Below are 142,216 nucleotides of genomic sequence, written 5' to 3' on the forward strand. Positions count from 1 at the left end.
CTGAACCTTGATGAGGACAGCAGCCCAGCCAATGCTCTGCAGCCTACGAGAGACCCCAAAGCAAAGGGCTCAGCTAAGCCACATCTCAAGTCCTGACCTACAGAAAACTGTGAGATAAGAAATGTTGGGTTAAGCCACTAAATTTAGGATAATTTGCTACATTGTGATAGGAACCTAACACAGGATGGGTATCTTTGATAAGGGATGCCTGCACAAGATTCTAGTTTCAAAATTTCTTGTCCTTAAGCATGACCTTGGAGTCTGTCAAAATACAGGTTCTGGGCACCAGACCCAAAGATTTTTATTTTGGCACTGGGGATGCAGCACTAACTGGACAGCACCCATTGGAAAAGGACCCAAGAAATCGCATTTGTGAAATAACTGAGATGATGGTCATGCAGGTGGGGAGGAAGGGCTGCATCCAGTGAAACAAACACCATGCAATTCAGAGATGTGGGTCTCGATGTCCTAGAACAGGCAGTGCAGGAATCCGGCAACCCTGGGGAAGCTGGCCTTCAAGTCTTGACTTCTTGCTCCGAAATAGCAAGAAAGAAAAACACCATAGGAAAAGACACGTAGACATTTTGAGAGACGAAGGAGGAAAAGCTTCAGTCAACTCCAAAGGGAAGATGTGGAGCCGTGTACAAAGCCTGAGGAAGTGGAACAATCATTCAGGGTTTAAAGGGAGAAGAAAGAATTTGGAAGAAATAGACTCCTTAAGGAAGCTTTGGTAAGTCCGTAAGAATGTTTTCAACACTAGCAAAAGGATGGTGAGGGCCAGAGGATGACTAAGGAGCATAATTTGGAGGAAAAGGCGAGAGCACACTCTCCTCCCTCTGTGAGCCACTGCAAGTGGGAGAAGGAAGGTCTATGTTGGAGAAAGTCGCCAGAATAGTATCGGGGGGAAAAGCCAGCTTCTGCTCTTATAAGCAGAAAGAGGGCTTTAAGGAAAGGTGAGGGAGGAGTTGTCTTCAACAGGACAAGGGTTCTCCTGAGCTCAGTGGAAGAGTCCCAGAGCAGGGAAGCAAAGGTATCCTGGGTGGGAGTGGGGCTAAACTGGATAGAAAGAGAGGAGGGCAGGAGACATGCCTGAGGAGGTGAAGGCTGAAGGTGGGCTAGAGATTCCCAGTCATAACAGAAAGAGCAGATACCAGCTAAGTTCATTGAATTAACTTGTCCCCCAAATCTAAGTTAAGTATTAATCCATCATCAACATGTATGGCTCCCCAAGAGCAGGTCCAGGATGAGGGCTGACAGTGCCAGGTTCTTGCACGGAGGCCTGCCTCTGAGATCTGGCCTAGAGCAAGGTTCAGGTCTCAGGAGATCAATGTGATATGTCCATACTCAAAATGTTTAAAGTCCTACATCTATTTTTTACAACATCCCCATGCATCTCACAGAGGAACTTGCCTGTAGTTAAGTTGGTATGGAGGAAAGATCTCTAGGCTAAGGGCTTAGAGACTTGATCCTTGTCCCAGCTCCACCCCAACAAGCTATGTGACCTTAAAAAGCCATTCACCTCCCTGATGCCATTTGTACAGTGAGGGGGCCGAACCAGATGTTCCCTCAAAGTCCCTTCCAGCTCCAACATTCTGAGAGCCTGAAAACATGCAAACCTAAACCAGGTCTAGGAATCATGTGGTTTCATTTTTGGAAATTTAGCTTCAAAAAAAGAAGGAAAGAATTTCTGCCCTTATCTGTCACCTTCTGGAGACTTTCTATCCATTGGTAGGATTCCCTGTGGGAAAAGTTTTGAAATATTGGGCATTCACAAAATGAAATTCTGGGGATTAATCTGCAATAAGGGCTGAAAATTTTCTGAGTGATTTTTTCCCAAATGTATGAGAAATCTTTATCCAATTGGATGTGGGGCAGATTCTCTTCTGAAGCATCCTGTTTGCATTCTCAGTGCAGGGTTTGGTAGGAAAAAAGCACTTGGGCCCAGATATCTTGCCACTTACTCATAAAGCTGTTGGGGAAGATGCACTGACAATGAGTGGTGAATCACGTCTGGGTCATTTCATGTCTAAGGTTTTAAACTATCTCCAAGTATTGCCACACACACATCTACATACACCTCACCACCAGAACCATGAGGCAGATTGCGAAAGAACTTCCGTCACATGGATGAAGCGAAAGTGGGACTTTCTCCTGACCTCCAGCATCCCTGAGGAATGCTCTCTCTCACCACCACTCACTTCTCTGATGGAAACCCTGAGGTCATTTAATCCCATCTTACATCTTGGAAACTCGGGATAACCCAATAGATGTCCCAACTCACATCCCCAAACTTTACATGAAAGAGAGAAGATGAAAAACAGACATGGAAACTTCTTTTGATTTCCAAATGCAGGAATTTTGATTACCCTGGCCAGGCACTTGGGGACTTTGCTTACTTTTTCACAATATATTGCCAGTAAAAAAAAAAAAAAAAAAAAATACCCTTTACAATGGTACACTGTATATTTTAAATATTTTATCCTTTTTTTCAATCATTCAACAAATACATATTTAGCACTGTGCTAGGTGCTAGGAGGGAACGCTTTATCTAAGTTATGAATTAATTACAATGCAATGAAATAAATTCTATAATAGTGGCATGTGAAAAGGTATTCATAATTAATTCTGCCTCCGGGTAGGGAAGTTGAGGAAGGTGAGTCTTAAACAGTGAGTAAGAGTTTGAAGATGAGTCAGAGCTAGGCAGGTGATGAATGGGATTTGAAGGGCATTCAAGGCAAGAGAAATGGGGAGAAGGGGAAGACACAAAAATGTGAGACTACCTGAACAGTATTTGGAGATGCACTAGTAGTCTACGATGGCTACAGCATGGGGTTCAAGCTAGAAAACAAAGGAATAGAGAGGAAGATAAGCAGGTTTAGGCCAGCCTGTGAAGAAACAATAGACTAAGGACTATGGGTCTTCATTTTTTAGACAACAAAGAGACAAAGATAATAATGATCAAGATCAAATTGTTACATTAGGAAGGTCATTCTGATAGCACTGAAGAAAATGAACACAAAGGGTCAGGAGGGGAAGAAAGATAGAGAAAGGTCAAGATCTATTGTGAGACCTAGGATATATGTAGAAAAGATATATGTAGAATATATCACATTTTACTGTCATTCTTTCTTTTTGTCTCCTCCAGTTCCCACATACAGATAACCTCCAGTTCCCCATTGTATCCCAGCTGAGAACACAATGCCTGGCATTGTGTAGGCATGCAATAAATGCCATCCACAGGTGAGTGAATGAATCGGGACTTAAAGTAGGGTAACAGTGGGGATGTAAAGAAAAGGGCATATTTAAGCAATATTTTCTGTTTTCCAGGGTAGCTGCACTACCTTGCATTCCCACCAACAGTTTAAGAGGGTTCCCCTTTCTCCGCACCCTCACCAACATTTGTTGGTTTCCTGTCTTGTTAATTTTTGCCATTCTAACTGGTGTATTGTGGTATCTCACTGGTTTTGATTTCTATTTCCCCCATGGCTAGTGATGTTGAACAACACTGAATTCATTGAACACTGAGTTCATTGGCTGACTGCTGTTCAAGAACATGAAGAGCTCTATTATTTGCTTTTTTTTTAAGTGTCCATGATATGGTTAAGGGCAGAAATATATGGTATTATACGATACCACTTGCAGAAATATATGGTATTATACGGTACTACTTGCAGAAATATATGGTATTATACGATACCACCTCTTGGAAATAAAATACACACAGAATAAAAAAAAAAAAAAAGAAAGAAAGAAGTATCTTCTGGGGAAGATTCTAAATAATTTTGTCTGAAGAAAATGGAAAAATCCGAAGTTTCCATGTTGTGTGACTAGTAAGGTTCTTAAGGTTTTGTTGTTGTTGTTGTTGTTGTTGTTGTTTTGTTTTGTTTTTTGTTTTTTGTTTTTTTAATATTGGAGGCTAAGCAAGTTGAGAGAAAAAGGCAATGACTTAAGAACACATTGAGATGGAGGCATCTGTGAATCAGGGTCCTGAACTCCAGTAGACAGTTGGAAATATGCATCAGGACCTCAGAAGAGTTCATTGGCTGACTTTCACTTATCACTACTCATAGAAGCAGGTGTACTAAATTATTAAAAATCTAGGTTTTTTTTAACATGTGCTGAAAACTTTGTTGCCAAAGAAAAAAGTAACTAAGTAAATGAAAACTGTATTCAAAGATCCCCACTTCATTACTCATGAAATAAAGGCAAAGATGAGAGAAGGAGCCAGAGATAATCGTCCACTCCTTGATCTTTGAATCTGTCACAATGAAGTCCTCATATCTTCAGAATCCCAAGGAAAAGGTACCCACGGGTAGCAGTAGTTCTCCAACTACTAATGAGTTAGCAGGACTACTGCAGAGCATAAAAAAACAATGAATTTTCCAACAGAAAATCCTAAGATTCTTCCCTGTGTTTCCTTCTCACAGACTGCTTCTAAGAATTCTCAGGTAGCAGATGCTTTCTTGTAGCCATGGAATAATGGAAATCTAAGGCCATCTGGTACCTGGAATGTATACTGCATAAAGAGTTAGAAGAACTGGATTTAGTTTCTTCTCCACCTAATTGGCCATGTGACCTTAGGCAATTCTCTTTACCCTTCTTAATCTTGGCTTTCTCACCTGTAAAATGAGACCAGTCTTGATTTTTTTCATGTGTGTGTTTATTTTCTTAAACGTTTACCACTCATCTAGATCCTTCCATACGTGTTCATTGTTAACTCATTCTTAGGTCTCTAGACTTTTGCAGGCCCAACTCCAGCTAATCAGGGACTCAAGATGAAGCTAGACGACCATTCCACTGAAAGAAACAGTACATGCCAAGGCACTTCTTTATTACTATCCTTTGGTGTATTAGACTGCCCCCGAGAAGACCTAAAAATATACACCTTCTAGTGTTTTAACTGGTGCAAATTTTGGTACCTGGAAATGAAGAGCTACCATAATAAAAACATAAAGTGTAAGGGTTGTGTGGGTCAGTCAATGGACAGAGCTGGAATGGTTGTAAGAACTTTAAGAAGAGCACTAATGAAAGCCTGAATTATCTTGAATAGACTATCAAAATAGACTTTAAGGAGGTAGTTGGTGGGGTCTTAAAGGAAAATGAGGAAAATCTTGTTGGAAACCTGAAAAGGGGGGATCTTTGTTATACCTGGCAGAAAGTGCAGCAGCACTCTCTCCTGCAATAATATGAAAGGTAAAAAAAAAAAAAGGTACCTCGTATACTAGTTTATTTAGCTAAGTTTTCCAGTCCTAGTGCTGAAGATGCCACCAGCTTCTTGTGACTGCTTATATTAAAATGTAAGAGGAGACAGATAAGCTAAAAGGACTATTAAACCAAAAGAAGATGGGATGTGCTAATTCTGAAGATTCTGAGGCTTCCCAAAAGGCAAACAATACTAAACTTAGGAAACTGCTCCCACGCAAAGATCAAATCCAAGACATTCTCAGGAAACAGTGTTCTAGAGGTAAAGCCAAGAGTATATCTGTAAAATCCTTTGTTAAGACCTCTGTTAAAAGATGGGTCTTCAGGGTACTTTCAAGCAGACAAAAGGCCCTCTAAAGAGTTTGAACATTTGCCTCACGGCACCTATAAATCAAATAATATGGGTCCTAAGAAGCTTAAGGGCTTTGTCCTTCATCCATCTTAGCAGAAGCCCAAAGTAGAGAGGATTTACCTCAAAGAGATTTGTAGGTATGAGTTTGTGAAATGGAGCAAACCTCAGTGAGATTCACAGGAGGACTACAAAGTTTGAGAGAATTTTATGGCCAGAAATACTGCCAGCTTGAACTGAAAGTGACAGAAACAGTATTAAATAAAGAGGCTTCTGAACCTCCAAACTCCTACAAGCAAGAAACAGGCTGAGAAAACCACTCGGCTGCAAATGCATGATAACTTTCATGATAAGAGAAGGATGATTCCAAAGGAGGACTAAGAGCCCAGAGAATCGAATCAAGAACTATGGAAATTCATTTCCAAGCAGGAGTAGTGCCGAGGCCTAGTCAAGGAATTTACAACATTTGTCTGGCTGGATTTCAGAATCGCTATGAACCAGTGAGTCCTTTGTGCCTCGGTTTCCCCCTTTTCAAACAAGAGTGTCTATATTGACTGTCCTCTGCTGTGCCAACATGGTATGTTGTATGTGTAGATTATTTATTTCCTTTGTTCATCAGTCTACAAATTGAGAGGAATTAATAGCCATGAAGCTGTACTTAAGGGGACAACCCCTGAGAACTTGGATCTGCTTTAGAAGATGAGGTCCTGAACTTGGGGCTGATGCTATAATGGGATGAAACTTTGGTGGGCCTTGGGAGGAGGTGAGTATATTCTGCATGGGTAGGGCAGATGAATTATCAGGACCAAAGAGCAGGCTCTAGTGGCCAGATCCCAAGATGGCCATGTATGATTTTACACTTCCTGGTACTCTGATCCCATGTAGTCCCCTTGCACATTGCACAAAGTTTTGTCTGTATGACCAATAGCATATGGCAGAAGTGATAGAATATCACTTCTGAGGTGAGGTTATACAGCAATTTCTGTCCTGGGCACTCCCTCTTACTCTTTCAGATCATTCAGGGGAAATCCAGCTGCCATGTCATACACAATTTTATAGAGAGGCCTATGTGGTAAGAAACTGAAGCTTCCAGCCAATGGCCACATGAGTGACCTTGGGAAATCATCTGGCCCCAGTAGAACCTTTGGATGACTGCAGCCTTGGCCAAGAGCTGACTACAACTCATGATGGACCCCGAGCCATAATTACTCAACTAAGTTATTCCTGGATTTCTGACCCTCAGAAAGAGTGCTTGTTTATTTTTTTTAATATGCTAAGTTTGGGGACAGTTGTTCTGGACAATTGATAATTAAGAAGGTCAAGACAGATTTTTTTTTTTCTTCTCTTATTTTTGAATTCTCAGGCAGGAGATGCTTTCTTGAAGCCATAGAACATAATGGAAACCTGGGCAGCTGTCCTAACTTGGACTTGAATAAAACTCTCTTCTTCCTTTTTTTTTCTTTTTAAAGAAATTCTAAAAGGTTTGTTTTAAATTTAAAGGCTTTTTTTTTTTTTTTTTGGATGGGACTTAATGAGCTAATTCTAAAGTATGTATGGTAACTCAAAGGCCAAGGAGAGTCAAGACACTCTTGACAAAGAAGGAAGAAACTTATTCTAAACTTTTCACACTTATTCTAAAACCACAAAAATCAAGAGAGTGCAGGCCTTAGTGCAGGAATAAACAAACAGACCAATGGAATAAAATAGTTACTTCAGAAATTTGCACATATAAAAACACTTGATTTGTGATAAAGGCGATACTGCAGATAATTGGGAAAAGTATGATTTTTTCATAAATGGCACTGAACTAATTGGATATCCATATGGAAAAAATACACTAAACTCACCTTGCATCCTATACAAAAATCAATTCTAAGAAGAATATAGTTTTAAATGTGAAAGACAAAAATTCTAGACATTAATATGCAGAATATTTTAATGACTGTGAGGAAAGATAGATTTCTAAAGCAGAAGTTTAAAAATGCACCAGTCATAAAGAAAATGATTGATAAAAATAGGAGCTAAAATTAAGAACATCTGCTCACCAAAAGACACAGTTAAGAGCTACAAAGGCAAGTCACAAAATAAAACAAGGTATCAGCAATTTATGTAATTGACAAAGGGTTTGCATTCAGAAAAAAATATATATATTAAGAATTCCTATGTGTTAAAAAAAAAAAAAAAAAAGGTATACAGCCTAATAGAAAAATGGGGAAGAGATCTGAACAGGCACTCTACAAAGGATAATACCCAAATGGCCAGTAAATAGGAAAAGTTGTTCAGCTTTATCAGTCATCCAGAAAACACAAAATAAAACCACAATGAGATTGCTAGCTTTGTATTTCCACCAGCATGGCTAATATTTGAGTAAGTAAAAATAATTAGTGTTGGTAAGAATTTGGAGCAACATAATTTCTCACTGCTGGTGGTTGCATAAATTGGTATAACCACTCTGGAAAATCATTTGACATTACGTAGTAAGATAAAGACACTAATAACCCTATAACCTATACATATACCCAAGAGTCACAATCAAGAATGTTCATAGTAACATTACTTTCTTTGTAATAGCCCAAACTAAAAGTTAACATAAATGTCTATCAACAATAAATATGTATAAGTAAATTATGGTGTATGTGTACACTGTAACATTATACAGCAATGAAACTTACTAACCCAAGGTTAACATTTAACAACATGAATGAGAACAGAAACCAGGCACAAAAGAAAAATTAGGACACAGTTCTACTAGATAACTTTCAAAACAGGCAAAACTAAACTTACAGCCTTAGAAGTCAGTTGTTAACTTTGAGGAAATTTCTAGTGTGCAGACAGATGAGTGGGCACAAAAGACGTGCTAACAGTGTTCTTTTTCTTACCTGGTGGGAGTTACACAGGTATTTGTTTTCTTATAATTTCCGGAGTACATTTGTTTTTTTATTAAAATGTATATATAGTATCTATATTGTGTATATGTACATATATTTCTGTATGTGTTACAGCTCTTAATAAAAAAGTTAAAATTAATTAAGTGCCTATTATGTAGCAAGGACTCAGAAAATAGTTTCTACTATTCTCTCAGCACTCCCCACCCCTGAGCATATACATAGACTTTCTTCTCCCAAAGAACCCTGCAAGGAAAATTATCAGCTGTCACAGGCAAATATTGACCTTCCTCTCCCTCCCTATTTGCGACCAGGTTCCAGATGATGGGAGGGACCCAGAAGCAGATTCCTTCATCGTTTCACCAGGCTCAGACTAAGTGAGGACCCACAGGCATCCGCATACACCACTGCTGTCTGTCCCACAACTTTGTAAACGGATGCAACCAGTCTGGAGGGTAACTTAGCACCGCTAGTGAAGTCGAAGATGCACATTTCCAGTGACCCACCAATTCTACTTCTAAATACACATCTCAGAGATGTTTTTGCACAGTACACGGGTACAAAGGTATTTAACATAGCATGTGTGTAGCGGAAAAGAAGAGAAGAAAAAAACCTGGAAGAATCTCAATATCCATCCGTGTAGGCCCAGGTAAATAAATAACAGAGTAGTTATGCAATGAGCAGTTGTTACAATGAATGAACTAGATCTAATTTATTAACATTTTTGAGATAAATCTCAAAAATAAATAGTGGAGGAAAAAGACAAGTTGTAGTAGGATGCCCTTTATATACATTGAAGCATTCAAGACAATGCATGTGGCTTGTGAGGGTGTAACAAAATTACAGAGAGAGGACAAGAAAGTGGTTATTTGTGAGATGGGAAGGTACTGGGATTTGGGGAAGCAGGCTATAGCTGAATTTCTAATACTTTGTTTCCGTAACTAAGTATCTTAAACAAATATGGGAAAATAGTAATGATTGCTTAAATCTGGTGGTGGATATATTGGGTATCTATTGCATTATTGTGTGGTTTTATGTTTGAAATATTGTCTAACTTTGAAAAAAATAATGGATATAAATCACCACTCTGAAAACATTCTTCAGGCTTCTTCCTCTTTGACAAAGGATCAGTTGTCTGATTCTGCCAGACTTTCCTTCTTCTTCAAGAAGCAAATGGAAATTTGATGGAGAACAAAAGTTGGCAGCAGGGTCATCAACTCTCCTCCAGGCTGTTCCTGACACAGAAGCATCTCTGACCTTGGCAGACCCCCCCTTCACCATGGAAAGCTGATCTGTAAAGACAACATCCTCCTTGCCTTCTGGCTTCAGATGATGTTTGGTAAATGGGAGGCAGAAGCAGAGATGGTTACAAGGAAAGAATAAAAAAGACCAGGTATTTATTCCCTGGCTTCCTCCTGTAGTCCTACATGTTGGAAGTGGCTGTCTGTCTCTACTGAAGGCCATATCTCCCAAATGTGGGCCTCTCCTGAGTTCTGCTGTGGTTCTCACTAGGTTAGAGAATCCCCCGGCCTCCTCTTTCTTCTTCAGGCCTGGGAGGGCACAAGTGCTCCTCTTTGTCACTAGCCCCCCTGGCTTTACCATCACTCCTGGTTTCCCTTCATTCTGACCTCATCTTAAAAATAGTCCCCTCCTTAAGCTCTCTTTAGTTTCCCCACTTGAATGTGCCTTCTCTTTCCTACTTGGCACCCTGACCTCATGGAGCAGTGGGACCTTCACTACACACATGGAGGACTGGGAGAATCCAAGTCCTCAGGCTAAGTGCACAGATAAGGCTCAAACCTGAGCAAAGGCTTGAATGAGGAGCAGAAATTTGTCAGTTGATCAGAGAATTATGATGGGGGTGGGGGAGGATGACAAGAGTTTCAACACTGAGGGAACAACTTCTGGAAAGTCTTTTGTATGAGGGTGACCACACAAAATTGCCAATATTGGACTATTTTTTGACATATTAAAAACAGTCAACTTCATATGATTCTATCTAATAATAGGATTCAAGTTTTGATGATGTTAATGATGGTCAGTCTATGATGACTACGATGACCCCTTGGGAGGGAGCCTACAGGAGCAAGAAGAATCAAAAATGACCTTGTCCCCAGAATAGTAAATGGCAAGGAAGGATGGGAATAACATTAATCTGAAGAGGATGAAAATCATCTTTGCAAAGAGGGATAAAATGTTCTATGTATTATTTCTATTCAAACAGAACCTCATGTCTCCTTCTGGTTCTTTTTATATCTGCATTTGCAGTCAAGTTCTTACAAAAAAAGTTAAATGCATACAGGTTTCCATATCTTGAGCCATAGCCTTGAGGGTAGACATGTCTTTAATATTCTACCCTCTCCTCTCAAGGATTAAAAACATAACGAGGCATAGGAGTTAAGAGTCTTGCTCAGGATTACACAACCGTGTGATCCTCCAATTGGATGTCTTGATAATGGAAAACTTTTAGAAGGAATGAGTTTGGGATGATTCCAATGACACAATTCTATGGAGAGAGGGTGAAGGTCATTACAGAGTAGAGTCAAGCCCTGATAGAGACGAAGGAATACAAAGTTGCCTGGGGAGAGAGGCTGCTGAGAGCCAATTAGTTTGGCTGGAAGAGCAAAGAATGAACATGGCGGACTATTTCCTTTTATTAATCTTATCCTTGGACCCAAATTAATTTTTTTTAGACTTGTCAGGCTGACCAAATTTATTATAAACCTTCCCAGCTTTGGGAAGAATTAAAAGATGGATGATGTATTTTTCCTGAGCTCATTCCCAGGCCCATAGTGATGCTTTTCAGAACTAATATTTTGACATTTAGTAAGCCAGGAAAATTAGGCCATAGGCCCTGTAGTTGACATTAGACAATTAAAAAAAAATAAATGCTGGTAATATTCAAAGTTGGAGCTGTTTTCATCTCATAAGTTCTCCCCTGACATTTGAGTTAATATATATTCTGGAGCCAGATTTTCAGAAGCCTGTGTCGAGGGTGAGAACAGCCTCTTTGGATTGTGCACAGGTTGGAGAACTTAACTATCCACAAAGCCCCAGGCTTTATGTGAGGGTCCCGCTTGGTGTAGTGTCTGGGCCTTTCGAAGCACTACTCAGACCATTATAAGCAAGGACTGCGGTGGAACTTTGTGCTTTGAGAATAAAGAGTAAAGTGAACTCTTACAGTAGTGGGGAGTGGGGGAGGGGAGGGCTTGGTGGCTAAGCCTGACACCAGGTTGAGGAACTTCCAGACACACCTGTCTTGGTAGACAGTTATGAACAACAGGAGTATTCCCAGCCAGGAAGAACGGTAATATAGATTAAAGTCCTCCATGAGGATGTCACTCCTGAGACGACTGTCTGTTGGCTCAACATAAATTGGCAGACCAGTTGTGGTCTCTAGGAGTTCTATTTACAAATACAGTACTGAATTACTTACTTCAGAACTAAATCACCAATCGTGACCCCATTCCTAAGCTTTTGGGCAGAACTGGAAAATGACCACAAGTCAACAAAATAATCAAGGAATTGGCCCCTGGAGGGGACCTTGGCTGATGATCTGGTTTTTAATTATCACGCTGAAAATGAGAAAGCACGAGCCCAGAGATAGCTAATGACTTTCTCAAGGTCCTAAAACTAGGAGGTACAGTTTTGCACTCAGTTGCAAGTCTCTCAACGACTAGGAGCAACTCCTGGGTCTTCCTTCAGTATATAGTCTGCCAACTCGGTGCCCAGAGACTTTTTCATCCTCTTTTCTTATGCAAATATGTTCCTCTTCTTTGTTCAATTATTTCTGTCCTATGACTTTTTTCTTTTGTTCTTGAAAGAGATTGCATGCATCTTAAAATTAGTACTGGTGTGATTCAGGTCACATTTATTCAGGGTCTCTAAGTGCCAGGCCTTGTGCACATATTAAGCTCTCAGTCAATATTTATTAAACCAGACTGTATATGGGAAGCCATTCTAGCATCAGCACATGGAAGAAGAGAAAATGTGGAGGACAGGGATGGGACATATAACCATGCTACTACACCGGTCATGACATAATTCGGTCCTAAAAGATGTGGTGGTCATGATAGGAATAAAAATCAAAGGAAAAAATGTGGCATTCATTTCAGAGTAAAATTGGATTCAGGAGAGAAGAAAAAGAGAGGAATGATAAATCATATTTTACACATTTCAAATGTAAGGTACCACCTGAGCATGCATTTGGAGAAGTCCCACAAACAGGGTGAAATGCACAAGTGGGACTCAGGCAGGAGTCAAGACCAGAGTCTAGAGAGAAGATGGTTTAAACAGTGGAGCTTGCCTTTCTAGAAGTTAGCCCAACTCTCTGCTAACAATCTCCAACTGCTTTGAAATATTTGAACTAGATCAAGGACTGACAAAGATAGCAAAAATAGACAAAGTGAATAGGACAAGACCACTAACCATGCAGTCTACCCCAGAAGCAAGGCCAACCCTCGCCCGTTAGCCCAGCCAGTGTTCTTTCTACCCAGCTTTCCAAATGACCTGTCTCCTTCAGGAAGGCCTCCTGGTTTTAATGAGATCCACTAGCTTACCTGTCTCTTTTCCTAGATTTGGGCATGTCCGTCATCCCAATGGTTCTATCAGTGGTCTACATGGGTACTTCATGGTAAGTATTTTCTGATGATGCTGACGGTTGCCACACCACCTATGTACCCATCTCTCCTCCTTTAGTTGCCCATCCTTCCACTGTTGTGCCCTTTCTCAGCCCCTGCTCCCAACACCCTTTCCCTCCAGGCTCCCTGAAGCTCTCATATCTACCTGTATCCCTGATAAGGTCCAGCAAAGAATGAGTTTTATAAAACAAAATTTTAAAAATGGATTTATGTCACAAAGGAGAAACCTGATTAAAATAGATTTTGGCTTTGTAAATACTCTGCATATGTTAAAGCTACTCCCTAAATGTGGCAAAGAACTCTGTTTGATAAACCTCTAACTCAATCTCATTTTAAATATTTGTAAAATTTCCTCTAGAACATGCAACCATGGCTGGTGGCACTGATGATCAAAATAGAAGCAAGGAAATTGGATGAAAACAGCAGACCACTAAGGCCACCCAAGTGGGGAAGCCAAACCACAGAGGAGCAGGAAGCTTCAGGGACACAGCCCTCTGGGAAAACCTTCAGCTTCCTCTTTTCCAGAACACAAATGTAGACATAGCATGGTTTATCTTATCATAGAAGGGGTTCCTGGCTCAAATACTGGAAAGTCAGGGGCTTTGTACACTGAACCCCAACAGCACCACAGTTTACTACCAACAACCATCAGTATGTTGGAACTCAATGTCTCCTCGATTACCCAAACCTGCAAAACCTTCCCCAAAACGTCACATTACTGGGTCTTATGAGGAAGTACTTGAAATCTGAAATTCTCAAAGAATACGACTTAAGGAGTCATTCTTCTGTGTGCTTAGCAATTTCCGGTCGATCCATCACACGTGCTGAGTACCAGCGTGAAATGAGCAATTGAAGCCATCTCAACCATTCCTTGGCTTGGCGCTTATGTGAAGATAAGGAGGTTTCCCCACAGAACATTTCCCACCACAGCAGCTAACAATAGCGTCTTGTCTCCTAAAGCAGCCCCTCCAGTAAGAGCCCAGGCCAGACCCCACCACACCCAGTAATGGGAACTCTGCTGACAAATGCTTCTCATCTGAACCCAATCAGTTTATAGGGCATTATACAGAACTACGAATGCATTCCATATGGGCTCCATCTTTGAAATTCTGAAGCCTCAGCCCCAAGCCAAAATCATATTACTACCATTGTTGTTGTTGTTCAACATTTGTTCTTTTTACAAGCGCAAAGTGCAGCCCAATCATTTCATTAAGGTCTTATCATCTGGAGCCCAGTCCCTGTGCAGAGACTGACAACAGAGGTGAGCTGGAGAAGTGCATTGGCCTTGGTGCAGCCCTGGTATTCTTTCCTCACCCAACCCACTCGCGCCCCCATCCCATACCTTCCAAAGGAAGGGCTTGGCCTGAGGTCCATGTGAAGTTTGGTTCACAGAGCTGCCCTCGTGCATAAATAATAGTGCATGCAGCAAAAGCAGAGACAGCTCTGATCCCTCTGAATGCTGTGGGGACTGGTGGTACTCACAACCTTCAGGTTACAGCAAGGAATGAGGACAGAAAGATGAACTGGAGTGCTCCTCTTCTCTCTTGGGGAGGATGTCTGCCAGCTGGGGAAGATGATGGTCTGTGCATCTTTGCCTGTTGGAGAACCTTCCAAGAAGAGGATAATCAGCTAGGTGATTTCTGGAGGGCAGTGGCCCAATTCCAGCATTATCCCCAACTGTTTCTAAAATTCCAGGCAAATAGTACCTTCCCCACCTCTGTACCTACTCTAGTGCACTCAGGCCAAGTTCACGGGTGCATCAGTGCACTTGAGCATTTCAAATCATTTTGATAGTAACCTAAACAAAAGGGACCTGGAAAGTGAATTGTCTGCCAGTAAAATCTTTCAGAGTCCAAAAGAACAGATCCATCCTTTGGGAGGAGTTCTCCCTGCACCCACCTGTGTCCAACACCATCCTTGCTCAGCGTGGCTCAGAATCCAGGCTTCCGGAAGCGTGTCTGCACTGTTCATATCAAACATTTGCAGCTTTCCCAGTGCACTAAAAAAATGTGAGCACAGAGAGACTTTTCTCAGTTGCAGGCATTTCTCCCATAAACCTTTGTTCCACCCTTGGTGCCTGTTACCACTTGCCTATTAGCTGCAGCTAGTATAAGACAAAATAAATGAATGAATAGACATTATTAATGAGAAGCTCAGAAACAAACACTCGCATCCTTCAGCAGTTTGCTCTCTTGTGGCCTGGGCCGCTAGTGTTTGTGGTTTAATATGATCGTGTTTGCTGGGGGACATCACTCCTTGATCATTTGAAGGAACTCAAGAGATCATATTTTATGTCATTTGCGGGGGGGGAAAAACCAGATAGACTCCATGACAAGAAATGTGGAAGGGATTTTGAGCCTGGTCTTGTTCCCCCCCTGGGCAAGTTCTTCTACTGACCTGATCGCTCCAGCCTCAGTTTCCATAGCAGCACAATAAAGAGTAGGCAGTTGATGGGGGAACATTCTGAGGACTAAATGTGACCATGTGTTAGTGTGCCCGGTGCAAGGCAGGCATTCAGTAAATGTCAGTGACTGTTACTATCTGGACGAATGAATGTGCATTTTAAATATCTCTAGCCCAGTTCCTCACACTTGCGAGGTGATCCACAAATGCCACTCCTTTCCCTTCCCTGCAGCCAGAGGGCTGTTATGCCGCAGCTGCTCTGCCCTCAGACCTCGCTGAGCTCTGGGAAGTGCTTCACACCACTTGGCTTTAAGGCTGGTTTGTGAGCTCCCGCCCAGAGCCACCAGCTCCTGACAGCCAGGAACAGCCCCCAGAGAGCCCCAGGGACATGAAGCTCAAGTACAGGAGAAGCCCCAGAGAGAGAAAGTGTCTGCACACCTACAACCAAATGTATCCTGTCCAGGCCAAACCCTGCCGTTTCCTCAAAAGATGGCCCAGAGCTCTCTCATAAGGGGTCCACCCAGGCCCCAGGATCACCCTCTCACAGCTTTGTCTGGACCAGACCCAGTAGTCTGGCACTCCTGGACCTTTAATCACATGCAAAAAAATGTAAATGGTTCTGCCTGAAACAAAGAACTAAGCCCTTGGAGATGCACAGCCTGGCACTCATCACAAGGGGTTAATCAGTTGGCAGGAGAGCACAAATGGGAAAGGCTCTCCCTGAAGAGAGAAAAGCTGGCTGGGCCAGAGTGCTGGCCCCCAGCCCCCTCCCCAAAGTGGTTCCATTTTTGGCTTCCTTAAGATGAATCTGTTTAAACAAGATTAAACAAGCATGGAATTTGGGAGGGAAAAGGATGAAATTTAATAATAATTTTTAAAAAGGCAAGAGAATTTCTCTTACCTAAAGACCCAACACAAATCTAAACTGTAAAAACCAGGGGCGCCTGGGTGGCTCAGTGGGTTAAAGCCTCTACCTTCAACTCAGGTCATGATCTCAGGGTCCTGGGATCGAGCCCCGCGCTGGACTCTCTGTTCAGCCGGGAGTCTGCCTCCCCCACCACCTTCCTGCCTCTCTGCCTACTTGTGATCTCTGCCTGTCAAATAAATAAATAAATAATCTAAAACAAAACAAAACAAACTCTTGTTTATAAATAAATAAATAAATAAACTGCAAAAGCCAGCGTCAGCCCTTAGCAGCTGAAAACAAAAAACCAACTTCCAGGCTGAAAGTGTTAGTGTCCAAGGGAAATTAATTTCCTGGGGCTAACATATGACAGAAGAATCACAAAGGAAAAATGAACCCAGAGTCACCACCTTCACTTTGCTTTAGAGAAGAAGGAGAAGGAGAGGGCGGGGGGGGGGGGGAGGGGGAGGGGAAGGAGAAGGGGGAGGGGAAGGGAGGAACAGGAGGGTGAAGGGAGCGGGGAGGAGAGGAAGAAGGAGAGGACGGAAGGATTCAGGGTCAGATTCCTGATTCATACCTTCATCAGTTCAGTCATTCAACAGATATTTTCCAGACATCTACTCCTTGCCAGGCACCATGCTAGGCACTGGGGCTACAATCGGGAACCTGATGGAAATGATGCCTTCCTTCAAGAAACTTCAAGACTCACGGGGCAAGAGGCTTATAAACTCTTATACACCCATCACACTGGGCGCTGTGCAAACAGAGGTAACGTGGTTGGCCCTGCTCAGAGGGGTTATTGAGGCAATGTACTGCTTCAGATGAAAGATGACATTTACCCCAGACCTTAAAGAAGGAGTAGGGGGTTTTTTTAGGAAGAAGAGAATCAGGAGCTTTTTAAATAGTGCCCAGAGGTGCCCCTGGGCACACCTCATGCTGGGTCCTCCCTGGGGAGGAAAGATAGCTGTGTTTACACTGCCAAAGCTTATCCTCCCATTTTCCGGAGCTCCAACTTTGCCCTGTGCATACTGGAGCTTCTCAGAAGGCAGAATGACATCATGAAGAGAGCACTGGATTGAGAGCCAAGAAACCAAAGGATCTGCCATTTCCTAGCTGTGTGACCTTGGGTAAGGGAATGTCCCACTCTGATCCTGTTTCCTTCTCTGTCAGATGAGAGCATTAAGCAGAATAAATTTTTTTTTCTGAGAGGTGAAATAAGTTGAGGCTGGAAGCATGGTGTAGAAGCAGGTTGCGAAGCCGTCTGACCGATGTCATCCAGACCCTGTACATCCATGCACAAGCAATCACATCCTTCCAACCTGTCCTCCATTTGTCCACCAAACGGTGATGGGATTAAAGTGCTTCTGGGATCCAAAGCCCCTGTAGGATAAAGCTAAAACTCCTCAGCATGGAAGAGAAAGACGCTTCTATCTCCATAGTCTCACAACACAAACATTATAACTAGATGTTCCAGCACTGACAGCCCCAGTGCTCCTAATACATAGTGCTCCTAATACATGATGCGGCCTCACCTATCTGCTCCTTGCCCACAGGGCTTCAGCTGTCTGAAATGCCCTTTCCCCACCCTTGCTCACTTGGTAAACCCCTGTTCACTCTTTAAAGCTTGCTCAAGAATGGCCACAGCAGGGGTGCTGGGTGGCTCAGTCAGTTAAGCGGCCAACTCTTGCTTTCAGCTCAGGTCATGGTCTTAGGGTTGTGAGATCAAACCCCAGGTCAGGCTCTATCCAGCCAGGAGTCTGCTTGAGAATTCTCTTTCCCTCTCCCTCTGTCCCTCTTCCCACCACGCATGCTCTCTCTCCCAAAAATAAATTTTAAAGTTTAGAAAGAAAAAATGATCTCCTCAGCACAGCTCCTTATACTTCTCCCCACACCTGGGACACTGGATATAACCACTGGCTTACATGACTCTCCCCACAGAAGAGGAACTTTTCAAGAACAAGGGCTCTGAGAAAATACAAATCAAAACCACAGTGAGATGCTGTGCCATGCCAGCCAGAATGGATGGTATCAAAAAGGTAAGAAATAACTAGCATCGGTGAGGATATGGAGAGAAATGTTGTGCTGTTGGTGAGGATATGAATGGGTGCAGCCACTGTGGAAGACAGTATGGATTTTCCTCAAAAACTTAAATCGAGAATTACCATATGATCCAGAAATTCTACTACCGAATGTTTACCTAAAGAAAGCAAAAACATTAATTTGAAAAAATATATGCACCCTTATGTTCATATAGCATTATTTACAATAGACAAGGTACAGAGGCAACCAAGTGTCCATTGATAGATGAGTGGATAAAGAAGATATGATATATCCATACATCAACACACAATGGAATATTACGCACCCATAAAAAAGAGCAAGCTCTCGCCATGTGCAACAACATGGATGGACCTGATATATTCTACTAAGTAAAATAAGTCTGAAGAAGACAAATATCATATTATTTTACTTATAGGGAAATTAAAAAAAAAAGAAATGGACTTATAATTACAGAGAACAAACTAAGTGGCCAGAGGGGAGGTGGAGTGGATGAAACAGGTGAAGGGGATTTAAGAAGTTCAAACTCCCAATTGCAAAAGAAGGACATCATAGAGATGAAAAGCACAGCATAGGGAATATAGTCAATAAGACTGTAATAACTGTGTATGGTGACAGATGGTGTCTACACTTACCATGGTGAGCATTACATAATGTACAGAATTGTCAAATCACTCTTTTGTGCACCTGAAACTAATGTTCCATTGCATATGAACTATACCTTGACACTAAAACATTTTTAAAGAATGGAAAGATTTTAAAAAGAGAGAACAAGGACTGTGTCTCAGTGACACTCATCCCCTACCTCCTAGGACTGTCCCCAGACATAGAATGCCTGCAGCAGACATCGGTAGAGCTGATTGCCTACAATTTTATTTAACTCTTCTAATCGTATGCACAATAATGTGGGATGCTCCTTCGACAGTCTTTTGGAACTGGTGTCCCTCAGAGCCAAGTTAGATGCCAGGAGAGAACTGCCCAGCATAGTTTGGAGGCCCATCACCTTGTCATGCCCAACTTCTCATAACCGAACATCAGACCATGGGAGGACAGGTGAGAGGGTGGGCCCCTGACACTTGCCCAGCAATCTGTCACTTTCATATTATTTTCATTTCCTAGAAGCTATTGCAACCCTACTTCCAGAGCATAACGTCTCCCCAGCCTGGAGTGCTGCTTACCCAGATTCAGTGGTCGCACCACGTCCTGCGGGAGCCTAGCTTATTCTGGACTGATTATCAGAAACTGCTTCCTCACATCTTCCATATGATCCTGGAGTTTCCTTTGCTCCTGTTGCAGTAACATTTCATTCCAGAGAAACAGTCTCAAGACCAAGAAGAGGTAAAGATGTGATTCAAAAAGAGGCAGGAATTTCTCAGAGATCATCAAAAAGCCATCGAATCATCAACTACAAACAAGGTCTCACAATCCACTTTCTACATAACTCTGTTTTGATCTCCTACTCTGTGCAGAAACCCTTAAAACTCTCCGTTTTAACCATTCCCAACAAGCCTGCCAGTGGACTCCAGCCTCTTGCTCAGCCCCTCCTCCCACCCCCCACCTGCCCTCTGACTGTAAAACTCTCAGGAATAATCTTAACCTCTTTAGCTCTTTTACCTTCTGCTATTTTCTCCTTTAACCCCATCCCCAGATTCTGTACTTCAAAAGAAGGCCCAGAAGCTTCCTTGATTTTGAAAGCACTGATATGTTCTATTCCTCTATCACACAGTGGTGGAAATAGAAGCAGGCACAGGACAGGAAGCTTTCACATGTTCCCTTTGTCTTTTCTTCTGCTGTCCCCACAGCCCCCGGTGCTTCATCGGACCCCAAATGCCACAACCATTCTGATTACCTCCTTTTAATACTGGATACTGTCCTTGGATAATTCCCATTGTCTTCAAAAGGACATGCCCTCGACTGAACACAGTAATTCAAGTGTGATTTCACAACAGAGTGCTGTGGAACTTCTGTGCAGAAGAAACTCCACGAACGAAGCTAAAGAATGCACTGCTTTTTCAACATTCTCTACAATTGCAAGTATTGCCCAGTTCAAAGCTGGACACCAGCGTTTAGAGGTGGGTGCTGCTCTCCGCAGGGAGGTGAGCTGGGGGTGGTAAGTTGATGCGTGTGCACCTTAGCAGGTCAGAAGGGACTGAGCATTCACAGACCCACTACCCTCTGTGTGACTGGAGGGCCTCTGCGGGCGTCCTCATCCCTCCCACCAAACCACGCCCACGCCAGGGCACATTCCACGTGACTCAAAGGCACTGAAAGCAATTATGATGCCACCATGTCAATAGGAGGCCGACACCCTCAAACTTGCTACAATTAGGGTTTTAGCCTGAGTGAGTCCAGATGTTACTGGCTATCACTAAAGGAGGGAAGGAGAGGTGTGAGTCCGCGACAGTTTAGGGTTGTGGTATCCATCCAAGGGGGCATGGGGTAAGGGAAGGGTGGTGAGAAATACAAAGTATGCATCTACCAGGAGTGACGGGAGGCTGGTAAGGGTGGCAGAGCCCCCCTGGCTGCCGGGGAACTTGCCTTGGGAAGCTATGTAAGGAGGAGCCAGCCTCTGCGGGGCTCCCAGCGAAGCACACGGCGACAGTGCCCTCTAGCGGGAGCACCAAGCGCTCACCCCACTCAGTGCTGCACAGAGCGGCTGGCATCTAGGGATCTGTCACCTTCTCTGGGCACGCAGCCACAGATACTGCTGGAGTCCCCACCACATGCTAAACACCACCACAGACAAGCGCGTGAGACATCATCACTCCCTCAAGAGGGTATCAGTCTGGCTGGGGAGGCCAGACAAGTCACGGTGGCTGTTCGTGTGTGTGTGTGTGTGTGAAGGCCTGGCCTCACAGAGGCAGAAGTAGTGGCACAGGAAGGTCTTTCCTGAGACTGGTGACCCTCAGGCTGAGATGTGTGCCAGACAGGTAAGTGGGAAACAGGCCTTCCAGACACACTAGCACAGACTGAAGGTGTTCTAGTCCCCCTGGGAGAAAGAGAATGTGGGGGCCACAGCCAGAGAAGAAGCCGGAGAGGGGGAAATTGGGTCAGATAAAGGAAGTTTTGACCTTCGTCCCAAAGGTGAAAGAAGCCAGAGAAACATAAATCAGTTTTACAGATTTAAAAGGATTTCTCTGGGGGCACCTGGGTGGCTCAGTCCTTAGGCGTCTGCCTTCGGCTTGGGCCGTGATCCCAGGGTCCTGGGATCGAGCACCGCATCAGGCTCCCTGCTCTGTGGGAAGCTTGCTTCTCCCTCTCCCACTCCCCCTGCTTGTATTCCTCTCTCACTGTCTCTGTCAAACAAATAAAAAAAATTTTTTTAAATCAATAAATAAAAATAAAAGGATTTCTCTGGTAAAGGGGGCGGAAGTGGAAGCGCAAGGAAAAACCAAGGGCCTAAACCAAAGATGTCGAAGGCGTGGAGGAGGAGGTATGAAGGGCAGAGGGTCTACAGGCCTGGGTTGTGGGTGGGGTGCAAGGATAAAGGACACAGGCTAGCGTGACCATGATGTCACCCAGAAAGAGAAGGAGCAGATCAGGATGCAAGAAGGTAAGCTCAGTTCTGAACAGGTAGAATTGGATGTGCCTGAGGGACAGTCCCAAGGAAAGTTCTGGAAGGCAGCTGTTCATTGACTATCCAGTCTGGAGCACTGGGGACTGATTTGGGGGTTGGGAATAATCTGTGGCCCTGGAAGGGAAACTGTCTCAACGTGCACAGTCTATGTGAAGAGAGGAGAGAGCTGAGGACAGACCCTCAGGGAAAGCTCCTTTGTAAGAAGCTGGCAGAAGAAATATGGCCCCCAGGGAGGCTAAGAGGAATGACTGATGTGGAAGGAGAACCAGAAAGGACTGAAGCCATGGAGGAGAGCTTCAGGAAGCCTGTGATCCGTCTTGTCCTGTGGTCTAACACACTCTCTGAAAATATCCGTCTTTTTCCTTCTACCACTCAGCATCCAGGGCTACCCAGGTACAATATCTTCTAGAGGATGCAAACCCTTGGTGTGATAACACTTCTCACAGGACAATAGGAATTCAATAAAACCATTTATGGAGTACACCTAGAAAATTGCCCTGCACATAGTACACAAGGCTAGCTCCCTCCCCCACTTTGATAAAACAATAAGGAAAATAAATCTAACAGAATATAGACCCGCATTGGATTAGCTGATGTGGGCTGACCAGGTCATAGCTCACACCCCTGAACAGGGTAACGGAGAGTGGGCTCAGCTCCTGTGGGCAAATCTCCACCAAGCAGACATTGTGACTGGGGGCTCATGCATTCAGCTAGGGGTCAGAAATTGGGTCCTGAGATTTAGACCCATTAGTGACCTCAGTGGTCCATCACAGCAGTGGTAGGAGGTAAGTATTATCATTATTCCCTATTTACAGATGAGGACATTGAATTTCTAAAGATTACGGAATTCTCCAAATGCCACACATTCTTTCTCAGGAACCGGGGTCTGTTTTTAAACTATGTCATCCCCAGTGTCCTTGAAGATTTAGGAGGACTAGAGAGGAACACGCATGCACACACACTGACTACTGGACAGCCGCCACTCTGAGCAGCCCAATCTTTTCTTAGGTCCGCAGTTAGTTCATCGCCTTGTCCTTTTTCAGCTGCGCTCTTTCCTCAGTTTCTCAATCTAGAAGTGGGAGAAAACAACCTATGCCTCCTACTTCCCCCCCAGGGAGTGGTCCTGATAAGACTATGTCTGGATTGTTGGCTTGGAGAGAGAGAAGGCCAGTCCCGCTCCTGACTTCCAGAGGATATGCAGATCCAGAAGTACAAGCCGATGTCACGATGGCTGCCTGATCATGGGGCTCATATCTGAGACCTAGAGCAAAAGAGCAGGGGGGAGGTTGCGGCCGATGACGGTTCCCCATAGGGAGCAGCAAGGAAATAAAAGCTCAGTTTCAATGGTAGACTCTCCAAAGGAAAGGTGGTAGCCCAGCAGGCCAGTCACAGCCAAATTCTAGTAAGATCTGTAAATCATCCTGTGGCTCTTGGGACACAGGTCCTTTACTCTACCCTCACCCCCCACCTTATCCCGACTTCTGGTTTTAATCTCACCCTACGTCCAAGTTCTGAATTTAAACAAAGAAGCTGGGACATCTTTATTGAACTTAATGCTCCTGATGGGGTTCCTCAGAAATATCTCGTGCCTCGAGTTTATTAATCTCACATTTTCTTCATTACTTATCCTATGTCCTTCTCCTACCTCACTGTCTCATTGCCCTCCTCTTTCTCTAACATCTACACACACACACACACACACACACACATGCACATGCACACGCGTACACACACACCCCTCTAGCCACTCCAAGCAGTCCAAAGAAGTGAGCCACCTGAAGGGCCCCTTAGCACCTTAGCCTGCAGAAACAACACTCATGTGCCTGGAATGTTCCCTGGCCACCTCTTTGCCAGGCTTATCTCTTTCTCCAATCTATCTGCTCCTGAAAGCCCACTTCCTCTGCAAGGTCTTCTGAGATTAATCACATAAGCAGTTGCCCCTGCCCCACCCTGCCTCAATCTGTACCTTAAAGCTGTTCCCGCAAGCTACTTTCTTACCTCAATTATTCATTCATCACTTTTTCTAACCCCGAGATGCACTTAACCTTTATGTGTAAATCATGTTTATTCTCCACTGGCATGTTATGAAACTTTCTGATGCCTTCCCATGAGCATGTGTGTGTCCATACTCATCTGTCAGTGTGGCAGGGAGGAGGAGCTCTCCGTGCAGCACCAGACGGGCATTAACAAGGAATTTGTGAAGATGGCAACAACACAGATCACATTCAACAATTATTTACTGGGCTGCCCCTATCTGCCTATCAGTATGCTAATTTGGTTGGGGTTAGGGTTGTGATAGAGCCGGTAAAAACGATAAAGCAAAATCCTTACAAGAAGAACATAATATCAAATCTTGGGTGTCATTGTTCCCATTTTACAGATGGGAAAATAGAGGTTCAGAGGTGTTCACAGCTTGCCAAAGGTCCCACAGCACAGAGTACCCAGGCAGGAGCTCCTAACTCCAGCCCCAGGGTTCAGGGTAACAAAGAAAGCAATACACTGACAACACAAACACAAACCTCCAAAGGCAGTGAACAAAAGGGTAGGTGGTGGGGGGTTAAAGGGTATGTAGAGATGACATGTGTGAAACATGTTTGAAATGAAGAGGAATCCACCTCGGTGTAGGGTCTCAGGACAGTGGAGAGAAACACAGCTCGCTGAGCTGCTGCCCTCCCGGCCTCATGTCCCCTGCTCCAGGACAGCATCACACTGCCCACGTCGCATACAAGGAACAGCACTAGCACTGCTCAATAAATCACTTTCCGGGCACGAGTATTTGGAAACAGTTTGACTTTAAATGACATCTACATCATGAAGGAAACTAAAACTAGCAGTCTCTACTGCCATGACCCATTTGTTCTTCCAACTGGACTATCGGGGAGGGGAGATGGCTTGCCGAGACCATCCCGCCCACCCCATCACGGCCCTGTTGCTCTATGCTGGGAGAACATCTGTATCGCAACCAGGTCTGTAAGTGCACGTACATGAAGACCCACGTGTGTGCGTGCATGTGTATGTGTGTTTGTGTGTGCACATGTGGGCGTGCCCTGACCTTCACGCCCCAGGATCCTAGGAAGTTACTTAAGCTACTATATCTGTTGCTTACCTGAGACGGAAAGTGACCAATGCTTCCTGTCTTCGTGGGGGTTTCTTGGCCAGCACACGGATGCAGAAAGCAGGAAAGCCAAACAGTGGGGCCTTGGGGAGGGGTAGTCCTGGGGGTTGGTCCTGATCTGCACTTGCCCGCAATAGCCAGGGTTATACATCTTCCGGCTGATGGGCCACCACAAACGTGCCTTGGCTTCCTTCTGGGCTTTCCTCTCATTTCTCACCTCTGAACAGCTCTCTGGCTGCCTCTAGGCAGCTTTCCCCACTGCACAGCTTCTGCTCTCGGAGTGGGAGCGTCGTGCCCACGCCCATCCCAGCCCCCTGCCCGTCCCACATCGTTATCTCGCACTGTCAGCTTCCAACGCAAGCCCACTCTCCAGCTTTGTCTGTCTGGGTCAGAGCAGTTCGAGGGGACTCTCCCAGGGCCCGGCGCGTCTTTTCAGACAAACCAAATCATGGGCCAGCCAAGGGGAGAGTGGTGCCTGGGGCAGATGCTCCATCCAACAGGGGCCAGCCTTGTGCAAAATGAAAGCCGTGGGCTATTTCCCAGAGTGAGGGGCTACGAGCAGGAGGCTGGCAGGACAACACAGTGACAGCCACACCTGGCACACTCACTCACAGGTGACCCACAGCCAGACCCTGGGTCCTTCTCACCTGGGACACCACAGCAGTGCCTCAGCCCAATCCCCTGTCCCACACTGGGCCAGGACTGAAGCCTTGGGTTTGCCTGCATCTCTCTCTCTCTCTCTCTCTCTCTCTCTCTCCCCTCTCTCTCTCCCCCTCAGCCTTTAGATTATTCCCTGATGCTCTCATTGCCCATCTTCATTATCTAGGTGACTCATTACCAGACTGCAAAATCCTCAAGGCCAGGGAGGATCTCACCTTTCCTGCTATGACAAAGCCCTGAGTATAATATGATATGCAGGCCAGAGGCATGAATGAATGAACATACTAATTTAGGAAGGAAAAAAAGACTGACCAGATGAATTTCTGAAGCCAGATAGCCCACAGATCCCTGGGCAAAGGGAGTGTTCCTCTGCTCTGCTCTGGCCTCAGGCTGCAGGCAACTGAGCCCTCAGCAACCCCGGACACCCAAGCCTACAGGGTCCGAAAAAAAGTCTTCCTTGTCTCAGCTCATGCTCAGAGCCCACATGGAAAATTAACCATCTTGTTTGGTTACTGGGAATCAAGCCAAGCCCAGAAAGAAAGGGACCCAAGATATTAAGAAAAGACAAGCAGGGGCGGGGTAAGGGGATCCGGGGGGAGGCAGAGAGAGGGCCATCCTGGAGAGTCTGCAGCACAGCCCAAAAGCTGGGCCTGTGCTCTGGGCCGATGGCTACCCCAGGTCTGTGCTCTCGGCCAGTCTCTCATCAGTGCTACCTTTCACCTCTGTCCTCCCTCCTGCCTCCAAGGGGCACTGAGAAAGTCAGATACAGTCACCAACGTGAGATGGGTGTCATTAGCATCGTCATTGTCCCCACAAGCCAGAACTCATGCCCGTGTGGCCCCGAGTCCCTCCGGCTCTGCTCTCTAGGACAGACATGCTCACCCAGACATATGTGTCGGAAACACAGACAGTGGGGAGAAATCAAAACAAGACCAAACATTCATGTGTGTGGATAGATCATGTGTCAAATGAAGATAAGTGGTTGTTTATCTAGAACACAAGACTGTTGACAGGGTGAAGCCCATGTTCTGAGCACACAATTGCCTTGAAAGGAAGAGTGGGAGGGGGAGTCATAGCAAGCCACCATCCTGGGTTCAGGTGACCCTGTGCGCCATGCCCCACGGATTTTCAAAGCAGCCTTGATATTGTTCTTTTCTCTTCTGCAGAGAAGGGAACCGAACATGTGAGAGAATGGAGGCTTGAACCCAGGTCTGTCGGAGTTCAAAGGTAGAACCTGTTCACTCCAGGAATCCTGGAGATTTTCGAGGCCAGCCACCCTTCAGAGTGGTCTGGGCAAACCACGGTGGGCAACTCTGGTGAAAGACGGCTGGCCATGCCCTGGGGCAGCACAGACCGTGCTTGTGGATGGCTGGGATCCTAAGAAACACAGCCGTCCCCCAGCACTACTGAGGGGTCACATTCACCCCTGGGGAAGGGACACCACCACAGTCTCCCTCCACACTTTGTACCAAGGGACCTGCCTCAGTCCCCAGAGTAGCCTGAACAACCCACTTTTCATGACTGCCATTCAGATCCCAAGCAGCACGTTCTGTTTTATGAATGGCCCTTGTTTTCAAGACCGAGAACACCCATGATCTAAACACTTAACCCAAAATGAACAAACAGCAAAACCACCCAGGAAAGGACTAGTGACCCAGCACAGCAGGATCTAATTGTCTCCCCAGCAGCCAAAGAGAGGTTGGTGACTTGTGAATCTGTCTTCTCTTTGGGGCCTTGGCGAGACACCCACACTCATAAACTGGGCTCCTGAGCCTTTTCAAAAGATCTTAAGGCTGAAGTCCCGCGCTTCTTCCCATGAAATCAGGCATCTTGGGGTGGGCAGGTGAGCCCAGTGGTGAGGAGAGTGCAAAGCTGGAACAGCCAGACAAGGGAACTTCCAAGGGGTAGCGGGATGCACTTCATGCTGGGGCCCACAGACTCTCCATCCAGCCATGGCCCTGTGTGTTGTGTGTGCCTGGAGTTTATCATTAGCAAATCTATTTGCATGGAGTTGGCTTGGTTTTGCTCAGTCAACCAGCACCTCCTACTTTTCAAATATGTGGAAAATAATGAAAATGCTTGAATAACTAGGATGACTTCTCCCCCCGCAAAAGCTTCCCCTGAAAAGATGTCTGGCACCCACAAAGAATGGTCAGATAAGAAATAAGTGGGGACCCATTCAAGACCAAACTGCAGGACCACTGGTCCCCTCCCAGAATCTGGCAAGTCCCCTCAGGCCCCCAGCCTGCTCCCCTCGAATGACCCAGGCAGAGGAACTTTCCATCAAGGCGGGACCTGACTCAACCTCTCCCAAACAAACCAGACACCAGCCACCAAACTGTCAGCACAAGAGTTTCCATAATGAGAAGCTTCCAGGAAAGCCCCATAAAACCTTTACTGTAAATTCAATAAACTGGATTTCCAACATGGTGGCTGGGCTGGAGAAGCCTGGGGCCACATGCCACCCTCCACCCCTCCCCACCATCTCTGCACACACAGAAGTAGGCCATTCCAGCTCTGACAGAGATGCAGCCCCACCCTTCCCCAAGTTGGCGTCCCCATGCTCTCCCCCTGCTGGCCACACTGCCAGAGCAGCACAGGCCAGGCGTATGGAAGAGCCCCAGTGAGAGACTCTCCACACAGTGCTCAGCCACTCACGGGGTGTGGAAATCCAGCCCTCAGATCCCCTCGAGCACACCCAGGTGCTTCAAGGACTTAGCTCCCTGATGCTTGCCAGAGCCCCTCATCTGCCTTTTCTGTGTCCTATACCACTAGCCCATCAAGAAACTAGCTAGCCATCTAAGACCGTACAAAGGAAACACATGCCCTGAGTCACTGAATCCAGATCCAGACGATACTTGGCCCAGGGGGACAGAGTCACAGCATTTCTCCCCGTCGAAAACCTCACCCTGCACCACGGTTCTCAGCTGGATGCCTCACACCATCCCCACAGGGAGACCCCAATGTTCCTGTCCACACAGCTTTCTCCCAAACACAGTCTCACTCTGCCCTCCCATGGCTGGGTCATGCAGAGGGATCCAACACTTGCAGAGGGGTGCAGGTGACCCAGCCAGGGCTCCGTGTGGAGATGCAGAGGCACAAATCTGGGGCCTCCAGCTCTGTGCCCAGCCCACCACCACACCAGGGCAGGGAGGGACCAGGAAGGGTCACAGCAGAGTGTGAGTGGACTGCAGAGGTGATGGCTATCTTGGCAGGAGCCAGGAAATCTGGGTTTGATCAGAAAGTCTCGCCCCTCAAAGCTTGAGCAGGGCTCAAACTTCAGGGATTCTCCAACTCCACACTTGCTCTGTACAGATGAAGAAACTGAGGCACAGAGAGATAAAGCAACTTGCCCAAGGTCCTGCATTCATTCCTTCACACAATCAAGAAGCCACCTAGGGCCAAGCACAGTGCCATGAGACCTCACTCCTCAGCACCTCCCACCCCTGGGATAACGCAGCAGGGCCCCATGCGGTGTGTGAGGCACGAGACTACGGGGCAACACACAGTCCAGCAGAAGTCTCCCAGACTCCTAGGAGACGGAGGTCTATGTGGGCCTAAGCCGACACCTCCCCTCCTGACCCTGAGCCTCTGCTTTGCACAACAGACGCAGTACTACCTACCTTCTGCATCCCACCACCCTGTTGACGGCAAGTGTCAAATGAGATCACATGTAAACCTGTGAATCACTACCTAAGATAGGAAGGGAGGAAGAGGTCACAGAGAATAGGTTAGCTCCGGGAGGCCAAAACAGCTCCAGCATCCCCTTAGGAACAGAGATGCATGGGCCAGGTTCCCACAGAGCACCTGGGCATCAGATCAGGTATCCTGACTCACTGGACCCCTGCCATCTGAGGCAGCCTCTCCGGAGGCTGAGACTTCCCAGCCTGAGCCGAGTCCCCGATGCCTCCAAGAGTGGGCAGAAAGTGAAAGGCACAGTGTGCCTGTCTCCTCCCCGCAGGCCACAGGGTTTCATATTCCTTCCCTGCCTCAAGAGGACCGCAGAATCTCCTCTCCCTCCCGCCCCCACTCTGCAGACACTTGGGGTGTGGATTTTTTTTCCACATCTTTTCAAGCTGCTTTTTTGGGAAACTATTTTCCTCTAGTCCTGGACCAAGGACAAACGAGTCAGCACTTGCCGTTGTGAGAGCGGAGGGCAGCCAGGCCTTTGCCTGGAGGCCTGCGGGGCACCGCGCAGTCTGTACTTTTCCATGAATGGAGGGAAGGGGGCAGCAGCAGGGGCGGCCTCCCTGGGAATGATGCCTGAGAGACCTAGCAACCCCGGGGAATTCCCAGTTGGCTTCGGGGAACTTACTCCAACCTGATCCAGCTGTGGCTGAGGCCCCGATGAGAGTGGGGATTCAGACTTGGAACCCTGCTCTAAAAGCAGGAGGTATTTCAGCCTCCCCCACCCCAGGCTTCTCTCCCTGCTGGTCCTGCGTGGCAGTCTGTCAGCCTGGGTTTCTGGCCTCGGCGTAGCTACCTTCCAAGCACCTACCCATTGTTCGCATGACTTCAGTACCCCCAGCTTCAGGGCTGGTTCGGCCTCCCCAGTAACCTGGGGGTGAATCTCGGCCGTCCCAATCCCAGAGTCCGATGGAGAACGTGAACTCCTGCGGCAGCCAACGGACCACGATGACGGCCTGTCTCAGGGGACACAGAGTGTCTCAGGGGACACAGGCCACGTGCAGAAGAGGTTAAACACACTGAGGTTGGGGTCTGACACGCTTGAGCTCCATCGGCCCTGCCGCTCCCGGCTGCTGTTACTTCTCTGAGCCTCAGCCTCCTCGGCCACGAGAGGACGGATGGGTCTTACCTCAGAGAAGTGTAGGTCGCATTTAATTAAGGTGACGCATATGAAAAGTACTTGTGCCGCATACAAAATCGGAGAGGTACTGTAATTATGAACAGGCTGGGTCGCCGGGATATACTAGCTGCCCATCCTCTCGGGCTGGAATTACGCCCTAGGGAGGATGGAAGAGAGGCCCACAGAGCAGCATGGGACACTCCCCCCCCCGACGAGCCACATGGACAGCTGGGTTTCTGTGACGAAGGCCTGCAGCGGAGGAAAAGGGGTTGCCTCTAATCTGTTCCCTGGAAAACTCAGGGAAACTGGAATCTGCAGGGAGGCACACATGTGGCCCACAAGCATCCTTCCGAAGTGGCACCCCACACCCTAGGCCCAGACATGCCCGTCTTCCTGCTGGGCTTGCTCCCGGGGACATAATGGGCTTCCCTCCATCCCCCAGCAGGGCCCTTCAGGTTCCTGTCCCCTCACCGATATTCATGTCTTTCTGCCCAGTCTGGAAGAAAATCACCATGTGACGCTCTGTGCTTCCTGAGTGCTGATTGACAAGGCAATATGTTTGGGGTGAGCATTCCAATTACGCTACAATTATCATACAAGTATTTCCCAGCGGTTGGAAAACTATATGCCAAGAACGCTATATTCCAAGGTTAAGAACGATTACCTATTGTTTTCAGGCAGTGGGATTCAAGGTTTTTATTTTCCACTTTGTGTTTTTCTGTGTGTCGCAAATGAACACTATATGGGTTTTATTTTCACAGAATATCATTAGTTTGTTTTTTAAAAATAATAAAATTCATCCCTGGCTTTTCTTTAAGTTTTTATCCAAATTTCAGTTTAGTTAACATACAGTGTAATATCAGCTTTAGGTATACATTTAATGATTCAACACTTGTTTACATCACCCGGTGCCACCATGACAAAGGCCCTCCTTAATCCCCTTCACCTGTTTTACCTGTGTCCCACCCCCCTTCCCTCTGGAACCATCAGTGTGTTCTCTAGAGTTAAGAGTCTGTTTCCTGGTTTGTCTCTCTCTTCTTTCCCTATGATCATTTTGCTTCTTAAATTCCACATATGAGTGAAATAATGTGGTATTTGTCTTTCTCTAACTGACTTATTTTGCTTAGCATAATACTAACTCCATCCACATCATTGCAAATGATAAGGTTTTGTTCTTTTTAAGGATGATGATATTACATTCCATAATTATGCCACGTCTTCTCTATCCATTCATCTATCAGCAGATACTTGGGCCATTTTCCATCATTTTGCTATCATAAATAATGCTGCTATAAAGATCGGGATGCACGTATCCCTTTGAATTAGAATTTTGTATTCTTTGGGTAAATACCGAGTAGTGCAATTGCTGGGTTATTGGGTAGTTCTATTTTGAACATATTGAGGAACCTCCATGCTGTTTTCCAGAGTGGCTGCACCAGTTTGCATTCCCTCCAACAGTGTAAGAGGGCTCCCCTTTCTCTGCATCCTCACCACTACCTGTTGTTTCTTGTGTTGTTGATCTAGCCATTCTGACAGGTATGAGGTGATACCTCATTGTGTTTTTGATTTGCATTTCCCTGATGATGAGTGATGTTGAGTATCTTTTCATGTGTCCATTGCCCATCTGGATGTCTTCTTCAGAGAAATGTCTATTCATGTCTTCTGTCCATTTTTAATTGGGTTATTCATTTTGGGGGTGTTGAGTCTTTTAAGTTCTTTATATATTTTAGATACTAACCCTTTATCGAGTATGTCATTTGCAAATATCTTCTCCCATTCTATAGATTACTTCTTAGTTTTATTGCTTATTTCTTTCACTGGGCAAAAGCTTTTTAATTTTGATAAAGTACCAATAGTTTATTTTTGCTTTTGTTTCCCTTGCCTCAGGAGACATATCTAGTAAGAAGTTGCTATGGCCGATGTCAAAGAGGTCACTGTCTGCATTCTCCTCCAGGATTTTAATGATTTCCTGTCTCACATTTAGGTCTTTCATCCATTTTTAATTGGCCCTTGTGTTTGGTCTAAGAAAGCGATCCAGTCTCATTCTTTTGCATGTAGCTGTCCAGTTTTCCCAACACCATTTGTTGAAAAAGCTGTCTTTTGCCCATTGGATAGTCTTTCCTGCTTTTTTGAAGATTAACTCATCATATAGCTGTGGACCAATTTCTGAGTTTTCCATTATGTTCCATTGATTTATGTGTCTATTTTTTTGTGCCAGTGCCATATGGTTTTGATCACCATAACTCTGTAATATAGCTTGAATTCTTGAATTGTGATGCTTCTAGCTTTGCTTTGCTTTTTCAAGGTTGCTTTGGCCACTTGGGGTTTTGTGGTTCCATGAAAGTTTTAGGATTGTTTATTCTAGCTCTGTGACAAATGCTGGAGGTATTTTGATAGGGATTGCATCAAATGTGTAGATTGCTCTGGGCAGTATAGACATTTTAACAATATCTGTTCTTCCAGTCCATAAGGATGGAATGTTTTCCCCTTGTGTCATCTTCGGTTTCTTTCATTAGTGTTCTACAGTTTCCAGCATATAGATCGTTCACCTCTTTGATTAGGTTTATTCCTAGATATCTTATGGTTTGGGGTATAATTGCAAATGGGATCAATTCCTTGATTTCTCTTTCTGTAGCTTCATTATTGGTGTGGAGATATGCAACAGATTTCTGTATGTTGGCTTTGTATCCTGAGACTTGACTGAATTCCCATCACTTGCTTTTCTTTTCTTTCTTTCTTTTTTTTTTTTAATTCTATTTCCTAATCATTTTTAAAAAATATTTTACTTATTTATTTGCCAGAGAGAGAAAGAGAGAGAGAGAGAGTACAAGAAAAGGGAACAGCAGGCAGAGAGAGAAGCAGGTTCACCGCTGAGCAAGGAGCCTGATGCAGGACTTAATCCCACGACCCTGCGCTAATATAACCTCCTTGTGTTATATACCTGAATATGTGTTGGCTGTGGCAGATTGTATTTTGCCAAGATGACCTCAACAATATTTCCCACCCACAAGCCCTTTTTCCAAGATGACGTTGATAATTCTCCCATCAAAGCCTATGTTCTTTTCTTGAACCTGGACAGATCTTTGGGACGCCTTCAATCAGCAGAGTATGATGAAAGATATGTTGTGTGACTTCCAAGGGTAGGTCAAAAACTGCTGTGAGCTTCATCTCACTCTGCTGCAGTGCTTGCTCTAGGGGAAGGTTGGTGCCAGAGAAACAGTCCCACTGCCCTGAGGCCACCATGCTGTGAGGAAGCCCAAACGGGCCCAGCCTGAATGACACATGGAGAGTTCTTAAAACCATCCAAAGAAGAGAAGGCTCTCAGCTGCTTCACACCCCCACCATCCCAGCACCAGTCATGCTGACTGCAACTTCCCCAGAGACCCTTAGGTAGGGAGGCCAAGCCCAACCCTTCCTGAATCCACAAGAGACAGAAACTGATTGTCCTTTCAAGTTTGAGGGCAGTGTGTTATGCAGCAACAGCTAACCAGAACAGAGTCTGGTACCTGTAAGTGGTATGCTGCCTTCACAAGGCCAAAAACACTTGGCAGTGGCTTTGTAACTGGCAGGTAGTTGTGACTTGGAAGGACTTGAGATTCTGTCCATAGTGAAGCCTGATTGCCTCTAGGACTCTGTCAGTGTGGGCTTAAAGGAAAACATGATGGGAAGCTGGAGGACAGGGTACTCTTTCTCTGCTGTGGCACAAATTCCGGTAACATGTTCAGCTGCAGTAAGGTGGAAACTAGGACCCGCAACAAACTAACTTGATGATCTGTGATTTGCAGGCAGAATATTGGCAGGGCCACCTGGCTGCACTTCAGTTCCTGTGACTCAGTGTGAGGGGAGAGAGACGAAAGAAAGGATGAACTGATATACATAATGGAGTGTCTGAAAATGGAACTTGCTCACCTCCAACCTGTCCACCATCAACGATCCTCATATTAAGAAATGCACCAAACCTAAGGAGAGACTATGAAGTCCTTTGTCCAAACTTCAGGAAGGTTCAAGATTGTGCCACTAGGCCAATGGCTCTCCATCAGTGGCTTTTTTTGTCCCCTCCCCCATCCCAGACACACGTGGCACTGTTTAGAGACATTTCTGGTCATCACAACTGCGGGAGGCCACTGGCATCGAGTAGATGAACTATCACTCCACCTCCTCCAGGGCACAGGGCCGGCCACAAGAACAAAAGATAATTTGGCCCCAAACATCAAGAGTATTGAGTTTGAGAAACTCACCTCAAACAGATGAAAGACCTTCTGAGGACTTTTTTTTTTTTTTTTTTTTTTTTTTTTGAGAAGTATGGCTGACACACAATGTTGTCTTGGTTTTGGGCGCCCCGTGTGGCAATGGGACAACATATGCCTTATGCTGTACATCCCACAGGTGCAATGATAAGGGTACATCATTTCATCCCACAAAACTCTCAGCTCGCATATTGGACACCATACTCAGCACTAGAGATACAACAGTGAGTAGAAGCAGTTCCTGCTCCTGCCCTCTGGAGACTGTCACTCAAATTGGGTAAGCAGAGGCTATATAATAAGAGAAGAAAAGTAATACTGAATATTGGTGGTAGAATGGTCATAGGCTCGGCCTCACCTCTCTTGGAAAGTTTGAGATTGCTTTTCTTTCTCTAGTGTCTTTAGATGGAATACAATTTTGACCTGAGAAACGCATATTTGTTTCATGTGTTTATAGCCTCTCAGCACTGCCTTCACTGTAAGTCGTGAGTTTGGGTAGGTTGTGTTTTCATTTTCATTCATTGCCAAGCAGTTTTTTGATTTCTTTTGTGAGTTCCTCTTTGACCCACCAATTATTTGAAATCATGTTGCATAATTTTCATATATTTGCACATTTCCCAACTTGGTTTCTGTTACTGGCTTCTGATTTCATTCCATTATGGCCAGACAACAGATTTTATGTTATTTCAATTGTATTAAATTTATTGAATTTTCATTATTTACAATAGCCAAATTATAGAAACACCCCAAGTGTCCATCAACTGAGGAATGAATAAAGGAGATGTGGTGTATATATATACGGCGGAATAGTACTCAACTGTGAAAAAGGAAATCTTGCCATTTCCAACAAGAAGGGTAGAGCTAGAGAGTATTATGCTAAGTGAAACAAGTTAGTCAAAGACAAATATCTTATGATTTCACTTGTATGTGGAATTTAAGAAACAAAATAAATGATCAAAGGGGGAAAACAAGAGATTGAGAGAGACAAGCCAAGACACAGACTCTTAACTCTAGAGAACAAACTGATGGTCACCAGAGGGGAGATGGGGGGAGGGGAAATGGGTGAAACAGGTGTTGGGGATTAAGGAAGGCACGTGCCGTGATGAGCACTAGGTGTCCTATAGAAGTATTAAATCCCTACATTGTACACCTGAAACTAATATAGTACTGTGCGTTAGCTATACTGGAATTAAAATAATAAAATAAAAACTTACTGAATTTTGTCTTATGCTCTATCCTTGAGAATGTACTCTGTGTACCTGAGAAGAACTTGTATTCTGCTCTTGTTAGGTGCAGTATTCTATAGATGTTTGTTAGATCATGTTGCTCTACCGTCTTGTTCAAATCTTTCTCAAATTCACTTTCTTAATGAGAGGTACCCTGACCTACTCCATTTAAGCTGAAAATTACCCCACCATTCCCACCATCATGCTCAGTTGTCCTTACCTTCCTCTCTCTCTCTCTTACTAGCATACTAGATAATTAGTACTAATTATTACATTTATCTCTTACTGTCCATCTTCTCCCAGAAGAATGTAAGCCACAAAAAGAACTGGGACTTTAAATAATACATATATTTTTTTACTGCTATAGCCTGAACACTTAAAGAAGACCGAGTGCCAAATAGGGTTGAATGAATTTTTACTGAATAAATGAACAAATGCCTAAAACTTCTCCAATTCCCAATATTAAAAGATTTTGTAATTTTTCCAATTAAATAGATAATAGTCAACTTACTGTCGTCTTAATTTATTTTTCCTTGATAACTAAAGAAGTTTGAATATTTCTTCATGTGTATATTTGTCATATATATTTCCTATTCATGCCTTCTCTATTTTCTCTTGAGTTGTTTTCTTGTTACTGAATGGTAGAAATTATACATATATAATCTCGAAATGAATCTCTTATAAATTACATGCACACTGAGTATCTGCTCCCAGTATGCAACTTACCTTTAAGATGTCTAATAAACAGAAATTCTTTATTTTAATCTAATCAACGTTGTGGTAAATTCTTTTTGTCTTGTTTAAGAGTAAACTATTCTCCTCACTCCGCAGCATCAGTGCTAGGGGCCGGTCCTTTCAAAATCTTTCCTTTCAATGAAACTCTTACTTTACTGTCCACAGAGGAGTCCATGCATGAAATTCAAGGTATTACAGAGACCTCAGGCCCCTCCAAAGAGTCAAGTCCACCCACTCCCCAACCCAGAGCCCCCCTCTCTCCTTCAGCATCATCACCTTCTCCCCTCTAGCAACGTAAAGAGAGACAACACCATTAATCACTCGCGGAGAGCTGCCAGGTGGGCAAGAGGTGGGGGAAATGGGAAAGAGCCCAAGGGAAGGGCTGCAGTTTAGAAATACCAACCAGCCGGAGGAGCCCTCCCCCTGCCAGAGGAAAGGGGCAAGTCCCAACACAGGATTCTAAGGGGCATTTAGGGATTCAAAATGTAGCAAAAAAGTTGATAATAAAGGAGGGTGGGGGTGATGCACTAAAGAGAGCTCAGGCTAAAGCAGGTGAGGCAGTGCTTTTAAAGAAAGAGATACCCTGGGGCGCCTGGGTGACTCAGTGGGTTAAAGCTTCTGCCTTCAGCTCAGGTCATGATCTCAGAGTCCTGGGATGGAGCCCCGCATCAGGCTCTCCACTTCTCGGGGAGCCTGCTTCCTCCTCTCTCTCTGCCCTCGTCTCTCTCTGCCTACTTGTGATCTCTGTCTGTCAAATAAATAAATAAAATCTTTAAAAAAAAAAAAAAAAGAAAGAGATACCCTTTCAGATGGGCCCCATTAAGGCAGGGGACAGTTGGGGTTACCTTCACATCCCTAAGAGCACCAGCACTGGGCTGATCTGCACGTGGGCACAGGTTCCTGGAAATGAGTAGACATCCAAGACAGGGGAGGGAGAAGGGACAAGGTTGTTTGAGTCCAAAGGCTGGCAGTACTGTTTGGACCCTGACGTAGTCACTCACCGATCACAGGCTTCCAGAGGCCTCCTCGACTTCACACCTGAGGATATAAGTCCTTTCTCCGGTATGGAGGAGAAAAGGAGACATTTCAAAACACCCGAAAATGCCCCTGTCCGTCTTCCTAAGGTTAGCGGGGCTCTCTGTGTGGGCCTCTGTGCCCTGTGAATTTGCCGTGAGTCACCCAGAGGGAGCTCCTTCAGCTCAGAGCCAGTCTCCCGGTCCACAGACATCACTAGACCTGTGAGAGGGGAATTTCCCCTGCAGGTTTCCCTGCTGCTCACGAGCCCATGGCCATTTCAGAAAATGGGGTCTCTCGAGCAGGCAGGACCCGTACAGGTTTAGCTCTGCCAGGTAATTTGGCAAGAAAGGGAGCCCCACACTCAAACCTTTCACAATGAGCTGAGCCCTGGAGCCCTGGCTTGAGACCCTGCACACACAGGGGGCTTACTGGGAGCATCTGAATGGTGGGAGTGGGAGACAGGAGCACAGGTCCTATCTTCAAGGATCTCCCAGTCCAAGGAAAACTTCATGGGGAACAAATATCCTAATCTAAAATGTAGAGGCAAAGTCCCTGCTGTCAGGAAAGGAGCCTCCTCCAGAAAGTTCCCAAGCCCCTAGAGGCCCCTAATGGGACAGATGAGCACACAGTTGCCAGATTTAGCAAATGCAAAGCATCCAGTTTAACTTCAATTTCAGATAAATAAGGAATACTTCTTTTTTGGTATACTTAAACTAAGAAAAAAGATGATTCCTTGCCTATTCGAAATTTAAATTTACCCAGATGTCTCATACTTTATCTGGCAACCCTAGAACAGAACAAAATCACAAGCCCCAGAACTTGGTCTATGTATGTGACAACATGAGAGTAAATGAAAAGTCAAAAGTCACAGGGTCACAATGCTGTAGGTCTGTGGGCGGCAGGGGGAATGCCTCAGACTCTGCCCCAGCACGTCACTCCGGGCTGCTTCCCTGGGTGGTAGGCAGCTTGGGACCCAGAGAGAGACATACAGGGGCTTGGCAGCCAGCTGTGTCCTCTCAAGCCAGAGCTGAGGCCAAGCATGCTGGGAGAGAAGATCATGGGCAGGCCCTCGGGGTCATCGAGCCAAGATCTGGGGGAACCCAGATGGGTGCCCAAGAGACAGTATGTGCTTTCAAAATGAAGAATGATGGGAAGTCTTCTTGGTTGCCAGGCAAGAAACCTCCATGAGAACACTGCTGTTAGTGGTGTTGGAAGCACGGGAATCTGAGAGTAGGGACTGGAAAATAGGAAACGGGAAGGATCCAGAGCTGAAGCTACAGACTTGGAAGGTTTGAGCTCCCTGTGATGCTGGGAGACCCAGGCTCTATGAGCCTGACACCAGGAAGTCTGCCTCCCGCGGGACAGGTTTCTGTCCCCACATCCACAGCTCCCCACATCTGCCATGTGAACCAGAAAAGCAATTCACCAAGTCCAGAACTATTATGAAATACATAACCACTCTTCCCCATCAGATCAGTGAACTCAGGAGGCCTCCATCTGAGGCAGTCAAGGGTCTCGTCTTGTAAAGACCAGGAAACAACCTCCCAAGAGGCAGAAGAAGTTCCAATAACCTCAGCTTCCAGGGGCCCGAGGCCTAAGAATCACCAACACTAACAAGTTAACAGACCAAATGCTGATGTCCAGGGAGCTCCCCCGCATTCACCTTGCCCCAGCCCAGCCCTCCTCCTCCTCCTCCTCCTCCTCCCCTCCTCTTCCTTGGTCTTAGGCACCAGGCTCCTGGGTCCTGGTGCACTCCTGTGAGGAGGGTGAAGAGGGCTGAGAACATCTCAACACCCCAGAACATCCTGGAGTCAAGGCAGCTCTCGTCACCGCTGAGAGTCCCACCCAGCACTGCCTCCTTTGAGGAGCTTTGAAAAGGGTCATAATGATCACTACTGTTATTGCTCTTTACCAATCACTAACCGTATGCCAGGCAATGCTAAGAACTTTATACCCTGCCTCACGGAATGCACAACCTGTGAAATGGGCACCACCACTATTTTACAGACAGGGATCTGACAGCCACAGGTATCTGCCCATCTAGACAGTTAGGAGACCAGTAAGACAAAACCTCAGACATTGGAATCGATCATCAGGGTGAAACCCCCAGTTCTTAGGAAAACGGTATCAGGACAGAAGATGCTTAAGAGCAGGCTCCAAGTCCTTATAACACCGCTCTCTGCCAGCAGGGGGCACCAATGTCTGCAAAAAGCTACTTGCCACAGCCAATGTAGACACCATTGGTGCGGAGGAATACAGGTACCATAGAGAAGGGGAGATGATCCCTTGATCTCTATGGGCCCCAGCAAGGAAAATTGAAACAAAGCCGGCGTGTGCAGCAGTTGAGCCTCCTTATCAGCTCCCTGACAGCTCAGCAAATGCTCTGTGGAGAAGACCAGCCTTGCCTTCCGGGCCCCTCTGGTTTCTTTGTCCTGCCAACTCTTCAAGATGGCCACATCCTCTGTGGTTTCTCTTTCCCTCAGTGGAGTCCCTGTTCACTCAGATCAAGGGCACACCTGTGCTCAGACCAGGCAAATGCCCCCAGGGAAGAAAATGGGGATCAGCTAGTCTAGGAAAGGCTCTTCCTTCCCCAGGTTAATTGCTTCAGATTCATTGCTTCCAAGGCTCTCCATTGTCTTTCCACATATGCTTTGTACAATGTATCCAATTTTCTTCTCTTTACTGCCTTAGTGTAGCTGTTGTGGTGGCCTGCTGCAACTCTGTATCTTACCCAGAAGCACATGTCCAAGTTCCCTCTCTCAGTTTCAGCTTCCTCATTGTGAAATGATGATTATGGTGTGAACTTTAAATGAACAGAGGTATGGCAGTCAGCCAACACAGTGCCCAGAGCACAGTGGGCACTCAGCAGAGTCTGACCTGTGGTCAGCCACCTAAGGGATTTGCAGTGGGGAGGGCCTCTGGGTCCTGCTGAAGAGCACTGGACTTGGAGTTCACAGGTTCCTTGAATCCCAGCTCCCCCATGCGCAAGTTGCATGACCTTGAATAAGCTGCCTAACTTCTCCTACCTTCAATTTTCTCCTCCAAGAGGAAAACTCATGTCCATCTCATAGTCTTGGGCACATTAAATGAGATGCCATCTGTGAAGCCCTCAGCAACGTGCATGCCTGGCTCTCAATGGGTATGCGGTGGAAACTAATAGTATATCTTCTCTCACTAGATGAAGTAAGGACAGGTGGATTAAGGCATTATAGCATTTAGAGAGTGCCCAGAAAAGACCAAATGTCATAATGGGTATCAGAAAGATATAAGGCGATGATAAATATTTCTCACATTTTCTATCCACTTAGCAATTTTCTCGAGTGCTTTGACATTATCTCTTCATGTTCTCATCACCACAAGGTAGTAGACAGTAGAACAAATATTACCTCCATTTTAAAGATGAGGAAACTAAGCTTTAGTGAGATTAACTGAATTAGCTACTCAGGCACAGAACCAGAATAAGAGTCTTTAAATCCCTAGTTGCTGTCTTCAAGGACCTAATAATCCTACCATGAAATGGGCCAGAGAGGGGCGCCTAGTTCAGTGGGTTATGCCTCTGCCTTCGGCTCAGGTCATGATCTCAGGGTCCTGGGATCGAACCCCACATTGGGCTCTCTGCTCAGCAGAGAGCTTGCCCTCCCCGCATGCCTGCCTCTCTGCCTACTTGTGATCTCTGTCTGTCAAATAAATAAATAAAATCTTGAAAGAAAGAAAGAAAGAAAGAAAGAAAGAAAGAAAGAAAGAAAGAAAGAAAGAAGGGGGCCAGAGAATATAATCAGGTGGTAATTAGCAGGTAATTAGCAGGGGTATGGTAGAAGGTCAAAGAGGGGAGAGCTATGGGAAAGCTTGCTAGCCATGACTGTGTTTATGGTTGATTGGAACTCCAGTCATCATTGCCTAGTGCAGACCAGAGGCCTAATGAGAACCGATGAAGCCCAGAAATCCTGATAAGATGGAGACTGGGAGTGGGTCCATATTTCAGGTGGTCTGGCAAGATCCGACTGCACATTTTTCCTGTGTTCATTCAGCAAAAATGTTTTCAGCTCTTACCTCCTAGCAGGTGCTGTGTTAGACACTAGAACACAGTCAGGAACAAAAACATAGTTCCTATCGTCACGGAGTTTATGGTCTAGTGAAGGAGACAAACAATGATGAAATAAAGCCACACACAGATGTATGATTACAAAATACATATGATGAGAAAGTACCAGGTGTGTTAAGAGAGCCCCTAACCGACAAACTTGGGCAAGGGCTGAGAGCGGCACAAGAAGGCCAACTCTGAGAGCCCCACAGGCAGAAGGCTGTGGACTCCTTCAGGGGAATCCCCACACAGAGTGGATGGAACAGACAATGAGGGAGAGAAGGCCAGGGAGGTCAAAGAGAGACTGATCACCCAGGACGTGGGGCATGGAGGCCCCCTGGGCCCATATGGCCTGGGCCTTCAGGCTGCTCTGGGAGCTGTGTCTTGCTCTAAAAGAAATCTAAAGCCACCAAAGCTGTAAGCAATGGGGGAGAAAAAGGAGCAGAGGGTGGCCTTTTTGGGCTTCTTTGATCATAAACAACAACAACAGAGTCTGGCTTACTTCAGAAAAAGCTAATTTATTGGAAGCAGATGTTGTGGCATCAAAGGAAAGGCTAAACAACAGGGTGTTAAAAAGGACAGGAACAAAGGAAATGCCACAGATCCCAGAAGTGGGGATTATAGAGAGTCACCACCATGCCCAAGAAGCTGCCTGACCACTTTCTAGTCCTTGTGCTGCATCTCTCAGACTCTGATTCCCTAGAGAGAGACTCGGACAGCTTGGTTTGGGTCACATGCCTACTTTTGGCCACAAGACAACACACCTACACTGACAGACTCTCATTAAGACAACTTCCAAGGGAAGGAACACTCTCCCAAAGGAAAATTGCAGAGAAACTGGGGAGATGTTCCCAAAGAATTGGGAAGGGATTCTGCCCACCTCCCCCCCAAAAAAAAGAAATTAGGCATTTACTACAGACTCTGAAAAAAAGGTAAGAGGATCATTAAGGACAAAGTGAATTTACCTGTGGTTTTGCCTAAGAAACAAAGTCAGGCAGCATCATGTCAGGGGGTGGGCCATAGGGGAGGTTTGGGAGATGAGAAGTAGAGAGAGGAGGTATCACATGGTGCCTCATATCAGGTCACATGGCACATAACCCTCCCCAGGCCTCATTCTCTGACTCATCCATAACATTCAGAGAGATAAAATAACCAAACACTAAATAAATAAGCCACTAAGCTATGGAGAGGTGGCAGAGGAAACTGAAAAGGAATTTATTTATTCCACCAATCATTATGTATAAATATGTCCATCTAAGGAAGAAGGCTACGTCTGAAGTGTCCCCCTGCTTTGGAAGGATGAAGGAAGGGATAAGTATTACCCATCCATGAGATTCTGGATGTCAGAACAAAAAGACAGGAACATGAGCTGACAGACTACAGGCAGGAAGCACCCAGAGACAGACCAAAGCCCCTTCTCCTCCTGAAGATCTATCGCATTAGAATAGCAGTAGTTTCCTTCCTGGACAAGCAACTTCCCCCACCATATGCTAATTCAATGCTTCATTTCTCACAGGAAGAACATTTCATTGTGGGTTGCAGTATCTTAAGAAATCCACAATGCTTCAAAGAAAATAGACATTGCAAAAGAACTAAAGATAAAAAGGGCACAGGCTTAGAAATTAGGGTGGGATAGAAAGCTTTGCTTGTCTCAGTGCTATTTCCACTGGAATAGAGCTCAAGGTTCTTTGTGCAATTTCAAGGCATCAGCCTGACAGTTTCAGAAGATCTTATTGCTCCCAACTCCCACCTTCCCGCCCCCAAACACACACTTCTTTCATTGCAATGAGATGAAAACTTTTTGGTGCAAAAAGAATGGCATTGATTCTAAGGAGAAAGCTCAGAGATGAAACTGACATGTAATGTGTCAAGTCTTCAAAACTCCACTGCCAAAACCAAGAGATGTCTATTTGCAGAAAGGCTGTGGGGAAAATTGTGGCCACTTCCAATGGCACATGTTGCTTCCACGTGAAGCAAGCTGATGAATTTACAATAAGACCTTGAGCAAATAAAGGAACGTGTGAAGGAAAAGTAGCACATGTTCCTTAAAGAGGAAACTCTTACTACTAATGCATTACAATAGTTTCCTTACTGGTCTCTCCAGCCTAGATCACTTTTTCCACTTCACTCCACTTTACACCAGATTGGTCTTTCTACCCACGAACCACACCCTAAACACTAATGTGCCTCTTAAATCTTTCTAAACTTAGCCCACTTTCCTTGAATTTTTCCTTGACGGTTTTTGTCATATCTGTGCACCATTCAAATTATTACTTTGGGGCGCCTGGGTGGCTCAGTGGGTTAAGGCCTCTGCCTTCAGCTCAGGTCATGATCCCAGCATCCTGGGATTGAGCCCCTCGTCCGGGCTCTCTGCTCAGCGGGGAGCCTGCTTCCCCCTCTCTCTCTGCCTGCCTCTCTGCCTACTTGTGATCTCTGTCTGTCAAATAAATAAATAAAATCATTTAAAAAAAACTATTACTTCATGAATTTGATTAAACTGCCTCATTTTCTTTGTTTTCGTTCATCGTAGGCAATATTATCATTAATGTTTAAATTTACCAAAGTACATTACTATAAATGCCTAACTGATAAATTCTAAAGTGTCCGTCATAGGCCACCAAAAACCATTTCATGCATCCCCTGTCCCACTGAGCGCCACTCATTCATCCACCCAGCACTCTGGCCAAAGCGGACAATTCGCCATCCCCCCCCACCTCCCCCAACACCACTCACTGCAGGGTTTGTCCCACCACCCAACTCTGTCTCTCAAATCACACTAATCATTCAAGACCCTCCACTGCCACCCCTTCCTGAGGTTTTCCCAGATGCACTCAGCCTGAAGGAGTGCCTGAAGGAGCCTGAAGGAGCTCACCCTGAGCTCTCACAGCACTTAGAGCACCGGGACTTCTTTCTTAGAACTCTCTGTTGGCCTCTTCGAAATACAAGGTTTGGTAGACACGTTTCCTTTCAGAATATCTGCAGGCTTGATGAGACCAGAGGTCGGAGCTGGTTATTTTACATAGGCTCTTGCTCAGTTAACGCTTGCTGGATGAACGCATTCTCCTTGCTGACCAGTGCTCTTTTTGGCAAAACACAAATCTGCTCATATTCTCCTGCTCCCCACAAAATAAAATTTCAATAGCTTAGCAGACATAAAGAAACAGGGTCCTTCATGATTTGGCTTGAGTTGTGGGGGAAAAGCAGTCTCTTCCCTCTCCCTTCGCCCTGGTGGAGTAAGACTTGCCCTCTCTCTCTAGTTTGTCAGTGTATTTTTAGCCTTCTTTTATAAAGCCAAGGTGATAGGGGATTCCCTTGGCTAGTAAACTGGGTTCCATTCCATCCCTTTGCAAGTCCTGCACAGACGGAATGGTGGTTATTTTTATGTGTCAACCAGACCAGGGACAGGGTGTCTAGACATTTGGCCAAACATCATTCTGCGTTTGTCTGTGAGGGTGCTTCTGGACACAGTTGAGTTGGTAGATAGAATAAAGCAGATACCCCCTCCCCCACCCCGCCAAGTGGGTCTGCCCCATCCAAACAGTTGAAGATCTGAATAGAACAAAAGGTTGAGTAAGAGAGACCTCCTCCCACATGACTGATGTAAGCTGAGACATTGGTCTTTTTCTGCCTCCAGATTTCAACTGAAAAATCAGTCCAGCTTTTGGACTGGAAGAGACCATTGGCTCTGCATCTGCAGACTACAGACTTTGGGACTTTTCAACCTCCCCAATCATGTGAGCCCATCTCTTATAATATATATTCACATACATAGTTTTGGTTCTGTCTCTCTAGAGAATACTAGTAGTACAGATGATCATACACCTTGCTTTAGAATGTAAAACTCCTTAGCATTTTGTTCTCGGTCTTTGGGGCCTTCGTAAAAATTTAGAAACAACAGGAAAAGTCACACAAAATTATGCCAGCTTATTATTCTGTTTAAGTGTGTGAAGTTTTTCCTAATCCAGGTGATGAAAATGGGGATCATCTATGAGATACAATAAATATTCACACTTGGACTTGAATGAGTTATATTCTCTCCCTTCCCACCCCCCTATAAAAATGAAAACAAAAGTAAGTAGGTTATTCCCATAGGGCCCTATGGAAATAATCAATTATCCTTTGCATTTGTTCCCTCTCCTGTTTCCTGGTCCCTTCTCTGGCTTCACGCTTGTCTACACAAGTAGGCGTGCGCACCTTCCTCTCACCAGCAAACACAGAAGCAAAACAAAGATGAAAGGGAGCTACTGCTGCCTGAACGCTACAGAGAAAACATTGAAAGAGGAGAGCTCAGCCCCCTGTGACCAAGGGATGGGTTGTAATCCGGAAACCAAGGTCCTTGCCTTCCCTCTCTCTCTGGGTATCCAAGAAATGGCTGGTTTACAAACCTGGAGCCCACAGACTATTTTCCAGCAACAATTGCATAGCAACAAGATTCATACACTGCAAACCCAGGAGTCAAAAACGGTTCACATCCTGCTTATCAAAACCAAAGTCACAGGTGCCTGGGTGGTTTACTCAAGCAGGCATCTGCCTTCAGCTCAGGTCATGATCCCAGAGTCCTGGGATTGAGTCCTGCATTGGTCTCATTTTTGTCTCTTCCTTACTCTCATGCTTTCTCTCTCAAATAAAAAAATAAAATCTTTAAAAAAAAAAAAAAAGTTATGATAGAGGCACGCCAGTCTTCTTTTTCCAGCAGTAGGGCAGACTCGATATACCAAACTACTTTCTCTATTGAAACTGAAACACTGGATAAAATACATCAGCATCTTTTTAAAAACACATTGATTAGCTAGCACAAAGGCCAAAGTGAACCGAAAGCAAGAATCCTGGGAAGGAAAGGTGCCGAGGCCACCTCTGGACCTAAGTTTCTGTTTTAACAGCTGCAGAGTCTTGCGATTCATCGAGTGAAGTGTGAAATCCTACAAAGGTCAAGAGTCGTTTAGGAACCCCTTGCTAAACCTGGTATCCCTGCCCAAGGGCTATACTCTCAAGGTAGGAATAGAGAGGAAATAAACCCATCATAAGAAAGGGGGCAACAAGGAAATGGACATGTCATGATCTTGAAGTTGACAGGGGTGGGGGGGGGGTGGCGTGGGCGGGGGGGGGGGGTTCATGTGAAACCTCCCCTGAGAACCTGTAAAGCCAGCCTTGAAATAATACTCTGTGGTATTACCTTCAGATGACTGATCTGCAAAAATCCAAGTAAATCCTCTCCAGAGAAACAAAACCTCAACTCAGGATACAAAGCATTTCCAAATTTTCCAGGGAAAAATTAGGAAGAAAAGAGAAAGAAATCACACATTTCACAAGGAAACAAGATGTTAAGATCAACAAGGCAGAAAGTTCCACAGGCAGCAAAATTAGATCTCAGAGAGCTCAAGGGTTGAGATTAGGCAATCTAGAAAGTCAGCTTTTCCTACACCATCCTTGCCTGATTTCTCCATCTCCAAATGTAGACCTCTGTCAGCTTCCGTCTCTCCACACCTGCCTATTTCTTCCTGACACTCTGCTTTTACTGCTTCTTCAACCTGTGTTTCTCCACAGACACCTTCCCAAAGCACAAAGAACATGTCCAAAACTTTCCATTCAGGAAAGAAAGAAAGAAAAGGAAATTTGCTCCCCCCACCCATCTTGCTCTACCACTCTTACAGCTGGGCTTCCCAAAGAGTGGCGACAGTGGACCCCCCCCCCACTGTCCATTCACCACTAAACTGCAGCCCAGCCTCCAACCCCACCTCCACTCTTCTGAATTAACCCTAACCCTAGATTTCTGAGTAACCAGAGCACCGAATCCAGTCAAATCTTATCTCACCTGATTCTGCTAAGGTTCTGTGCTCTGTCGATTCCTATTCCGAAACTTCTCCCCCACCTTCTCCCCCACAACCTCTATGACATTACTTTCTTCTGATTTCGCTCTTACATCTCTGGTCATTTCCAACCAGTCTCCTTTAAGTATTATGTCTCCTCTGCCCACTTCTTACAATGTAGTTGTTTTAAAGTTTCCATTCTCAACACTTTTCACATCCTCCCTGGCCATGTCATCCACTCTCATGGCTTAAAGCAGCCGTCCCATCTCTGGGGCATGTGTAACCTGGCAACGTAAGAAATCTTTCCAGAGGGCACTCCAACATGAATACTTTCAAGAGAATCTGTTTCCAAGTCCTCCACTGCCATGTGTACTCCTTCCTAGAGCCAATCTGCCTGAGAATATGCCTGAGATCAAGCTGTCTTCCTTCACAAGCTCTTTCTCACTCATCCTAAATCTGAGAAGGGTACATCTCTTCAGAGTTTACAGAAAAATCTCTGTATTTTTACAGAAAAATCCCAGCGACTTGAAAAACTACTCTCGGAGAAAACAGTCTGATGGTTGCTAGAGGGGAAGGGGAGAGGGACGGGCAAAATGGGTGAAGGGGAGTGTAGCGTGAGGGGTGAAAGGAGATACAGGCCTCCAGTTATGGAATGAATATGTCACGGGCATGAAAGGCACAGCATAAGGAATATAACCAACGGTACTGTGATAGCCTTGTATGGGGACAGATGGCAGCTACACTTGCGGTGAGCATAGCGTACGTGTATAGACTTGTCAAATCACTCTGCTGTACAGCTGAAAGCAATGTAATATTGTGTGTCAACTATATTTCAATAAAAAAAATTGCCATAGACATTGCAACTACCTACAATGACTATAATATAGGGAATGACTATAATATGGGTAATAAATGCTCTTGTAAGTTAGAAGAGTTCCAACTCTGCTTTCAGTAAAATTGAAGAAAGACCAAATGGAGGTGTCAGCTTATTGATCATTTGATGATAGTTTTTGATGAGATATCCATATGTGAATTGGGTTCATAATTTCAAAGGGGTTCAAAGAACTGATTGGCATTGCTATAACAACTTCTTCCACCCTCATCCGCTTACTTATCTCAACAACATTTCTCAGCATTAATATCAAAGCAGTGAAAAATATTAAGGGAATTTATGCAGAGCCATGTATTGTTCTAACAATAAAGAATATTCATCCATGGATACATGAAGTAGAATAAAAAAGTCTCAGGCCCACCAAACTCATTAAGAGATGCCGTTCCAGTAATACTTTACTTTTATGTTTAATAATTGTGTATTTAAGCTATATTGTTATTTTAACCAGTAATCAATTTTGTACCAAGAATAATTTTAATGATAGTTCAAGCTAGAATAAATTAATGAACACTTAGAGCATTAGGGCCTTAGGAGGCAAAACTTCTTCTAATCAACATATTTTTAAAATAAAATAAACGTATAATAAGGGGAGAGCAAGAGGGTGGAGGGGGGTAGGAAACCTAAATTTCGTCTGGTCCCAGGAGTTCAGCTAGATGGTTATCAGACCATTCTGAACACCTGCAAACTCAACAGGAGATCAAAGAGAAGAGCAGCAATTCAAGGAACAGAAAATCAACCACTTTTTGGAAGGTAGGACGTGTGGAGACGTGAATGTGAGGTACAGGGAAAGAGACTGCGGGGGGAGGGGGGCCAGGTCCCAGCAGGTGGTAGAGCAGCAGATCACAAAATCGGAACTTTTAGAAGTGGCTCCACTGAGGGATGTTGTTCCCAGGTATCAGAGCAGGGAAGCCGGCTGCAGAAACAGAGCCAAGGAAAGGGCTCTCTCCACTCGGGGTTACCTTAAACCGTGATCCGAGGCACGGTCAGACCACTGTTCTTCAGGCAGGGACCCCACAAGCAGCAGAGTCAGGAAGACACCTTCCTTCCCAGGGAGAAGTAGCATGGGAGCTGCAGGAGTCAGGGGGCATCGGAGACTCCAAACAGGCCATATGCCAGAGACAGAAATGCTCAGTCACAGACCAGGTGAGCTCTGAGCATGGCCAGAGACCAGGGAGATAGGAGGGATTGACTGCTTTTCTCTGAGGGTGCACTAAGGCACAGGGCCCCAAGCTCTCCGCTCCTCCAGGCCGGAGATTGGGAGGCCGCCATTTTCATTCCCATCCTTCAGAGCTCTATGGAAAGCATCGGGGACAAAAGCCCCTGAGAGCAAACCTGAGCAGATTATTTAGCCCTGCCCCTGGTAAGGGCGGTGCAATTCCTCCTCCGGCAAAGACACTTGAGAATCACTGCAACAGGCCCCTCCTGAAGAAGATCAGCAAAAACATCCAGTAAAGACCAAGTTCACCAATCAATGAGAACTGCAAAACTTCAGAGCTAAGGGAAAGCAACATGTAGAATTCATGGCTTCTTCTTCATGATTCTTTAGTCGCTCAAAGTTAGATTGTTTAAATTTTATTTTTTTCTTATTCTATTTTTTAAAAATTTTCCCCTTTCCCATTTTAACCTATTTTAACTATTTTATCTTACCACTACCTTTTAAAAAATCTATTTAAATTTTCATTGTTATAGTCATATTCTATCCCTCCATTGTATTTAACTGTATTTTTTGTATACATATAAGTTTTCCTTTCTTTAAAATTTTGGGATACAGATCAAAATATACCCTAAATCTAGTATATGGCTTTGTTCTAATCTCTAGACTGATAACATTATCTCCCTTTTTTTCTTTTTTCAACCACCTTCTTATCTTATCAATTCTTTTTTTAAAATCTTTTTAAAATTTCACTTTACAGTCATATTCCATCCCTCCATCATATTTACCCTTACGTGTGTGTGTGTGTGTGTGTGTGTGTGTGTGTGTGTATGTTTTTCTTTCTTTAAAAATTTGGGAGACAGTTTTTTCTAACAGAACAAAATGCACTCAAAATCAAGTGTATGGCTCTGTTCTATTCACCAGTCTAATCATCTCTAGTAAAAGAAAGCTGTGGTGGCAATCCTTATATCAGATAAATAAGATTTTAAGCCAAAGGCTATAATGAGAGATGAGGAAGGACATAATATCATACTTAAATGCTCTGTCCAACAAGAAGATCTGACAATTTTAAATATTTATTCCCCTAACGTGGAGCAGCCAATTATATAAACCAGCTAATAACAAAATCAAAGAAACACATTGACAATAATACAAGAATAGTATGGGACTTTAACACCCTCCTCACTGAAATGGACAGATCATCTAAGCAAAAGATCAACAAGGAAATAAAGGCTTTAAATGAAACACTGGACTAGAAGGACATCACAGATATATTCAGAACATTCCATCCCAAAGCAACAGAATACACATTCTTCTCTAGTGCACGTGGAACATTCTCCAGAATAGGTCACATCATGGGTCACAAATCAGGTCTCAACCAGTACCAAAAGATTGGGATCATTCCCTAAATATTTTCAGACCAAAGTGCTTTGAAACTAGAACTCAAATCAACCACAAGAGGAAAATTGGAAAGAACTCAAATATATGGAGACTAAAGAGCATCCTACTAAAGAATGAATGGGTCAATAAGGAAATTAAAGAAGAATTTAAAAAATTCATAGGAACAAATGAAAATGAAAAAACAACTGCTCAAAATCTTTGGGACACAGCAAAGGTGGTCCTGAGAGGAAAGTATATAGCGATACAAGCCTTTCTCAAGAAACAAGAAAGGTCTCAAAATACACAACCTAACCCTACACCTACAGGACCTGGAGAAAGAACAACAAAAAAAGCCTAAACCCAGAAGGAGAAGAGAAATAATAAAGATCAGAGTAAAATCCAATGAAATAGAAACCAAAAGAACAGTAGAACAAATCAATGAAATCAGGAGCTGGTTCTTTGAAACGATTAATAGGATTGATAAACCCCTGACCAGACTTATCAAAAAGAAAAGATAAAGGACCCAAATTAATTAAATCATGAATAAAAGAGGAGAGATCACAACCAACACCAAAGAAATATAAACAATTATATGAGCATACTATGAGAAACTACACACTAGCAAATTTGACAATCTGGAAGAAATGGATGCATTCCTAGAGACATATAAACTACCAAAACTGAACCAGGAAAATAGAAAACCTGAACAGACCTATAACCAGTAAGGAGATTGAAGCAGTCATATAAAGTATCCCAACAAACAAGAGCCCAGGGCCAGACGGCTTTCCAGGGGAATTCTACCAAATGTTTAAAGAAGAATTAATACCTATTCTCCTGAAACTGTTCCAAAAAATGGAAACGGAAGGAAAACTTCCAAACTCATTTTATGAGGCCAGCATCACCTTGATCCCAAAACCAAAGACTCCATCAAAAAGGAGAATTACAAACCAATATCCTTAATGAACATGGATGCAAAACTTCTCACCAAAATACTAGCCAATAGGATCCAACAGTACATTAAGAGGATTATTCACCACAACCAAGTTGTATTTATTCCTGGGCTGCAAGGTTGGTTCAACATCTGCAAATCAATCAATGTGATATAATACATTAGTAAAAGAGAGAACAAGAACCATATGATACTCTCAATAGACACTGAAAAAGCATTTGACAAAGGACAGCATCTTTTCTTGATCAAAACTCTTCACAATTTAGGGACAGAGGATACATACCTCAATATCATCAAAGCTATCTATGAAAAACCCACAGCAAATATCATCCTCAATGGGGAAAAACTGAGAGCTTTTCCCTAAGGTCAGGAACATAGCAGGGCTGTCCACTATTACCACTGCTACTCAACATAGTCCTAGAAGTCCTGGCCTCAGCAATCAAACAACAACAAGAAATAAAAGGCATCCAAATTGGCAAAGAAGAAGTCCAACTCTCGTTCTTTGCAGATGATATGATTCTTTACGTAGAAAACCCAAAAGACTCCACTCCAAAAAAGCTAGAACTCATAGAGGAATTCAGTAAAGTGTCAGGATATAAAATCAATGCACAGAAACCAGTTGCATTTCTATACAACAACAACAAGACAAAAGAAAGAGAAATTAAGGAGTCAATCCCATTTACAGTTGCACCCAAAACCATAAGATAGGCAGGAATAAATCTAACCAAAGAGGCAAAGAATCTGTACTCAGAAAACTGTATAGTAGTCATGAAAGAAATTGAGGAAGACACAAAGAAATGGAAAAACATTCCATGCTCATGGACTGGGAGAACAAATACTGTGAAAATGTCTGTGCTACCTAAGGCAAACTACACATTTAATGCAATCCTTATCAAAATACCATCAATTTTTTCAAAGAAATGGAACAAACAATCCTAAAGTTTATATGGCTCCAGAAAAGACCCTGAATAGCCAGAGGAATGTTGAAAAAGAAAGCCAAAGTTGGCAGCATTTCAATTCCAGACTTCAAGCTCTATTACAAAGCTGTCATCATCAAGACAGTATGGTACTGGCACAAAACAGACACCTAGATCAATATAACAGAACAGAGAGCCCAGAAATAGACCCTCAACTCTATGGTCAACTAATTTTCAACAAAGCAGGAAAGACTGTCCAGTGGAAAAAAGACAGCCTCTTCAACAAATGGTGTTGGGAAAATTGGACAGCCACGTGCAGAAGAATGAACCTGGACCACTTCCTCACACCACACACAAAAATAGACTCAAAATGGATGAAACACCTCAATGTGAGGCAGGAATCCATCAGAATCCTTGAGGAGAACACAGGCAGCAGCCTCTTCGACCTCAGGCACAGCAACTTCTTCCTAGAAACATGGCCAAGGGCAGGGGAAGCAAGGGTAAAAGGGATGTATTGGGACTTCATCAAGATCAAAAGCTTTTGCACAGCAAAGGGAACAGTCCACAAAACCAAAAGACACCTGACAGAATGGGAGAAGGTATTTGCAAATGACATATCAGATAAAGAGCTAGTATCCAAAATCTATAAAGAACTTATCAAACTCAACATCCGGGGAACAAATAATCCAATCAAGGAATGGGCAGGAGACATGAATAGATATTTCTGCAAAGACAACATCCAGATGGCCAACAGAGACATTAAAATTGCTCAATATCAGGGAGATACAAATCAAAACCACAGTGAGGTACCACCTCACACCAGCCAGAATGGCTAAAGTTAACCAGTCAAGAAACGACAGATGTTGGCAAGGACGCAGAGAAGGGGAACCCTACCACATTGCTGGTGGGACTGCAAGCTGGTCCAGCCACCCTGGAAAATTGTATGGGGGTTCCTCAAAAAGTTGGAAGTAGAGCTACCCTATGCCCCAGCAATGACACTACCAGGTATTTACCCTAAAGATACCAATGTAGTGATCCAAAGTGGCATGTGTACCCAAATGTTTATAGCAGCAATGTCCACAGTAGCCAAACTATGGAAAGAACCTAGATGTCCATCAACAGATGATATGGATAAAGAATATGTGGTATATATGTACAATGGAATGCTATGCAGTCAAAAAAAAAAAAAAACCACAAACCTTGCCATTTGCAAAGATGTGGATGGAACTAGGGCATATTATGCTAAGTGAAATAAGTCAATCAGAGAAAGACAGTTATTATATAATCTCCCTGATATGAGGAATTTAAGAGGCAGGGCAGGAGGTTGTGGGGTTAATGGAGGGAAAAATCAAACAAGATGGGACCAGAGAGGGAGACAAACCATGAGAGACTCTTAATCTCAGAAAACAAACTGAGGGTTTCTGGAGGGATTGTGGGTGTGAGAGTTGGGGTGGTTGGGTGATGGACATTGGGGAGCATATGTGCTATGGTGAGTGCTGTAAATTGTGAAAGAATGATGATTCACAGACCTGTACCACTGGAACAAGTAATACATTATATGTTAATAAAAAATAAAAAATAAAAATAAACAGATAATAATATTTGTTCAGGCAAGTATAAAGATTCAAGAGAAATGTTTCAAGCATAAAAATTACTTTAGGATTACATTTCATGGAAAAGATGGAATGGAAATACAAGTTCAAGGAGAAAAAAAAAGATGTCAAACTTTCACTCAGGTAAAGAGGCGTTTATTCAGACTTTTTCATGTGGCTAATGAATATGTACAAATAACAAATTATGTTGTACACTTGAAACTCATATAATGTGCATCCATTGCACCTCAATAAAAAATTATTTGAGTTAAGTTTCTCATCAATGAGAAATATTTAAAAATTGAGAGCTCACCATCTACAAGCAGTGATCAAAAATTTCCTGTTGTCATTTCAAGCACTAAACCTGATACATAAAAACAAATGGATGATGGTAGGTAGCAGATCACACTGACACTAAATTTCTCCTGGGTGCTTTAAAATGAGGAACATGACCATTTTTTTAATGTCAATATTTAAAATACATTAGAGGGACGCCTGGGTGGCTCAGTTGGTTAAGCGACTGCCTTCGGCTCAGGTCATGATCCCGGAGTCCTGGGATCGAGTCCCACATCGGACTCCCAGCTCCTTGGGGAGTCTGCTTCTCCCTCTGACCTTCTCCCCTCTCATGCTCTCTCTCTCAAATAAATTAAAAAAAAAAATTTAAAAAAAAAAATAAAATACATTAGAATCAACATCTTTTGCAAACTTAAAATTAAAGAATTTTGGGGCGCCTGGGTGGCTCAGTGGGTTGGGCCGCTGCCTTCGGCTCAGGTCATGATCTCAGGGTCCTGGGATCAAGTCCCGCATCGGGCTCTCTGCTCAGCAGGGAGCCTGCTTCCTCCTCTCTCTCTCTCTCTGCCTGCCTCTCTGCCTACTTGTGATCTCTCTCTGTCAAAAAAATAAACAAAATCTTTAAAGAATTTTGTATGTCAGTTGAAAAATACATGAGGGTAAATACTGTACAATTTCACTTTTATGATGTAACAGAACAGGGAGAATTAATTATGAAAAAAATCAGAACAGTGTTTGGTGCTATAGATGGTGGTATAGACTGACTATAAAAAGGTTCAAGGGAACTTTCTAGGGTGATAGCAATGTTCTATACCTTAACAGAGTTTGAGGTTAGAAAGGCAAAAGTGTTTGTCAAAACTCATCAAATGGTGTACTTAAGATGTCTAAATTTCACTAAGGTAAACTTTATCTCAAGAAAAAAAGAAAAACTATAAACAAATATATGAACTCTAGTTCATGTTATGCATGCTGAGAAATTTAGGGGTGAAATGTATTGGTGTCAAGAATTTATTTGGAAATGTATAAATAATAAGATTGACAAATGGACAGATAGAACTAAAACAAAATGTTTATAGTGGAATCTAGGTGGTGTGTATATGTAGTTCACTGCTCAATTTCAACTTTTCTGTTTGTTTGAAGATATTCACAACAGGGGCACCTGGGTGGCTCAGTGAGTTAAAGCCTCTGCCTTCAGCTCAGGTCATGATCCCAGGGTTCTGGGATCCAGCTCCGCATTGAGCTCTCTGCTCAGCAGGGAGCCTGCTTCCTCCTCTCTCTCTGCCTGCCTCTCTGCCTACTTGTGATCTCTGTCAAATAAATAAATAGAATCTAAAAAAAAAAAAAAAGAAAGAAAGAAAAAATATTCACACAAAATATTGGGGAACGTGTACAAATAAATTTTTTTTCATAATTCTATAAGGCATATATGGGTAAAAATTTGAAGACCATTGGTTTCTGTCATCACCATTTGTTAATGAATCTTTTTTTTTTTTTAAAGATTTTTTTTTTATTTGACAGGCAGAGATTACAAGCAGGCTGAGAGGCAGGCAGAGAGAGAGGAGGGAGCAGGCTCCCAGCTGAGCAGAGAGCCCGATGCGGGACTCGATCCCAGGACCCTGGGATCATGACCTGAGCCGAAGGCAGAGGCTTTAACCCACTGAGCCACCCAGGCACCCTTGTTAATGAATCTTTAACCTAAACTTACAGCACAAACCTCTCTCCAGAATCTCAGTCATCTTTCCATCTGTCTCCTGGAATGCTCCATCTGGATTTCCCATCAGTTCTAAAACTCAACAAATCCAAACATGAATTTATTGTTTTCCTGTGTCAGTTAGAAATACCATCAGCTACAAGTAACAGAATAGAACAAACAAAACAAGGGTGATTTGTCTTACGTAACAAGAGATCTGGAAGTAGGTGGCTGCTGGTGTTGGTTCATCTCCTGGCTAAGAGGTCTACCATTCCCTTGGCCTTCCCTCATAGTCACAAAGTGTTCTGCGTCTCCAGACATCATGTCTGAGTTCAAGATAGGAAAAGGGGGAAGGAAGCAATGCCAGTGACAACTGAACTTTTATCAACACAGCTTCAGATTTTCCAGAAGCCTCCCAGCGGACTTCCCCATAAATCCCATTAATCAGACTGTTGCCCTAGCTGCAAAGGAAACCAGGAGGCAAGTACTTAACTTCCTTATCCTCTAAATTCGATGTAGGATTGGGTGATGGGTGAACATGCCAACAGTATCTGTAACATTCTTCCCAACCCGCTCCACCTCCTATACCCCTCATCTGTGTTTACAATCCCAGGACCTGACTAGTCACCCAAGTAAGGAGCCCCAGGAGTTATCCTTAGCTCTCTTTACCCTCTACTCCTCATATCCACTGTTTGGATCTTTTCTCAGTCTTTGAATCTCTCTCACATCTGAGCCTCCTTCCCATACCCGCTGCCACTGTCTTGGTTCATGTTCTCATTTCCTCTCTGAACTGCTCTAACAGTCTCTTAGTCTCAAGTCTTAACTTCAAACCATCCTCCATGTGGCCCCAGCTTGACCATTCTAAAAACAGACATCTAACCATCTTATCCCCTGCCTAGATCTTGTCTGTGGCTTTGCCTAACACCTAGTTTAAAGGCTAACTTCCTTAGGATGTTATGTAACGTAGTCCTGCAGTTTTCTTAATAACATACTCCTGAAACTGCCTTGTCAGAGTGCCCCAGGCCTGTCAAGGATCAGCTCCCTTAAGATACAACTTCCTAAAGGGAGGAGCTGGGGAAGTCGATACTCAAAATCCAAACCTGTTGTGCTAGGCAGACAGCCATCTGTCTTTAATACATTTGTGCTAAAACTGTAGTATGAAAGAACAATAGATTTACATATTATAAGGGATCTGTTCCCAGAGACTAGAGAATATATCATCTCTAAATGTTATTTTGTCTTGGAGACATAAATTTAACAATATATTTAAAGGTTAATATCATTGTTGTTCATTCAGTTCAGAGACTTACTGAATCCCCTCTATGTATTAGACACTATACTTTAGTTTTTTTCCTTTATAATAGAACGGAGATGACAGATCTAGAACAGTGTTCGATTGAAGCTATCTGCCACTTTCTGCATACCTAATGACTTCCATATTTTTCTCTATTGCACTATTTAAGACTTATTCGTATCACCAGCATCAGCACTTTCATGTTCCTGTCTTCTACTCATTTTCATAAATAAAATTCATTAGATATTCAAACATATGTCTAAAGGCAGAGATGGAGGCAAAGATGGCAGCATGGTAAAAACTGGTTGATTTTTTTTTTTTTTAAGATTTTGTTTATTTATTTGGCAGAGAGAGAGAACACAAGCAGAGGGAGCGGCAGGCAGAGGCAGAGGGAGAAGCAGGCTCCCCACTAAGCAGGGGGCCCAAGGTAGGGCCTGATCCCCCGAGTGGAAGACAAACACTTAACCAACTGAGCCATCCAATCCAGGCACCCCAAAACTCACTGATTGATAAAATGCCATGTAATAATAGTTAAGCTTTCTAGAGCACTTATTCTGTGCCAGGCACCCTTCAAATAGGAACTCCTTGATCTTCACAACTCTATGAAGTAGGTACCATGATCTCCACGTGGCAGATGAGGAAACTGTGGCGCAAGGGTACTTTTGCACCTTTGTCAATGAAAGCTATGCCCAACACCTCCCAGACTCACCTCCTGTCTGCTTCACTTGAGTTAACTACATTTCTCCTAGTTCCAGGTGGTGGTCTGTGGTCTCTCCAGCGCTATGCTTCTGAACATGCTGTCCCTTCTGTCCCGACTGCTTGTCCTCTGTGCCCATTCCTGGAGACCAAGTGAGGCCCACGCTTCTCAGTGAAGTCTCCTCTGTCTGGTGAGGTGCGGTCAGGCTGTGGGGGCCAGCACCTTGCCCAGCGTCCTCATCCTGCTCTATTTACGTGCTTACAGCTCTCTCTCCCACCAGAAATGATGCTGCCAGGCCTGGCTGTCTCCTCGTGCTGGAGTCCCTGGGGCTTGCTACTATGCCCAGCCTGGAGTCAGCACTTAAAGGCTTGCTGAAGTGATGCATAGCATCCCTGGATTTTACACTCTGTTGTCGCCCCCACGCCGTCTGGCACCACATATTGCAGACACTTAGTCAATGGGGAGCGGGAGCCTGGTTTCCCAGCCAGCAGCCTAACTTAATGAAACAGAGCAAAACAAAACCCTCCCCCTTTCCTCCCATCTCCACATCACAATAATCGCCGAGGATCTGAACTCCTTTCCAAGCCCTCCCATCAGTCGAATGGGAGGAAGTCGAGGGGAGTCCCTGACTCCCCTCCGCTGGCTAGCCGGAGCAGGGTGGGGAGCAGCCGTCAGGGCGCAGAGTAGCCTCATCCCGCGCCTTCTGCCAGTTCTTGCCTATTAAGGTAAGATTTCTCGGAGGAGAGCGGGAGGGACCGGCGGAGGGTCCCCCAGAAGGGACCTCGCGGCCTGTGACCTCGCCCGGAGCCAGGGGAGCACAGACCCCGGCCGGCTGCCCCGCGACGGGTACTGCCAGCTTGAGGGCAGCCCCGGATCCTACTGTGCTCTTCTACCCGAGGCCACCTTCCTAGGTTTCCTTAGCCATTGGGGCCATGTCCTCATTCTCCACCGCCACCGCAGGCCTCAAATGAGTCTCTGCACAGGGCGCTGATTAAATGGGTCTCGGGTCCCCAGCGGACGCTCCTTCCCGGCAGATGCCCGCAGAAGCACCGAGGCCGCTGCGCCCGCGGGGCCCGGCACCCGCAGAACGCACCCGGCGTTACCCGGGCAGAGCCGGGGATGCGTCCTTCCGGCCGCCAGATCTCCGCCCTCTCTGCGCCCCTACCCCACGCCAGACTCTCGGGGTCCTCCCGGGCCGCCTCCCGCCCAGCGCCCGGCTCGGGCCCCGCCCCTCCGCCCCGCCCCCCGAAGGCCCCGCCCACGGCCCCTCGCGCTCCGTCCCCTCCCCGCCGGCTCCCGCCGCTCCCGGCGCTCTGAGCGCGGGCCTGGGGACACGGGATCCCGCCGCCGGGGCCGCAGCATGGGGCGCTTCCGCGGGGGTCTGCGGTGCATCAAGTACCTGCTGCTGGGCTTCAACCTGCTCTTCTGGGTGAGACCCGGAGCTGGGCAGGCCGGGCAGGGGAGGAGCCGGGCGGGGGCGCGGGGCCGGGGTCCCCGGGGAGCTGGCCGCTGCCGCGTCCGAGCCGGGCTCCACGAGGCTGGGTGTTCAAAAAGGCTGAGGTGAGGAAGAGGCAGACAAAGAGGGAGGGGAGGGATAGCGGGAGGGATGGAGGGAGAGAAAGCAGAGGGAGGGAGAGATTGAGCAACAAGAAACGGTGAGAAGCGGGTTGGGGGGGGTGGGGGACACCTTGTGGCTTTTCCCTTTGAGGAAGCTCTGCCTCAGCTGGTGACTCCAGGTGCGGGGACACCAGCCCCTCCTCACCTCACCTCCTGAGGAGTCGGCTCCCCACCTGGCCTCCGGGGCACTCACCCCTTGTCTCTCTGCCCTTCCGCTGCAACCAGGGCCTGGCCAGGGCGCTGGGAGAGAAACCCCTGTGCCGGTGCGGGGCTGCCAGGGGTGGTGCCCCAAAGCGCGTGTGTGGAGACACCACCTGGCGGTGATGGTTTTGTTTGAGGAAATTGGGGGTAGGAGTGAAAATGGTGGGAGGGGGGCAGCCGTCGTGCTTATTCTGGGTGTTAGAGGAGGGTACCTGGCTGCGAGGAGGTGGTAATACTCTTCCCTGAAGCGAACGGACAGAAGAGAGGGGTTTCCAAAGGGCAACAGCATCTCCCAACAGCCCTTAGCCCACAGCCTCTGCTAAATACCCCAGATGATCTCATTCAACTTCGCACTGAACCAACATTCCCCGGATTAGTGGTTCACAGAGAGATGGGGCCATGCCCCTTGTCTCCCATATTATTGGGACAAGGTTAGGGCCAGACCATCCCTATACTCCCTGGTTACCCTGTCTCAGGCTCTGGAGGACTGCAAAAATTATCTTGTCTTATTATTATTCCTCTTGGGCTTTCTGAAGAAACTGTCAGTCAGTTAGTCCCTGAGGGAAAATATAAATATTGTTTTGGGTTCTTAATGCTAGTGGGGAACTGCAGCGGCCTTGGTGCTCAGAAGCAACTAGGAGAGGGGAGGGTGGTGATTGTCCTATCTGCTCCAGGGAGTTTGTCTTCCCATGACTGAAACTAATTAATTATTGAATGATGGGCTTTGCTTGTGTCTGCCAACCCATTAGCCCAGATGCCTGGGTGACTCCAGCAACTCTAACCTCTCATAAGACAACTTGCCATGCTCTGCATCCTTCAGCAGGGGAAGGTATGAAGGAGGCACCCCAAAGACGGCCCCTGAATTTTAAAAACACACATGGTTTTTGTACACCGGGCATTTACACTCAGCATACTACAGGGAGGGACATTTCTAAAGGTCCTTTATGTTGGCTTAATTTAAAAAGCTGTTAATTATAGATGTCATGCTTCAGTGACACCCTTCGCTCTCACTGCTTACAAATTCAAAACAAGCTTTCTCTCAGCCTCAGAAGGACTTCTCAGGCTGGGCTCAGTGCTTATTGAGTGCCTGATGCTGTGCCAGCCTTTCCAGGGATCATAGGAAGCATTTATTGAATGTTTTCAGTGTGTCAGGGACAGTGCTAAGCACGCAGCATTCATTATTATACTCAATCCTGACGGCGATCCTCATGTATATAATATTCTTATCACCATTTTTACTCATGAGGAAACAGAGGCGCACACGTAGATTGACTTGCCCAAAGTCACATAGCCAGTGTGTGGCAGAAGTGGGACTCTGACTCAGCCTCTGTGGTCCTAAGCACTGTGGCACATTATACTCTTAAGCGGTGGTTCTCAGAGGGTGGTTCCTGGACTAGCAGCATCAGCATCTCCTGGGAACTTGTCGGAAATGTACATTCACTGCTCCATCTAGGCCAGCAGAAGCAGGAACTCGGGGAGGGACCCAGTAGTCTATGTTTGCAAGCCTTCTAGATAATTCTGATGCTTTCTTAAGCTTGAGAACCAATGTTAAACAATTATTAAATAAATAGTATAAAGATAATTTATAATATGTAAATATAAATCAGTATATATAATTTATAAATATAAAATGCTATTCTCTAAGCTGCCAATGTTGCTAAGGAAACAAGTCCAATGTATATAGAACAAAAAGTTAAGTATATAATCAAGTGACAAATGTCACACTTCTGGCCATACATAGTAAAGAAGATAAGCAGGAACAAAGCAATGTTTGAGCATTTGCCATGTGTTAGCCACTGGGGTTAGACATGACTTTTTATATATAGGATCTAATTAAGAAGAAAGGTGGGTGCCTGGGTGGCTCAGTCAGTTAAGTACCTGACTCTCTTGATTTTTGGACTCAGGTCATGATCTCAGAGTGGTGAGATGGAGCCCCACATTTGGGCTCAGCGCTCAGGGAGGCATCTGCCTGAGATCTCTCTCCCTCTCTCTCTGGCACTCCCCCTTGCTCGCTCTCTCTCTCTCTCTTTCTCTCTCTGAAATAAATCTTAAAAAAAAAAAAAATAAAAGTTCAGAGAAAGGATTGCAGCAACAGTGAGGAGTCAGGGCAGTTGTCCTGAAAAATAAGGTGTTTAAGTTGGACCTGGACCTCAGAGGACTGGTAGAATGAAGTGGGCAAGGCAAGGTGGGTGACATGCCACCTACCAGCAGAGGAACAGCACAAGGCTGAGTGTGACTACCATCTGACAAAAGGGTCAGGCTTGAGGGCAGAGATCCCAAGCAGGGTGTGTTTGAGTAAGTTATTCTTCTAGGTATGTGTTTGCTTATCTTTACAATTAGGGTAATAGGGTTTTCAGGAGGTTTAAAACAAAATGGTGTGAAGTGCCTGACCTCATCTTCTTATGAACCTAGTACATAGTAAGTGCTCAAAAAACATTATTTATTTGTGCCTGTTATTATGTTATTAGTGCCTGCACGTAGGAGCATCCAGTAAAACTTAACTCTCTTTCCCGAGTCCCTTAATTTGGGCTAATAGTTTCTATGTTCGCCAAATGACTTGGAGCTTGTCTTTGTTGTAGGGTGACTACACATTATCCTCTCAATTTGTACTTGTGAATTTTCTCCACTCGAACTTGGAATGCTTTGAGAGCAGGCTTTTTTTTTTTTTTTTTCTTTTTTTCTTTCTTCCTCTTATGTTCACAGTTATATCTCCAGGGCCTAGAACAGAGCCCAGCACACAGGAGGCATTCAGTAAGTATCTGTAGAATGAGTGAATGAATCTGCAGCTTAGAGCACTTGGTACCAACGGCCTTCCCAACTTGCACTGATAATCAATGATCTGAAAGATTGATCTACCTCTTCCTACACATTACCTGTTGATCTGTCCTTTGTTTACACAGACTGAACCCAGGAGGGGTTATAGGGCCTTCCTCTCTCCCAACTCCATGGGAGGGTGGGGCCGATGGTGTCTGAACAGCGCAGTTATGGAGGCTTTCCCGAGTCTTAGACATGCACCATCATAGGGAAAGGGCCAACTGAAACCGGTACATCATCATTCAGGGGAAAGTGATTATTGGGGATAAATTATCTACATATCTGCCTTCACTGTAACTGAGGGAACCTGATTCCAGGAAAAGCCCCACCCTAGTTTCTGAAGTTGTTTTTCCTGGTTGGAGGGGTTTGTGGGAAGTTTGTGGAAGGGCAGAGGGTGGGGGCTGGTTTTCCTCAAAGACTCAGCTTTAGCTGTGACTTCACGTGTCTTATTCACGCACCCCTTGGCATGCTTGGGTGCCTGCCCTTCTGAGCTATAAGGTCCCCCTCTTTGACTGCACTCTCTTTTCCTATCAGGAATTCACCAGAAGGCAGGCAAGGAGGTGGGGGGCGGGTGTGTTCTGTGATCTGCAGTTTGTCCCCTTGGGTGACCGCAGTCTTTCCTATCAGGAATTCACCAGAAGGCAGGCAAGGAGGTGGGGGGCGGGTGTGTTCTGTGATCTGCAATTTGACAAATCGATTTGCAGGCTCCTCTGGCAGCTTGGTTTAAGTAAGTTTCCCTAGACTATGCTCCTGATTTTATAAACATTCAGCTAGATCCTGCCAGAGCCGGCACAGCTCTGCCAGCCCAGGGCCGCCAACTGTATTCACCACTACATTTTTAAAAACAAAAGTAGAGCCTGGTCATGAACCCCACTAAACTCATTTCTGTTATCATGATTGATGTCTAACATGGAACCCCTCCCACCAGCTGTCATGTCTAAATTCGGACACTATAATCAGATAGCACGGCATAGGCCCATGCCTCTCACTGGAATCACCTTTATTTTTTTTTTCCTCCGTTGCATAGCAATATAAATAAAACACTACAGTCCACCAAGCCGCATATGTTGGTTTCAAGAAAAACTTGGGCGCTGTTTATTCCTTGCTTTATTGTTGTACGCTCAGCGTTTTCCTATCATTGTGCAGTACTGAGCAGCTCGTGTTAGCGACCGACAGGAAGCAGGACTGTTCACATGCCATATATGGCTTGTCTGAACTTGCTTGCCTTTCCTTCTCACCAGCATTCGTGCAGCTCTGGGGGTTTGGTCAGTGACGCCTAACGGGTGCTGTTAGGAATGATCGTGTCCCACCAGCCCGGGAGTGAAAGGTGTTTGATGCTACTGGGTCCCAGGTTGCCTCCTCCTCTTCCTCAAACTTGTTTCAAACAGTAATTTCAGAGCTAACACCCCTGTCAGGAATACTGGTTTAAACAAAAACGTTCCTGAAGAAAGTATTCTTTGGGGTCCACCCAAAAGCTAGACCACCCCAGAAGGCAGATAGGAATTTCCTTGGTCTTCTTGTAGGATAGTCTTCGTTTCTGATTTCTCTCAAGGTGGGAAGACAGCAGGAGAGGCCATCCTCCCCTGACGTGGACGAAAAAGGCCTGGTGTGACTGGAAGGGGCAAAGTGTCTGTGATAGGGACCAGTGTGCAAAGGCTTGCAGGAGAGTGTCAGCAGTCCACAGACCTCCAACAGGTCCAGGCAGGATGGCCATTCAAAGCCAGGGACTCAAAGCCAGGAAGGTGGATGCTGGCCTCACACTGCCTGGGTTGACTCTTGCCTGTATTATTTACTAACTAGGGGACCTTGGGCACACTGTTTAGCCTATTTGAGCCTCGGTTTTCTCATCTCGAAAATGGACATAATTAAGTACCAACATCAACCTGTGATTTTTTAGTGCAGATAAAATCGGTTAATACCTGTCAAGTAGTAAGTAGTATGGTCCGCGTGCATAGTTAATACTCAGTAATGTAAGATAGTAGTAGTAGTTATATTAAGCACTGGAAACACAAGTAGAAACCAGAATCCAAGAGGTTCATAAAAGTAAAAAGAAACAGCAAATAAGCATCCAAGGTCCAACCAACCAAGAAAAAGATCAAGAGCTCCATAGATTCTCAAAAGCATGGAATGCAAAGGAGAGATTTCCTTCTCTGCACGCACTTAGGAAAGCAATCATATACTGATGACCTAGTGTGTGCCCAGCACCCTGCCAAGTGTCTGGGCATTCAAAAATGATGAAGACTCAGTCCTTGACTTTGAGACACTCGGGTGTCTATTTACTCCTCCATTTTGCCTTTGAGTAGTTTATTTCCTCTCTAGTGTCTTTGTTTCCTGAGGCAGTGGCTATCTCTTGCCAAAGAGGAGGGATCCTCCTCCTTTCAGCCCTCAGCACCTAACAGAGGTTCCAGCTCACAGGACTGTGGGCATCGATGCCCACACAGGCACTGCTCTTTGTGCCCTGCCCTGACCCTCTGCTACCAAAGGGAAGCCTTGGAAGGCACAGGAAAACCTTGGGGATTGGTACCGTCTAATTTTAGTATGTACACAAATCATCTGAGGATCTTGTCCAAATATATATTCTGTTCTACTGGTCTTTTTTTTTTTTTAAAAGACTTATTTGTTTATTTATTTCAGAGAGAGAAAGAGAGAGAGACATGCACATGTGTGCATGAGCATGCAAGCGGGGAGGGGCAGACGGAAAGGCAGACAGAGAATCCAAGCACACTCTGCTAAGTACAGGCACTGAGCTCAATCCGAGGACCCTGGCATCATGACCTGAGCTGAAATTAAGACCCTGAGGTCATGACCTGAGCTGAAATCAAGAGCCCAACACTTAACTGACTGAGCCACCCAGACACCCCAGTAGGTCGGGATTTCTAACAAGCCTCCAGGTGATGCTAATGCTGCTGGTCTAAGGAATACACTCTGAAAACCAGTGGTAAAGACCTACTGGTGGCTCACATTTCTGAATGGGGCAGAGAGGACCCTACGTCTTGGCTTCCTTATGGCACTTCTCTTTCTTTCTTTCTTTTAAATCAACACATAATCTATTATTTGCTTCAGGGATACAAGTCTGTGAAATATCAGTCCTACACAAGTCACAGCATTCACCATAGCACATACCTCCCCTATGTCCATCACCCAGCCACTCTATCCCTCCCCCATGCCCCAGCAGCCCTCAGTTTTTTTCCTGAGATTAAGAGTCTCTTATGGTTTGTCTCCTTCCCTGGTCCCATCTTGCTTCATTTTTTCCCTCCATTCTCCCCACAATCCCCCACCCTGCCTCTTAAATTCCTCATATCAGAGAGATCATATGATAATTGTCTTTCTCTGATTGATATATTTCGCTTAACATAATACACTCTAGTTCCTTCCGCATCATTGCAAATGGCAAGATTTTGGGTGAGGGGGTTGATGGGTGCATATTATTCCTATATATATATATATAGGAATAATAAAATAATAATAAAATAAAATTAGATGGTACCAATCCCCTATATATATATATATATATATATATATATATATACCACCTTTTCTTTATCCATATCATCTGTTGATGGACATCCAGGTTCTTTCCATAGTTTGGCTATTGTGGACATTGTTATAAACATTCAGGTGCAGGTATCCCTTTGGATCACTATATTTGTATCTTAAGGGTAAATACCCAGTAGTGAGACTGCTGGGTCATAGGGTAGCTCTATTTTCAACTTTTTGAGGAACCTCCATGCTGTTTTCCAGAGTGGCTGCATGAGCTTGCATTCCCTCCAATAGTGTAGGAGGGTTCCCATTTCTCAGCATCCTTGCCAACATCTGTCATTTCCTGACTGGTTAACTTTAGCCATTATGATTGATGTGTGGTGGTACCTCACTGTGATTTTGATTTGTATCTCCCTGATGTCGAGTGATGTTGAACACTTTTTCATGTGTCTGGTGGCCATTTGGAGGTCTTCTTTGCAGAAAGTCTGTTCATGTCTTCTGCCCATTCCTTGATTGGATTATTTGTTCCCCGGATGTTGAGTTTGATAAGTTCTTTATAGATTTTGGATACTAGCTCTTTATCTGATATGTCATTTGCAAATACCTTCTCCCATTCTGTCAGGTGTCTTTTGGTTTTGTGGACTGTTCCCTTTGCTGTGCAAAAGCTTTTGATCTTGATGAAATCCCAATACTTCCATTTTACCCTTGCTTCCCCTGCCCTTGGCCATGTTTCTAGGAAGAAGTTGCTGTGCCTGAGGTCGAAGAGGCTGCTGCCTGTGTTCTCCTCAAGGATTCTGATGGATTCCTGCCTCACATTGAGCTGTTTCATCCATTTTGAGTATATTTTTGTGTGTGGTATAAGGAAGTGGTCCAGGTTCATTCTTCTGCATGTGGCTGTCCAATTTTCCCAACACCTTTTTTTTTTTAGATTTTATTTATTTATTTGACAGAGAGAGAGAGAGAGAGATCACAAGTAGGCAGAGAGGCAGGCAGAGAGAGAGGAGGAAGCAGGCTCCCCGCTGAGCAGAGAGCCCGACACAGGGCTCTATCCCAGGACCCTGGGACCATGACCCGAGCCGAAGGCAGAGGCTTTAACCTGCTGAGCCACCCAGGTGCCCCTCCAACACCATTTGTTGAAGAGACTGTCTTTTTTCCACTGGACAGTCTTTCCTGCTTTGTTGAAAATTAGTTGACCATAGAGTTGAGGGTCTATTTCTGGGCTCTCTACTCTGTTCCATTGATCTATTTGTCTGTTTTTATGTCAGTACCATACTGTCTTGATGATGACAGCTTTGTAATAGAGCTTGAAGTCTGGAATTGAAATGCTGCCAACTTTGGCTTTCTTTTTCAACATTCCTCTGGCTATTTGAGGTCTTTTCTGGAGCCATATAAACTTTAGGATTGTTTGTTCCATTTCTTTGAAAAAATTGATGGTATTTTGATAGGGATTGCATTAAATGTGTAGATTGCTTTAGGTAGCACAGACATTTTCACAGTATTTGTTCTCCCAGTCCATGAGCATGGAATGTTTTTCCATTTCTTTGTGTCTTCCTCAATTTCTTTCATGACTACTTTGCAGTTTTCTGAGTACAGATTCTTTACCTCTTTGGTTAGATTTATTCCTGCCTATCTTACAGTTTTGGGTGCAACTGTAAATGGGATTGACTCCTTAATTTCTCTTTCCTCTGTCTTGTGTTGGTGTATAGAAATGCAACTGGTTTCTGTGCATTGATTTTATATCCTGACACTTTACTGAATTCCTCTATGAGTTCTAGCTTTTTTGGAGTGGAGTCTTTTGGGTTTTCTACATAAAGAATCATGTCATCTGCAAAGAACGAGAGTTGGACTTCTTCTTTGCCAATTTGGATGCCTTTTATTTCTTGTTGTTGTTTGATTGCTGAGGCTAGGAGTTCTAGGACTATGTGAGTAGCAGTAGTGATAGTGGACAGCCCTGCTATGTTCCTGACCTTAGGGTAAAGCTCTCAGTTTTCCCCCATTGAGAATGATATTCAGTGTGGGTTTTTCATACATGGCTTCTATGACATCGAGGTATGTACCCTCTATCCCTACACTGTAAAGAGTTTTGATCAAGAAAGGATGCTGTAGGGGAGCCTGGGTGGCTCAGTGGGTTAAAGCCTCTGCCTTTGGCTCGGGTCATGATCCCAAGGTCCTCTGCTCAGCAGGGAGCCTGCTTCCTTCTTTTCTCTGCCTGCCTCTCTGCCTACTTGTGATCTCTGTCTGTCAAATAAATAAATAAAATCTTTAAAAAAAATTTTTAAAAAGAAAGGATGCTGTACTTTGTGAAATGCTTTTTCAGCATCTATTGAGAGTATCATATGGTTCTTGTTCTCTCTTTTACTAACATATTGTATCACATTGATTGATCTGCCGATGTTGAACCAACCTTGCAGCCCAGGAATAAATACAACTTGGTTGTGGTGAATAATCCTCTTAATGTACTGTTGGATCCTATTGGTTAGTATTTTGGTGAGAAGTTTTGCATCCATGTTCATTAAGGATATTGGTCTGTAATTCTCCTTTTTGATGGGGCCTTTGGTTTTGGGATCAAGGTGATGCTGGCCTCATAAAATGCGTTTGGAAGTTTTCCTTCCATTTCCATTTTTTGGAACAGTTTCAGGAGAATAGGTATTAATGCTTCTTTAAACATTTGGTAGAATTCCCCTGGAAAGCCGTCTGGCCCTGGGCTCTTGTTTGTTGGGATACTTTTGATGACGGCTTCAATCTCCTTACTGGTATAGGTCTGTTCAGGTTTTCTATTTTCCTGGTTCAGTTTTGGTAGTTTATATGTCTCTAGGAATGCATCCATTTCTTCCAGATTGTCCAATTTGCTGGGGTATTGTTTCTCATAATATGCTCTTATAATTGTTTGTATTTCTTTGGTGTTGGTTGTGATCTCTCCTCTTTCGTTCATGATTTTTTTAAAAAGATTTTATTTATTTATTTATTTGATAGACAGAGGTCACAAGTAGGCAGAGAGGGACGCAGAGAGATGGGGGAAGCAGGCTCCCGCTGAGCAGAGAGCCTGATACAGGGCTCAATCCCAGGACCCTGGGATCATGACCTGAGCCGAAGGCAGAGGCTTTAACCCACTGAGCCACCCAGGCACCCCTCATCATGATTTTACTAATTTGGGTCCTTTATCTTTTCTTTTTGATAAGTCTGGTCAGGGGTTTATCAATCCCATTAATTGCTTCAAAGAACTAGTTCCTAGTTTTGTTGATCTGTTTTGTTCTCTGGTTTCTATTTCATTGATTTCTGCTCTGATCTTTATTATTTCTCTTCTCCTGCTGGGTTTAGGCTTTCTTTGCTGTTCTTTCTCCAGCTCCTTTAGGTATAGGATTAGGTTGTATATTTGAGACCTTTCTTGTTTCTTGAGAAAAGCTTGTATAGCTATTTACTGTCCTCTCAGGACCACCTTTGCTGTGTCCCAAAGATTTTGAGCAGTTGTCTTTTCATTTTCATTTGTTTCCATGAATTTTTTCAATTCTTTAATTTCCTGATTGACCCATTCATTCTTTAGTACTCTTTAGTCTCCATGTATTTGAGTTCTTTCCAACTTTCCTCTAGTTTCAAAGCACTTTGGTCTGAAAATATGCAGGGAATGATCCCAATCTTTTGATACCAGTTGAGACCTGATTTGTGACCCATGATGTGACCTATTCTGGAGAATGTTCCACATGCACTAGAGAAGAATGTGATTCTGTTGCTTTGGGATGGAATGTTCTGAATATATCTGTGATGTTCATCTGGTCCAATGTTTCATTTAAAGACTTTATTTCCTTCTTGATCTTTTACTTTGATGATCTGTCCATTTCAGTGAGGAGGGTGTTAAAGTCCCATACTATTATTGTATTATTGTCAATGTGTGTCTTTGATTTTGTTATTAATTGGTTTACATAATTTGACTGCTCCCATGTTAGGGGCATAGATATTTAAAATGGTTAGATCTTCTTGTTGGACAGACCCTTAAAGTATTATATGGTGTCCTTCCTCATCTCTTATTATAGTCTTTGGCTTAAAATCTAATTTATCTGATATAAGGATTGCCACCCTAGCTTACTTTTGATGTCCATTAGCATGGTAAATTGTTTTCCACCCCCTGACTTTAAATGTGGAGGTGTCTTTTGATCTAAAATGAGTCTTTTGCAGACAGCAGATTGATAGGTTTTGGTTTTTTATCCATTTTGATACCTTGTGTCTTTTGGTTGGGGCATTTTTCCCATTTACATTCAGGGTAACTATTGAAAGATACGACTTTAGTGCTATTGTATTGCCTGTGACTGTTACTGTATATTGTCTCTGTTCCTTTCTGGTCTGTTACTTTTAGGCTCTCTTTTTGCGTAGAGGACCAGTTTCAGTATTTCCTATAGGGCTAGTTTGGTGTTTGCAAATTCTTTTAGTTTTTGTTTGTCCTGGAAGGTTTTTATCTCTCCTTCTATTTTCAATGACAGCCTAGCTGGATATAGTATTTTTGGCTGCATATTTTTCTTGTTTAGTGCTCTGAATATCTCATGCCAGTCCTTTCTGGCCTGCCAGGTCACTGTGGATAGGTCTGCTGTCCTATGGCACTTCTCTTAATTCCAGTTACAATTTAACCATTATTGTTTCAAGACTTTTTTTTCCATATAAAGACTTGATGGTTTCTAGAATTACCAGGTAGCCATGTTTTCATTGTCCATTGCATTTCACTGTGTAATTTTAGAACATCCATGCAATGTGTTTGGACCTCCAACTGTGTGGCAAAAGAGAATATAACCTCTGTCTCCTACCTTAATATTGACAATTAATATCACAACAGGGCTGTTCTCCTGAAGTAAGTGATACTGTACTGACTACTGAGGCAATCATGGTTGCTAAGGAATCAGGAGGAGGAATGGAGGAAGAAGCAAGTAAAATGAGAATATCGGGGGCACCTGGGTGGCTCAGTTTGTTAAGCAACTGCCTTCGACTCTGGTCGTGATCCTGGAGTCCCAGGATAAAGTCCCACATTGGACTTCCAGTTCTTCGGGGAGTCTGCTTCTCCCTCTGACCTTATCTGGTCTCATGTTCTCTCTCTCTCTTTCTCTCTCTCTCTCTCTTAAATAAGTAAATGAAAAAAGAATTTTTTTTTAAATGAGACTATCAGATTGGTTGGGATCACATCTTACAGATGAGTAAGGATTACCCTGGCCCACCTTTTAATCTTTTTTGGGTTTAATTGGGAAGAAAAATAATAATGCTAATTAACATTCATATGATGTTTTAGTTTACAAAATGCTTCCACATGCATATCCCATTTGATCATGGATTACAACAATCTCATGAACTAATGTAATTATCCCCATTTTAGAAGCATTGATGCTGAAAGTCAGGCCCGCCTGGTATATGAGAGAAGCAGGAGAGTTAGGTTGAAACCAGTACTGATCAGTTTAAGGCAGAGGAAAAGCAAGATGGGAATTGAGAAGGGATATGTATCAAGAGATTTTTTTAACTCAATTTTGGTAGCAAAATCTTGAGTAAGAGCAGTGTGATGTAAATGCAAGCTCTGTGCTGCTGCTTTCCTGAGCACATTTTGTACCCTGGCTCCTTTAATCCTCACATTGACCCCCTGAAATGGCAGCTCTTGTCATCCCCCAGTGTACACGGGAGGAAGCTGAGGTACAGAGAGTTTCAGAGATTTGCCAGGGACTCAGAGACAGCCAGCAGCAGGACTGGGGTTCTGTGTGTGGCCCCAGAGTCTATGCTGTCCACCACTCCAATCTGCAGAGGAACGAGAGACCAGGTTGGAGCTATGACGAACACGTGAATTCCAATATGGTGGCTAGGCTACCAACCACATGTGGCTATTCAAATTTAAATTCATTAATACTAAAAGAGATTTCATATTTGGCTCCTAAGTCACAGTAGCCACATGTCACATGCTTGGGAACCATAAGTGGCAAGTGGCTGTAATATTGGACAGCACAGATGGAGGACATCACTGAAGAAAGTTCTGTTGGATAGCTCTAGCCTAGATATAGTTATTCTTTCTCGCTAAATCATTTTTCCATTTCTTTCTTATTGGGTCTTATAAAACTAAAACTAAAGAGAGAGCAGGAGCATGGCTTCTAGAATGGGGCATTGACATACTGAGTATGGATCATTTAGAAAACTCAAGGGATTCTAGCTGTCCTGCAAAGAGCATAGAGCTAACATAAAAATGAGTAGAGAAAGGCAGCCAAGGGCTTTCTTATTGGTACTATGGGAGTGGTGTTTCCTACCTTGGGTCAGATTCAGTTTTCGGTCTGAATGTAATGTTAGCAAGTCTACCACTAGAGTGAAACTAAGTGCTGGGCACTCCCCATTCTCAATGTGAAAACTCGAACTCATTTAACCTTTTAGGAAGGCACTATTATTACCTCCACTTTGCAAAGGAAGAAGCTGGGGGTTTGGGCAATCAAGTGTCTTGCCCAAGATCACAGACAGAACCCGATTCAAATCTAGGACACCTAGAAACAACCACCACCACCCCCATCTGCTGCAGCCTCTTGACATCATGACACCACAGTGTTATTATCCTGCCTCAAGGCACCGCTACACAGTCTGAATACTCAGAAGAGCTAAAAGTTTCTAGAAGAGCAATCAGCAGTGTCCCAAAGTGTATGCTGTGTTGTCCTCCCCATCATAATGGTGATTGAGAAAGAGTCAGCTTATAAACCAGGGCAAGGGAATTGGGCAGGGGTGGAAGAGACCCCAGCAGGGCAGGACCTGGTGCCTTGCAAGCTGCTGGCACTTGACCAGGAAGCCCACTTGCTCGCCGTGTGCATGCTCAAATAGACCCGGTCCCCTGGCAAATGACCCAGTGCTGCTGGCCTTCAGGACACAAATGGCTTCTGGCAAGACTGCTGTGAAGTGAAAGCTCTCTGGAACACCAAGCTGCACGTCCATGATTTCTCCGGGATTTCATCCAAGCTAACTTTTTAACAAACCAAAGCTCTTAGGCTTGTTCCAGGCTAACTTGAGTTCTACCTGAAATGTTTTTTTCCTGCCGTTGACTCCCGGTAACATCTTAAACCGGGTGTAGATCATTTTCATCGATTGACATGGAAGAATCCTATTTATCTCAAGAGTGGTTCTCAAACTACTTTGAACAATATTAGACAGTAAAACAAAGTTGTTAAACACCCAGTCTTTGCTCATAGGAAGCTCAATATAGATGAGACCTCACGGTAGGCATTGTAGACCTTGGAGCTGAGTGTTTACTCAGAGGGCAACCCTGAGATAAGTGCCACCTGGTGTTGCCAGGAGAAAGTAGGGGGATGTCATCAAGGCCATTACCATCCTGGAAATCATCTGCTAAGTGAAGCAAGGCAGACCTTGGATTTTACTCACTTCGGTGACTGAGTGGATTGGATCTTAGTTCTGTGCGTATTTGATCTTCACTTCACCAGGCCATCTGCTCACTGCAGTCAGAAGCCAGCAGTCTGATACTTGTGTGGGTGTCCAAGACAACTATCCCATCATCCTCTTTCTCCTAATTCTTGCTGATATTTCCTTTCTCCTCCTTTGCCCCGTATTTCTTTAGAGAAAAAGCCTTGCGTAGAACCACTGAATAAACTCAACACACTTCCCACCACCTGTCTTGGATCTGCTCTGTCACGACAGCAAGCTTTCCCCCAGCCCAGGTTAGTTTCCTTCCCCTGATCCTGGAATGCCACCAACCCTTCCACACTGCCTCCCAGCTGTCTCCCTGTTGATCCACACAAGTCAACTCCCGAATGATCTAAGCAAACAGAAAAAGGTATGTTCGGCCCAAATACATAGCCCCGCAATCCTTCCAGAGATGAATAGCTCACTCCTGATCCAGTCACGGCTGTGATCATGGAATGCTACTGTCGGGGCAGAGAATTCAACACTGATAGGTTTTAAAATATATCCTTACCTGAAAGAAGTCTTTCGGGAATTTCTTAGCATGAGCTGGTTCTCATGGATTCATTATAAGAAAAACAATAGGGAAAATCAGAAACCCTGGTCTCTAACTGGCGCATTTCCAAGCTAACCGCTGCCTCATCACATGCTGTCACACTGCTTTCCGGCCCCACCTCACCTGCTCCTGAGGTCAAGGGGAAGGCAGGAGGCTTCCTCGGGGATGGTTATATATGGATGCCCTAGGACATTAGGGTCTTGTGTTTCTTCTGATGGGTTCCTTGATTCTGAGAAAGTACCATCTGACTCCTTGCCTTGCTCTCACTGAATAAGAGGATGAAAATCTTGGGAGCTGGCTTTCCTCTTGGAGAAAATTAGTGTCATCTTCCAGAGCAAATGTACATCTGAATTTTGCTGCTAAAAGGATGGAACTCCATTACCCTTACGGTATCGTGATGTGGTTTGCAATCAGATCAAGATCGCAAATGCTCATTACCTGATTGCGTCTGGGATGGGAATTGCCACCAAGAGCAAGTATTAGCTTAAAAGCTTTTAATGAAAACTCTAGGGTTACAGTGTCATTTCCAGCTCTGTGGGACTCCATTGCAAAGAAGAGAATTGCAGATGAGGTGGGTTGTGTAGACACCTGGTGTTCTCTCTGGGGAAGCAAGAATACCAAATTCACCTTGTTCATTCTTGCGTTTAAGGGCATTGTGTGCGTGCTGCTCTAATTGCTTTAGGCTTTCATAAGCCGCTGCCTCTAAAGGGCACGTGCGGCTCTACCCTTGGCATCCGTGCATGAAGCACAGTGCACATCCCCACGGGCTTAAGAAAACACAGAGCTGATACTACATGGGCTAGTTTTGTTCTGTTTTTCTGTGGGAAAGTATTTTGCTGAGTCAATTCAACAGTGTATTCACACCGTGCCTTCCGAGGTGTCTGTTCAGTGTTTCCCAGGTGCAGATGTTTTTTGAAAATAGTACTTGGCAAAGGATTCCCTTGGCGGCGGGGTTGGGGGGGGCAGTCACTCCTTTCAGCCTGTCTTAGTCAAGTCAGGTTGCCATTAAAAAGCAAAACAAAACAAAAAACCAGAGTGCCTTACACAACAGGATTGGATTTCTCACAGTCCTGGAGGCTGGAAAGTCAAGATCAAGGTATCAGCCGATCAAGGAAGGTATTGGTAAAAGCTTTCTTCCTGGCGTTCAGAGGGCTGCCTTCTCACTGTGTCCTCACAAGGCAGACAGAGAGACAGAGAGAGAGAGGGAGGGTTCTGGGATCTCTTACAAGAAAATCCCATCATGGGGCTGTACCCTCAGGACCTTGTCTAAACCTAATCACCTCTTTCTAAAGGCCCCACCTCCAAATACCATCACACTGGGGGCAGAGTTTCAGGAGATGAATGGGGTGAGGGGGGGGTGGATGACACACATTTTGTCCATAGCACAGCTTAAACGGTACCTGGGTGAAGGCCTTCCACTCTTTCCTTGAACAGATGTCCGTTGGGAGCCTGCTCTGCACACAGGGGGCTAAGAGCAGTGTACACCCTGTCCCTGTCCCCATGCAGCTCAGGCCTTCATTTTTTTTAATTCCAGAAATATTTAAATAGAAATGGCTATATGAAATATGAAGGCAGGTACATACCCAGGCCAGGGTAGTGACTTTGGGCTGGTTGAGTTAGAGGGACAGGTAGGGGAAGAGAGCTTTCCCAGCTAAAGAAATAGGAGGAGCAGAAACCCCCAAGTGGGAGAAGGAACTGAAACACACAGGCTAGAGAATCAGAGGACAACAGTCTTTATCTAGGTGAAAAAACACACGTCATGTGAGAACTTCCCCGGGTGAAGCTTTCTGGTGGGCTTAATCATCAGATAAGAGAGCGGCATGACTAGGGGTTATGATCAGGGTTGGCTGGCCTTCTCTGGGTGGGGGTGGGGGCTGGGGGGAGCTACGCAGCCTGGGGGACCCAGGACTGGCAAGTGATCCTGGCATCCTTTCTCGTCTCAGCCCTGACCGATTTCCATCATAGCACCTTCCACAGAACCACGTTCATGGTTCATGAAATCTTTTTTTTTTTTTAAGTGAAAAAAAGAAATGTGTCCTCAAGATAGAACATTTCAGCAGCAATCCCAGGAAAGTAGAAGTAAATACAGTAAAATGAAACTGAAATCCTTGAACCAGTTCTGCTTCGTGCTAAATGACCTGTTTCTGACAGATAGCCATTACTTAAAGGAAACTTCTGGCCCATCCACTTTGCTTTAGATGCTTTCCAAGCAGGTCCGTAGTCCTCTCTTCTGCCACTTCAGTTTTAGAACACTAAACTGTCTTCTCTAAAAACATACGCTCATAATTTGCAACCTTGTGTCCTGCAGACGCTCTAGAATATGGTTAGAAGCTGAAATCACTTGCTCCTGAAGATGCATAATATAATTGTATCTGGTGACACCCCCTGCCCCCACTTAATGACATGGATTGATATATCACTGTTCCTTTCACTGCTGCCTTTTTCTTTTCTCTATTTTATTTCTTCTTAAATAATGGGCACACTTTTGCCCTCAGAATCCTGTTTCATCACATTCTCTGAGTTCCTAACACACTGTTGAGACTCAGAAAAGAAATGAGGCTATCCATCATCTTCTCATGGGCTGGTTCTGTGATTGAATTCTCACCTGCAAGGTTAGTGTCCCTCCTGGACCATCCAGTGAGAATCAGATTCTCCATGAGCCCCTGAAAGCTTCCTGAGAAGGAGGTGAATCTTCCTTTCCTATGACTCCTTGGCTCCTCGCTCACAATAGATGCTCGGTAAATGTTTACTAAGTGATAAGCATCAAAAAAAACCCTCATGGTGTTGTACAAAAAAGTCCATTCCTGGAAAAACAACATTTCTGGTGATGATTATTCCAGAGGCATGGGGATTGATGCTAGTCCTGGAAGCAGGGCAGCCCTCAGTAGAGTGGATCCTTCCGGTACTCAGTGCTCACCGCATCCACTTCCCGTTGTCCCTGCTTTGTCCCACTTTCGCCTTCCGCCATCAGAACTTTATCTCTGGCTCCTCGCTGTCTGGCATCCAAGAGCACCTTTGCTCCTGATTGTTCCTGTCAGGATGTATAACTCCCTCCTCCCCTCCCTCAAGGCCCTCCATGGGCTTTCCAAGATGGTAGCAGGCTAAGAAGAAGCTGTGGGCCATGCATGGTCTGCCCCAACTTGCCTTTTCCAATCCCAGATTCCTCTCTCTGCCCAACACAGGCTGCAGGTAAGGAAGCGAAGCCTTACCCATGCTGGACCCTCCGCCTGGTGTTTTCTCCTCCCTCCAGCCCTCTCCTGCTCAACAACTTCAAATTCATGCTTGAAGGTGTACGTCAAAGCAGAATGTCTTCTGCTGAATACCACTTGTCGCGCTTTGCTCTGCTTTCCTGGGCAGTGTGATGTTCTTCCCCTGAGCACCGAGCTTCCTGCCTTCTATTGCGTGTACCCATTTGCAGGATCAGCTCCTGTGTGGGACTGTGAGTCCTGTCTTTCGTCATTGATTCCATGAAGCCTAGCACACCCCCAAACCGGTTGCAGTTGATTCCTTGAAAGACAGGGAGGAAGGGGAAGGAGATGAGAGCAGGCGGCAAGAGAAGGAAAGGGCAGCCTCTCATTCCTTGCTTGTTCTAATGTTGCCTGAGGGGCCATGTCGTGGCTGAGACTAAGAAGAGAAGAAAGAACAGGAACAGAGGGGGTTGGGTCTAGAAGGGGTTAACATTTTTCTTGGGCCTGAAGGCTTCCCCCGGGTCATTTTGTGAGAGGTCTCTTCTGGGCTTGGGACCCACAGAGCAATGGGACTTCGTATGGCTAACCTTGCTCACTTTGCTCCTGACTGGTCTGGAACCAGGGTGGATTTTTCCAATTCAATTCCATTTCTAGGGTGAGGCCGACCCACCAAAGCCCAGTGACCAGAGTATTACAGGAGCCGTACAGGAGTGGGGAGTTTGGAAGGACCAAAGGGCTACATGGTCTCTGTTGATGTCACTTTCCAAAGCAGCGATGGTTGTTGTCACAAGCAACCTCAGGCCTGACGGGTCCTCCCCCACGATTCCTGACACAGCCCGTGGCTGTGTGCTGGGAGGATTCCCTCCACACAGTGATGACATTCAGTTAAGCCGCAGTTTCCTTGACCAGGGAGGAAACCCGTGTGGTTTGGGGTTGGGGGTGTGGACGAGCCAGCGCAGATTTTTTTCCCTCGTTGCCCCGTGGCTTGAAATTGCAACCTCTGTTTTAATTTTCCATTATGCATCAAATACATCTGTGCCAGAAGTGGACAAATGTATTCCGTCTGGGAGGATGATCCCAGACAGCAATAAATTAGAGTCTGTGTACAGACATGCCAAAAATGTGGCCGCGTGGTAGGGTGTCCCTGGGACCAGTCACCTCCTCCACAGTCTGCTTGGTGGCTGCAGGCCTTGGCCTGATGCCTCTGTCAATAGGTTCTGCTTTGTATTTGGAAACTGTCTTTCCATCAAGTCACCACAGAGGCAAGATGGGGAGGGTTGCCTGTGTGGCTTTGCTGGGCACATCTGTCCCAGGCAGTCTCGAGGAGCGTCTAGGACAGTGACTTCCTAAGGGCATCACTCTCTTCCCTGCACCAGAACAGCAATGACCTCAAAGCTGATTTTCTCCCAAAACTAGAGCACGGCCCAAGAAAATCCCCCCCACTTGTTCTGGATTGAGCAGATAAACTACCATATAATGCATGGAGAAAACAACATTTTTAAATGTACGAGAGTAATTCCATGCTTCATGTGGACAGTTTAAAAGAATGAAAAGAAAAAAGCCACCTATAATCCTACCTTCAAAGATAAATACTGTGAATGGTTTAGCATGACTTCTGTCAATATTTTTCCATGCCATGCTACCCGTTTAAAAATGCAAAAGTCTTTGAAAGCTGGTTGAGTCCAGCTCCTTTAGCTGTCCCTCACATTATCCAATTAGTGCTTTCCTCTGAGTACTGGAAAATTTTACTTATTCCGCATGAGAGAGTTCAGCTGGTAGAGCTCTAGCCCCTCAGACTCGTCAGTGAAGTAACACTGCTTTTCTGAAGAAGCTGGCCTGGGGGGGAGCAAAGGGAACGGCTAAGGCCTTCTCTAAGTCCAGCCAGAGAGCCCCGAAGGGCAGCACTAGCCTGGCTTGCAGCCCTGCCAATAGAGGGCCCCTGTGCACCCAGGGCTCTGGTCTGCCCCTGACTTTGATACCATTTTTCCTTATTAAACCTCTACTCGTCTGACTGCATCCTGTCTTGTTGCCAGCATCTGTGTCCACTCTTCCCTGCTGGGACAGAGACAGCGACAGCCTCTAATCTGTTCATCTGGTGACAGGCCAGGGGACCCCACATGAACTAGATGGCTTGGCAGAACAAGGATGTCGTCTTTACATCTGCTTCCTTCCCTGTGTAACCTGAGTCCAGAAGGTGCCCCGCGAATGTTGTTGATGGACTGGCCTGATGAAGCCCAGGATGGGAGCTTGTGGCGGGAGCCTGCAGGCCGGCAGTCGTCCCAGTTCTACAATAGTAGAAAAGACCCCGCGTTGACACAGAGCCTCACAGAAGCCCTCAGAGGAAGCAGGCAATGACTCCACGGGCCGCCAGCCTGCCCAGCCGGGCCTGCGCCAGCCACACGGCCTCACCGTGAGCTGCACAGCACACAGACCACGCTTTTTCAGAAAATTATTTTTCCTTTCTCACTTTCCATGGAAACTCAAAATAGCAACCAAAAGGAAAAAAAAAAAAAAAAAAACCAAAACAAAACAAAACAAAAACCGGCTGAGCTTCCTCTCTGCCAGCAAAACCATCCCCAGGCAGTGGAGTGAGCATGGAGGCCCCGGGAGCAAGGGTTCTAGATGTCTCCGAACAGCTTTCTAACTGGCACTGCACACTCATAAGGTGTGGGTGGGTTCTGAAGGCTATGTGTTTCCCCCCAATTTAAAAGAATGGGTTTCCCCCAGGTCTGAGAGTTCATCTTGCTGTGGGCGACCCAGAGGCTGAAACACAGTCCCCTCTCTCCATGATATTGCTGAGGAGGTCCAGGGTGCCCAGCAAAGGACAACATGTCAGGGGGCACATGCCTTCCGGGAACCATTAATGGAATATTCTTCTTGAGATGCCTCCCCAGGCTGTGCTCTCTATGCCCAGCAACCACAGGGCAACCCAGAAGAATGGGGACAACTCAGCTTGGAATCAGGAAACCCCAGTTCTGATATCCATCCCTTCAGGGACCTGGGGGGCTCTGAGCACATCATTTCTCCTCCCCCCAGGAAATGTGAAGGGTGGACAAGCTGATGTCTAAAGGGACAGCCTCTTCAGCCTCAACGCTCTGTGCCCCCAGCCCACTCCTGGGCTGTGTGCACCCGTCCCCTTCCCTTGCTGAAAACCAGTATTGTTTCCCTTTCAGCTGGCAGGGTCGGCTGTCATTGGTTTCGGACTATGGTTTCGGTTCGGAGGTACCATGAAGGACTTCTCATCGGAGGACAAATCCCCAGAGTATTTCTACATGGGTGAGTGACTTCAGCTTCTCTGAGTGTTAGCTGGAGCTGCCCCAGGGGCTTAGAGCAGAACCCACCCCTGGACTTCTGGGGGAGGGGAAGTGAAGAGGCAAAACTGAGCCCTGTAGCCTCTACCTGGCTGGGGGCTGGAGGGTCTGTGTGGTCATGGTGGGCGAGGGCACTGCACGCCTAGTCTGCCGCTCCCCACATGGTTCATCGAAATCAAGAAAGACCGGTGTCAGAGGACAGACCCGCCGTGCTCTTTCAGCTGCCACCCATTTCCAAAGAATTAGAAGACTCCCTTTTGCCCACTGAGCGAAATCAGCTATGCATCAATCCATCTGGGCTGATGGGGTCCCTGCCAAGTGAGGGGTTTATTTGTGATCTTGTATTTTAAGTTGTCGATGAGGGAGACAATTCCAAGTGCAGAGACATCTCGAGGTTCGGAGGTACTCAGTCGCTCCCTAACTAGGCACTGCAGAGGGCAGGGCTCCCCTGGGAACGAGCTGCCTGCAGCACCAGCTGTGAGGAAGGGATGAGTGGTAAGAGGGGGTGGCCTGCAATTCTGAGACAACGTGGTAAGTAGGGCCTGAGCGTTCTCCTGCATGTAGTCCCTCTGATCTACTTCTCGTCCTCTTCTGTGGGCTGTCCTCACTCTCCAGCCCGAGACTGTTGTCACTACAGGTCACAGTCCGATGTGTCTGGCCATCCCACAGTCTGCACCAGCTACAGGGTACATAGAGTACAGGGAAAGAAGGATCCTGGGCAGGTTATCTGCTCCCGGTGCCTAGAAGAGCAGTATCTGCTTCCCAGGAGGGACAGAGCACCCAGGCTCACTCCAGGCCTCATAAAGGGCAAGTCCCAGCTGTGCTGTCTCCCCTTCCCAGCACCCTCCCACAGCCGAGCCTCCTGAGGAGGGCAGCCATAGTGGCAAAGACACTTCTAGAAGGAAGTAACCACAAACCTACTGTAAGGACAGTCCACAGTTCCCCAAAGCGTAGATGTAGTCTTCTGTAAAACACATAGTTAGTTCATGTAAGTTTCCTAAGAAGAAATGCTGCCAATTCAACCATGACATACCATAAAATATGCATCCCAATTTTAGGGAGTGTAAAATGTGAATATGTCAAATATATATTGTAAATCAGTGAAACACAGTGGAAGAAATGCGGTGATGGGGACTCTCCAGAGTTCAGAGTTCCACAAAGTTATCGAGGACCCAGGTTTTTTCCCATCTTTCCACTGGCCATCCTCAAGATGACCTCAATGACGTCCCGTCAGGTTTAAAAGATAGCTGTGGTGGCTCCAAGTGTCATATCCTCATGCTGCCGAGTCCAAAAGAGAGAGGAAAGAAAGCCAGTTTCACCTCACACAGCCCTCTTCAGGAATGAATCCAACCTTTGTCAGAAGACCCCCGGGAGCCCTCTTCTTGCAGCCTGCTGGCCACAGCCGCCTGTGTGCTCATGCCTGACCTAGTCACGGCTGCCAGGAGAGCTGCTTTGACTGGCTCCTGTGACTAAAGGAGAGTCACTCTGGGCTTGGGAAGGGGCCCAGGTGCCCCCGAGGGCCCCTGACACTTGGACCAAGTCAGAGTTCTGTCCCAAGGAAGCAGCAGAGGAGTCTGTCATTATACTTAACACTGAAATGCTCTTTTCCACCCATGTGGTTTCCAGGTAGTACACACTTCTCCATCCAAAACTAACACACACATTCAACACATTTCTCCTTGAGGAACTCTGGGCCCTGCAAACTTCCTCAGAAGCGTTCTCCATCCCACAGTGAGCCCCAGTGCCCCAGGTCAGAGCTCAGCCTGTCCTTGTTCCCCGCCACCTTGAGGGGGACATGCAGGGACAGTTGGGGAAGGGCACCAGAAGGAACACCTCTCCCCTCGTGTTGATCATGGTCCCGGGGCGGCTTTTTTTATAGCTGTTCCCTGTGATTTCTAACTCTGTTCGGCATTGTCGCACCTCAGTGCCCACAGGATTACCGACAGCAAAGATCTGATCCCGTCATAATGGGATTCTTGCCTCTCCAGGCATATGCAATGATAAACAGCAGACAATAATGACAACCATATGTTAAGTGCTCATGAGTGGTACAAACAGAATCACTGAATTAAGAAGTGAGAAGGGACGCCTGGCTGGCTCCGTCGGTAGAGCGTACAACTCTTGATCTCAGGGTGGTAAGCTTAAGCCCACACTGGGTGCAGAGCCCACTTTAAAAAAAAAAAAAAAGATCCTGTGGGAACAGTGGTGATATGCACCCGTGAATTTAGCAGTCATATTTTTAAAAAGCATCAAAGATTTAGGAAGAAGCTTCTAGCAACCACCTGGCTGGCTCAGTCAGTACAACATACTATTCTTGATCTCAGGTCATGAGTTTGAGCTCTATGTTGGGTCTAGAGCTTACATTAAAAAAAAAAAAAAAAAGTGAGAGAGAACACTGGGGTTCAGCAAGACAACCGTCAGGGTGGATGGGTGCTTGAATGGGACCTCAGAAGACAGTGGGCTTTCAGACAGACTGAGCTAGGGAGAGCCTTGTTCATGACTCTGAGTTAGCGCTGGCCAGTAGAAGGCAGGCAGTGGCCCGTCATTTCCTTAGGCTGAGGAAGAGACAGCTCATCGTTCAGGATACTCTTTTAGGGACTTCCTCCTGACCTAGCTCCTCCAACCACTTACAGCTAATCCTCAGGGTGAACATTATTTTCTCTCCCTACTCTGAATTCACTAGTTACTTATGTCCCAATGCAATGTCAGTCCCCATAAAATGGTGGGAATCTTTTGCTCCTGCAGTTCAGGCATGGAGGGGTTCAGGGTATCAGCCTTCAGTCTGTCTTCTCCTCACGTGCTGCAGGCTCTACACTGGAACCCAATTTATCTCCAGTTCCCCAGGTAGGACTCTCAAGACTTGCCCTCAGAAGCGGCAGTTGTGCCCTCAGGTGGATGGGGAGGGAAGCTTCCATCCTTCATAGAACCAAAACGAAAGACAGCATCCCCGCCCCCACCCTTCCCTTAGAGCCAGACATTCTGCTTCAAGTGGTTTGGCAAAAACTAACCACCTAAAACCGAGTCACCTAGCCTCTCACGACCCCCAAGAGTGAGGTTGAAAGATAGAAATCCCTATAATGTAATTCCTCAGCCTGAACAGGGAATTTGGGGCAGCAGTAAAGAAACACCATTTCTAAAAAACTATGAAGAGCTGGGTTCCCTGAAGAACAGGTAAGAAAGGCTGTCTCCCTTTCAATGAGGGTAAACACCTGACTATCTAAAAATCTCTTCATGGTGTTTTTAATCTGGGGAATTCATCAAGTATTTGGGTTTATGCAGACATCGTTATGCATTGAAACAGGGGCCCTTCTAGTCTTTCCCTCTTTTTTTATAGGCTCCTCCGTTTAGGAAAACATATAATCTATTCATGGCTCCATCAGCCAGCATCTATAGTCCTGGGCTCTGGAATCACACAAAAGAGGATGAGAACGCTGTTCTGGCTCCCATGTATCTTTGCAATCTATTTGAAAAGACTCACAGAGTTAACAATTTAAATTCTAATGGAAACGAGCATGTAACTAAATGCCAGCTAAGTGGTATTTGCTGTGGGTGCATCAGGGGTTATTCTAAACCAGTGAGGCAAGAATCTGATTTCGGTTTTAAAGACCAGCTGTCATCAATGAGTAGAAGACAAACAAGGACAGCGGAGGATGTGGGGCAAAGACTGAGCCAGGCGTGTCCACGGGACAGTGACCAGCAAGCCCAGCCTGGGCAGAGGACTCTGGCTGGAGTGGAACAGATTGGGGCAAGGTGGGAGGTAGGATTAGAAGAGCAAGGGAGGGAGAGGACAAACACACAGGCCCTGAAGGTCAACGCTTATTCGTTTGGTAAAGCAACAGAGGGATAGTTCAGGGTTTGTGGGGAGGGATGATCCGGGGCTGCATTTTTAAAGAGATTATTCTGGCAGCAGTGGAATGAGAGGGGAGACAGGAAAGAACATGCTAGGTGACTCAGACAGAAGGGCATCACCGTGGTGCTTGTCAACAGTAGGGACTGTGAAGAAAGACAAGAAACGTTATTAAACAGTATTATTAAACAGTATTAAAGTCAGGGACAGAAGGAATCAAAACGATCAAAGATATCGGCAAGAGATGAGTCAAGTCTAGCAGGAATCATTCATGAGCCTCAGTGGGAACCTGATTTGCGGAAGGAAGGGCTTCCGCTCAGAGGGGGTATGGTGTGTAGACCGGAGGTGCAACGTGGGGAGCATCCTCTGTCTGCCTTGTCCCACACGGTGCTGACCAGCAGTTTCACACGTGTCGATTTGGGTCCAAGGTAAGAAAACCTTTTTCATGCTTTTGTAAGCCCAAGAAGCTAGGCAGACTCCCACAGGTAGGAGTGAACTTTCCCCTACGTTGGTATTTAACCACTAACGTGGCAAAAATCAGAATGGAGTGTTGTCAATTCAGGAGATTCCTGGGTTCAGTAGGAGGGGACCCGTTCCATGCGGACTTTCGTATTCGCTAATCTAAACCGAAGCAATATGAGCGGCCCATGATGCAGGAAATGTCATATCTTTCTGGACATATCTGTCAGAACTTTTTTAGTTGCAAGTCACAAAAAGTTGACGCAGGCCGTCTTGAGCACAACAGAAATTTCTTGACTCGCCAAACCGAAAAGTCCAAGATTCGTGCAAGTGATGGGGTCGGAGTCCCACCTGTACCCATGTCTCCCCTCTGCTTCCCTTTGGCAGTTTTCCTCAAGACGTGACAACATGGCCGCTCCCAGCCCCAGGTGCCAGCTCCCTCGTAACCCTGGCAACGGAGGGACCTCCTGCTTTCATGCCAGCAGCTCTGACTAAAACCCCGAGCGTCAGTCTTGCTAGCTGTCTCGGGTCCAGGCCTGTTCCCACACCGGTCATTGGGATGGGCTTGCTGGCCAACATCTGGGCTTCACGTTTGCCTTAAAGGTCAAAGTCCACAGGGACTGCGCAGAGGAGGTTGGTTTCTGTCACAGAGATGACGAGGAAGTGAATGCTGGCTGAGGAAAACAGCAGTCCATATGGCAGGGCCTGAGTCCTTCTGGTGTGTTCTTGGTGGCCTGGGGCATGGATGTGGGTTCGCCCACCCTTAGCTCTTCTTCCTCAGCCACACCTCCCCTCCCCCAGGTCTGCCCTTGAGTGGCTGGCACAGTCAGCCCTCAAAGTTCAGGGAAACGTGTTATCAGGAATCTTAGCACCAAGTAGAATAAGGAAACAGCACAGGGGAGAAGAAACGGGAGGTTGTCAGTCAGCGGTGGTTTTCCAGCTCTTCATGGCGGGGCTCAGACTACAACCCAGGTCTGCTGACGCCTCGGCCTATGCTTGTACTCTTTACCTGGACAGTGACAACAATAAACAGTCGCGGGAAGTCAGAGACCTCCTCTCCACTTCAGGTGTTTCTTCAACTATAACTGGAGCCATATACATGTTTGCAGAAATCGGTACTTCTTTCCTCAATAAATAATTATCCAAATAGGAAAGATACCTGCTCTCTGGCAATAAAACGAGAAGAAAAATACACCAGGACACCATTTATGGACTTACAGAGCAAACACTGAAGTAATAGGACTTTAAAAAAGAAGCAGGCACAGGTTTTGGAAAATCTCACTTCATGTCACAGGGTGGCGGTCACTAAGCTGGGTGTTTTCTTTTCAGAATTAGTGCCAGAGCAATCAGCCCACGAAACTCTTATCACCCCATTGTTAAAGAGTGTTGGTGAACAGGCTGGGGCACTTTCAAGTGGCTTTTAAAGAAAGAGCCTCACAGCCTAGAGGCCCCTCTCTGAGAGCAACGTCAGGAACACACAGGGTCTAGGTCCCTGTTTCTGGGCAGATGACTTCCAGGCTTTGTAGGAGAACTTTCTCTCTGTCCTTGGGGGTGAGGATGCTTTCCTGTCTGGGATCCTTGCTTCTTCCTTGTGATGGAGAGAGGTTCCCTTCCTGTGATGACGATCCACCCTGACATCACAGCTGGGGACAGGGTGGAGAGATCCAGACGGGAGCCCCGAGCCCTGAGGGCTGCCCCCTGCTGCCCCTTCTCAAGGTCCTCTGAGTCCAGGCCAAGGTGCGGAGGTTGGGGCAGGATATCGGTGTCCCTGGAGTGCTAACATGGAGAACAGAGAGGCTGAAAGAGAGGAACCGCTGGGATAACTTGGGGTTTCCTGCCCTCTTTCCACTGTGGTCTCTCTCCACAAACCCCAGCGGGACGCTCCCCTGCCGGCTGGCTTGCAAACTCCACTAACCTGCCCCTCTCCACGGCGGCCTCCTAGAGGGACAAGACAGCGCAGGGGGCCTTTCCAGGAGTGCTGAGCAGGGCACTGGCCTCCCGGGGCCTCAGAAGCCTAGATGGGGCACTCTTGCTGGGGCACATGAAGTCGTGTTTGTGAGCCAAGGACATTGGCAGGTTTTTTCCACAGAGGGGCTGCCCACACAGACAGCAGCCCTTTGGCTCTCCAGGGTCCCAGGCTGATGCGTAGCTGTCTCCCCCTGTTGAATTCAGAGTCAGGGAGCCTGGTTTCGATTGTGTGTAACATTATGTGTAAAGGAAAGGGTTCCAGGGCTGAACGCTGAGAAGCTGGCTTGCTTTTTTCAAAACTCCAGCTCACTCCGATCATATTTTGTTACTTCTTGGTTTTCAGCTTTCCCAGAGAGTCATGGTGTCTTCAGAAGAGAGGTGCTGTAGCTTACCTGGTTGAGACAGTTTCTCCAAAGCGTTTTTACAAGTGAGATTATTATTTCCATATCATAGATAACAATACCCGAATGTCAGCTGACAGTCCTGGATTTCTAGCTCCCAGCCCTGTATTTTCAGAGGAAGACCCAGATATCATCCCTTAGAGACTCTGCAGGCCCTCACCCTCCTGACATTTATAAATTGCAAAGTGAACAGCTTTTAGCTGAGAGTCCCCCTTGTCCTGCGTTCCCACTGGAATTGCACCAGCGGGGTCAGACTGTGCATTTTGCATCAGACTCCCTAGCTCGGTTCCAGGTTTGCCTCTCATGATCTGGGCAGTTCCTCTGGCAAACACCTTCCATTCTCCAGGGAATCCCAGATTCCCCAGCTGTGAGATGTGACTACTAATAAGCCACAGACCCCATCCAAGGAGAGAAGGGTTGATGGCGTGGGGGCCGGCTCCCGGGCCATTGCCCGTCGGGCGCACAGTGTGGCTGCTGCACAGAGCAGGCTGAGGTGCCAGGAAGTGGCAGTTGTCACCCCAGGGCTGAATGACTCCATGACTCATCCATGTTCGGCTCCACACAACCGTACTCCATAACCAACGCTGTTATTCACGTAGAGCTCAAGTCTCTACCTTCCCCATCAGCTAAGCCCCATGCCGCACTCCACATACAGATGTAATTATGTGCAGCCCGGCCAGCTGGGAGGGAGGGAGAGTGGCACCAAGGCAGAGAAAAAATATTCTTGGATGAAAAATGGTCATTAGCCGGGTCTGTAAAACCGTCTGCCTCCAGAAAGTCACGGAAATGGATGACCGCGCCACTACCCAGTCCCGGAAAGGGGGAGAGCCATTTAAAAATGAATTACTACAGACGAGGCTTTTTGGTTGCTGGGGAGAGCCTCAGGGATCGGAGCTGCTGGGTCAGTCCCACCGTGTGTTTGCTCTGAGCTCTAGGATTCCGAGAGCCTAAGAAGGGCCTGTTATATAAATAAGCAGATTTTCTTGGTGCGGGGAGGTAGGGGGTGTCATTATTTTAGAAGGACAAGGATTATTGCCAGAAGGGCTGAGTGAGTTTGTCTACGGTGGGGTACAATGTTGTCCTCAGCTCCCGTGCCTGTGTCCACCGCACCCCAGCCTCCCCAGGAGCAGCCCTCTTTCCTGCATTCTGGACTCCCGGAAGCCCCTTCTCAGGAGTGCGGCCACACACTCATCTGCCCGACCCTGAGAGAGCCCAGGCCTTTGGCGGCTTCGTGGAGGTCTGCTGAAATGTATTCCTAGCGTGTATTTCCCGGCAAAGATGGGCAGTGGCAGACAGCCAGGCTGATCAAGAATCCTGTCTTGTGCTGGGCGTATTCTAGATCGGGTGAATAAGGTTAGGTGGTGGACTTCAGATACAGAGAAAGACAAATACGAGAACCTGCAAAAGCACCAAGTGGAAAAGAGCAGTCCGGGTCCGGTCCCGGTGAATTCCCCTGTGCTGGAGCCCAAGCTACAGAAGGCTCCAGGGGGGCCCAGACCCTCGACTGTCACTTGGAGCAGAATCTGTAGAGGAAAATCAATATACTACGGTAGCCCATGTGTGTGACCCTTTGTGAGGGGACAAAATAAGGTGGTGACACTGCTGCCTGGTCGAACAGGACAGGAGTCGGGTCTATGGGCCCGACCCCTACTAACAAACCAGAAATAGAACCCTTGCCTCATCTAATGGGCTTGTTCGAGAGGCCGGTGAGATGATGGAAATGAAAGAGCTTAGAAAAAGAAAGTGTTTGAAGCAATAAGGTGTTGAGGCAGTGGAGCCAACATTAGCCTGTTTTTAATACGGTGTCATTTCTCTCATGACCACATCCATTCCACACGAAATTCCTTTTCTAGTGACGGGGAAAGGGGAGGAAGGGGCCAAGCCAGCAGAGCAGCAGAGAGAGAGAGGAACACCTGCCCCAGGCCGGCAGGCGCCTCAGGGCTTCCCCAGCCCGGAGGCCCTGACAACAGCCTGGGGGAGACCGGAAGAACAGCAGCCTGGCCTGCCACCCCATCTGTGTCAGGGACCCAAGAGGTCTGCCCACAAACCACCGGCAGCACCCAGAGGGGCCCCCGGAGACACCCAGCGGGCGCACCCAGGCCTCCTCCACAGAAGTGGACCACTGGCTCCCCACCCTTTCAGAGAATGGGAGGGGTTTCCAGGTGACTCATAGGACTAAAATGCAAAAAATAAAATAGAGACAATTAGCATTATTCTAAGCAAGTCCAGCACCAGGCCTCACATTGTGTGCTAACTTATCTCTGGATCAGAAAAGGAAATACGAAAGCGCTTGGCTTTATTTCTCTCAGAACAAGAACATTTCTGTCCTTTTCTTTCTCTATGAGCAATGGTTTCTATGGCTTGCCTTCAGTAATAAGTGAAATTAGCACCCAAATGAAGGTTGCTGTTGGTGCTGGACGGGTGGGGCAGGTTAGGGTAGTGGTGATGGCGTGGCTTTAGAAGCAGATGGGTATTTTTATCCCAGCTCTATGAACTTGGGCAAACTGCTTAACTTTGGGGGCCTAGTTTCTCTAGAAAATGGATATAATAATGGTGCTTTGCCTCAGGAAGATTAAATTAATAAATCTGTGCCAGTTGCCATGCCCAGAAAAAGTAAGCCCTTCATAAATGAAGCTAATATTGTATTAGTAACAGTATTTGGTGTGTGTTACCTTGTCACCTCCTCTCTCAGCTGTTTTCTTAGAACATTGCAACTACCCGTGTGCCCAGTGTACATGGTGATGCCCTCTAAAGTGTGTGATTCTCGCAAAATTTACAGCCTTATTGCTGTGTCCTCCAGGCCCTCTCTGTAACCAAACCCTCCCCCTTCTGCCCCGCTGTGTCCGTGTTCTCCCATCTGGGCAGCCCATCAGCCCTCCCAGACACTTTGTCCTCCTGGCCATCATAGATGGTGACAGCCATGAATTCCTGAGTGCCACGAGAGCCCAAGGGGCTCCTAGGGAGGTGTGGGTTTGTGCCCTGCCTCTGGCACTGATCCTGACCACCCCTGGACCCAACTGCTTCAATTTCATGCAAATGACAGTAATGACCACTTGACAGGGGTGGTAGAGACCTGAAAGGTAAAGTGCCTGGCATGGTTGGGTGGGTGCAGGGAGAGGGCGTGTAGAAGTGGTTAAGAGCATATATGCTTTGGGAATCAGACACACAAGCTTTCCAATCCTTGCCGCTCAAGTGAGGGTGAGGAGATCCCTTCACCTGGATAAGTACCAACTTTCTCTGTTCCCTGGGGGTAACCGAGCCCCTGCCTCTCAGGATCCCTGCTCAGGTTCTGGCAGGTGCTTTCAACGGGTGTCTCCCATCACATTAGCAGCAGCGGAAGACTCTCGGCAGAGCCCGACTGGGAGCTGACCCCTGGAGCTGCTGGGCAGCCAGCGGGCTGAGGGTCAGCTGCTCCTCTGACTCTTCCCTGCAGGGCTGTACGTGCTGGTTGGAGCAGGGGCCCTGATGATGGCCGTGGGCTTCTTCGGGTGCTGCGGAGCCATGCGGGAGTCGCAGTGTGTGCTTGGATCTGTAAGTAGGGCGTGGGGGGAGGGAACTGGTCTGAAGGGGGCCCCCAGGTCTGGCCTCCAGCATCAGCTCCTGGACCTACTGAGACCTTGGCACTCCCTCTTCCCTGAGTCTCCGTTTCTCCATTTCTTCCTCAAAAATAACATTATCTTTGTCCCCGCCTCATATGGAAAGTATGGAAAAAAAAAAAAATGAGGTCCGTGGCATGAAGATGTTTGGGGAGGAAAAGTGCCTAATAATTGTAAGGGGTAATTATGATTGCTCCTTCAAAATTATTTCACAGTGAGGGAGGCAGCCAAGGTTCCCATAGGTAAGGAAGTGTTGTGAACTATAAGAAAAGAATTGCTGTTTGAGATCAGTAACCTCGAACATCCCTCTTGTGGTTTCTTTTAATAAGCAGGCTCTGTCTTAAAAAAGAAAGAAAGAAAAAAGAAAAGAAAAGAATGAATTTCAGTTACTGCTCTACATCCAATGCCAGAGTGACCCTAGAGAAACAAGGAGAAGGAAGACGGGCCGGGAGAGAGAAAGATTTTGTCTTTCTCCATGAGGGATCAGAAACAGCAATTTTAGGGGCAGTCTCTCCTTCTTGTTGCAGTCTTTGATTTTTAACTGTGGCTTCTGCTTCTGATCTCTTGCAGGGTAAAATCTCTAACTCACCTCCTCCGTCCTCCATTCTTCCTGTCTTTCCCATGTTGCTGAGCTCCCTGTCATTTATCACCGAACACAGAGCGGACCCAAGAGAGCAGAGCAGAGATCTGTCCAGGAGGCTGCCCCTCACCCACACTCCCACTCCCCAGAGAAGCGTTACAGTCCGCAGAGTCTGGACCACACCTTCCCCAAGCCTAGACCCCACCAGTCAATTCTTGTGTCCTGGCCTTGTTTTATATCTTTATGGAATCTCTTTCGTTCATCAAGAATTCATTGACTGCCTAGGTGCCAGGCACTGTTCTAAGTGACAGGAATTCTTTTTCCTTCTTTTTTAAAAATTTAATTATTTTTTATTAACATATATTGTATTATTTGCCCCAGGGGTACAGGTCTGTAACTCATCAGTCCTACACAATTCACAGCACTCACCATAGCACATACCCTCCCCAATGTCCATCACTCAGCCACCCTCTCCCTCCCTCACACCCACAACAACCCTCAGTTTGTTTCCTGAGACCAAGAGTCTCTTATGGTGTGTCTCCCTCCCCGGTCCCATTTTGTTTCATTTTTCCCTCCCTTCCCCTCCAAACCCCAGCCCTGCCTCTCAAACTCCTCATATCAGAGAGATCATATGAAAATTGTCTTTCCTGACCACTTTATTTCTCTTAGCATAATACCCTCTAGTTCAATCCACATCGTAGTAAATGGCAAGATTTCATTTCTTTTGGTGGCTGCATAGTATTCCACTGTGTATATATACCACCTCTTCTTTATCCATTCATCTGTCAAAGGACATCTGGGCTTTTTCCATAGTTTGACTATTCTGGACATTGCTGCTATAAACATTCAGGTGCACGTGCCCCTTCAGATCACTACATTTTTATCTTTAGGGTAAATATCCAGTAGTGCAATTGCTGGGTCGTAGGGTAGCTCTATTTTCAACATTTTGAGGAACCTCCATGCTGTTTTCCAGAGTGGTTGCACCAGCTTGCATTCCCACCAACAGTAGGAGGGTTCCCCTTTCTCCGCATCCTCACCAACATCTTTTGTTTCCTGACTTTCTGGAAAGTCATTTAGCCATTCTGCCTGGCATGAGATGGCATCTCACTGTGGTTTTGATTTGTATTTCCCTGATGTAAGTGGTGGGATTTCTTTAACACTACCTGAAATTATCTAACTCACTTTTTTATTGCCTTACTCATTTATCATACTTCACATTTTCGTTTTTATTGTCATGTTTAGTTAGCCACCATATAGTACATCCTTTAGTTTTTGATGTAGTGGTCCATGATTCATTAGTTGCATGTAACAACACCCTGTTCTCAGCACCATACTTGCCCTCCTTAATACCCATCACTGTTACCCCATCTCCCCATCCCCTCACTTTGGTTCCCAGAGTCCAGAGTCTCTCATGGTTTGTCTCCCTCTCTGATTTCTTCCCCATTTGCCCTCTGTTCCCCTGTGGTCCTCTGCTCTATTGCTTATGTTCCACATATAAGTGAAACAATATGGTAACTGTCTTTCTCTGCTTGACTTATTTCACTCAGCATAATCTCCTCCACTTCCGTCCATGTTGATGCAAATGGCGAGTATTCATCCCTTTTTTCTAATAGAAGGTCCATGATAGCAGAGACGTGGGGATTATATCTTATCACCACTGTACACCCAGTGCCAAGGACAGTGCCTGATGCAGAGTAGATATTTAATGAACAATTGCTGAATGAATTAATGAGCAAATGAATGAATGAAAAAACTTGCAGTAGATGCTTCCTACCAGATCAATTCAAACTAATAATCTCGCCTAATGTCTTTTTTTTTTTTTTTTTTTTCCAAGTGGAACTAGCATTAAAGAGGCCAAATAAATTGAAAAGGTATTGAGTTAATGAAGTGAGTATTTTCTTTCCTCTACAGTTCTTCACCTGCCTCCTGGTGATATTTGCTGCTGAAGTAACCACTGGAGTATTTGCTTTTATAGGCAAGGGTGTAGTAAGTAGAAATTACAATTTCTTTTAATGATGGTTAAAGTGTTTTTTTATGGCAAAAGCTATGAGAATATTTCACCCACAATGATACTGAAAAACTAAATAATCCCCACAGATATCCTTTACACAGAACTTTTTAACCTACTCGTATTGTGCAGACCTGTGCATATTGTACGTATAAGTATGCATACATTTATTTGCACACATTTTTCTGAGAAGATGATAGTTCATTAGATCTGTAAAAGAGTCTATGATTTCTTTTAAAGGATCTCTAGTTTAAGATGATCCCATTTGTAACGGGGAAGCAGGCAGATTGCACACATGAGAAAGAGGGATGGAGAGGAACATGTATTTTTACCCCTTGTTAGATTATCATTTGTCCATAGGGCTTGGCCTGAAAAGAGGCCACATCATCCTCAAAGTCTGAAGTCTGACTTGCTGTGTGCTGGGAAAGCCAATTTATTTAAATTGGTGCTCAAACTGTAGGCATCCAAAATACGTTATCAAGAGAACCCACAGAGGCCAGAGAGGAAGGGACACACTGTGGGAAAGAAGGGCGTGGAAAAGAGGAAGAATGGAATCTTAAGTTTACCGTATTTCCCATAAATTCATGTGCTACCAGTATTGTGTGTATAAACTTTGGATTTTTCTAAAAAATGGTAAACATGTAGAATAAGTAAATATCACCTCCTTTAGAATATTTCTAAAGTAACCGGTTCTTTCTATAGGTTGGAGGAATTGGATCTTAGGACTTTTTGAGATCACTAGGGACATCAGATCACATGCTGTTATAACCAGAAAAAAACATTCTCTAAGTTTCCTATGATATTTGTATGCTGAACCAGTTTTCCTTGGTCATGAACATTTTTCAAACCATGTCATGGACAGACTTGAGTACTTCTAACAAATAGGGTACCAAGAACACGTAAGTCCCCACTCTGGTTGTACGTCAGAATGTCCTGGGGGGCCCACGAGCCTGGCGGCTGATGGATGCCAACGTCCATTCAGGTTTGAGAACGTCCGCTCGAAGACATTTGCTAGTCTATGAAAGCTGTTCTTGGTTAGTCTACCCTTCCATCTCCGAAAGTGTCTGAGAAACTCCAGAGCCTGTAATTTTCCCATATATGTAGCATTGTCTTTAAATACAGATAAACATAGGGAAAGGCTGTATGTTCCAAGGGTAAGGAATGGGGGGTTTTCCTTGATGAAAGGGGAATGTTTGAAACTTCCCCCACTCGCTGTCCCCTTGGTTTTTCAGGCTCTACGACATGTTCAGACCATGTACGAGGAGGCTTACAGTGATTACCTGAAAGACAGGGAAAGGGGAAATGGGACTCTCATTACCTTCCACTCAACAGTAAGTCACTTTACTTCTTCCTTGAAATCATCTCTTCTAAAGATCATTCATTAGCCAGGCTCTCTCTCTTCACCTGGATCAGAATAAATGTGGTGAAATGAAGCTGGAGCACTGTATTTCAGCCCTCTCAGGAGACACAGTTGGCATTTTGTGTAGAACCTAGAAGAGAAAGAGGCCTAGCACAGAGGGTCGGAGACAAAAGAGCACAAATAAGAACACCCAGAAAGCCGCCCAATTAAATACCAAGGTCTCTCAAAAGGCGGCTTAGTGGTATAACAAACAGCCATGACCTTCATGTCAGAAAAGCTCATTTCTAGCTGCAGACCCGCCACTTAAGCATGTTCCTTGTCTCCCTAATAATCGCTCAGCTCCCCTTTTTGTAAAATGAAAGGGCACAGAGACAGCCATGCTCCCCTTATCCTGGAACGTTCCGTGGGACTGTGCTGTCAGTGCAGTGCTGAGGGCTGCACACAGGCAGCCAAGGAGTAGGTACAGAGGAGATGGGCCAGGCCAGAGTCTTAACCTCTCTCTGCAATATGCAGAAGTAGCTATGAACTGCTGGGCCAGGTGCTTTCAGGTAGCCCCATTCTTGTTCGTCACAGGACTGTCCTGGAAGTACCAAACATTTCTCCGGCTCAGCCTCAGCTGACCCTGCGACATCAAGCCACACACATTCTCCTCTGTCCTTGAAGGACCAGCGGTAAAGCAGGACACCTGTTTGCTGACTAGCCTTCAGGCCCGGGCCTTTCAGTCCTGAGGGTTCATCTGCTGTGGTCACTTTTCCTCTCTGTCCCAGACTGTCCCCAGCTAATGAGCCCTTCCTGAAGCTCATAAAACTTTAGCCACTCAGTAGATTAAATTACTCCCAGGCTGAAAAAAAAAAAAATCTAAAAACCCAATACCTGTCTAAAAAACAACAATTCACACAGATGCCATCCATTGGCTTCTTGCTTTGTTTGGGTTGCCTTGAGTCACTTCCCAACGTGAAACTCAGAAAACTTGACGGAATTCCTTTCCCTGTTTTGCTAGCATGATTATGTGACTCTTCACCATCTTTCTAGAAATGGCAGCTTGGTTTGCTCTGACTGGGCCCCATAGCTGCTTTGCTGCCTCAGTCCCCTGGTCCTCAGCAGTGATGCCCAGACTTGTAGCTCCCACTTCTCTCTCCGCTGCCCTAAAAACTCTTTTCTGACTCTCTAGTTTCAGTGCTGTGGAAAGGAAAGCTCTGAACCGGTCCAACCCACATGCCCAAAGGAGCTTCTAGGGCCCAAGGTAAGATTCTCTGCCAGGGTCCCTATCCTACTTTCGTGTAAGATGGTTCCAGCCGGAGGCGGTGGGGGTGGGGGAGGTTGATGGGTGTGATCTAGGAGGCCCTCTCCCAGTGGCTTCTGTGCCTCAGCTCTCTTCTGCATAGAGTAGGAAGCAATGCTGAGTCCCAGTCTCCTGGTCCCCTGGGAAATGGTGGTATGCTGCCTTGCCCATAATGGTGCAAATGCTATGGCGTTACTTAAACTTGCCAGGTCCAAGGGTGTGTACCCTGAGAATGTCACGCAAGACCTCTCTGTGGCATTACTGATAAATGCTTCATTTATTAAGTGCTATGTGTCAGGCACTGTGCCTGTTTCTGAAAACTCCAAGATGAAGAATGTGGCTCTTGCGTCCATGGCCTCAAAGTCCAGTCAAGGGAGAAAGTTCTGTGCCTGGTCCATACAGTACAGGGGCATTAGGAAAGCTTCACAGAGATTGGAATCCTCAAGCTGCATTTTGACAAGGGACGGTCATCCCAGGCCGAAAGCAGCAGGAGCAGAGGTGCAGTCGAGTGGAACTCCAGGAAAATAGGGACTCTGGAGGGCATGGTAAGGGACATGCTTGGGGAGGTAGACAGAGGCCTGATTGTACACCTGGAAGTTTGGGAAAGGTGTTGCTTTTAGCAGAGGATTAACATGGTCAGTTTTGAGTTGTAGAAACAGTACTCAGGCTCCAGGTGTGACAGATAGATGGTTGGAGAGTGATGGAGGGAGGCCACTTCAGTGGCACTTGTGCATACCCTGGAAGGAAAGGATGAGGAGCTGATGCAAGTGACGGGCAGTGGGAAGGGAGAGGAAGCAGCAGATTCCAAGATGTTCAGGGGTGGAATCCACAGACCTCTTGCATGTGAGGGGGAGTTGAGGGGAGGAAATTAAGACTTCAGACTTCTGTTTGGGCCGAATGGGTGGGTGGAGGCTCTGCTCTCCACAAGAGGTGAATACAGGGAGAGGAGCAGATCCTGGGGCAGTTTTGGTCAAGTTTGCTCTTTAGATGACTGTGGGAATTACACATAATCCGAGCTCAGGATGGGTGTAGGGATCCCAGCATGGCGGTGGTAGCTGAAGCCATAGCAGTGGAAAGGAACGCCGAGGGGGACTGTGTGGAATAAGATAGAGGTGGGCTGACAACCCTGCCATTTACGGGGTAAGCAGGAGACTAGAAGCCAGAAGACTGTGGCCGGAGCAGTGAAGGCGGAGATGGTTTGCCCATAGAGTCCAATGCTGGGATGAAGACAAAGAAATGAAGGCCGGAAATAACCTGTTGGATTTGGTCTTAGGAAATCGTTAAAGGTGTTTGCTCTGCAGTTTCAGGGAAGAGGTCTGGGAAAGAACAGACATAATGTGGGAGGTAATGGTGGGGTATGAGAATATGGGGACAATGACATGGATGCTCTGGGCATGCAGCTCTGAACGCACCAAGCTTGTGTCGTGAGTCAGGCATTGGACACTTACTGGCTCCCCGTGAGTTGGATGGTGTGAATAAGGTAGAGCCACTGCTGGACAGGCCCGCAAGGGAGCCAGCTCCACCACCCAGCAGTGCATGAGTAAGGCTACATGAGGAGCACCACAGACTCAACAGGGGGCACGTGATCTGAAGGGTTGCGGGAGGCCCTCCCAATGTGATTCGTTTTTGTTGTCGTTCAGATGTCATTGACATACAGTGTTAAATTTGTTTCAGGTGTATAATGATTCAATACTTTTTTTATTTTTTAATATATTGCTTTATTATTTTTTTACATGTGGTAAAATACATTTAATAAAGTTTGCCATTTTATTTTTTTATTGTGCTGTGTTAGTGACCATGAAATATATGATTAGTTTTCGATGCAGTGTTCCAAGATTCATTGTTTGTGCACCACACCCAGAGATCCATGCAATCCGTGTCCTCCTCAGTACCCACCACCAGCCTCATTATCCCCCCACCCGTCTCCCCTCTAAAACCCTCAGTTTGTTTCTCAGAGTCCACAGTCTTTCATGGTTCATCTTCCCCTCTGATTTCCCCCAACTCACTTCTCTCCTTCTCCTAATGTCCTCCGTGTTATTCCTTATGCTCCACAAGTAAGTGAAACCATATGATAATTGAATCTCTCGCTTGACTTATTTCACTCAGCATAATCTCCTCCAGTCCTGTCCATGTTGATACAAAAGTTGGGTATTCATCCTTTCTGATGGCTGAGTAGTATTCCATTTTTTATATATATGGACCACATCTTCTTTATCCATTCGTCTATTGAAGGGCATCGCTGCTCTTTCCACAGTTTGCCTATTGTAGACATTGCTGCTATGAACATTGGTGGCAATGCAAATTGGTACAGCCATTTTGGAAAAAAGTGTGGGATTCCTCAAAAAATTAAAAATAGAGCTACCCTGTGACCCTGCAATTGCACTACTGGGTATTTACCCCAAAGATACAGATGTAGTAAAAGAAGGAACATCTGTACCCCAATGTTCAATACGTCTGTACTTTACTCAGTGCCCATCACAAACAACTCCTTAATCCTCTTCATCTATTTCATCCAATCCCCCACCCACCTCCCCTCTGGCAACCACCAGTTTGTTCTCTATATCTAGGAGTCTGTTTTTTGTCTTTTTTCCCCTCTGTTTGCTCATCTGTTTTATTTCTTAATTTGCACATATGAGTGAAAATATATGGCATTAGTCTTTCTCTGTGTTTCTCTGCTTCACTCAACATTACACCCTAGGCTCATCCATGTTGTTGCAAATGGCAAAATTGCATTCTTTTTTAAGGCTGAGTAATATTCCATTGTGTATATATACTACTTGTTTATCCATTTGTCTATTGATAGACATTTGGGTTGCTTCCATATCTTCACTTTTATAAATAATGCTGCAGTGAACATAGGGGTGCCATATATCTTTTCAAATTAAAGTGTTTTTCATTGGGTAAATACCAACAGTGGAGTTGTTGGATCATATGGTATTTCGATTTTGAATATTTTGAAGAACCTCCATCCTGTTCTCCATCGTGGCTTCACCAGCTTGCATTTCCATCAGCAGTGCATAAGGGTTCTTTTTCTCCACATCCTCATCAGCACTTATTTCTTGTGTTTTTTATTTTAACCATTCTCAGAGGTGTGAGGTGGTATTTCATTGTGGTTTTCAATTGCATTTCCCTGATGCTGAGCGATGCTGAGCATCTTTCTCTGTGTCTGTTGGTCATCCCAATGTCTTCTTCGGAGAAATGTCTATTCAAGTCCTCTGCCCATTTTCTAAATGGATTATTTGGATTTTGGTGTGGAGTTCTACCAGTTCTTTAGATATTTTTGGATATTAACTCCTCATCAGATATACCATTTGTAATTGTGTTCTCCCATTCATAGGTTGTCTTTTCATTTTATTAATTGTTTCATTTGCTGTGCAGAAGGTTTTTATTTTGATGTAGTCCCAATAGTTTAGTTCTGCTTTTGTTTCCCGTGCCTCAAGAGACTTATCTAGAAAAATGTTTCTCCAGCCAGTGTCAAAGGGATTACTGCTCATGTTTTCTTCTAGGAATTTATTTTCTCAGGTCTCACATTTTGGTCTTTAATCCATTTTGAGTTTATTTTTGTATATAATGTAAAAAAGTAGTCCAGTTTTCTCAGCACCATTTATTGAAGAGACCATCTTTTTCCCATTGCATATTCTTGCCTCCTTTGGCATAGATGAGTTGATCATAAAAGCATGGGTTTATTTTTGGACTCTATTCTGTCCCATTGATCTCTGTGTCTTTTTTTGTGTCAGTACCATACTGTTTTGATTATTGCATCTTTATAGTGTATCTTGAAATCTCGTACTGGTTTTCTCTGGCTTTGTTCTTATTACTCAAGATAGCTTTGGCTATTTGGGGTCTTGTGTGGTTCGATAGAAATTTTAGGACTATTTGTTCTCATTCTGTGAAAAATATTTTGTATTTTGATAGGGATTGCATTAAATGTGTAGATTGCTTTTGGTAATATGGACATTTTGACAATATTTCTTCCAGTCTGTGAGCATGGAATGTCTTTGTGTCATCTTCAATTTCTTTCATCAGTGCTTTATAGTTTTCAGAGTACAGATCTTTTACATCCTTGGCTAAGTTTATTCCTAAGTATTTTATTATTCTGAGTGCAAAGGTAAATAGAATTGTTTTCTTAATTTCTCATTCTGCTACTTCAGTATTAGTGAAGTAGCGTAGTAGTGGTGAATTAGAAATGCAACAGATTTCTATGTACAGATTTTTGTATCCTGTGACCTTACTGAACTTATTTATCTATTCTAGTACTTTTCTGGTGGAGTTTTTAGGTTATTGCATGTATAGTATCATGTCATCTGCAAAGAGTGAAAGTTTTATTTCTCCCCTACCTGTCTGGATGCTTTTTATTTCTTTTTGTTGCCTGATTGCTATGGCTAGACTTCCAGTGCTATGTTGAATAAAAGTGGTAAGAGTAAGGAAAAAGAAAAAAGAAAAAAGTTGTAAGAGTGGATATCCTTATCTTGTTCCTGATCTTAGAGGAAAAGCTCTAAGTTTTTCACCCTTAAGTATAATTTCAGCTGTGGGCATGTCATATGTGGCATTTATAAGGTTGATGTATGTTCCCTCTACACCTACTTTGCTGAGGGTTTTTATTGTGAATGGATGTTGTACCTCGTTAAATGCTTTTTCTACATCTATTGAGGTGATCATATGGTAAAAACCTTTCTTGTATTGATGTGATATATTAAGTTGATTGAGTTATGAATATTGAACCAGCCTTGCATACCAAGAATAAATCCCACTTGATCATGGTGAATGATTTTTTTAATGTATTGTTGGATTTGGTTTGCTGGTATTTTGAGAACTTTTGCATCTTTGTTCAACAGAGACATTGGCCTGTAGTTCTCTTATTTTGTAATGTCTCTGTCTGGTTTTGGTATCAATTTGGTATCAGGGTAATGCTGACCTCATAGAATGAATTTGGAAGCTTTCTTTCCTCTTCTACTTTTTTGGAATAATTTGAGAATAGGTGTTAACTCAGGGAACCTGGGTAGCTCAGTCAGTTAAGGATCCGACTCTTGATTTTGGCTCAGATCATGATCTCAGGGTCCTGTGATCAAGCCCTGCATCAGGCTCTGTGCTGAGCATGGAGTCTACTTAAGATTCTCTCTTTCTTCCTCTGCCTGTCCCCCAACTCATGCAGGCTCTCTTTCTCTCTAAAAATAGAGGGGGAATACTAAAAAAATAAAATAAGAATAAGTATTAACTCTTCTTTAAATAAATGGTAGAATTCACTTGAGAAGCCATCTGGTACTGTACTTCTGTTCATTGGGATTTTTAAATTACTGATTCAATTTCATTGCTAGTATTCAATCCATTTAAATTTTTCATTTCTTCCTGATTCAGTTGTGGGAGGTTATATGTTTCTAGGAATTTGTGCATTTCTTCTAGGTTGTCTAATTTGTTCACATAAAATTTTTCTTATTCTTTTATAATCCTTCATATTTCTGTGATAATTGTTTTTTCTTCCCTTTGTTACTGATTTTATTTATTTGAGTTCTTGCTCTTCCTTTTTTGATGAGTCTGGCTAAAAATTTATCAATTTTATTGATTTTTATCAAGAACCAGCTCCTGTTTTCATCAATCTGTTCTACTGCTTTTTTAGACTCTATTTCATTTATTTCTGTTCTAATGTTCATTATTTCCTTCTTTCCACTGGCTTTGGGCTTGGTTTGTTTTCTTTTTTCTAGCTCCTTTTGTGCAAGTTTAGGTTGTTTGAGATTTTTCTTACTTCTTGAGGTAGGCATGTATTGTTATATTCTTTGCCCTTAGAAAAGCTTTTGTTGCATCCCAAAGATTTTTAGAATGTTGCATAATCATTTTCATTTGTCTCCATGTATTTAATTTTCTCTTTGATTTCTTGGTTGACTCATTCCTTGTTTACTAGCATGTTATTTGGCCTCCATGTATTTGTGTTCTTTCCAGATTTTTCCTTGTGATTGTTTTCTGGTTTCATACCATTGTAGTCAGAAAATATATATGATTTCAATCTTTTTGAATTTATTGAGATGTGTCCTGTGGCCTAACATATGACCTGTTATGGAGAATGTTCTGTGTGCACTTGAAAAGAATGCATATTCCATTCTTATTGGATGGAATGTTCTGAATATCTCCGTTAGGCCCATCTGGTCCAATGTATCATTCAAAGCCACTGTTTCCTTGTTGATTTTCAGCCTGGATGATCTATCCATTGATGTAAGTATGGTGTTAAAGTCCCTTACTATTACTGTAGATCAATTTCTTCCTTTATGTGTGTGAATGGTTGCTTTATGTATGTGGGTGTTCCCTTGTTGAATGCATAAATGTTTACAATTGTTGTATCCTCTTGTTGGATTGTTCCCTTTATCATTATGTAGTGACTTTCTTTTGTCTCATATTATAGTCTTTGTTTTCAAGTCAATTTTGTCTAAGTATTGCTATCCCAGCTTTTTTTGCTTCCATTTGCATGGTAAAGTTTTTTCTACCCCTTTATTTTCAATCTGCATGTGTTTTTAAGCCTGAAATGGGTCTATTTTAGACAGAATGTAGATCGGTCTTGTTTTTATATCCATTTGGTCACCCTGTGTCTTTTGATTGGAGCATTTAGTTCCTTTACATTCAAAGTCATTATTGATAGGCATGAACTTACTGCAATTTTGTTACTTGTTTTATGGTTATTCTGTAGCTCATCTCTGTTCTTTTTTCCTTTTTGTTCTCTTCCTTTGTGATTTGATTATTTTCTTTCATAATTTACTTTAATTCCTTTCTCTTTATTTTCTGCATATTATTACAGGTTTTTTTTTTAATTTATTTATTTATTTTCAGCATAACAGTATTCATTATTTTTGCACCACACCCAGTGCCACATGCAATCCGTGCCCTCTATAATACCCACCACCTGGTACCCCAACCTCCCACCCCCCCGCCACTTCAAACTATTACAGGTTTTTGATTTATGGTTACCATTAAACTCATATAACATCTTGTGCATATAGCAGTCTATATTAAGCTGGTGGTCACTTAAGTTTGAACCCATTCTAAAAGCACTAAATTTTTACTTTCCCTTCTCCACATTTATATGATGTCACACTTTACATTCTTTTATTTTGTGAATTCTTTGATTTTTTATAGATAAAATTGACTTTTCTGCTTTTGTGCTTTATTCTTTGTTCTGCTTTTATAAGTGATTAATCTACTGCTTTTTAAAAAATTTTATTTATTTATTTGACAGACAGAGATCACAAGTAGGCAGAGAGGCAGAAAGACGGGGAAGCAGGCTCCCCACCAAGCAAAGAGGACAATGCAGTACTTGATTCCAGGACCCTGGGATCAAGTCCTGCATTGATCCCAGGACTTGCAGACCCAGGACCCTGGGACCTGAGCCGAAGGCAGAGGCTTAACCCACTGAATCACCAAGGTGCCCCTAATCTACTACTTTTATTATGTTGGTATTTACATGTTAAGTTTTTTGCCTTTCATAATTTTCTTACTCCTGTTTATGGCCTTTTCATACTACTTACAGAACTCCTTTTAATGTTCTTTGTAAGTCCAGTTTAGTGGTGATGAACTCCTTTAACTTTTATTTATCTGGGAAACTCTTTTTCTCTCCTTCTGAATGGTAGCTTGGTTGATAGCTGATAGCCTTGGTTGCAAGCTTTTTCCTTTCATCACTTTGAAATGTTCATGCCTCTCCCTTCTGGCCTGCAGTGTCTCTGCTGAAAAATCAGCTAGTAATCTTATGGGGTTTCCTTTCTATGTAACTGTTTACTTTTCTCATGCTGCTTTTAAAATTCTTTTTTTTTTATTATTAACATATAATGTATTGGGGCACCTGGGTGTCTCAGTGGGTTAAAACCCCAGTCTCATAACATATAATGTATTATTTGCCCCAGGGGTACAGGTCTGTGAATCATCAGTCTTACACCTTTCATAGCACTCACCATAGCACATACTCTCCCCCAATGTCCATCACCCAGCCACCCTATCCCTCCTACCCCACCCTCCAGGAACCCTCAGTTTGTTTCCTGAGATTAAGAGTCTCTTATGGTTTGTCTCCCTCCCTGGTCCCATCTTGTTTGATTTTTTTCCCTCCTTACCCCCCACAACCCCCCGCCCTGCCTCTCAAATTCCCCATGTCAGAGAAATCATATGATAATTGTCTTTCTCTGATTGACTTATTTCACTTAGCATAATACCCTCTAGTTCCATCCACATCATTGCAAATGGCAAGATTTGGGGGTTTTGATGGCTGCATTGTATTCCATTGTGTATATATACCACATCTTTTTTATCCATTCATCTGTTGATGGACATCCAGGCTCTTTCCATCATTTGGCTATTGTGGACATTGCTGCTATAAACATTTGGGTGCAGGTGCCCCTTCAGATCACTACATTTATATCTTTAGGGTGAATACCCAGTAGTGCAATTAAAATTCTCTATCACTTTTTTTTTTTTTTTGCCATTTTAATTATTATGCGTTTTGGTGTGTATCTCCATGGGTTCACCTTGTCAGGTGCTCTTGGTGCTGCCTGGACCTGTTTCCCCAGATTAGGGAAGTTTTCAGCTATTATTTCTTCAAATAAATGTTCTTCCCCCTTTTCTCTCTTCTTCTCTGGTATTCTCATAATATGAATTTTATTATGCTTGATGATGTCATTGAATTCCCTTAACCTATTCTCATTTTTTATTGTTCTTTTTTCCTTTTTGCTATTCAGCATGGTTGCATTACATTACCCTGTTTTCCAGCTCCCTGATCCATTTTTCTGTTTCTTCTAATCTACTATGGATTCCTTCTAGTATATTTTTAATTTTGGTTACTGAGTTTTTCATCTTTGATTAGTCTTTTTTTAATTTTTCTCTTTGTTGAAGATTTCAGTGAGATCCTCACTCTTTTCTCCAGTTCAGTGAATATAGCCATTGCTTTGAATTCTTTATCAGGAATATTGCTTATCTACATTTCAGTTCATTCTTTTGCTGTGTTTTTGTCCTGTTCTTTTATTTAGGACATCTTCTCCTAATGGTGTCTAAATATTTGTGTTTGTATCTATGTATCAGGAAAGTCAGTTATATCTCCTGACTTTGAAAGTAGTGGCCTATGAGGAAGAGGTCCTGTGGTACCCCACAGTGCAATGTCCCCTGTTCACCAGGACAAGGAGCTTAAGGGGTGTCTTCCATGGGGGGTGCATAGGCCCTACTATTCTGGCTGAGCCTTGTTTATCTTCAGTCCAGATGACTACAGTGGCCCACTTTGCCTATGGTGGGCAGGATTTGCTCCCTGTGTTGTTACAGGACCAGTCTGGAACCACAGTGGGCTTATTGTTAGGCAGTGTCAGCAGTCAAACCAGATGTCTGCCCTCATCTCATCTACTGCAGCTGTGGTCATACCAAACTGCAGAGCACTATGTCTGCCTTATCCCCTAAAAGGCTTTCATTTGTGGGTGAGAACTCTAGTCAGACCAGATGTCTGTTCCCAATCTATCTGCTGATGCTGCAGGGACCATGAACTACAGGGACCTGTGAGGTCCTCAGGTCGTTTTTGTTGGTGGGCAGGGCCAGTAATGAAATCAGGTGTCTGCCCCCAGTCTGTCTAGTGGAGCTACATATGCACTGATTGGCAGAGCTCTCTCTATATCTAAACTGCCAGTTATAAAGGTTTGGCTACTGGGACTACAGTTGAAATGGTGTGTATGGTTATCTTCCCCCCTTCCCATGGCAGGAGTCACTTTGGAGTGGTGGCATCCCTGCCTGGGCTGATTGCAGGTTGAGATATGACAGGAGCCACTCTGGAGGGACTCCTGCCAAGTGGAGCTAATTGGATGGGGTGGACCCAGATCCACAGGAGAACATGGAGGCAGGCAATGTGCTGTTAGCAAACTGGATGGCAAGTGTTCTCACTGGTTCTTGCAGGTACCTAGGTATCTAGGTATTTAGGCTGGGGAGCAGAGGGGAGAGAAATGGTGCCCACCAGGAATTTGTTCTTGGAAAAGTCTCCTGAAGATCTCTGCCCCTCCAGCTCATGTTCTGAGATGTAAATAAATCTCCTTCCCATATACCCAGGTACTTTTCAAACTGCTGCTTCTATGCTGTATCTCAGTAGGCCTGTTTGCTATGCGGGCTCTTTAAGAATAGTGACTCACTTCCCTAGCACCCTCTGGCTCTCCTAGAGCAGAGCGTGCTGCTTTTTAAAGTTCCTGGTGTTAAACCCCACTGATTATTAAAAAAAAAACTCTCAAAGTTAAACCCTTCTGGTTTTCAAAGCCAAATGTTATGGGGACTTATCTTCCCAGTGCCAGTCCCCTGTGCCTGGGATGTATGTTATGGGGTCTGTCTCTCTCCATTCTCTGTACTTGCAGTACCCCTCCTGCTTGTGGTTAAGACTAACCATCCCAACTGCATCTCTGCCCTCCCTACTCTTTTCAAGGTAGCCTTCTCTCTATGATTAACTGTGGAAAGTCTCTTCTGCTAGTCTTCGGGTTTTCTGGGTTGGTTGCCCTGATGTAACTGTTATCTAGGTGTGTCCGTGGGAGGAGGTGAGCTTAGGAACATTGTACTCTGCCATATTTCCAGAAATCCTTTCCCCTGATGTTATTCTTAGGATGAGTTTTAAAGGATGAATTGGAGTTTAGCAAACAAAAGAGAAGGATATTCCAGGTAGAATGGGTGGGGTAAAGCATGGAGGCAAGAGAAGGTAGTTGTATCCAGAAAAGTGCCAGCGGTGGGGAGTGACTAAAAGCTCAGATGCCTGTGGATATGAGTCCTTCAAGGAGGAGATGCATGTCCTTGAAGGGCCTTAAATACTCCTATGAAGCCAAAAGTCTAGGTTATATGCTGAATGCTTAGGAAAGCACCACAGGTAGAATCTGGGGTGGGATTTGCATTTTCCTGAGTTTGCTGTGGCAGCAGTTTGGGGAATCGATGGAAAATGAATAATCTGGAACCAAGGAGACCAGTTGAGAAGGCTGCTATCTCACGGTCAGCCAAGAGATGTTAACTGTTAACAAGCTGGACTGAGCACCAGGAGTGGAGAGAAGGGCATTTAGAAAGTAAAATCTGCAGGTCCTGGTGACTAGACCAGTTAGATATGAAAGAAGAGGGGTAGATACCAGCTGAATAGATGCTATCCTTTATCGAACTGAGGAATAGAAAGAAGGAAAAATTTTGGAGAAAAGAAAGTGAGTTCAGTTCTTAACATGGTAATTTTGAGGAGCCAGTGGAACTTCCAATTGGAAATGTCCAATAGATAGTCAGAAAATGTAGTTTGCAGCACAGGAGAAAGGTCTGACTGTCAGTATTTTATGGGAATCTTAAGCTGTAGGTAAGAAATTGATCCATTAGGTTTGGAATAAAGGACAAGAAGAGAACTCCAGGGAACAAGAGCATTTAAGAATAGGGAGAGAAAGAGCTGTCAAATAAAGAACGTATTAAAAATAAACACACATGTGACAAGACATATGCTGTGGGGAGGGAATGGTCACCAGAGTCAGGTGGTCAGGTGCTGCCACTGAGGTCAGCTCAACATTTGTCAATAACTACCTTATGCCTGGCACTGCAAATACAAAGAAGAATGAAACAAAGTCCCTACTGTCAAGGAATTTGCAGTTTAACAGGAAAGATATGCACAGAAATGAATAAAGTGCAGGAACAGAAGTATGCACAGAGTGTATAAGTGCTATGAAAACCCAGTGGGTTACTTAGGCCAGAGGCTAGATGAATCAGGGGAAAGCTGATTGAAGCAATGATGTCTCAGTTACCTCTTCAGGTGTGAGAAGTAACTATGGAAGCATTAGACAGCAAAGGGTAGGGGGACATCTCTCTGCAGAGGAACTAGCATAAGCCATGGGACAGAAGCAGAAAATATGATGGTTTGTGTAGGGAACTAAATGTCCAAGGAGGTCCAGTAAGATAACTACCAAAATATTGATAGGATTGAGCATTTAAAAAGGTGCCTTCATGTCAGGGACAGAGTGAGGACAGAACCCATGCTGACTGAAATGAGATGTAAGGAATAAGGGTGCTCTTTGAAGTAGTCTTGGGGCAAAGGACAGGAAAAGAGAGTTCAGAAAAGATGAAATCCAAATTACCATTAAACATATAAAAATGCAGGCAATTAATAGCAATGTTTTTTTAAAAATTACAAATTAAAGACCTGTCATTGTTTAACCTATGAAATTGGCTAAGTTCTTTTTTCTTATTAATTATATATGATATTGGCAAAAATGATCTAAAATGAACATTTTCAGAGATATTGGTACAAAATTTTTAGAGGTCATTATGATTGCAAAATTTGTGTTAAGAGAGTTTCTTAGGGGGCAGAGTAGGAAGACCCTGGCCTGACCTTGTTTACTGTTAGCTATCACCCACATCCAAGTCAGTAAACTGGAAAGCAGTCCAAAAACTGAAAAAACGAACTTCACAACAAATATAGAAAGGCTGCATCTGAAGGGTTAGGAAGGTCAGAAAGGCAGAGGGAGACTGCCAGCAGCAGGGAGGGAGCTGCATGTACAGAAAGGACAGAGAAATGGACTCTTGCACCAGGGAAGACTAATCCCCATAATGTTTGGTTTAAAAACCAGAGAGGCTGACTTCCTGTGAGTTTGTAAAACCTGTGGAACTTGGAGCCTGGAGCTTTAGAAGTCAGCTGACTCAGCACTGGACAAGATGGGAGAGTTAGAGATAGCTGGGTCACCACCCTTAAGGAGCAGCCTATATGGAGAAGCAACAAGAAAATAGCAGTTTACACAGTTCCAGAGGCAAACAGGAGACAGATCTGTTCATACTGATTTCAGAGCATGTTGGGTGAATTTGAAAATAAAGGACCTGGCAGGTGCCATTTTCCTCTATCACCCTCCAGCATAAACCCAGTGTCCCCTGCATGAAGCAGGACAGCACAGATACTTGCTACCTCACCTTCTAGCAGTGCACCACGACCACAAGATCTCTTGAGGACTCACCCACTTCAAGCCTGCTAACCTTGGCTCTGGACAAATTTTGTTAAAGCTGCCCAGACTACTACCCAGCCTTCGAGTGCCCAACTGCTGCACCATATCCAGCTGAGTGTCCCTAGCCGCTGTCATGTGACAAGTCACAACTGCATACTAAGCCCAGCCTCATACTCCTGGCTGCCCTGGCACATAGCCCCTAACTCCCACAATGCTTCAGGGGTCTAGCATAGGTCTAGTGGCCTGATGCACATTTTGCTGACACTGTTAACCCTGCTCCGAATTTCCCTGGCGGGCATGCATACTCAGAGCTGGCTTCCCTGGGTCCCAAACACCACAGAGAGCAAGCACAACACACAACAGGCAGAAAGTCAGTGCAGATGATTACATGGAAAGGAAAAGTGACTTGGACACAATAACAGCATAAGCAACATACGTAGGATACTCTCCTGAAGTGCCTGCTCTTTTTTTATGAAAGAGCAGTTTCAAGAACAGAAGACACAGTTGACTTTCTTAACACAGAGAAACAGACAGAGAGAGGCAGACAAAATGGGGAAGCAGAAATTTATCTCAAATGAAATAAAGGACAAGACCACAGCTGGAGATCTAAGCAAAACAGATATAAGTAACATGCCTAGTGGCATATTTACAGTAATAATCATAAGGATACTCACTGGACTTGAGAAAAGAGTGGAAGACCTGAGTGAGACCCTTAGCACGGAGTTAAGGAAAAATAGAGCAGAGATAAAGGACTCCATAAATAAAATGAGAAATGTGCTTGATGGAATGAACAGCAGGATCAAAGAAGCAGAGGAATGAATTAGTAACCTAGAAAATAGAGTAATGGACAGTAATGGAAAGCTGAATAAAAGAGAAAAGAATTATGCAAAATGAGAATAAACTCAGGGAATTGAATGACTCCCTCAAATATCATGCCATTCCTATAATAGGAGTCCCAGAAGAAGAAGAGAGAAAAGGGCAGAAAATTCATTTGAAGAAATAATAGCAGAAAACTTCCCCAATCTGGGGAGGGACACAGATACCCAGATCTAAGAGACACAGACAACTCCCATCAAAATCAACAAAACAAATCCACACCAAGACATATTGTAACTAAACTGGCAAAATATAGTGATAAAAAATGTTAAAGCAAGACAACAGAAGTCAGTACAAGAGAAAACTCATAAGGCTAGCAGGAGATTTTCCAGCAGAAACCTTCCAAGACAGAAGAGAATGGCATGAAATAATCCAAGTGCTGAATGGGGAAAAATCTTCAGCCAAGAACACTCTATCCAGGAAAAAATACTCTATCATTTAGAATAAGAGAGATAAGGAGTTTCCATGGGTGGGGGGAACACCTCACAAAAAGAAGAGTTAATGACGACTGCACTAGCTCTTCAAGAAATATTAACAGGCACTCTTTGAGTGATATAGAGAGACCAAAATTGATACCACAGAGGTAGGATATACAAAATGAATAAAAATGAATATTTATGTAAAAAAATCAGTCTAGCAACTCACACAAAAAAAGGATATAAAATATAATAAAATAATAACATATAAAAACATGGGAGGAGAAGAAAAAACAATCGGTTCAAACTTAAACAACCACCAATTTAATATAGACTGCTATATGCTGAAGAGGTTCTGTACAAACCTAATGGTAACCATCTATCAAAAACCACTAATAAGTATGCAAAGAATAAAGAGAAAGCTAAATATATCACTAAAGAAAAACAGCAAACCATAAAAGACAAGAAAGTTTCAGAGAAAATCTTCACAAGGAACCACAAAACAAATAATAAAATGACAATAAATACACATCTATCAGTAATTATCTTGAATGTAAATAGACTAAATGCTCCAATCAAAAAACAGAGTGACAGATGGATTAAAAAAATAAGGCCCATCTATATGTTGCCTGCAAGAGGCTCATTTTAGACCTAAAGACACATGCATATTGAAAGTGAGGGGACAGGGAAATGTCCAGCATACAAATGGATGTCAAAAGAGAACTGGGGTAGAAATACTTAAATTGGACAAGCTAGATTTTAAACCAAGGACTGTAGCAAGAGATGAAGAAAGACATTATAGTATAATAAAGAGGACTATCCAACAAGAAGATGTAACAATTGTAAACATTTATGCTTATAACAAGGGAACACCTAAATACATAAAACAGTTTAAAAAACATAAAGGAACTAATCAATAAGAATACAATAGGAGGGGACTTTAACATCCCACTTACAACAACGGACAACTCATCTAAACAGAAAATGAACAAGAAACAATGGCTTTGAATGATACACTGGACTAGATGGTCTTAACAGATATATTCAGATCATTCCATCCTAAATTTGTTAAAATACAACAGGGAACATTCTCCAGAATAGATCACATATTAGCCCACAGTAAAAGCCTCAACAAACTGAAGATCAAAATCATACCATGCATATTTCTGACCACAATCCTATGAAACTAGAAATCAATGATAAGAAAAAATCTGGAAAGACCATAAATACATGGAAGTTAAATAACATGCTACTAAACAATGAAACAGTCAAGTGGGAAATAAAAGAAGAAATAAAAAAGTACATGAAACAAATGAAAATGAAAACACAATCGTCCATAAACCTCTGGGATGCAACAAAAGCAGTTCTTAGAGGGAAGTTTATAGCAATACATGCCTACCTCAAGAAGCAAGAAGAATCTCAAATAAACACCTAACCAGACACCAAACAGAACTAGAAGAAAACAAAGCCTAAAGCCTAAAGCCAGCAGAAGAAAGTAAAAAAATAAAGATTAGAGCAGAAATAAATGATACAGAAACTAAAAACAACAACAACAAAACAATGGAACAGACCACTGACACCAGAGCTGCTGCTTTGAAAATTCAATAAAATGGATAAACTTCTAGCCAGACTTATCCAGAAAAAAAGAGAATGGACTCATTTAAGTCAGAAAAGAGGGAGGAGAAATAACAACCAACACCATAGAAAAACAAACAATCTTAAGAGAATATTATGGAAAACTATATGCCAACAAACTGGACCATCTAGAAGAAATGGATAAATTCTTAGAAACATATAACCTCTCACAACTCAATCAGAAAGAAATTTTTCTTAAAATGTGAAAAGACTGAATACTAACAGTGAAATTGAGTCAGTACTTTAAAAACTCCAAAAAACCCCCACAAAAATCTAGTACCAGATGGCTTCACAAGCAAATTCTACCAAACATTTAAAAAGTCAATACCTATTCTTCTTGAATTATTCCCAAAAAACAGAAAAGGAAAGAAAACTTCCAAATTCATTCTATGAAGTCAACATTACCCTGATACCAAAACCAGATGAAACACCAGCAACAAAGAGAACTTCTGGACAATATGCCTGATGAACATGGATGTAAATATTCTCGACAAAACACTGGTAAACCAAATCCAACAATACATTTAAAAAAATCACTCACCGTGATCAGCTGGCATTTATTCTCAGGTTGCTGGGGTAGTTCAGTATTCACAAATCTGCATCATATCAATAAGAGAGAGGATAAGAATCATATAATCAGAAAAAGCATTTGATAAAGTATAAAGTCTATTCATGAAAAAAAAACCCTCAACAAAGTAGGTTTAGAGGAAATATAACATAATAATGGCCATGTATGAAAAACCCACAGCTAACACACTCAATGGGGAAATACAGACCTTTCCCTTAAGGTCAGGAACAAGACAAGGATGTCTGCTCACCACTTTTATTCAAAATAGTATTGGAAGTCTAGCCACAGCAGTCAGACAGCAAGAAATAAAAGGCATCTAAATCAGTAAGAAGTAAAACACTCATTAATTGCAGATGTCATGATATTATATATAGAAAAACTTTAAAGTCTCCAACAAAAAAAACTGCTAGAACTGATAAACAAATTCAGTAAAGTCTCAGGATACAAAATCAGCACACAGAAATCTGTTGCATTTCTACACACCAAGGGGAATGCAAATCAAAACTACAATGAGATATCACCTCACACCTTTCAGTATGGCTAAAATAAACAACACAAGAAAGAACAGGTGTTGGTGAGGATGCAAAGGAAAAGGAACCCTCGTGCTCTGTCCGTGGGAATGCAAACTGCTGCAGCTACTGTGGAAAATATTATGGAGGCTTCTCAAAGAGTTAGAAATAGAACTACCTTAAGATCTAGCAATCGCACTACTGGGTATTAACCCGAAGAAAACAAGAACACTAATTCAAAGTGATTCATGCACCCTGATGTTTATTGTACCATTATCAACAATAGCCAAAATATGAAAGTAGCCCAAGTGTCCTTTGACTGAGGAATGAATAAAGAAGATACGGTGTATACACACAGACACAAACACAATGGAATATTACTAAGCCACTAAAAAGAATGAAATTTCTCCATTTGCAATGACGTGGATGGAGCTGGCGAGTATAAAGCTAAGTGAAATAAGTCAGAGAAACACAAATACCATATGATTTCACTCATGTGGAGTTTAAGAAACAAGCAAAGGGGAAAAAAATCCAAGAGACAAACCAAGAAACAGACTCTTAACTAGAGAGAACAAACTGATGATTACCACAGAGAGGGTGGTGTGGGGTTGGGTTCAACAGGTGATGGGCATTTCAGAGGGCACTTGTGATGAGCCTGGGGTAATGTATGGAAGTGTTAATTCTACACCTGAAACTGATATAACACTGTACATTAAGTAACTGGAGTTAAAATTTTAAAAGAAATTTAAAGACAAGTGAGTTAAGTATGTTCATGCCCTCTGATTCAGAAATTCCACTTTTCAATTTATTTTAAGGAAAAGAAATCAGAGATGTGGTATCATTGCAGTGTTATTCATAAGAATAGAATACTGAATTGGCCACTAATATGAAAAAATAAGGGATTTTCTAAATTATGTACTATCTTATGATGAATTATTTTAAGATCATTAAAAGTCAGTATTTCAAAGAATTTTTAAAGAAAGTAGTTTTGTAGTCATAATTTTAAGTCTAAAAAGCACATAGTTGGATATAAAGAATGAACTAAGTGTGTGTTTGTGTTTAAGAATATACCAGGGGCGCCTGGGTGACTCAGTCAGTAGAGCATCTGACTTCAGCTCAGATCATGGTCCCGAGGTCCTGGGATGAGCCCCACATTGGGCTCCCTGCTCAGCGGGGAGTCTGCTTGTCCCTCCCCCTCTCTCCCTGCACCTTCCCCCTGCTCATGCTCTCTCTCACTCTCTCTCAAATAAATAAAATCTTTAAAAAAGGAAAGAGAGAAAAGAATATACCAATAAGGGTGGCTGGCTGGCACAGTTGGTAGAGCTCTGGGGTATGAGTTCTGGGTTGTAAGTTCAAGCCCCACATTTAGAAAAATAAAATCTTATTTTTCATATTTAGAAAAATAAAATCTTAAAAAAGAAAGAATACACCAGCAGTGTTAGTGATTACCTTTAGTGTAAAAATACAAAAATGTCTTATTTTCTTTTCTTTAATAATCTGTAGTAGTTCCCCCTTATCAGCAGGGGATATGTTGCAAGACCTCAGTGGATGACTGAAACATGAATAGTACCAAACCCTATATACTGTCTTTTCTCCTATACATAATATCTAAAGTTTAACTTATAAATTAGGCACAGTAAGACATGAACAATAACAAATAATAAAATAAGCAATCATAATAATATACTGTAATAACAGTTATATGAGTGTGGTCTCTTTCTCACTTAAAATATCTTGTTATACCATACTCACCCTTGTTCTTGTGATGATGTGAAATGATAAAATGATGAGATAACTAGGTCATTGAGCTACTAATGACCTAACAATATGTTAGGAGGATCATCCGCTTCCAGACCCATGGTTCACCAGGGGTAGCAAATAGCAAAAGCAAAACCACAGATAAGGGGGAACTACTGAATTTCCCAAATTTCAACAGTAAGCAAAAATAAGCCATATTTATCTTAAAAAAAGAAGCTAGTGTGAAAGCAAGGTGGGGGGGATAGGGGCAGAGCGAGAGGAGGACAACACTAGAGAGGATTGTTTTGTTTTAGACTGAAATACACGGGCGTGACATCATACGATGAGTGGAAATGTCAGTGGAAAAGTAGAGGCTGAATGTATGGAAGACAAGAAGATAACTGACAGCACAGGCTTCCTGAGGCGATAAGAAGGAATGAGGTCTGGCTCTAGTAAAAGAGTTAACTTTCAACAGACTTTCTTTGACTTTATGAGAGAGCAGGAAGTAAGGAGCAGAGCTCCCTTGTTGACTTTGCATGCTCTCTGCCTTCAACACTGCCTGGTCCTGAATGGAGCATGTAAGTTTACAGGTGAAGGAGAAGAAGCCTGGAGGATTTACTATAGGTTTACTCCCATTTTCTCCAGTGAGAAAGCTGATATCTAGTATAGTGGTTCTCAAACTTTTATTAGAATGTATTATAATGTATTATTTTTTGTGGTCTATATCCTTTTAAGAAATCATGTATCTCCATATCTACTATATCATTCCAGTGACTGACTGATGCAATGTAGATGCTCAAGAACAGTTTGTTGAATGACTGAATGAATGCAGTATGATAGGAGACATAAGAATAGTGGTAAGGGTTTCATATAGCTTATGTGAGTGTTAAAGGGAGTTGACCAGTGACAAGTAAAAGGACCTGGGCAGCCTAAAGACAAAATTGCATACCTCTGTGCTTAAGAGGATTCCAAATAGAAACTGGAGAAACTAATAATTACAAATGGTCTGCTCTGTTCTTTGTGCAATAACCCCTTTTCTTTGAACCTGCCCTGCACACGTCTCTATGGGGCAAATGAAAGGATAGAGATCCGTGCAGCCCAGCCGTCATAGAAAAGAGTGGTCCTCTAACTGCTCACATTCAGTTTTCCTTTGTTTAATTTGAACCTGTACAGACTTCTAAGCCTCTTACTAAGTAATACCTACCTTGCATAGTAAATTGGACCAAGTATGTAAAAAGTCTTTTAAGTTATTAATGACAACACAAAAGCAAGGGACTACTATTTGGGGGATATTTTACTTATTTTTATATGCTGAAAGCAAGAAGATGCCCCAAATTTTTAAATGCTTCAGGTCCTAGAATAGCTTCCTCCAGCCAGGTTTTAGGTTCTGAAGCAGTCGTTGGCCTAAATAGGAACATTCCACCAAAAGGAGAGGATTATATTTTTTCCCCAATACACACTTTCGCTTTAAGGTTATCAGAATGGTGCTATCTAAGAGAAGTGGTTTAAATGTGAGCAGAAGCTGACACGGATTAACTTTAACAGAATGCTATACAGAAGGGGAGGGTTGCATCAGAGTGATAATTGACAGATACCATCATTTGTTATTCCTGACTTTTTTTTTTCCAAAACAGAATTGCATTGATGAAATTGAGGCCATAATCAGTGTTAAGCTCCAGCTCATCGGAATTGTTGGTATTGGGATTGCAGGTCTCACGGTGAGAAAGTTCCAGAACTTACCTTTTTTGCTTTCTAAGAAGCCTTTGCATCTTATTTGTCTTCAAGTGTGTTACGGCAGTATCTTAGGAGAGATTTCTCATAAAAGACAGATGTTGTTGACAAGACATCTTCTAAGAACAAAGCATTTGATTATCAATACTCAGTTCTCTCAAATATACCAATTTTTTTTTTTAAGATTTTATTTATTTGACAGGAAGAGAGGCAGGCAGAGAGAGAGAGGAGGAAGCAGGCTCTACATGGAGCAGAGAGCCCGATGTGGGGCTCGATCCCAGGACACTGGGATCAGGACCCGAGCTGAAGGCAGTGGCTTTAACCCACTGAGCCAGCCAGGTGCCCCTCAAATATACCAATTTTAACTTGAACCTAATTATGACCTTGAGTTTATCATTGCAATAACTTCCCACATTAAGACCAGCAAGCTTAAACTAGACAAGTGATTTCCAATTCTGGGTCTCTTCTTACTATTAGAAATTTAAAATAACCCACCAGGTAAATCTCTTTTTCACCTATGATTTGCAGAAGTAGTGTAGTGTAGTGAATAATAGTGCAAGCTCTGGCCCCCTGGTCTGGGTTCACCTCCTAGCTCCACTACTTACGAGCCCTGGGATCATGGGAAAGTTTTTTAGTTTCTCTATTCCTCAATTACCTCATTTGGAAAATGAGGATTTTAATGTACCAACCTCCTAAGATTGTTGTGAGGATGAAATGGGATAATACATATAAAGTACTTGTAGGCACTAACTCATATGAAGTGTCTGGAAAATAGCACTCAACAAATGCTAGCTCTGGACATAATCTGAGCCCTCCCAAACAAAAGGAATAACATGCAGAAGTGGGAAGCATAGTGCATCCGGGCACCTGCAGATGGCTCTGGGCCTCCACAGTACACAAGCGTGCAAGAACTGGTAGGGGCCCACAGGACATCACAGGAGCGGCAAGAGAGGACAGTGAGTAGGGTGTGAGAGTCCGCAAAACTGTGGTCTTTGTGTGCCCATTTGAGGGATTGGGCTCTATCCTTAAGGTAGAAGGAAGCCACCAAGGGATAGAAGGACCTGTGTTGCCATGTGGAGGTAAGCTGGAGGGAAGCAGGATTTGAGTCAGACTAGTAAAGTGGTGATTTCCACCGTCCAGGGTTGAGTAATAATAGCTGATGCTAAGGTAGTACTTACCCTCTAGTTCTGTATGTGGATGAATTCATGGCATCACCTAAGGTGGGGGTGAAGGGAATTGCAAGGAAAACCAAGGAATAGGCAGCTTTCCAGGACACACAAGCACTTTCCCTCTCTTCTGTATTTAGAGTGCGGCGGGATGGGGCAGCAGGTGAAATACTATACTGAGGGCCTCCCAGCCCAGGGACATCTCTCAGGCCCTCCTCACCTGCTCTGGGGCTAGCCTGCTCACTGTTCTGTGGCTTCCTGAGAACAATTTTGAGGCAGAAGATTTGAAAATGGGCTGCATAATAGAGGTACCAAAGAGACACCCCTAACAATTCCATCATCTCAAAGAGTGAGCATCGTAGAGACAGTCACCCGTACTCGTGACAGTGGCAGAACAGTGCTAAGAAAGTTCCTTTCTGAGGGGATCCCTTTAGGGTACAACCGGGACAAAGCAGGTGCTGTATCCAACCTGACAACCACACTAGCGGGAAAGGCCCTCTATTGGTCATCTTGAATCCGCACCCCCAGATCTGATCCTTTTGTAACTCCTTTCTTCTTAAGGTAAGAGTTGCAATCAGTGAGCCAGATGTCCTGAGGTGTCTCTGCCACATACTGCTACTGAGTTCTGGCAGCCAGGAGCTTAGAGCCCTGCTCCAGGCTGCTTTTACTTAAGCCTACTTTCTCCCTTCCATATAGCAGATAGTACATGGCTTTTTAAATTGAGCATTTATAGATTCTAGTCTGATGAAGGATGGATTAAGGAGAGAATCATAGGGTTATGGCACAGATTTCTTTAAACAAACATTGACAGTAGTTTATAAACATTGCACCCACTGATAACATTCTATAGGGTCTAGGAAATTGTTGGGGAAATGATTGAGAACAAGAAAGATCTCTGGACATCCTTCTATTCATACTATACCAATGGCTATTGGATTTGCCAAGTATTTGGCTTTTCAAAGAATTATCCAAGAGGCAGAAGACATCAGTAATACCATAGTTCTAACACCTTAGTTTATGCTTTGGGCAAACTATTGAGTTAAATAATGAAGCATCATTTGTACCTTAAAATGGAGCAGGAAAAATGAAAAGATGCTCTACTTTGTAATATGTGTTGCATATTACACAGTTGCATATTCACTGTTGCAAAAGTTTAGAGCTTTTCCAACAACAGGAAACTCTTTAGACCTAAGTGTAAACAACTAAGAGTTAACATGCTAATATGGAAGTCTTTAGCCAGCAACGATAATTAAGTAGTATATATAAAAATGTCACTTACAGGGACGCCTGGGTGGCTCAGTTGGTTAAGCAGCTGCCTTCGGCTCGGTCATGATCCCAGCGTCCTGGGATCGAGTCCCACATCGGGCTCCTTGCTCCGCAGGGAGCCTGCTTCTCCCTCTGACTCTGCCTGCCACTCTGCCTGTGCTCGCTCTTGCTCTCTCTCTCTCTCTCTGACAAATAAATAAATAAAATCTTTAAAAAAAAAAAGTCACTTACAGTCAGTAATTTTTGGCTTTAATTATTAGACACCCATGCAGTTTGCTTTTCTTTTTTTTTAAATCAGTTTCTGTTGTTTGAAAGTCATTAACAAGTGGTTCCTTTTGTTTCAGATCTTTGGCATGATATTCAGCATGGTGCTTTGCTGTGCAATACGAACCTCACGAGATGTGATATGAAGCTACTTCTACATGAAAATTGCAATCTAGAGCTTCCATAGAAATGTCACCGGAAGTGTCTCCTGACTCATTTTTAATATTCAAAGGACATTAGTATCTAAAATAATATGCTGTTAATTGTACATTTGCACATGTATGTATGTTTGGCTCATTACTCATTTACCCCTTGAGTGAATGCTGTGTGTGTTGACTGAGATTCATGTGTGATCTGTGTGCTTCTGGTGTATGCATTGTACATAATGAAATCTGTTTTGCTGGAAATTCCTGGTTCTTACTATATCAGAGGAATGACCTATTTGACTCTTAGAAAAAGATCATCAAATTTTGATAAACTTTAAAAACTTGGCTATTTAGAAGAAATGATAATGGATCATTTTCCCAGATTCTAGCCATAGAAAGTTAGATACAGAGAATTCAGGATTTCTGGTTAACGGAAGCAATAAGCTACAGGACTTGAGAGATCATGGTGTAGGACGCACTGACTGCATCTGAGTTAGGTGTAAGGGTTTCCTGGGATTTTTTTATATACATACTCCCCAGAACACAGTAAACCACAGTTTTAGAACTAAACATATCTGTGAGACTAAATACAGCATGGAAAATCTAATTTGAATAAGTCATACTTTCCTAGTATTTAAAAACAAAAAACTCCCTCTGGAAAGAGTGGTCACACAGACAATCATGTGCCCTATAAAAGTGAGTGTTTTTAGGACTTAAAAAAAAATTTTTAGTAACTTTTTAAGGATATTTTTTGTTCTTATATAAATACATTTAAATATTACTTTATAACTTTCTTTTTCTGACTCTGCTCTTAACTACAGCAGCCCTCACATGAGCAAAAGGGCTTTTATCTCAAACTTTTCCATGGTTCTTCAAATGTGCAGACAGAAAGACTAAAGCAAGAGCTCTGGCAGTTGCAAATAGTGGGAAAGATTATTTTTACTGGCACTGTATCTCTGAAATACCTCATAACTTGAGTTTACATATTTTCCTAATTTTTTTGTAGTTTTCTTATTCACCTAGAGAACTCTTTTTCATGGATTTTGACCTATAGTTTTTACCACTTAAGCTAAAACAAAATCCTTCCTAATTCAAATATTATATCAGAAGCATCCCTGGCCAAAGAAAGAAAGAAAGAAAGGCATCTACTAGTTGTGTGCACACAACAGAAACAAGCTAAGAAAACGAAAATAAAACCCCCAGAACAGAAATATGGTTGTTTCTGTGTAAATCTCCTTATAAAAATAAAATTTTCATATTCTTTATGGTCTTGATGCTTCAACTGAGGTAGGTAAACCCAAATTTAGAATCTAAACTGGTATCTTTGTCAATTTTTAACAACATAGTACATTTATTAGATCATAGAGAGTTTTTTAAATTACATTTTAAAAGGCCACACAAAAGTGAAAGTACTGGGGATTTTGGAAACCCACTTAAGCTCATCCTCCTGTGAGAACACAGTCTTTGGGTATGCACTAAAGGAAAGTGTGCACCCCAAGAAACTTCTACAAAACGTTTTGCTGAAAAGACCTAACCACTACAAATAGTCTCATTTGCATAGAGAACCACACTTCTGCTGCTGCTTACTTGCTACTGCTACTAACGTTGGAGGAAGCTTTTCTGGGAAAAAAGATTGGAAGCAAGCTAAAAATTTAATTGTACATGGCTACTTTACTGTGTCTATAGCTGAAGAAAAGATTATTTTAAGAAAATCACTTCATGAAATAGATGTTTATACTCCAGTAGGTGAGAAATATAAACTTTTAAGCGAAGAACAAACAGTCCACCTCTCCTCATGGCTTTAGTTCATCCTCTACCTGAAGACAGGCCCAAGTGCATAGGTTTCTTCCACTTCAGAATTGTCTCTAATTAAAAATAAATAAATAAAAGTTTCATTCTATACCTGATTTAACAACCTTAAGAAGAGTACAATACTTAAAAGTGGGGGAGTAGAGATCTGTTCCATCTATGGTTAATGTGTTCCTTTTAGGAGTAATTTTTCCAGAATCTGTGCTGTGAGTAAAGCTAAAGAATTCCACCTCCGAGTGAGGGCAGATTTTTATATACCATAATCTATATGTATCTTGAATTCCTATATATCTTGAATCTATATGTGTCTTGAATTTATAACTCTTGAATATATACATAAATAAGTTAATATATGTATGCATGAATGTGTATACAGACATACATACATGTATACATATATGGGTACATATATATACATATTCATATATATAAATTTTTGGTTATAGCTATTTATCTGAACTGATTTGAGATCAGACCCAAGCTTAAGCATCTGGTACCAAGGCACTGAATTAAAATTTCTTGATGAACTATTTTAAGTTATTTTAAATTAAATTTTCTATGTACTGGAATTCTTGTTTGAGTTCTCTTAAAATTCTATTGTATCTTTATACACATCTTTACACAACTTATCTAAATGTCCAACTACCAAACAATATAGCTTAAAAAAAAAAAAAAAGGAAAGAGGAGTAACCCTTCTGTAGTGTGACTATGAGGAGCTAGATATAAAAGTAACATCCTAAGGAATTTTGTGCAAGTAGTTAGGTTTCAATTAACATTTTCTCCTCCAGATTATACATCTTTTCCCCGGAATATCTCCTTTGTTGTCCAGGGTTCAATCGGTAAAGCCATACACTGATACAGGGACCAGTGTAATCCTACACACAGTCATCCAGGAGAGTTGCTCTCCTTTCCCTGTGTGCCTCATTCATAGGTTTACTTGAAGAGAAGAGGCTTGTGGGAAGAGGACAGTGAAGGAGATAGCATATCTTCCCTTCTGAAATGACTATCAAAGATTAAAAGGAAGAGGCACCCTTGGGCATTCAAGAACTTGCCTGGTTCATTACTGTGTTGACATCCCCTTTGACCACCAGCCCCCTGATTTCAGCAACCGTATCTTACACATCCCTATGAGAGAGCATTCTGGGCCCTGAAGCCATCAATTAACTACATCATCTTACTTGAACTCATCAAAATCAAATTTCTATTAAGGTGTATTTTGAGGGGCACAAAAATTTCTACTTTTAACATGATTATTTTTTCCTATAAAATGTATCTAAGTTATTATGTGTACATGTTCATTGAAAGGTAAAAAGACAAACTAATGCAAAATGTTATTAATCATTTTGTTGGTGTCCTCACTGTCAACAAAAGTTAAATACATCTCAGGTAACCACTTTTCCAATGGCTGTCTCCTGAGGATATGGAAAGCATAAAGTTTAGAAATAATATGTCCTGAATGTTGCAAAGCAAAATTTATGCTGATTTCATAAAATTTTTAGTTAATGTGCCAGAAAGCCATCTGAAGCTTTGGGATTTGTTTTGTTTTGTTTTCTTGCATAATTTACTGATGATTTTACTTATATTAAATAGAAGAAATTTACCAAATAACCAACTTTGAGGTAAGCAAACCTGGCAACTAATGAATATTATCTAAATTGTTATAATTATTACACTGATGAAAATTTCTGTTAATTATAAATCAAATATGCATCATCTTGCACAACTGAAGATACTTCTGCATGATGCCAAATACCTATTTGAAAATATTAATTTGTAGAATTAATGAATAGCTTTTGATGTATTCCCCAATTCTATTTTAATTCAAAGATTTGATATCAATAGCCAGAGCCAGAGTCCCTACATTTTCCTCCGGACCAGCTCTGCCTTGTAAGATGCAACCCACTCTAATATTAGAATTTGTTTTACTTTGTTTGAGGACTACTATTTATACATTTGACAAAACTCTTTAGAAGATAGTGATATTTAGAAGATGAACAAGAGAAGTCTGCCTTCAAGGAATTTAGAGTAAGGGGAAAAAACAGGCAAATAAAATTCCCATGAGGTAAGTGCTATGATATTCATTAACCAAAAGTAGACCTTCTCTACCTTGGAGAGGATGGTCAGGGGAGAGAGATTTTCTGAATTTTGGGGTCTCTAAACTGAGTCCTGAAGAACTCATACAAATTATCCAAATAAAAAGTAACAGCAGTATAGAAGAAAAGCGGATCACTTGGGAAACAACATCAAGAAGACCCTGAAAGAGACAGCATGGAAGAATTCCAAGAGAGCATGTCAAGAACTGGGAAGATGAAGGGTCATTAAACTGATCCAAGGAGTCTTATATTTGTACAGCTATCTCAGCAAAAAATTTTAAACAATGAGCTACAAAATCAAATTTGCACCTTTCAAAAATCACTTAGTATGAACAATGATTGGAAGGCAAAGGCCAGAGGATTTCATGAGGATTTCTAACTTACATACTGGGATTCCTACCAAGAAGTAGATAGATGCGATGCCTGGGTGGTCAGTGGGTTAAGCTTCTGCCTTCGGCTCAGGTCATGATCCCAGGGTCCTGGGATCAAGTACCGCATCAGGCTCCTTGCTCGGCAGGGAGACTGCCTCTCTGCCTGCTTGTGTGCTCTTTCTCTCTCTCTTTCTAACAAATAAATAAATAAAATCTTAAAAAAAAAAAAGTAGATAGATATAGGGGCAATGTAGGGAAAGAGGAACCTGGAATCATTCCCAGGTTTCCTGACAGCTAAGGGATGGTGGGGCCCAGGAGAAAAAGCAGACTGCAGTTGGAAGGAAGTTGAAGCCAGTTGGAGAGGACTATAGGACATCCAAGAAGATACATAATCAGGCACTAGATACACACACTGAAGTTCAGGAAAGGAGTCTGAGCTAGAATTCTAGTCTAGGAATCTGCAACATAAAAGTAGTAGTGCCCATATTTGAACAATATGGGTAGCCTTTCATGTTGAAGACCTCAGTGAGAAAGTTTCAAAAACTAGAATCCTCTACTCCAGTAAAGTTTAAATCCCCCAAAAGTTCTTTACTCCCCATCCATTCCTCCATCTCAGGCTGGAGGGTCTCCATCAGCTACCTGCATTTTTTCAATAGGTGCCATCTAAACCATCTTTTGTTGAAATGGGTAGTTTCTCATATGTTCTACATTTAACAGTGTCCAAAGTGTCAACAGGATAGATTATATAGATAGATACATACATGATAATGTAATATTATCACAGCCCTAGCCCTTCTTTCACAAAATGTGCAAACTTCACTCTTAAACAGCACAAAGCAAAATTACACTTCCAGAAGAAGTATAGTTCAGAACTACATTACAGTTGACTGCTAGACCATAGCATGGATTTCTACTCATCACAGAGAAGGGTAGCAAGAAAAGGCTCGAAAAGAGAAAATGTTGACATCGGCCTCATTAGGACTGATTACAAATGCCATAGATGTATTATGTTTTGAATCCAGATATATGACCTCCACTGGGCCCTCTAGGGTAGCTCAGAGGTCAGAGAAGATCAGAACCCATATATTGGACTATTAGTAAGTCATCGTTAACCTTATCAGAAACATTTTCAAAGGAAGATAGGAGTGGAAGTCAAATCACAGTGGGTTGAGCAGAGAATGAGAAGTGAGGAAATAAAATGATCAGTATAGGAGGCTTGCTGTAGTCTGAAGTTTTTTCTCCCTAAAATTCATGTGTTGAAATCCAAATGCCCAATATAATGGTATTAGGAGGTAAGATCTTTTGGGGGTTCCTAAGTCATGAGAGTGGGGGCTCCACTCTCATGAGATTAATGTTCTTATAAAAGACCCTACAGAGATCTCTTAGCCCTTCCACCAAGTGAGGACACAGCTGAGAAGGACCAGTTATGAATGAGAAAAAAAATCTCTCACTAGAATAAGACCATGCTGAGCACCATGACCTTGAACTTCCCAACCTCCAAAATAGGTTTCTGTTGTCTATAAGCTACCCAGTCTGTGGTATTTTGTTATAATAGCCCAAACAGATTAAGATGGAATTTTTACACACACACACACACACACACACACACACGAATAAGAATTCAAAGAAAGAAGAGCTAATAAACAAGTTTGTGCAGGCTCACAAGAAGATCCTAGGTTTTTTAAGATCCTAAGATTATTTAGTTGTTTTTGCTTTTTCTTTCTTATTCAGGAAGAGATTGAAGAATGATTCTTGCTGAGGAGATCTTGCTGAGCAGAAAAAGTCCATAAATAGGAAGCAAGAGAAAAGAGAAAACAGCGAAGTCCTGGAGGAAATGTGGAATGGGATCTTTTGAAACTAATGGGAAATATGCCAAATCAGTCAGTACTCTTCAGTTGCTAGTGTCAGAAACCCAACTCCCACTAGCTTAAGCAGTTCTGATTAAAAGTTACAATTTCATTTAGAATTGAAGCCAGCTTCCGATTAGACTCAAATGATATCATTAGGTCTCTCTCTCCTTCACTCTGTCCTCTGTGTTGGCTTTATTCCCAGACTGGCTGTTTCCAGGAGATGCCAAAGATGGCCAGAAGTGGCTCTAGGCTCACAGCTTACAAATCCCAACAGGGTTTTGTCCTCTTTGCCCAACAGTTACAATAAAAGTCCTGAGACTGACTCCAACTAGAAGAGATCAGTTCACATGCTCATCCCTCAATCAGTCAGGGTTGGTTGAGTCTAAATATCATGTCTACCTCCATCATCTGAATTGAAAATGATTGGGATGGTAGAGGGTGAGGGGCACTTAGAGAAAGGACAGGCAGGAATCCTGGCTAGGAGGTAAAAATTGAGGTGGGAACAGACATGGACACCCCAGTGGAACACACTACACTTGTGTAGTGTGGGACCACAAGTGGTCCCAATGAGAGTCAACACCTACTCAATCATCAACATCACACCTTTCCAGGAGGAGCAGCCCTCACCCCCAGACCCAGATGCTAAAGAAGCAAACATGAACCTGCCCACACCCAGCAGGTACTCCATGCCCCGTGGCTGTGCTGCACCCTACAACCTGCCACTCCACCTGCTGGCCTACTCCACCCCCGCTGTCATCGCTGTGTCTCTGAATGAGGAAGTGCACTCCCAGGAGACAATGACCTTAAGTATCATAACTCGCACCTTGGGAATTTCATCTGTCAGGAAAGACACCTCCAGAAAGACTTTTGACCTCGCATGACAGGCCCGTAATTATCAGGAATTGCTAACCACCTTTGTGCTGCCAAACTCCAGGTAACAGACTCTTGGATTCACATGATGCAGCTGAAGAAAGTACCACAGCCTGACTGCACACCATCTGGTGACCTGAAAGTAAATATTTACTGGAATTGAAGTAGACACATCTGATGAGACAGCTTTTCCAAGATGTCTGGACAGGCCTATATATCTTTTTCTTACACTGTTTTTTTTTTTTTTTTCCCTGCTTTTTCTGTGGAAAGACTCCTTTTCTGCATTTCCCAAGGCCTTGCAAAAGAGAAGAACCCGGTCTATTGATTATGGCCTTTCAGAAATCATTTCATTATTCACTTCAAATTCATACTAATTCTCACTTGCTTTTTCTGAAGGGTTAGAATTTTCAGAATTCACAAAAATTTTCTTTTATCTAAACTATTAACTGACTTTGGATTTTTATCCAGACTTATGGTTTCTGAATTTGCAACCTTACAGGTTGTGTTATCAATAACACATTTGGCTTCAAACAGTTCTTTTGAGATAGTGTTTTAAAACATCTTTGAAGTTCTGCTATTTTTCAAAAATTTCAACTACTGATTCATGCTTATATCTGCACTCTGTCTTCCCAAATGCACTCAGTTAATTCTTCCAGGGCGCTCCTGCAGTACTCCTGCAGTACTAGTCTGCTTTCATGGTCACTTTAAGCAGAGACTTCTAGGAGGCATGCATGACTTCAGGTTTGCCTTCACGGGGAGAACAACTCTCCCCATAACTGGAATAAATGCCAATAAATATTTCAGATCTAGAGTCCTGGTTTAAAACCATCATACAATTTGGAATTGCTATTTCTTTTGCATATAATTATGTTAAGTTTTGTATTTTCTTTACCATCAAACTTATTTTAAAAGCCACTTATCCAATAAAGTGATGTTACCTTCTGGATTACTTCCAACACTTAAAACCTTGAAAAAAATAGGCCTTTTTTTTTTTTTTTTAAGATTTGCTTATTTGAGAGAGAGAGAGAGGGAGCAAGCGCATGGGGTGGGGGAGAGAATCTCAAGCAGACTGCCCACTGAGCACAGAGCCTTGCACAGGGCTCAATCTCACAACCCCGAGATCATGAGCTGACCAAAAATCAAGAGTCAGGATACCTAACCGACTGAGCTACACAGGTGTCCTGAAAAGATAGACTTTAGATGAGAAGTACCTGAGAGTTTCTCCCTGCTAACCTTCCTTACTGCTCAGATATGACCAGAAGTGGTTTCTAACTGTTAGGCACATTCCCTCCAACATAGGACATGACAACCAGGAAAAGTCCTTCCTGGTACCAAGAGACAAAACCATAAAATAGAAAGAACTTGACTTTTTTTTTTTAAAGATTTTATTTATTGATTTGACAGAGAGAAATCACAAGTAGTCGGAGAGGCAGGCAGAGAGAGAGAGAGAGGGAAGCAGGCTCCCCGCTGAGCAGAGAGCCCGATGCGGGACTCGATCCCAGGACCCTGAGATCATGACCTGAGCTGAAGGCAGCGGCTTAACCCACTGAGCCACCCAGGCGCCCCAGAACTTGACTTTTGATCAGTGATGCTTTCAAAGAAAGATCTTGATCAAAATGTGAAAATTAATAAAAGGAAATCTTGTTCAGAGGGAGAGCTCATGCCCCAACATGGTTTGACAATTTCAGGTTCCATGAAAGTCATATGTGATTAGTGCCAGTTAGGTTTGAACATCAGACATTTTACTCATTAGTCAGAGATCTATGTTTGATACACAGTTTTTAGAGGGGATGTTATAATCCTGCAGCTTTAAGTGTTCATGTTATCGTGTGATATGAGAACCCAAACTTCCAGATTAATATTTAAAGACTATGCAAATATCAACCTCAAATATTAAGGTAAGCATAATGTGGACCCCTGACTTGGTATATAAATGTACAACTATTCCCTCCCCATTGGCAGAACATGAGCTTGGCACAAACCCATTGACATTACCATCTGTACACACACACACACACATACACACACTCACACACACACACACACACACACACACACACACGGGGCGGGGAGAGAAAGAGAGCTACACACACTATGTACTGAATGCATGTAGACATTTACAAGATGCCCCTTTGAATTCAGCCAGTGACTGTAGGATACAGCAAAGCCAACCATTCCAGCTGATAATTGATTTTTACCCTAATGGTAGCAGTTTAGACAGAGAGAAATGGGCAAATATAGGATAAATCATCTTTTTGAGGTCAAGTCTGCAGGGCACTAGGTCTGTCTCACTTCACACATCTATTCAAACTATGAAAGGGTACCTAAGGAAGGAAGAAAAAAAATAAACAGCCACTTACCAAGTGCATTTGCTGGAAAATAGTGTTTCAATATTACGAAGGTTTAAATTAGAATTTAGGATGATTCTATGCTATTTAATCCCTTAGCACTCTCCCCCATCCCTAAAGTCTTTCATAACCATACTAATTTTTCAGGACATCAAAAGCCAAAGCAGCACAAGTTGCTTTTGGTATAAATACTGAGAAGTGTCTCCTATTACTTGAAAGAATACAAAGGATTTAGACTTCCACATGTAAAATGATCATGGCCTCTTTTCTAGGCTTTTGGGGTATGACTTTCATAAGTCAGTTGGTCCATCAGGGTAATTAAATTAAAGAGAACAGTTTTTAGAATAGAATATACTATCTGCTGAGTTTTGGTTAAGATCTATCCTGTGCATTTGAGTAACTAGAATAAAGTGTTATGTTGCAGATTTCACATATTTTTTACTCTCCATGTCCTCTCCAGTCCTGCTTCTAGCTTGTGGAAGCAAATGTCTCCAGTACACTGATGCTCTGTGTTGCTTCAGTTTCTGATCACGTTACACTTATAACTCTGCAGCATCCCTATATCCATTTTCTATGTCAAGACAAACCTCATGTCATGGTCTTCTGTTAAAGAAAGCCAACTCAAGCCTGCATTTCGTTAGTATTTCATATCCCTCTTTGCCATTTTACCTGCACTGTGCCCTTTCATGTGGAAACTGTCCCTCATATGAATTCATATGGCTCTTTCACTCACCTTTTCTTCTAAAGCCAATAGGTTCTCTGATGCATGTGTGGGTATGGGTTTGGGTGAAATAGTACTCAAAATGTATACAATGTGTTGTGAAATATATTGACATTTTATTAATTTTATTCCAGGTGAACACATTTAACTGAATTGCAAGTTACATCACTATAGAAGTTAGATAGAAAATCCCACCACATAGGACTTCTGAGGTTTGGTACAATAGTTTGTCTTGATGGCCTCATGTATACAGTCACTGTAGTCAGTATTACACTTGCCACACTTACAGCTTACAGCTACGGGGTAGGAGAAATAGGGAGTGACATGGCGTGGGCATCCTGGTATTTCTACAGTCTTGTACATGAAGTCTCTATATGTACAAACATCCTGGGACAGAGCATATTTGGGAAGAAAGAGTTTGCCATTGATATCCTGAGGAAAGAACAGAACAGAAAAGGGAGCATAATGTTAATTCACTTATATTCCTTTGACACAAATAAGACTGGGGGAGGATTCCTTAGTCCCATTCCCCAGTACCAATTCAACATATTCACACTGAATCCTTTATCTCTCTCTCTCTCTCTCTCTCTCTCTCACACACACACACACACACCTTCCTTTTATCCTTGATCATGAGAACAATATAAGGTTTAAATAAATTCTGGGAGTAAAATCTGTACCAATTGTGTTAAGTAGATCCATATAATATTATAACGTGGGGGCTCTACCTCTAAGGAGCCAATAACCATTAGATTTAGGAAATAAGGTTGTTATTTATCTCATTTCCTTTCTGGATAGAAATGGACTGAGTCTAGGTTTATCTAATTTACAGCCAAAAGAAGTGAGATGAACTACATACCCGTGTCATACAATATCCAGCACAGATGGTAGTGTTGATGGTTAGGCAATAAGCACACTCTTTCCTTTCGACATGCATCGTATACTCAGTTGGAAAACAAAAAGACATTACTTGCCCACATGCAAGGCCAAAAAGCATGGACATCAGGTAGATAGCAGTCATGCTAAATCAAAGAAAAAATTAAAGAATCTATTACATATATCCTTTAGGACATATAGAAGGGACTTTTTTCATTTTATTTTATTTTATTTTTTCAGTGTTCCAGCAATTCATTGTTTATGCAGCACACCCAGTGCTCCATGCAATATGTGCCCTCCTTAATACCCACCACTGAGCGAAAATGTGTGTGTGTATGTGTGTAAATATTTGTAGCTATTGAATGCCTACTTCGTTCTATGCCCTATGTTGGGTGCTTTTGCATAGTTAATACTCTTAGTAACCTTTCTTTATGCATTTAGATGTGACTATGAGCCATATACCTCATAACGTAGGAACTCACATAGTAAAGGTCCTACTTGCAAGTGCCACTTAGCAACACTGGGCAGTGAAAAGGAAAGCCTGAAACATCACAAAAAAACAGTGGCAGAGACACATAATGTCAACTAAGTGTAAAACAATTCACTCCGTGGGAAAAAATCCGAATACCTGCCTCTAATTATAAGAAGTCTGCTAAAAGTGAGACCTCAGTAGGGTCTTTCTCAGAATTGTAGTTTTCTAAAAACTTTAGTTCCTTAACTTAAAAAGGCCAACAAACTGGTTATAATCAGAAAGCCTAAAGAAACCAAGAAAAAGTTTAATCCAACTTCATTACCATCTCAGCACAAATCATCTTGCATATAATTCTATCCAATGTCTACAAAGGAAGACAAGACAAAGCTGGAGAACACTCAGAATAGGTCAACTAAAATCGCCACTGGTGATTTAGATAAAGGGCTAACCCAGAAATCTAGAAACTCCCCTTTTTACAACCCTGAGGATATTCTTTGATGGTTGAAAGAAGTGGAGTTGGACAAATAAAAATTATTTTACTAAGAAAATGTATGGAATGTATTATCTTAAAAAAAAACTATAGAAGCAAAAAATACAGGTTGACACAGAGAAATACTATGAAGGACATACCCACTGTGGGTTAGCCAGGAAAAGTAGAGTAAGTTTTGGCTGCATGGACGACAACAGAGGGTCCATTGTGCGTCAGACAGAGGAGAATATGTATCTCAATAGAACCTGTGTAATGAATAGTTTGTTCAATATCAATTGATTATTATAATGAGCTGGGTAATATTATTATGACTAATGGTAGATAAATTAGATAAATATATCCTGAGCATTTGAACCAGGCAAAGAGAAATATAAAATGGATAAGCTATGGTCCTTCACATCAAGGGCTGACAATCTAAGCAGAGGAGGTAAGTATGAGCACTAATAAGAAAAATACTGTTCTAAGTGCTCTGAAAGAATAAAATTATGACTCTGAGACACAAAATTATCAAAAATTTCTCTGTATAAACAAGGAAGTGAAGTAATACAGTAAAATATTTTCCTGATTAACTCCTTTAGATAAAATGTTGCATATTGAAGTATTCTTCAAAATTTTTTGTATTTCAATTAAAGAGAAAAATATAAGAATCCCTTTGCTCATGGAGTCTGGCTTTCTCAAGTGCTTCACAGATGTGAGGTCCCTCTATGGTACAGAATTGATTTCATTATTTTAGAGCCATAGACTAGAGGATCCTCTAAAAATGACAGAAAATACTCAGCCATTATGATCATATGGTTCTTGCCTCTCTAGCCAGCCAACTACTGGGTTTTTGCATAAAAATAATTAATTCACATATTTTAGCTCTGTAATTCTACATAAAATAGATGTGTGGTGATCTAGTGTAGAGTCCTCGAGTTAAGGAATAGAATTCTATTTCAAGATCTCTCATGAAGCTATTAGAAATTGGCTAAAATAATTTAATCTGTCTGGGCCTTATTTTCTCATCTGGAAAACACAGAGGGACAAGTAAACCCAACCCTATTCTTCTTATTATGTTAGTCACCATAGAGTAGTACATAATTAGTTTTGGTGCAGTGTTCAATCCTTCATTATTTGTGTATAACACCCAGTGATCATTACATGTGCCCTCCTTAATATCCATCACTGGGCTTGCCCCCCTTCCTTCTGAAACCCTCAGATTGTTTCCTGGAGTCCATAGTCTCTCGTGGTTCATCTCCCCCTCTGATTCCCCTCCCTTCAGGTTTCTCTTCCTATTTTTAATTATAGGATAAAACACCATTTTAGAACTTTTACCCATTGTTATCATATTCATTATGGATACTACATTTTTTCAAAGTTCCTCTTTGTAAATGTAAAACCCTAAACTTACAAAAGGAAAAACTAGAAGTGCTGAATTACTAGCAATATTGGCTGTATAATTTTGTGGATACAAAAAAAGTAAGAATTATTCTTTCCCCTTTGTTGCAAATAATAAAACTTTACCTACAGAATCTTTCTGAGCCTCAATTTACTCATCTATAAAAGGAGGGTTTAGAACCAGAAGATGATTGAGGGGGTCTTTTCAGACAAACAGATTGTGATTCTATGTGATAAATTAGTATTGGGTCCCTATTCTATAAGAGTCAGTCGTCTGTCTTACTTGTGGAGCATAAGGAATAATATGGAGGACATTAGGAGAAGGAAAGGAAAAGTCTGTCGGGGGAAATTGGAGGGGGAGACAAAGCATGACAGTCTGTGGACTCTGAGAAACAAATTGAGGGTTTTGGAAGGAAGGGGGAGGAGGATGGGGGAGGCTGGTGGTGGGTGTTAGGAGGGCACGTATTGCATGGAGCACTGGTGTGGTGCATAAACAATGAATCTTCGAACACTGAAAACATAAAATAAAATTTTTTAAAAAAGACTCAGTGATCTAGAATTCTGCTTCTAGATTTCATTATAATTATGTGTAGAGCAACTTAATATCTTTTGCCTTCATTTTTGCATATGCTCCTTCCTAAAATCATAAAAAGAATAAAACAATATATGTGAAGCTCTTGGAATGGTATGGAAGAAAGCCTAGTAATGATATAACACTATATAAATCAGTATTAGTTAATAATTCCCTATATTATCTGCCATAATTTCTCCTTTATTGTCACCTGGACTCTAATCTCTGCAATTTAATTGTCTCTTTTAAAACCATGAGAAATGATTTATTTAGAACCTAAATACAGAAGACCCTAATATGATATGATTTCAGGCCCTGAATAATGAGATTCCTTTTTCAGTGGCATGACCATCTGTCTACACTTTCAACATTTTTCTTTATTATATCTTCTTTCCTTTGCCACTTACCCTACCTTACCCTCCTTTCCTCCTTTTTTTTGCTCTTACTACCTTCTTTCTTAATAAACACATTGTTCTCTCTTCTTCTAATTTTCTTTGCCAATCTTTTCTCACCAAATTCCTTACTATGCTATGAAAAGAATCAATTGTCCACCCTATGAGCAATCCAGGAGCTTCTAAACTAAAACAATATATCTTTCTGCAAACCAAAATGTACTATAAGGCAGGGAACATACATTAGACACTACCCAAAGTGAATTTACTAGAAGTTCTCACAGAAGTATATAATCATCAAAGATAGCCATTAGTAATTGACAGATTTTAATATACAGACAATTTAATTGATAAAAATGTTGAAATCAAAATATAAATAGAAAGAGAAAGCCAGGTACATCAATTAGCCTTCATTAGGGAATTGACCAGTTATTCCTCTTATTTTAAGTCAATGAAATTTTTCTTTTCCTTATATAGCTCACCTACCTTTACTCACCACTGAACAACTTTGGAGAAATAATTGGAGTTCTTAGATTCTATAGAAGCAAATTACCACTTATCATTTGCCATTTTTGAATACCAACTAAAATGGTGAAAATGAAAAAAAATAATTAGAATAAGAACATTTCATTTCACAAAGCCTTCTCAGTGTAGACACCTACCTTACTTTGCATTGGGGAGCTGATCGTATAATGACCCAGACTAAAAGCTCTTGGTTCATTTTATACCCTTCAGGATAAATCCTCTCTGATCTCCTTGTTTATATAATTGAGTTTGAATTACTGCTTTCTTATCTGAAAAAACATCAATTGAAAATTCATACTGAACCCCAAATAAAATGTGTTTAAACAAACAATTTCACAACATACTCCTCTGGAAACTCTGACATTATTACAGCATGAATTTTCCCCTCTCCTATTTCAAAATAAAATTACCCTTTTAAATACATCCTTTATGAATATTAACAAAGGATATACACAGAAGGAGAAAAAAAACTCAACATCATCTAGTAAGTCTTGGGAATAAAGAACTTATTTCAGGCTTGAATGTCCCAAATTTTGCCTAAATAGTCATTTACAGATATATAAAATTATTGCTTACCTATAAAACAAAGGCAATTTTCAATGGAAACCCGGGCAAATAGCATATGTGTTGCTAATTAAAACAAAAAAGAAATCATTAATATTTTATTGTTCTCAAAACAATATTTTATTTTATTGTTTTATCTTTGGATTTGAAAAAATAATAAATACAATTTTCATGTGTGAAAGAAGAGTCATTTAAGTAAATGACCAAATCTGACAAGATGTCAAACTGATCTGAAATCAAATCCTGGCTCTGCCATCTACTCTGACATTAGCATATTTGAACTTTATTTCAGTTTTGTCACCTATTTAAAGGCAGTATCAGCATCTATGTAAAACACTTAACACAGCATCTGCATATAATAAGTGCTTAATAAGTGATAGCTAATTTAATAATTCAACACTTATTTGTTTAGTAACTATTTAGTCAGAAAGCCTAGTATGTAACAGACCGTCATTATATATGTTTAATACATAAATGGCTGAGGGAGTACATGAATAAATAATTACTGAATTTTTTAAAACCACATACACTTTTCTCCATTTCCACGGCTATAACTCAATTTTACTTCTTTCAATCCATTTTCCTCTCTGTGCAATGTAATATGACAAAAGTTCAATGAGAATTTTCCACTGCCCTCAGAAAAAAAGTCCAAACTCCTTAGTATCATTTACAAATCCCTTGGAATCTAACTTACCTCTCTGATTTTATCTGTTACCCGTCCCCCTATCTTCACCACCTTCCCTCCACTTTTTAAGTTCTTCAGCCAAACAAGATGGAATTCCTCAAATTTGTCACTTTCTTTCTTGCCTCCAAGCCCTTTCATATGCCATCCTCTCTGTCTAGAACATCTGCCTGATGCCCCACTCCATGCCTCATCTCACCTAATTCCTACTCATCCTTCATTAGTTAACTGAGAAAGCAGACCTTCTGGAAAGTCCTCTCTTGATTCCCCAAGGCCTTCCTCATGGTTAGTGGTTTTAAAAGAATTAGAGAAAATAATAGAACTTTTGCCACATGGAAGATACTCAATAAATCATAAGTACTATTCTTGATTATTGACAACCCCATTGATTTTCATTTATCCTAGTCTTTATCAAAAGTTAATTAAAAAAATGAAAGATGGTTAGATGAGTCTCCCTGGAGGTGACATGGAGAATTCAAGGCAGAATCTGGTATATGTACCAGGAATACTCATTCCAGAGATCTCCAAATCTCAGAAATATAAGTTACCTTGTAGCAAGAGAAAAACTCTGAAAATAGGAAAAGTGGAAATAAAGATACCAAACTTAACCTGCTTCATGTGATTCCAAGCATGTTAAGACAGAAGTATACAGGGAAAAAATGAGGGTTGCTGGAGGGGAGGGAGGTGGAAGGGATGGGGTGGCTGGGTGATGGACACCTGGTAGAGTATGTGCTATGGTGAGTGCTGTGAATTGTGTAAGACTGATGAATCACAGACCTGTACCCCTGAAACAAATTATCCATTATATGTTCATTTTAAAAAAGAGTACAATAACTGGGAACATTAGATGTTTTTTTTCTAGTAGAAGTAGTACCTCTGTTGTACCAAATATTGATTCAGAAACTCAGTTACTAGCACATTTACATACATACCCCTGAGAAATATATACACCTATATCAGAACTGATATAAACTTGGCCTATTACTTTAAAAACTATTAAAATATATCATATATTTAGGTTATTATTTTCTTTTCAAAGGGAATATCATGTATAGGATCTCAAACTCTTAAAACAATCCAGGCAGACTGAACTTTCACTTCTGTCCCAGATTTACTATCTCATCTAAGATAACTGTAAGCAGGACAAAATATATGAAATAATGCTGTACATACAGTGGACATTAGGCAGCAAAAACAACAAAAGTGCTTCCAGAGAGACAGGAAACAAACAAGAGAACTACATCTTACTGCCTAAAGAAAGTTTCTGGCAGGTGGTACAGGGAGGTGTACTACTTATGGCTGAGGACAGAACTATCCCTAAATTGAGGAGATGGACTTGGGAATCCATGGAATCCAAGGTCTTAAGAGTTCACAGAGAGGAATATTGGAGAGGAGAAAACTACACACAGAATTCTGGAGATCTGCGGAGGATCTCTTCAGTATTCAGCTGAAAATGAAAAACTCATGCATGTAAGAAAATCAGATGAGGCTAGGAAAAGAAATATCTAAAAGGATTAAAGAGAACAGTCCTAGGATTCACACAGGGATAGGCACAGTGCTTGTATCTACCAGCAACAGTGAAAAATCTCCTAATTCATGGGAAACCAGGTAGTAATATCAGAAGGGTTTTGCATCAATTAGGGGAAAATTAGCCCTCAACTAAGTGCTGCCTAAAAAAGCTTAAAAACAAGAACTAAAAGGATCAACTGTTTGCAAGTAATATAACCATCAGTGAACAAAGCTGAAGAATATTTATAGGAATGCAACAATATTTGGAACCAAAGAAAGTATAATCTCCAATATGTGGCATTTATTTAAAAAGTCAGTAGTCAGGCAAAGTAGCATGAAAACACAATTCATAATGAAAAGGAAATTAATTAATTGAAATTGACCCAGCAATAGTACAGATAACAGAATTAGATCAAAAGAAACAAAACAAACAAACAAAAATCAAAACATGACCCTACTAAAGGAATACAAAATTTTCCAGTAACTAATCCCAAAGAAATAGAAATTTGGGAGTTACCTGAAAAACAACCCAAAATAATTATTTTAAGGAGACTCAGGAAGATTCAAGGGAATGTAGGCAATTCAATGAACTCATGAAAAAGCAAGAAGCTTAACAAAGGCACAGAAATAATAGAAAATAACCAAACAAGGGTTCTGGAATTGAAGAATCTGTAAATCATATTGAACTCTAGTATGTAAGTTAGAAGGGAACTGCTGAAAAAAATTTCATTAATGGATACACAATATATAAATTGGGACACCAAAACATAAAATGAGGGAAGTAAGTAAATATGCAGAACTTTTTATGCAAATGAAGTAAAGTTGTCAGCTTAAAAAGACAATTACAAATATTGGATATTTTATATAAGTGTCACGGTAATCACAAAAACCAGTAATAGATATACAAATAATAAAAAGAAAAGAACTAAAGCATGCCACTATAAAAAATCACCAATTCACAAACAAAGATGACAAGAGAAGAAAAGGGGGACAGAAAAAGAACTAAATGAGAAAGCAATTAACAAAGTGGAGATAGTAAGGGCTTATCTATCAATAATCACTGTAAATCTAAATGGTTTAAATTTTCCAATTAAAAGACATAGAGTAGCCGAATGGAAAATAAAAAAGAAGAAAAAGACCAATGATATGCTGCCTATAAGAGATTCACTTAAGCTTTAAGGACATTCATAGGCTAAAAATGAAGGGATGGAAAAAGACAGTCCATGCAAATGAAAACCAAAAGAGAGCAGGAGTAGCTATACTTATGTCAGAAAAAGTAAACTTTAAGTCAAAACTATAACAAGAAACAAAGAAGGCCATTATGTGATGATAAAGGGGTCAATCAAAAGTATATAACAATTGTAAATATATATGCATCCAGCATCAGAGTACCTAAATACATTAAACAATAAAGAACAGATCTGAAGGCAAAAATAAACAGTAATACTTGAAGGCATCAAAATCCTTGAGGAGAACACAGGCAGCAACTTCTTCAGCTTTAGCCACAGCAACTTCTTCCTAGAAACATTGCCATAGGCAAGGGAAGCAAGGACAAAAATGAACTATTGGGATTTCCTCAAGATCAAAAGCTTTTGCACAGCAAAGGAAACAGTCAACAAAACCAAAAGACAACTGACAGAATGGGAGAAGATATTTGCAAATGACATACCAGATAAAGGACTAGTATCCAAAGTCTATAACGAACTTACCAAACTCAATACCCAAAGAACAAGTAATCCAATCAAGAAATGGGGAGAAGACATGAACAGACATTTCTGCAAAGAAGACAGACAAATGGCCAACAGACACATGAAAAAGTGCTTCACGTCACTAGACATCAGGGAAATACAAATCAAAACCACAATGAGATACCACTTCACACCAGTTAGAATGGTTAAAATTAACAAGTCAGGAAACAACAGATGCTGGTAAAGGTGCAGAGAAAGGGAAACTCTCCTACACTGTTGGTGGGAACACAAGCTGGTGCAGCCATTCTGGAAAACAGTATGAAGGTTCCTCAAAAAGTTGAAAATGGAGCTACTCTAAGACCCAGCAATTGCACTACTGAGTATTTACCCCAAAGATACAAATGTAGTGATCTGAAAGGGCATGTGCACCCCAATATTTATAGCAGCAATGTCCACAATAGTCGAACTATGAAAAAAGCCTAGATGTCCATCAGCAGATGAATGGATAAAGAAGATGTGGTGTATATGTATATATATACATATACATATATACACACACATATATACATACAATGGGATATTATGCAGCCATCCAAAAATGAAATCTTGCCATTTGCAACAACATGGATGGAACCAGAGGGTATTATGCTAAGCAAAATAAGTCAGTCAGAGAAAGATTATCATATGATCTCACTGAATGAGGAATTTGAGAAACAAGACAGAGGATCATAGGGAAAGCGAGGGAAAAATGAAACAAGGCAAAGAGATTCTTAATCTCAGGAAACAAACTGAGTGTTGCTGGAGTAAAGGTGGGGTGGGAGGGGTGCAGTGGCAGGGTGATGGACATAGGGAAGAGTATGTGCTATGGTGAGTGCTGTGAATTGTGTATGACTGAGGAATCACAGACCTGTATCCCTGAAACAAAGAATATATGTTAATAAACAAAACAAAATGAAACAAATAACAATACAGTGATAATAGGAAACTTAAATACCCCACTTTCAAAAATGGATAGATCATCCAGACAGAAAATCAATACAGAAATAATGGACTTGAACTATAAGCTGGACAAAACAGACCCAACAGACATATATACATACACAACATTTCATTCAACAGCAGGAGAATACACATTCTTCTCAACCACGTGCAGAACATTCTCCAAGATAGAACATATTTTATGTCACAAAACAAGTGTTAACTAATTTAAGAAGACTGAGATCATAACAAACGTCTTTTCTGCCCACTAGAAATCAATAATAGGAGAAAAACTGGAAAATTCACAAACAAGTGGAAATGAAACCAACACTCCTGAACTGCCAATTGGTCAAATAAGTGAAAAAAATCTTTAAACAAATGAAAATAAAAACACATTATATCAAAACTTACTGGATACAGAACACAATCCAGAATGGTCAACATGGTGATCACTGTAAGATGCCTCAGTAGAGTCTTGATACATCATCAAAAGCATAGTCTTTCCAAGATGGCTTATCAGACACCTCTTTATACTTGTTCTGTATATGTTCAGGGGCCCAGCAGACATTTTGCTGCTGCTACAAAGCCTGCAAAGAAAACAAAAAAATGTGTGAAAGACAAAGTATCAGATGAGAAAAAAGATGAGATTGAAAGAATAAAGTCATACTCCTTTATGGAAGGTGAACCTAAAGATGATGTCTACTTAAAGCACTTATATCCAAGGCAGATATATGAGGTGGAGAAAGCTATTCAGTTACTTAAGAAATTTCAAATTCCAGACTTTACTAATCCAAAGCAAGGGGATTTATCTTGATTTGACACTGGATATGGCACTGGATAAGAAGAAAAAAGTGGAGCCATTTGCCAGTGTTCTTCGTTTGCCATACCCATTCGTTTCAGAAATCAATAAAGTTCCGTATTTACAGGGAATGCATCAGAGATTAAAATAGCAGAAGAACATGGAGCTACATTTGCAGGAAGAATTAATCTGATTCAGAAGATTTTGGATGATGAAATTCAATCAGACTTTTATGTAGCTGTTCCAGAAATAATGCTGAAGCTTAATCCATTAAAGGAAAAGCTGAAAAAAAGATTTCCAAAACTAACTCGAAATTCCATTGGCTGTGACATCCCCAAAATGCTTGAATTATTTAAAACAGGACATGAAATTAAGGTAGATGAAGAAAGGGAGAACTTTCTCGAGACCAAAATAGCAACACTGGATATGCCAAGTGACTAGATAGCTGCAAATCTGCAAGCAGTTATCAGTGAAGTTTGTAAGCACAGACCAATTTGGGACCTTTCATGGTACAAGCTTTCCTTTGTAGTTTAACAAGTGAAAGTTTGTTACTAAAGATCAAGCCATTGTTGCCTAAAGAAATAGAAACCAAAGAAAGTAACAGAGAAGGTGCCAAAAATATTATATTATGAAATTATTTTCAGTGGATTAAGAAGCAACAGGGAAGATGATAAAACTATATCATTTCTACAAAAAAAGTCTTCTGGATACAGGAAAAGTAGGTCTAAGAGGAAAGTTATAGTGATAAATGCCTACATTAATGAAAAGATATTAAAAGATACCTCAAGGAACTAAAAAAAGAAGAACAAAGCCCAAAGCCAGAAGGAAGAAAATAATAACTTTTAGAGCAGAAATAAGTGAAATAGAGACTAGAAAAAAAATAAAAAGAAAAACCAATTGAAATCAATGAAACTGGGGCACCTGGTGGCTCAGTTGTTAAGCCTTTAGCTCAGGTCATGATCTCAAGGTCCTGGGATTCACCCCCTAGTCGGGCTCCCTGCTCAGCGGGAAGCCTGCTTCTCCCTCTCCCAATCCCCCTGCTTGTGTTCCCTCTCTGACTGTGTTTCTGTCAAATAAATAAATTATATCTTAAAAAAAAAAAAGAAATCAATGAAAATTGAGAGTTGAGTTTTTGAAAACATAAACAAAATTGACAAACCCTTAACTAGGCTCACCAAGAAAAAAAGAGAGATGACACAAACAGTAATTACAAAAACAAACAAACAAAACAGTAATTACAAATGAAAGGGGAGACATTATAACTGACAACGGAAATGCAAAAGACCACAAGAGACACATCGAATAATTACAAACCAACAAATCAGATAACCTGGAAGAAATGGATAAA

At 43.1% G+C, this 142,216-nt stretch overlaps 2 protein-coding genes and 1 pseudogene across 5 annotated transcripts; 2 read left to right on the plus strand and 1 right to left on the minus strand.

Moving 5' to 3' along the window:
• The first annotated feature begins 59,831 nt into the window (after positions 1 to 59,831).
• Positions 59,832 to 121,590, plus strand: TSPAN2 (tetraspanin 2). Of its 4 annotated transcripts, none has more exons than XM_032301822.1 (8): positions 59,832 to 59,994; positions 81,002 to 81,104; positions 91,248 to 91,345; positions 93,902 to 93,976; positions 95,222 to 95,329; positions 96,530 to 96,601; positions 116,945 to 117,028; positions 119,818 to 121,590. In XM_032301822.1, the coding sequence occupies exons 1-8, from the start codon at positions 59,926 to 59,928 to the stop codon at positions 119,881 to 119,883; spliced, it is 675 nt and encodes a 224-aa protein (XP_032157713.1). In that variant the 5' UTR covers positions 59,832 to 59,925; the 3' UTR covers positions 119,884 to 121,590. The 4 variants fall into 4 exon arrangements, with proteins under 4 accessions (XP_032157713.1, XP_032157715.1, XP_032157714.1 ...); XM_032301823.1 differs by having other exon boundaries at positions 59,833 to 59,994; positions 95,231 to 95,329; XM_032301824.1 differs by lacking the exon at positions 116,945 to 117,028.
• An 8,462-nt stretch (positions 121,591 to 130,052) lies between these two features.
• TSHB (thyroid stimulating hormone subunit beta) lies at positions 130,053 to 140,562 on the minus strand. The gene is made up of 6 exons (XM_032303397.1): positions 140,481 to 140,562; positions 135,225 to 135,278; positions 134,786 to 134,917; positions 134,610 to 134,706; positions 130,805 to 130,967; positions 130,053 to 130,377 (listed from the first exon to the last, which is right to left on the minus strand). Exons 5-6 carry the CDS (start codon positions 130,964 to 130,966, stop codon positions 130,123 to 130,125), a joined length of 417 nt encoding a protein of 138 aa, XP_032159288.1. The 5' UTR covers position 130,967; positions 134,610 to 134,706; positions 134,786 to 134,917; positions 135,225 to 135,278; positions 140,481 to 140,562; the 3' UTR covers positions 130,053 to 130,122.
• LOC116567993 lies at positions 140,503 to 141,500 on the plus strand (annotated as a pseudogene).
• The last annotated feature ends 716 nt before the right edge of the window (positions 141,501 to 142,216 follow it).

This window comes from Mustela erminea, chromosome 10 (genome assembly GCF_009829155.1).
Source record: "Mustela erminea isolate mMusErm1 chromosome 10, mMusErm1.Pri, whole genome shotgun sequence".
In the NCBI taxonomy this organism is placed as follows: Eukaryota; Metazoa; Chordata; class Mammalia; order Carnivora; family Mustelidae; genus Mustela; species Mustela erminea.

Coding starts and splice junctions, on each gene's coding strand:
- TSPAN2 (XM_032301822.1), top strand. CDS start 59,926: ATGGGGCGCTTCCGCGGGGGTCTGCGGTGCATCAAGTACCTGCTGCTG. Junction 91,346..93,901: donor CGCAGTGTGTGCTTGGATCT/GTAAGTAGGGCG, acceptor TTTCCTCTACAG/TTCTTCACCTGCCTCCTGGT. Junction 117,029..119,817: donor TTGGGATTGCAGGTCTCACG/GTGAGAAAGTTC, acceptor CTTTTGTTTCAG/ATCTTTGGCATGATATTCAG.
- TSHB (XM_032303397.1), bottom strand. CDS start 130,966: ATGACTGCTATCTACCTGATGTCCATGCTTTTTGGCCTTGCATGTGGG. Junction 130,378..130,804: donor CTGGATATTGTATGACACGG/GTATGTAGTTCA, acceptor TTCTTTCCTCAG/GATATCAATGGCAAACTCTT.